The following is a 144,179-nucleotide window of genomic DNA, read 5'->3' on the forward strand; positions in this document are numbered from 1 at the left end:
TTAAGTCGCCAATGTGTGGGTGTGAGGATTACAGTAAATTACTACTGGCCTATCGGAAGAGTGATACTTGACTCCCAGGATACGATAAATTTTTTGACTGCAGCAGCATTACCCACTTGGGGAAAAGTCAGCGTATATACTTCAGTATTTAATAGCGACGCAAAATTTTGTGTTAATTCGTCAATGCGAGGTTTCCTGTAAACTATCACTGGTGCATCGGAAGGAAGATATTTGGCTCCCAGAGAAGATACATATTTTGACCACAGCCGCAATACTCATTTTTGGAGAAATCAGCATGTGTCCATTATTATTTATTAGTACGAAATTTCAGCGTCAATTCGTCAATCTGAGGGTATCAGGGTTACAGTAAACTACCACTGGCGCATCCGAAGAAAGATATATGACTCCCAGGAGAAGATACACACTTTGTTCTCAGCCACATTACTCATATGGGGAGCAGTAATCATGTATCCAGTAGTATATAATAGCAACACAATTTATGTGTGAATTCGTCTATGTGAGGGTTACAGTGAACTACCAGTGGTGCATCTGAAGAAAGAGGAGGAAAGGAGGAGTTCTTTTCATGAATCGCTACTGAGAAAATTTAGAGAAGCACCATTTGAGGCTGACTGCAGTGCAATTCTACTGCGGCCAGCATATATTTCGCAGAAAGACCACAGAGATAAGATAAAAGAGATTAGGGCTCGTACAGAGGCATATAGGCAGTCATTTTTCCCTCGTTCTGTTTGGGAGTGGAACAGGGTGAGAAGATGGAAGTTGTGGTGCGAGGAACCCTCCGCCACGCACCGTATGGTTGATTGCGCACTATGTATGTAGAAACTTGACTCGTAAGAGAAGATACAGACTTTGACAGCAGCAGCATTACAAACTTGGGAACAAGTGAGCATGTATCATTAGTATCTAATAGCGACGAAATTTCTGTATTAATTGGTTAAGGTGAGGGTGTGAGTGTTACAGTAATCTACCACTGGTGCATTGGTAGAAAGATACCTCACTCCATGGAGAGGATACATAATCTGACCGCAGTCGCATTACTCACTTGGGGAGAAGTCGGCACGCATCCATTTTTATCTAATAGCTACGCAATTTCTGTGTTAATTCTGCAGCGCGAGGGTTGCAGGAAACTACCACTGGTGCATCGGAAGAAAGATACATGCCTAACGGGAGAAACCACATACTTTGACTACAGCTGCATTACACACTTGGGGAGAAGTCTTCATGTATGCATTAGTATTTAATAGCGACGGAATTTCTGTGTTAATTCGTCATTGTGAGGGTTACACTATACTACCACTGGTGAATCGGGAGAAAAATACTTGGCTCCCAGGATAAGATACATACTTTCACTATAGCAGCATTACTTACTTTTGGAGAAGTCAGCATGTATCCACTAGTATTTAATAGCGACGCAATTTCTGCATTAATTCGTCAGTGTGGGTGTGTGATGGTTACAGTAAACGATCAATGGTGCATGGGAAGAATGACAGTTGACTGCCAGGAGAAGATACATGCTTTGAACGCAGCCCCATTACTCACTTGTGGAGAAATCTGTCTGTATCGATTAGTATTTAATAGCGATGCAATTTCAATGTTATTTCGCCAATGTGAGGGTGTTAGGGTTTGTCCCGTGCCCCCTGACTCCAACCGCGTGCCGATGTAGTCGACGCCGTAGAGCTGCTACTGCCACAGCTCTCGCGGCAGGGCAGAGACACAATGCGATATAACGTCAGACCCCGCAGACTAACGGGAGAAAAAAACCTGAAAAACTTACGACATGGCGTTCCTCGCGTAGTCGTTGTATCACAATTACAAGTCCGCAGGGTTTCCACTTATGGAAACTCGTATAACTAATGATTTTTATGATTAATATTGTACTGTTAATTGCCCGGATTTGCAGTAGTTATTAATTCTTCTCTCGTTCGCATAACACACACCACTAATTGCGAGGAAATATTTTAGTTAACAGTTTTTCCTTGCGCTGTTGTCTCGTTCCTATGGAATTGTTGGCCGGCCGAGTGGCCGTGCGGTTCTAGGCGCTTCAGTCCGGAGCCGCATGACTGCTGCAATCGCAGGTTCAAATCCTGCCTCGGGCATGGATGTGTGTGATGTGCTTAACTTAGTTAGGTGTAAGTAGTTCTAAGTTCTAGAGGATTGATGACCTCAGATGTTAAGTCCCATAGTGCTCAGAGCCATTTGAACCATTTTTTTTTTTTGGAATTGTTGTGCAGGTATGCAGCGAGATCCAGAGATAGTCTTTGATTCAGTATTTGTAAGATTGCGTCGTAATACGAAAATATTTTAAAGTTCACTTCGCAACTAATGACGTGAATATTTGCACTTCAATGAAATAGTCTTTCATGAGTAGTCTTTGAGTTAGTCATTTATCTAACTATTTAATGATGTAGTCCACACCGGGTCTTTAACTGGTAACGAACAGTTTATTGTTATTTTGTCACTAAATACTTAAAACTCCCGCACCACACGCACACGGAATAGTTCAGTTAAGTCAGTCCGATTGAGTTATAGATTCTTGGCAATTACCACATCTCAACACTTAACCTTAATTGTTTTATATTCATGATGTCGTGTACTTGGGTCTTATTCAAGACTAATTGCGTGTATTCTTTCATAGAATGTTCACTTCTCCTTAAGTCAAGCCCAATGTTCACTAATTCCGATATTAGATTTCAATTAATTCGTAGTGCACGGTTAAATGAGTCTATCTGTTCCTGTCTCAGTTCATAAAATCAGTTTCTTCAGCCGTGAATCCCGTCACGCAACAAACACTTCTAAACTCGAAAACAATCTCAATAAATCAGATCAGAACTGCTCTCGTACATCTGCACTGGATGAGTTCTAGCAAGCGACTTCTTCTGTGGAAGGGCATTGCTGGCGCATTGAATTCCTTCGTTGCGCTTACAACTCTCTTCCACATAAAAGTTATCTCTGATGACATTACTTTGGACTTCACTTTTGAGATATTAATTTCATATTTGTCACATGGATATTTGTCCAATGCTGAAATACGAAGTTTCTTCTTCCTCTCGCGCATACAAATATGCTCAGTGGTGTACAATGTAGTTGTTGACAAAACTCGTTCATGCTAGCTCATCGGCAAAGATGTTGTAACTGCCAAGATAACTTTCCCTACTTCATGTTCTTTATTTATTGACTTTAAGGTGGTCTTTGGGGCGTTACAGGTTATAGCAACCGACACTGGTGCATCCATAAATGCACACTTGCCTCCCAGGACGAGATACATACTTTGACTCCAGCCGTGTTACTCACTTGGGGAGAAATCAGCATGTATCCACTAGCTTTTTATAGCGACGAATTTAGTTGGTAATTCGTCAATGTGAGACGGGCAGGGTTAAACTACCACTGGTGCATCGAAGAAAGATACTAGGCTCCGAGGAGAAGATACATACTTTGAACACACCCGCATTTCTCCCTTGGGGAGAAGTAAGCATGTATCAATTAGTATTTAATGGCGACTCTTTTTCTGTGTTAATTCATCAAAGTGTCAGTGTGAGGGTTATAATTCAGTAACACTGGGGCATCGCAAGAAGATAGTTTACTCCCAGGAGGAGATACATACATTACTCACTTGGCGTGAAGACGGTGTGAATCCATTAGTATTTAATAGTGTCGCAATTTCAGTGTTATTTCGCCAATGTGAGGGTGTGATGATTACAGCAAACCACCACTGGTGCATCGAAAAATTCACACTTCTCTCCCACGACGAGATATATAATTTGACCACAGCCGTGTTACCCACTTGGGGAGAAGTCAGCATGTATCCAATAATATTAATAGCGACTCTATTTCACTGTTAACTCCCAGGAGGACATAGAGTCTTAGCCCACAGCCGCGTTAATAACTTGCGGTTAAGTCAGCATGTATGCAACAGCAACGCACGTTCTGTGTTAAAGCGTCAGTGTGAGAGTGTGAGGGTTACTGTAACCTGCTACTGGTGCATGGGAAGGAATTGAGTCCAAGGAGAAGATACATACTTTGACCACAGCCGCAATACCTACTTCGGAAGAAAGATACATGACTACCAAGAGAAGATACATACTTTGACTGCAGCTGCTTTACACACTTGGGGAGAAGTCAGCATGTATGCATTAGTACTTAATAGCGACGCAATTTCAGTGTTAATTCATCAATGTGAGGGTTACAGTAAGCAATACTGGTGCATCACAAGAAAGACACTTGACCTCCAGGAGTAGATACATACTTTGACTGCAGCAACATTACTCACTTTGGTCAAGTCAGTATGTATCCATTAGTATTTAATAGCGATGTGAATCTGTGTTAACTCGTCAATGTTAAGGTGTGAGGGTTACAGTGAACCATCTCTGGTAAATTGGAAGACGCCCAGGAAAAGATCCATATGTTGACTGTAGCCGCATAGCTCACTTGGATAAAAGTCGTCATGGAGCATTTATTACCTCACAACGCCGCAATTTTGTGTTAAACCGTCAATGAGAGTAGTACATAAACTAGCAGTTATGTAACTGACAAAAGAAACATGGCGCAGACGAGAAGATCTACACGTTGACAATAACAGCTCTACACTCTTGGTTATGAGACGGATCGCTAGGTATTTAATAGCTACGCAATTTCTGAGATAAATCGTCAATGTGACGGTCCGAGGGATACGTTAAACTAGCAGTGGTGCATCCGAAAAATGATACTTAACTCGCAAGAGAAGATACATTCGTTGACCGTACACAAGTTGCTGGCATGGGGAGAAGTCGGAAGGTATACTTTAGTATTTAATAGCGATACAATTTCTGTGTTAATTCGTCAATGTGAGGGTGTGAGGGTAACAGTAAACTACCACTGGTACATAGGAAGAAAGATACTCCACTCCTAGGAGAAGGTACATACTTTGACTGCAGCCGCATTATTCACTTATGGAGAAGTCAGTATATATCCATTAGTACACAATAGCGACGCAATTTCTTTGTTAATTTGTCAATGTTGGTGATACATTAACTAGCAGTGGTGTAACTGACAAAAGACAAATGACTCAGAAGAGAAGCTCCACACTTTGACCATTACAGCTCTACGCTCTTGGTTATGAGACAACATGGATCCCACAATATTTAACAGCTACACAATTTCTGAGGTAAATCTTCAATTTGATGGAGCGAGGGATACGTTAAACTAGCAGTGGTGCCTCCGAACATAGATACTTAACCCACAAGAGAAGATACATTTATTGACCGTAGACAAGTTACTCACTTGGGGAGAAGTCGTGAGGAATCCTTTAGTATTCGATAGCGACGCAATTTCTATGTTAAATCGACAATTTTAGGGTATGAGGGATATAATAAACTGGCAGTGGTGCATCGGAAGAAAGGTACTTGACTTCAAGGAGAACATACATACTTTGACTGCAGCAGCATTACTCACATTTGGAGAGGTCAGCATGTATCCATTACTATTATTAGCGACGCAATATCTGTGTTAATTCATCAATATGAGGGAGTGAGAGTTACACTAAACTACCACTGGTGCTTGGAAGAAAGACACTTGACTCCCACGAGAAGATCCATGCATTGACCGTAACCGCATTACTCGCTTGGATTTAAGTCGTCATGGAGCATTTATCATTTAATAGCGCTGCAATTTTGTGTTAAATCCTCAAAGTCAGGAATACACAAACTAGCAGTGGTGCAACTGACAAAACACACATGACACCCACGAGAAGATCCATATGTGGACCATAGCGGCTCTACACTCTTTGTTATAAGACCACATGGATCCCTCCATATCTAATAGCGACGCAATTTCTGAGTTAGATCGTCAATGAGATGGTGCATGGAATACGGTTAACTACCAGTGGTGCATCCGAAAAAATATACTTGACTCTGAAGGGAACAACCATTCGTTGACCGTTGTCACGTTACTCACTTGGGGAGAAGTCGTGAGGTATCCTTTAGTATTTAATAGCGACGATATTTCTGTGTTAAATCGTCAATGTTAGGGTGCGAGGGATACAGTAAAATGGCAGTGGTGCATCGGAAAAAAGATACTTGACACCAAGAAGAAAATACATAAATTGACCACAGCCATGGAACTTCGTTCGGGGGAACAACTTGGTTTGGGGGGAAGTCAGCATCGATCCATTAGTGTATATCAGCAACGCAATTACTGTGTTAATTCGTGGATGTGAGGGTGTGAGGGTTACAGTAAACTACCACTGATTCATCAGAAGAAAGATGCTTCACTCCCAGGAGAAGATACACACTTTGACAGCAGTCACATTATTCACATGGGTGAAGTTAGCATGTAACCAGTAGTATATAATCGCGACGCAGTTTCTGTGTTTATTTGTTTATCTGACGCTGCGAGGGATACAGTAAACTCGCAGTGGTCCATCAGAAAAGAGATACCTGACTCTCAGGAGAACATGCATACGTTGACCGTAGCCACGTTACTCACTTGGGGAGATTTGTGCATGGATAATTTAGTATTTAATAGCGACGCAATATCTGTTTTAAACGTAAATTTGAGAGTGCATGGGATACACTACACTGACAGTCGTGCATCTAAAAAATGATGCTTGTGCCCCAGGAGGAGATCCATATGTTCACTGTACACGCGCTGGTCATTTGGGGAGAAGAAGGCATGGATCCTATAGTGTTAAAAAGGGACGCAGTTTCCGTCTAAAATCGTCAATGTGATGGTGCGTGGATTACTGTAAACTGGCAATAGAGCATCTAAAAAAAAGATACTTGACCCCCAGGAGAAGATCCATCTGTTGACTTCAGACATGTTGCCAATTTGAGAAGAAGTAGGCATGCATCCTTCAGTATGTAATAGTGTAGCAGTTTCAGTGTTAAATTGTCAATGCGTCTGTGCGTGGGATACAGTAAACAGGAAATGGTGTATCTAAAAAAGGTGCTTGACACCCAAGAGAATATTCATATGTTCACCATAGGCATGTTACTCGCTGGTGGAGAAATTGGCATGGATCTTTAATATTTAATATCGAGGCAATTTCTGTGTTAATTCGTCATTGTGAGGGTGTGAGAGTTACAGTAAACCAGGGCTTCACAACATATGTGCTCGCGGAGCAAGCTGTGAGCAGCAAGGCGCGAGCACGGAGCAGCGCGAGCACGCTACCCCCACTACCGGACCAGAGCGGAGAGTGGGGAAAGTCACGTGGGGCACACAACAGCTGCCGCCAGTCAATGTAAATCCACGGCCACCTGCAGGGATATCACTCACGAATTACGAGTATTACTGCGACAAATGAAACAAATAAAGGAGAATGTACACATGCCACATAATTTTATTAGCTTCGCATTAATTTCTGAACTGTTACACAATAAAAGGTGTCACTGAAGTGTGGGATTCTCGGTTATCTTGTACTTTTTGCCCTTTACAATTGCGTCTATGTTCGGAGTAATTGTTCTTGTGCATTTTAGGCGCAGCGTGCAGTTTAAATTTCGATCAGACAATGCGTTTCTCAGGTGCGTCTTGTTACATTTCATTGCAGAGAACAGTTGCTCACAAACATCCGTGCCAAAATGTTTTTCTTGTTCTGAAAGTTGTCTCTGTATTCTCTGTCACACTGCAGATCAATAATTTCTTGCTGCAGCTCAGGACGAATCTCTTAAATATTCGCTGAATATGGAGAGAACAGATCAAAATCACTGTCTAGTGCTGTCAGATCTTGAAAGCGCTGATCAACTAAACTATGTGAATAACGTTCACAGTCTTTGTGACATCTTGCGTGGATGAGAATTTAGGAAAATGAGCTAGGTTTCCTGTTTCCAGCTGACTCACCCAAAGTGTCAATTTCATTTTAAAAGCTCGTATTCGATTAATGAAATGAGTAATTAGCAGATCTTTACCTTGTAGTAAAATGTTCAAAGCATTCAGATGGCTAGTTAAATCTGCTACGAATGCGAGATCACATTCAAACGTGCGCGCGCATTTCCCCTCCCTCCCTGCTACGCGACCTAGCACCTGCTCGCGAGCACGTGCCTGAGCAGACGCGAGTACTCGGGCTCAAAACCGGCCAGTTGTTAAACCCTGCAGTAAACCATGTCTACTGCATAGGAAGAAAGATACTTGACTCCCAAGAGAAGATCCATTCGTTGATCGCATACTTGTTACTCGCTTGGGGAGAAGTCGGTAGGTATCCTTTAGTATTTAATAGCGACGACATTTCTGTGTTAAATCGTCAATGTTACAGTGCGAGGGATATAGTAAAATGGCAGTGGTGCATCGCAAAAAAGATACTTAACACACAGAAGAACATACAGAAATTGACCACGGCCGTGTAACTTGCTTGGGGAGAAGTCGGCATGAATCCATTAGTGCTTCATAGCGACGCAATGTGTGTGTTAATTTCGCCATGTGGTGGTGTGAGGGTTACATACATAAATTGATCACAAGCGCGCAACTTTCTGGGCAGAAGTCGGCATGGATCCATTACTGATTAATAGCGACGCAATATCTGTGTTAATTCATCAATGTGAGGGAGAGAGGGTTACAGTAAACTACCACTGGTGCTTGGAAGAAAGACATTTGACTCCCAGGAGAAGATACGTATACTATAGCAGCTCTGCACCGTTGATTATAAGACGACATGGATCGATCGGTATTTAATAGCGACGCAATTAATGAGCACTGCGGGATTTCCAGAAATCACAACCAGTAATGCAAACATCATTCAAAATGTTGGGTTTCCACCAATGAAAAGAAATAATGGAAACACCTATAAAGATTTCTAACATCCCTCCCCTTCATCCTAAACAGCGTACCAAAATTACACAACAGTCAAGTCTGCAGGTATATAGCAAACAGGGGTTACTCACTCGGCGTCGGCAGATGTGGCTGAGCGGTTCTAGGCCCTTCATGTGGTAATCAAGCAATGTTTTGTGCTTCCTTTTGCTATCCTGTACTGCCTTCATAATTTGTCACCATAGTTTTATCTATTACTTACATTCCACAACCGTTGGCACAAAAAATGTGCTAGAGGTTTTGTAGTTCACCCTTTAGATGTTCCTCATCGCTGCTCCTGACAGCCGTTTTGGTTAAAGTGTGCATGGCATTTTCTTCTGTGATGGGTGATATCGGGGGGAGGCAGCCAGATGCCTGTGAGTACAGGGTGGCTTATTATGTTTTCTATAACCCAGTTATCCATCAGGCTTTCAGCGAACTTCCACATGGTGGGATACCTGCAGCAGCAGCAAGCTATTCTGCATCAGGCTGTATGCCCTCCTTGTTAATCCTGTAACACACAAATGAAATTTCCTTCTTTCCAAATTTACCTTCACTGATTTTCGTTTCATACCTCCTCTACACATAGCTCTCAATACTTAATTCACAATCTTGCAGTGCGTAAACCATTCTGCACTCACTACGAGGATATCATCTATATAGACGGTTACTTCATTGGTTAATATCTCACATAGCACCTTAACAATAGGTCTGATAAACACACACAGACAAGTGCAGAGCAAATCTCATAACACAGTATTTGAAACACTTACCTTCATGTAAGAGTCCTGTACATGGCCTAGATTCCTTGGCCAAACTCATATTCCAATAGCTTCAAGTCATATGAAAAGATGTGAGAAATGTACATCAGTGGAACTTTTGCAAAATTTCATCTATTGTAACCACCGTAGTCTTGCTTGGTTTGTGGGGGTTAAAGGGGCCAGACTGCGACGGTCATCGGTCCCTTTCTCCAAATACAAAAAATACACACAGAGAATAAAAAACGTGCAACAGAATAGTAGACAGACGACACAGAACAAGAGAAACGTAGACAAGGACCAAACAAAACGAAATAAAATCACACAGAGTGTGACGGTGGTTGGCCGACCATAGGAACAAAAAAAAGGAGAAGCCAACCACTGACAAACACATTAAAAACTCAGTTTAAAATCGTAGGCCAAAGGCCCGAATCAACATTAAAAACAGACACTCAGATTAAATGATAAAAAACCCCTACTCGAATAAAACGTAAAATTAAGCTAGACATAGCATTGTCGTCAGTTAAAAGGGCAGGGAGCGAATCAGGCAGCCCAAACGTCTGCCTGAGCATGGTTAAAAGTAGACAGTCCAACAAAATGTGGACCACCGTCAAAGCCGACCCGCATCGACATAGAGGTGGGTCCTCATGCTGCAGTAGAAAGCTGTGTGTCAAGCGGGTGTGGCCAATGCGGAGCCGGCAAAGGACTACTGAGTCCCTGCGGGTGGCTCGCAGAGATGACAGCCACACAGTCGTTGCCTCCTTGACGACACGGAGTTTGTTAGGGGTGGTCATACTACGCCATTCAGCGTCCCATAACGCAAAACTTTTCGGCGGAGGACTGATCGCAAATCAGTCTCCGGGAGGCCAACGTCCAGAGATGGTTTACTGGTGGCCTCTTTCGCCAGGCTGTCAACATGTTCATTGCCGGGTATCCCAACATGGCCGGGGGTCCACACAAAGACCACAGAGCGGCCGCAACGGACAAGACTATGCAGGGACTCCTGGATAGCCATCACCAGACGAGAACGAGGGAAACACTGGTCGAGAGCTCGTAAACCGCTCAGGGAATTGCTACAGATAACGAAGGACTCACCTGAGCAGGAGCGGATATACTCTAGGGCTCGAAAGATGGCGACGAGCTCAGCAGTGAAAACGCTGCAGCCAGCCGGCAAGGGACGTTGTTCGGAATGGTCCCCTAGAGTTAGCGCATAATCGGCACGACCAGCAACCATCGAGCCGTCAGTGTAAACAATGCCAGAGCCCTGATACGTTGCGAGGATGGAAAGAAAGCGGCGGCGGAAAGCCTCCGGAGGGACTACGTCCATCGGGCCCTGTGCCAATTCCAGCTGAAGGCGAGGGCGAGGCACACACCATGGGGGTGTACGCAGAGGTCCCCAGAAAGGAGGCGGAAGATGTAAAGCGCCAAGCCCGTAGAGAAGCTCTCAGACGCGGACCGCGATCGTACATCCAGCCCTAGGTCGGCGTTCCGGAAGATGGACGTGCGACTGTGGGAATAGTAGCCGATAGTTAGGATGCCCGGGCAAGCTGAAAACATGGGCAGCATAAGAAGCCAGCAAACGTTGGCGGCGTAACCGCAGTGGAGGGACACCCGCTTCCACAAGTATGCTGTCCACTGGGCTGGTCCAGAAAGCACAAGTGGCAAGGCGTATCCCGCTGTGGAGGATTGGATCCAGCACCCGCAACACAGATGGGGATACTGAGCCATAAGCCAGGCTCCCATAATCCAGACGGGACTGGATTAACGCCTGGTACAGCCGTAACAGGGTAGATCGGTCGGCGCCCCAGCGGATGTGGCTCAAGCATCGCAGAGCATTTAGATGCCGCCAACACATTTGTTTAAGCTGCCGAATATGAAGCAGCTAAGTCAACCGAGCATCAAAAACCACCCCCAAAAACCTATGTGACTCCACCACTGCAAGCAGTTAGCCGTCAAGATAAAGCCGCCGCCCCGGGTGGACAGTGCGTCACCGGCAGAGATGCATAACGCAGGTCTTGGCTGCCGAAAACTGGAACCCATGAGCTACAGCCCAGGACTGCGCCCTACGGGTAGCGCCCTGTAGCTGACGTTCAGCAGCTGCAATGCCAATAGAGCTGTAATAAAGGCAGAAGTTGTCAGCATACAAGGACGCTGAGACAGACGTTCCCACCGCCGCAGCCAGCCAGTTAATGGCTATTAAAAACAAGCAGACGCTTAAACAGATCCCTGTGGCACACCGTTCTCCTGAAATCGGGAGGAACTATGGGAGGTCACGACTAGGACGTGGAAGGTACGATACGACAGAAAGTTTCGGATAAAGATCGGCAGAGGGCCCCGAAGACCCCATCCATGAAGCGTAGAAAGGATGTGACGACGCCATGTCGTATCGTACGCCTTCCGCATGTCGAAAAAGACAGCGACCAGGTGCTGACGGCGGGCAAAGGCAGTACGGATGGTCGACTCCAGGCTCACCAGATTGTCGGAGGCGGAGCGGCCTTTACAGAACCCACCCTGAGACGGCGCCAGACGGCCCCGAGACTCCAGTATCCTATTCAAGCGCCGGCTCAACATCCGTTCAAGCAATTTGCAAAGAACGTTGTTGAGGCTAATGGGACGGTAGCTGTCCACCTCCAAAGGGTTCTTTCCAGGTTTCAGAATGGGGATAACAATACTTTCCCGCCATTGTGACGGAAACTCACCCTCGACCCAGAGATGGTTGTAAAGGTCGAGGAGTCGTCGCTGGCAGTCCACTGAAAGGCGTTTCAGCATCTGACAGTGGATGCGATAGGGCCCAGGAGCGGTATCAGGGCAAGCGGCTAGGGCACTGCGAAATTCCCACTCACTGAATGGAACACTGTACGATTCTGGATGGTGGGTGCGAAACGAAAGGCTCCGACGTTCCATCCGCTCTTTAATGGAGCGGAAGGCTACTGGGTAATTGGCAGAACCGGAACTCAGAGCAAAATACTCTGCCAAGCGGTTGGCAATTACGTCGGAGTCAGTACAAACTGCTCCATTCAGTTAGAGCACAGGGACGCTGACAGGGGTCCGATAGCCATAGAGGCGACGAATCTTGGCCCAGACCTGCGATGGAGTGACATGGAGGCCAATGGTGGACACATACCGCTCCCAGCACTCCTGCTTGTGTTGACGGATAAGGCGGCGGGCTCCTGCACGCAGATGTTTGAAGGCGATAAGGTGTTCGATGGAGGGATGTCGCTTGTGACACTGGAGCGCCCGCCGGCGATCTCTAATCGCTTCAGCGATCTTAGGCGACCACCAAGGCACAGTCCGCCGCCGAGGGGACACAGAAGAACAGGGACTGGCCGATTCGGCGGCAGTAACGATGCCGGTGGTGACCGATTGAAGCACCGCATCAATGTCATCATTAGAGAGAGGCTCAATAGCGGCGGTGGAGGAAAACAAGTCCCAGTCAGCCTTATTCATAGCCCACCTGCTAGGGCGCCCAGAAGACTGACGCTGTGGCAGTGACAGAAAGATCGGAAAGTGGTCACTACCACACAGGTCGTCATGCACTCTCCATTGGACAGACAGTAAGAGTCTAGGGCTGCAGATCGAAAGGTCGATGGCGGAGTACGTGCCATGCGCCACACTGAAGTGTGTGAAGGAACCATCATTCAAAAGCGAAAGATCGAGCTGTGCCAACAAATGCTCAATGGTGGCGCCTTGACCTGTCGCCACTGAACCACCCCACAGAGGGTTATGGGCGTTGAAGTCGCCCAGTAACAAGAAAGGTGGCAGCAATTGGGCTATCAACGCAGCCAGGACATGCTGCGCGACATCACCATCCGGTGGAAGGTAAGGACTGCAGACGGTAATAGCCTGTGGCGTCCACACCCGAACAGCGACAGCCTCTAAATGTCTGTTTAGAGGGACAGACTCGCTGTGAAGAGAGTTAAGGACATAGATGCAGACGCCACCAGACACCCTTTCATAAGCTGCCCGGTTCTTATAATAACCCCGATAGGCACGGAGGACGGGCGTTCGCATTGCTGGAAACCAAGTTTTCTGAAGAGCAATGCAGAAGAAAGGGTGAAGACTGATAAGTTGTTGGAGCTCAGCTAGATGGTGGAAGAATCCGCTGCAGTTCCACTGGAGGATGATATTGTCCATGACTGAGAAAGGCGTGAAGGGACTGGGGAGGCAGATTACGCCTCCTGGGCCTCTGCTGCTACTGAGTCACTACCTGTGCAACAGCTATCCATCGCGTCTGAGGGACTGGCGAGATTCAGGTCCTCAGCGGACGCCAGAATCTCCACCTCATCTTCAGACGCAGAGTTGGAAGGTTGCGGTGGGACAGGTACCACCGCAATGTCAGGATGCTTGGGAGCCTTTTTCTTGGACTGCTTTGTGCGCTGTGCCTTCGGTGGTTCAGGCTGGGAGGGCCTCACTGTGTTAGTCTCAGGGACTGATGACTACAATGACGCCCTACGACCAACGACCGGTGGTTGTTTGAGAAACTTCCGGGTGTCTGCTTTGGCACTGGGCAAAGCCTGGGATGGGAGGGCCCCAAGGGACCCCTTCCTGGCGAGAGGAGCCGAAGAAGGCTCACGCTTCTCCGGCTGGGAAGGGGGAACACATGTCCCCGATGGTTGGGGTGTTGTTGTTCCTGAAGTAGATGGAGCAGGAGCAACAGGGAGTGAAGTGCTCCCCAGAACCAAGGGGGCCGGTGAATTCTGACAGAGCTGAGATCGAACTGCATGTGACGACAGGTTTGAATTGGTGTTGCAGCAGCGGCATAGGTAGATGTCATTGGCACAGGATGTAGCCGCTCATATTTCTGCCTTGCCTCGGTGTAGGTCAGGCGGTCCAGGGTCTTATATTCCATTATCTTCCTCTCTTTCTGGAAGATCCTACAGTCCGGTGAGCAGGGGGAATGGTGTTCTCTGCAGTTAACACAGATGGGAGGCGGGGCACATCGAGTATTGGGATGGGAAGGACGTCCACAATCTCGACAGGTGTTGCCGGAAGTACAGCGAGATAACATGTGCTCGAACTTCCAGCATTTAAAACACCACATCGGAGGAGGGATATATGGCTTCACATCACAACGGTAAACCATCACCTTAACCTTTTCGGGTAAGACATCACCCTCGAAGGCCAAGATGAAGGCACCAATAGCTACCTGATTATCCCTCGGACCCTGATGGACGCGCTGCACGAAGTGAACACCTCGTCAATCGAGGTTGGCATGTAATTCATCGTCGGTCTGCAGAAGAAGATCCCTGTGGAATATAATACCCTGGACTATGTTGAGACTCTTATGTGGCGTGATGCTACCTGAAACATCCCCCAACTTGTCACAATTGAGCAATCTCTGTGGCTGGGCAGAGGATGCTGTTTTGATGAGTACTGAACCAGAGCACATTTTGAACAAGCCCTCCACCTCCCCGAACTTGTCCTCTAAATGCTCCACAAAAAACTGGGGCTTGAACGGCATAAACGATTACCCATCAACTCGCGTACACACGAGGTACCGGGGTGAATAGTCTCCACTGCCTTCTTTAGCCATACGTTCCTCCCATGGAGTGGCCAGGGAGGGAAACGATCTTGGTTCGTATTTCTTGCTGTTGAGGTTAGACCTCGATCGCTTAGAGACTGCTGGTGGAGGCCCACCAGCGAGAGATGATGTACCACGCTTCATTGTGGGTCATCCGCCCTGATGCCACCCACTCTGACCAGGGGCCCTCCCCACGGGCGCCACCCAGCCTCAGCAATAGCCACTTGCCAGGATGGCCATTTCCGGGAGTCCTGATGCCCCAGGGAGATGGGCATCTACTCCTTGACATACGTGGGGAGTTAACGGCGCAGGCATCAGTAGAGCAATCCCTGTGTTGTCGGGGGGCTACAACCAACAGGGTACATGGCGGCCCCAGCACAACGGACTGGCTACTGTGCTGGATGTAGGGTGAATTGTGGTCCATGGTCGCCGTCAGTGCAGAAAGTGGCACTGCACAGCGCAAGATGGAAGTGCACGCAGGAACGTATCCATGCCCAAGAGGTAGAGAGCAGGCATGGGGAGGTAACTAGTCTGTCACTGTCTCTTATTTCATACTTCATTTAACTTCCTTGCTTCAAGAGCCAACCTGGCACCACCATTATTCATCGTTAAACTACAAGTGGTTTATTGTAGCTGCTTTTTGACCTTTCAATTTCCCACCGTGAGACCATATCTTGAATGTTTTTTCCCACCACTTATTTCGTGAAAGTGTAATAATATAGGGCTGCTTTTAACACAGTTCATGATCCTTCAACTTTATTTTGGACTCAAAATCTTCCAGCAAACATGACCTGTTTGAAAATGTCTCACAGTTGCTAAGGAGAAACATTTTAGTTCCTCCCTTTGACTATTTGTAAATCGTTTAATAAAATTTTTGTGGCCTTGTCAATACATTGTTAATAAATATAAGACTACTGATGTTTCGGTCCCCATTGCCAGCGACTTCTTCTGGGTGGTTTGTTTAGTGCTGAGTGAGAAACCCTGTGTGCTAAATATCTGTAGTCTTGGCTCTTGTATAATTGTGAGAGGCTGTTTAGTATGAAGGCGAGGGATGTTAAAAATTTTAATTGCTGTTTCTATTATTTCGTTTCATTGGTGGAAACCTGACATTTTGATTGGTGTTTGCCTTACTAGTTGTGATTTCTGGATATCGGCTTATGGGAAACCAGGCAGTAACTATGACATGGCATTGCTTCCTTGAATGTTACTGACGGCAGAGGCGTGCCAGTATGATTTAAAGTAACAAAACATGACCTACATCCACTGCGGTGTCCCATCTGCCGCTGTGTGTGCCCTCACGGTAGCTGTCGTCCTGTACTGCTCTTATTGCTGGCAGCCAAATCTTACATGTCGGTGCCTGTCTTCACTGGCCAGTCACTATGCTATATCTATTGCCTCTCTAATGTGTCAACTGAAAGTAAGAGGATGTTTCACCAGCATGCTTGCTTTACGCCATCTTACCTACATACACTAATCCACATTTGCAACTGATTTCGTGAACTCAAGCAGTCTGTAGTTTGACAAGTGCTGTGGCCTTCTCCACCAGACATCACGGCGCCTACAGTATCAGCAACCAAACTGACAGCCCACAGCCGCGGGTTGCCCGGTGCAGGCACACCGGATTTGACGAGGTCCCCATTGACTCGTTTCATAATATGCTGCACGTCAACAATACCTTCGTCAGCCCACTCAGATTTTAACTCGTCTGTGGGGATATCCACCAAGTCCCTACATGTCACAACACCCTTACTATAATTCAAAGTGGAGTGGAGCTCGGTCTCGATAGCGTACTCTCCGAGACAGGTTGCTTTCCGAAGAGAAGCGACTTGACGGGAACTAGAAGTCTCAACTAACAGAGTCCCATTGCACAGTTGCTTCACAGATATCAGTGTTCCTGCAATTCCATCAAGACCCTTGTGGATCTAAAAGGGAGAAACCCTCTCAAACCTACCCTCCTTCCGTTTAATAATCAAAAACACATTCTGATTATCAGCATGTGCTCTGTTACGACAGTCTGATAAATCTCTAGCAACACCAGGTACTCGAGGACTCGTAGCATGAAGTCGCTTTTTCGATGGGGTGTGTTTTCCAACCAATGGCCCACCCAATCCACTGGTACGGGGAAATGTAGAGGTCGAAGGGTCCATTTCGGTCCCACGAGCGGCTAGGGAACTAAAGGTCCGCTCAGACAGAGCCCCGCGTGCGTAAGTAAGCCTTATACAACTGGGGTGCGGCAGGTGCCGCAGAGGTTGCCCGCTTGAGACTGTTCCACCCCAACAGCCATGCATCTTATAGGCGCGGAGAACACGGTAAGATTGAGGGTTTTTTATAGAGGTTGGCCTTCCTCGAAATCCAGGCGGTCAAGCCAAGATTACCATTCCCCACAGCACACAACATTCCACCGCCGCGCCATTCGGTGGTCGCTGAAGCATGTCCGGGGGTTACGGCGACGCGAGACTGGCGGCGCTGACCAGCCCCCAGCTCAGGACCCCGGGGTCGACAAGCCCGTACTCAGCAAATGAATGCTGAGCCCCTGGGGGCCATTTGCTCTGTACTTGTCTGTGTGTGTTTATCAGAGCTGTTGACAAGGTGCTAGGTGCGATATTAACCGATGAAATAATGGTCTAAGTAGATTACCTCCTAGTGAGTGCAGAATGCTTCATACACTGTAAGATCCTCAATGAAGTATTAACAGCTATGTATGGAGGAGGTATGAAACTAACATCAGTAAATCTGAAGAAGGAAAGAAGAAAATTACAGTTGTGGGTTACAGGATTAAAAAGCAAGGCATACAGCCTCATGCAGATTAGCTTGCTGCTACTGCACGTATCCCACCACCCAAGCTGGAGTACAGCTTTCATTTAGTAAGAACTCAAGCAGAAGGCAAATGCAACCACTATGTTGGACACACAAGATTATAACAAATGAATGGGGGATCTTCTGAGAGAATCCATTTACAAAAGCTTCACAGAGATCCATATACAAGACAAACAAATTGACACAGACACTACTAAAGTAAATTAGAACGAACTTTGACATGGCCAAAAGACTCATCCCACAAGTTGCACAGGCACCAAAAAAATTTGATGCGCAGAAGGTCCACAAAAAGGCCTTTCTTTTACAACCGATTGTGAGTACCATTAATTCACCAACGTGCGGTCTAGGGAAGGAACTGGCCTCAAAGCTCTGACATTTGGTAGGCTAAACAAAATAGTACATTAAGGACTATACCCATTCGGTGAAACTATTACAAACAAACTGTATCTCGGGCACAGCAATGATCGTTAGCTACAACGTCAAGTCTTTATTCATGATTGTACCTCTACATGACACCATGAACAGAGACGCATGTCACCTGATATCTGCGATCTAGTGCTCCACTCTTTTTAATGACAACCTTTTTCAGACGGAAAGGGAAATATTATGAACAGAGAGGTGGAGTAGCAATGGGCTACCATCTTTCCCCTATTGCAGTAGACATCTTTATGGAAGAATCTGGAGAACCAGCATTCCACTACTCACCATTACACCAGGATTAATGGCTCGGATATAAAGTACTTTTATTATCTGGCCACATAGAGAGGAAGAGCTACGAAATTTCCAACAGCACCTCAACCACAAGCACGAAGTATCCAATTTACTACGGACATGGAAAAGAATCGGGTGCTGCCTGTCCTCGATGTGGAAGTTTACAGAAAGCCTGATGGATACTGGGCCATAGATAAAATAATAAGACAACCTGTACTCACAGGCACCTGCATGCCTCCTCCCAGTATCGATCTATACAGAAGAAACCAAAACTGCTCTCAGGATCAGCGATGAGGAACATCTAAAGGGTGAACTACAAAACCTCCAGTCCATTTTTTGTGCCAACGGTTATGGTATGAATGTAATACATAAAACGTTACTGACAAAGTATGAAGGATATAGACGATAGCAAAAGAAAGCTCAAAACATTGCTTGATTACCATATTTTCAAGATGTCACTGAACCAGTGGGCAAAATTCTCCATTGAGCAGGCATCAAACAAAATTTGCAATGCAGCAAAAGGATTAAAAATGTTCCTCACACAACGAAAGACACAGTTGACTAACTACATGCTGCTGGAGTTCACGAAATCAGGTGCAAATGCGGATTGGTGTATGTATGTGAGATGGGCGACCTATCAGCACAAAGGTGTCTGAACAAGAATCACATATCCGAGTATGAGAGCACACCAGGATCAGTGCGGCATACAGTCAATTTTGGTAAAGCAAGCATGTTGTAGAAACAGCTCTTACATTCAGGAGGAAGAAGAGGGGGTCAATAGAAATAGACTGGCCAATGGCCAGTATGAACAGAAAAGATGGGCACAACAGATTACTTGAAGCCACACACAGAGGCACACAGAAGACTGCAGAGGCTGTAGGTTAAGTCACATTACGTTATGTCATAATGGCACGCTTCAGCCAGCACTAAAATTCAGGGAAAAGACACCACCTCATAGTTGTCGCCTGGTTTCCCATTAGCCGATTTCCACAAATCACAACTAGTAATGCAAACATCAAACAAAATGTCGGGTTTTCACCAATGAAAAGAAATAATAGAAACACCATTAACGATGTCCAAAATCCCTCCCCTTCATGCTTCACAGCCTATCAGAATTACACAACAGCCAAGCCTGCTGGTATATTGAAAACAGAGGTTTCTCACTCAGCAGTAAACAAACCGCTCGGAAGATAGTCGCTTGCAATGAGAACCGAATCATCTGTGGTCTTATATTTATTGACAAAAATTTTAATCAAAGTTTTACAAATAGTCAAAGGGAGGAACGAAAAGGTATTCTCCTGAGCAACTGTAAGGCGTTTTCAGCCATGTCATGTTTGGTAAAGGATTTTGAGTGCAAAAAAAATTTGAAGGCTCATGAACTGTTTTCCAAGCAGCCTCCAGTTACAAAAAAAAAAAAAACAAGTGGTGAGAAAAAACATTCAATAGATGGTCTCAAGGGGGATAATTGAATGGTCAACCAGCAGATATAATAAACCACATGTAGTTAAATGAAGAATAGCGGTGGTGTCAGGTTGGTGCTGAAAGCAAGTAAGTTACATGAAATTGAAGTAAGAGAGAGTGACAGACTAGCTAACGTAGATGAAATTTTGCAATAGTTCCACTGATGTACGTTTCTCACATCTTTTGATATGACTAGTGGCTCTTGGAATATCACTTTGGCCAAGGAATCTAGGCCATCCACAGAATTCTTACATCAAGGTAACTGTTTAGTATACTGTGTGATGTCATTTGCTCTGTACTTGTCCGTGTGTGTTTATCAGAGCTATTGACAAGCTGCTAGGGCGATATTAACTGATGAAATAACGGTCTATGTAGATTACCTTGTAGTGAGTGCAGAATGCTTCAAACACTGAAAGATCCACAATGAAGTATTGAGAGCTATGTATAGATGAGGTGTGAAATTAACATCAGTAAATCTGAAGATGGAAAGAAGAAAATTACATTTCTGGGTTACAGGATTAAGAAGGAAGGCGTACAGCCTCATGCAGAATAGCTTGCTGCTACTGCATGTATCCCACCACCCAAGCTGGAGTACAGCTTTCATTGAGTAAGAACACGAGCAAACAAGGCAAATGCGATCATTATGGTGGACACACAACATTATAAAAATATAATGGGGGATCTTCTGAGTGAATCCATTTACAAAAGCTTCACAGAGATCCATGTACAAGACAACAAATTGACACAAACACTACCAAATTACAACGAATTTTGACACGGCCAGAAGACTCATCCCACAAGTTCCACACGCACAAATAAATTTTGAGGCACACAAGGTCCTCGAAGAGGCCTTTCCGTTACAACCGATTGTGAGTACCATTAATTCACCAACGTACGGTCTAGGGAAGGAAGTGGCCCCAAAGCTCCGACATTTGGTGAGCTAAACAAAATAGTACATTAAGGACTATACCCATTTGGTGAAACTTTTAAAACAAAACTGTATCTCGGCCATTAAATTATTGTTAGCTTCAATGTCAAGTCTTTATTCATGATTGTACCTATACACAACATCATGAACAGGGACGCATTGCACCAGATATCTGCGATCTAGTGCTCCACTGTGTTTAACGACCACCTTTTTCAGGCAGAAAGGGAAATTTTATGAACAGAGAGGTGGAGTAGCAATGGGATAACCTCTTTTGCCTATTACAGTAGACATCTCTATGGAAGTATTTGAAGAAACAGCAATCCAGTCCCCAATATTACACCCAGATTAATGGCACGGATATATACAAAGTAATTTTATTATCTGGCCACATGGAGAGGAGGAGCTACGAAATTTCCAGCAGCACCTCAACCATCAGCACTAAGTATCTAATTTGTTATGGAGATGGAAAAGAATCGGGTGCTGCCTGTCCTCCATGTGGAACTTTACAGAAAGCCTGATGGATAACTGGGCCATAGATAAAATAATAAGCCAACCTGTACCCACAGGCACCTGCATGCCTCTTCCCAGTATCGCCCTATACAGAAAAAACCAAAACTGCTAACAGGATCTGCGATGAGGAACATCTAAAGGGTTGTTGTTGGTTTGGGGAAGGAGACCAGACAGCGAGGTCATCGGTCTCATCGGATTAGGGAAGGACGGGGAAGGAAGTCGGCCGTGCCCTTTGAAAGGAACCATCCCGGCATTTACCTGGAGCGATTTAGGGAAATCACGGAAAACCTAAATTAGGATGGCCGGATGCGGGATTGAACCGCCGTCCTCCCGAATGCGAGTCCAGTGTCTAACCACATCTAAAGGGTGAACTACAAAACCTCCACTCCATTTTTTGTGCCAACGGTTATGGAATGAATGTACTACATAAAACTATAGTGACAAAGTAAGACGGCTATAGAGGATAGCCAAAGGAAGCACAAAACACTGCTCGATTACCATATCTTCAAAGTGTCACTGAACCAGTGGGTAAAATTCTCCATTGAGCAGGCATCAAACCAAATTTGCGAGGCAGCAACAGGATTAAAGATGTTCCTCACACAACAAAAGACACATTTGACAAACTACATGCTGCTGGGGTTCACTAAATCAGGTGCAAATGTGGACTGGTATATGTATGTGAGATGGGCGACCTATGAGCACACAGGTGTCTGAATCACATATCCGAGTATGAGAGCACACCAGGACCAGTGCAGCAAACAGTCGATTTTGGTAAAGCAAGCATGTTGTGGAAACAGCTATTACATTCAGGAGGAGGAAGAGAGGGGAATAGAAATAAACAGGCCACTCGCCAGTACCAACAGAGAAGATGGGCACCGACTTCACACGTCTTGATTGCCAACATAAACAGCACTACAGGACAACAGATAACTTGAAGCCACACACAGAGGCACACAGGAGACTGCAGTGGCTGTAGGTTAGGTCACGTTATGTTATGTCATACTGGCACGCTTCAGCCAGTACAAAAATTCAGGGAAAAGACATCACCTCATAGTTGTCGCCTGGTTTCCCATTAGCCTATTTCCACAAATCACAACCAGTAATGCAAACATCAAACAAAATGTCGGGTTTTCACCAATGAAAAGAAATAATAGAAACACCAATAACGATATCTAACATCCCTCCCCACCATGCTAAACAGCCTATCAGAATTACACAACAGCCAAGCCTGCTGGTATATTGAAAACAGAAGTTTCTCTCTCAGAATTTAACAAACCACCCGGAAGATAGTCTCTTGCAATGTTGACCGAACCATCTGTGGTCTTATATTTATTGACAATGTAGTAACAAGCACACAAAAATTTTAATCAAAGTTTTACAAATAGTCAAAGGGTGGAACGAAAAGGTATTCTCTTGAGCAACTGTAAGAAATTTTCAGCCAGGCCAGGTTTGGTAAAGGATTTTGAGTGCAAAATAAATTTGAGGGATCATGAACTGTTTTCCAAGCAGCCTCATATCACTCCAGTTACAAAAAAAACAAGTGGTGAGAAAAAACATTCAATAGATGGTCTCAAGGGGGATAATTGAATGGTCAACCAGCAGGTATAATAAACCACATGTAGTTCAATGAAGAATAACGAGGGTGTCAGGTTGGTGCTGAAAGCAAGTAAGTGAAATTAAATTGAAGTAAGAGAGAGTGACAGACTAGCTAACGTAGATGAAATTTTGCAATAGTTCCACTGATGTACGTTTCTCACATCTTTTGATACGACTAGTGGCTCTTGGAATATCACTTTGGCCAAGGAATCTAGGCCATCCACAGAATTCTTACATCAAGGTAAGAGTTTAGTATACTGTGTGATGCCATTTGCTGTGTACTAGTCTGTGTGTGTTTTAACAGAGCTGTTGACAAGGTTCTAGGTGCAATTTTAACCGATAAAATAACGGTCTATGAAGATTACCTCGCAGTGAGTGCAGAATGCTTCAAACACTGTAAGATCCACAATGAAGTATTGAGAGCTATTTATAGAGGAGGTATGAGATTAACATCAGCAAATCTGAAGATGGAAAGAATAAAATTTCAGTTCTGGGTTACAGGATTAAGAAGGACGGCATACAGCCTCATGCAGAATAGCTTGCTGCTACTGCGTGTATCCCACCACACAAGCTGGAGTTCAGCTTTCATTTATTAAGAACACGAGCAGACAAGGCAAATGCGACCATTATGTTGGACACACAGGATTATAAAAAGTGAATGGGGGATCTTCTGAGTGAATCCATTTACAAAAGCTTCACAGAGATCCAATGTAGAAGACAAACAAATTGACACAAACACTACAAAATTACAACGAATTTTGACACGGCCAGAAGACTCATCCCACAAGTTCCACACGCACAAATAAATTTTGAGGCACACAAGGTCCTCGAAGAGGCCTTTCCGTTACAACCGATTGTGAGTACCATTAATTCACCACCGTACATTCTAGGAAAGGAAGTAGCCCCAAAGCTCCGACATTTGGTGAGCTAAACGAAATAGTACATTAAGGACTATACCCATTCGGTGAAACTTCTAAAACAAAACTGTATCTCGGCCACAGAAATTATTGTTAGCTTCAACATCAAATCTTTATTCATGATTGTACCTATACACGACACCATGAACAGGGACGCATTGCACCCGATATCTGCAATCTAGTGCTCCACTGTGTTTAACGATCACCTTATTCAGGCGGAAAGGGAAATTTTATGAACAGAGAGGTGGAGTAGCAATGGGATAACCTCTTTTGCCTATTGCAGTACACATCTTTATGGAAGAATTTGAAGAAACAGCATTCCAGGCCCCACCATTACACCCAGATTAATGGCACGGATATGTACAATGTAATTTTATTATCTGGCCACATGGAGAGGAAGAGCTACAAAATTTCCAACAGCACCTCAACCATCAGCACTAAGTATCCAATTTACTATGGAGATGGAAAAGAATTGGGTGCTGCCTTTCCTCGATGTGGAAGTTTACAGAAAGCCTGATGGATAACTGGGTCATAGATAAAATAATAAGCCAACCTGTACTCACAGGCACCTGCATGCCTCCTCCCAGTATCGCCCTATACAGAAGAAGCCAAAACTGCTCCCAGGTTCAGCGATGAGGAACATCTAAAGGGTGAACTACAAAACCTCCAGTCCATTTTTTGTGCCAACGGTTATGGAATGAATGTACTAGATAAAACTATAGTGACAAAGTAAGAAGGCTATAGAGGATAGCAAAAGGAAGCACAAAACATTGCTCAATTACCATATGTTCAAGGTGTCACTGAACCAGTGGGCAAAATGCTCCATTGAGCAGGCATCAAACCAAATTTGCGAGGCAGCAGCAGGATTAAAGATGTTCCTCACACAACGAAAGACGCAGTTGACAAACTACATGCTGCTGGAGTTCACGAAATCAGGTCCAAGTGTGGATTGGTATATGTATGTGAGATGGGCGACCTATGAGCACACAGGTTTCTGAACAAGAATCACATATCCGAGTATGAGACCACACCAGGATCAGTGCGTCAAATAGTGGATTTTGGTAAAGCAAGCATGTTGTGGACACAGCTCTTTGCTTTTGGTAAAGCAAGCATGTTGTGGAAACAGCTCTTACTTTTAGGAGGAGGATGAGGGAGGCAATAGAAATAGACAGGCCACTGGCCAGTACCAACAGAGAAGATGGGCACCAACTTCACACCTCTTGGTTGCCAACAATAACAACACTACAGGACAACAGATAACTTGAAGCCACACAGAGAGGCACACAGGAGACTGCAGTGGCTGTAGGGTAGGTCACGTTACGTTATGTCATACTGGCACGCTTCAGCCAGTACTAAAATTCAGGGAAAAGACACCACCTCATAGTTGTCGCCTGGTTTCCCATTAGCCGATTTCCACAAATCACAACCAGTAATGCAAACATCAAACAAAATGTCGGGTTTTCACCAATGAAAAGAAATAATAGAAACACCAATAACGATTTCCAACATCCCTCAACTTCATGCTAAACAGCCTATCAGAATTACACAACAGCCAAGCCTGCTGGTATATTGAAAACAGAGGTTTCTCACTCAGCAGTAAACAAACCACCCGGAAGATAGTCGCTTGCAATGAGGACCAAACCATCTGTGGTCTTATATTTAATGACAATGTAGTCACAAGCCCACAAAAATTTTAATGAAACATTTACAAATAATTAAAGGGAGGAACGAAAAGGTATTCTCCTGAGCAACTGTAAGGCATTTTCAGTCTGGCCAGGTTTGGTCAAGGATTTAGAGTGCAAAATAAATTTAAAGGATCATGAACTGTTTTCCAAGCAGCCTCATATCACTCCAGTTACAAAAAAAACAAGTGGTGAGAAAAAACATTCAATAGATGGTCTCAAGGGGGATAATTGAATGGTCAACCAGCAGGTATAATAAACCACATGTAGTTCAATGAAGAATAGCGGTGGTATCAGGTTGGTGCTGAAAGCAAGTAAGTCAGGGCTTAACAACTGGCCGGTTTTGAGCGCGAGTACTCGCGTCTGCTCCTGCATGTGCTCGTGAGCAGGTGCAAGGTCGCGGAGCAGGGAAGGTGGGGAGGGAGGGGAAATGCGCGCGCACAGTTGAATAGGGCCGCAGCATGCCTATTGAATTCGCACCTACTGTGTAACGTTTAAAGTACTACAATCAGCTCTAACAGTCACTTCGCTGGTTAAGAATCATGTCAAGTCACAGTTGTGTAACCCCAACCATGCATTCGCAGTTCAACCGCCATTGGCAGGAATTGTATCTGTTTACAGAAAAAAATGGAGTTGCAAAATGTGTAGTATGTCACAAAACACTGAATTCTTTTAGGAAATATAATTTGCAGCAACATTATATGTCGTACCACGCGAAAGACTGTGGAAGTAGAAAATGAGATGGACCAGATCGTGCACAGGAAGTTACAAAACTTAAAAGGAAGCTATCCGAAGAAGATCTGGATGACGAAGAAAAATCAACAGGCAGCTCTCAGACTGAGTTCCAAAATTGCTTTGCTTTTAGCAAAATCCTTGCGCCCTTCACCGATGGCGATTTAATATAAGAATGATTGGTAGCTGCAGCGGAACATTTGGGTGCATCTCAAGTTGAATAGTTTCTGATTGTGCCAATGTCTAACATGACCATTATGCGTCGCATACAGGACATGGCAGACGACGTCCAGAGCCAGCTTGCAAATATCTGTAAAGATTTTATGGCGTGTTCTCTAGATCTGGACGAAAGTGTTGATATCACTGGAACAGACAGCTTGCCATATTTATTAGATGTGTTAATAGAGATCTTCAGGTGAGGGAGGAGCTCCTCGATGTAGTAGCCATGAAGAACACTGCAACTGGAGGTGATATTTTAAGTAGTGTTGAAGAAAGTGTTGAAAATATAGGATTGTCGTGGAATTCTTTAGTTTCAGTGTCTACAGATGGTGCACCAGCGATGACATGGAAAAAATCAGGTTTCGTTGCGCTGTTGAAGGAGAAAATGCAAATATTAACCGTGCCGAATGAAATAAGGGGCGTTCACTGTGTGATCCACCAGGAAAACTTATGTGCAAAGAGTATCACTCTAAAAAATGTGATGAGTGTTATTGTTCGTACAACCAATTATATAAGGATGCATGGGCTACAACACAGACAATTTAAAAGCTTTCTTGAGGATGTAGAAAACCGGTATGGTATCCTGCCTTATTACAGCGAGGTCCGCTGGCTTAGCCGTGGCGAATTATTAAATCGATTTTTTTGCCTATTAGATGAGATAAATATGTTCATGGAAATAAATAACATGTGTGTTCCTGAACTGAAAGAGCATTCATGGAAATGTGATCTCGCGTTCTTAGCAGATTTAACTAGCCATCTGAATGCTTTGAACATTTCACTACAAGGTAAAGATCTGCAAATTACAAATTTCATAGATCACATATGAGCTTTTAAAATGAAATTGACACTTTTTGGTGAGTCAGCTGGAAATAGGAAATCTAGCTCATTTTCCTAAATTACCATCCATGCAGGATGTTCACAAAAACTCTGAACGTTATTCACATAGTTTAGTTGCCCTTAAGGAAGAATTTGATCAATGCTTTCAAGATCTGACAGCACTAGACAGTGATTTTGATCTGTTCTCCTCTCCATATTCAGCGAATATTGAAGAGATTCGTCCTAAGTTGCAACTAGAAATTATTGACCTACAGTGTGACAGAAAATACAGAGACAAATTTCAGGACAATAAAAATATTTTGGAATTCTACAGACACTTCCCTCAGCATAGATTTCCTCGTTTGCACAAACTGGCGGCTACAATAATATAAATGTTCGGTTCCATGTATGTTTGTGAACAACTGTTCCCTGCAATGAAATGTAACAAGACGCGCCTGAGAAACGCATTTTCTGTTCGAAATTTAAACTGCACGCTGCGCCTACAATGCACAAGAACAATTACTCCAAACATAAACGCAATTGTAAAGGGCAAAAAGTACAACATAATCGAGAATCCCACACTTCAGTGACACCTTTTATCGTGTAACAGTTCACAAATTAATACGAATTTAGAGGCATACACTAAGCTAATAAAATTATCTGTCACGTGTACATTCTCCTTTATTTGTTTCATTTGTTGCAGTATAATTCGTGAGTGATATCCCTGCAGGTGGCCGCAGATTTACATTGACTGGTGGCAGCTGTTGCGTGCCTCACATGACTTTCCCCACTCTTCGCTCTGGTCCAGTAGTGGGGGTAGCGTGCTCGCGCTGCTCCGTGCTCGCGCCTTGCTGCTCCCAGCTTACTCCGCGAGCATGTTTGTTATGAAGCCCTGAAGTAAGTTAAATGAAATTGAAGTAAGAGAGAGTGACTGACTAGCTAACGTAGATGAAATTTTGCAATAGTGCCACTGATGTACATTTCTCACATCTTTTGATATGACTAGTGGCTATTGGAATATCAGTTTGGCCAAGGAATCTAGGCCATCCACAGAATTCTTACATCAAGGTAAGTGTTTAATATACTGTGTGATGCCATTTGCTCTGTACTTGTCTGTGTGAGTTTATCAGAGCTGTTGACAAGGTTCTAGGTGCGATATTAGCCGATGAAATAACGGTCTATGTAGATTACCTCGTAGTGAGTGCAGAATGCTTCAAACACTGTAAGATCCACAATGAAGTAGTGAGAGCTATGTACAGAGGAGGTATGAAATTAACATCAGTAAATCTGAAGGTGGAAAGAAGAAAATTTCATTTCTGGGTTACAGGGCTAGGAAGGAAGGCATACAGCTTCATGCAAAATAGCTTGCTGCTACTGCATGTATCCCACCACCCAAGCTGGAGTACAGCTTTCATTTAGTAAGAACACGAGCAAACAAGGCAAATGCGACCATTATGTTGGACACACAACATTATAAAAAATGAATGGGGGATCTTCTGAGTGAATCCATTTACAAAAGCTTCACAGACATCGACATACAAGATTAACAAATTGACACAAACACTACAAAATTACAACAAATTTTGACAGGGCCAGAAGGCTCATCCCACAAGTTCCACACGCACCAATAAATTTTGAGGCACACAAGGTCCACAAAGAGGCCTTTCCTTTACAATCGACTGTGAGTACCATTAATTCACCAACGTCTGGCCTAGGCAAGGAACTGGCCCTAAAGCTCTGAGATTTGGTGAGCTAAACAAAATAGTACATTAAGGACTATACCCATTCGGTGAAACTTTTAAAACAAAATTGTATCTCGGCCACAGAAATTATTCTTAGCTTCAACGTCTAGACTTTATTCATGATTATACCTATACACGACACCGTGAACAGGGACGCATTGCACCCGATATCTGCAATCTAGCGCTCCACTGTGTTTAACGACCACCTTTTTCAGGCGGAAAGGGAAATTTTATGAACAGAGAGGTGGAGTAGCAATGGGATAACCTCTTTTGCCTATAGGACTAGACATCTTTATGGAATAATTTGAAGAAACAGCATTCCAGTCCACACCATTACACCCAGATTAATGGCTCGGATATATACAAAGTAATTTTATTATCTGGCCACATGGAGAGGAGGAGCTACGAAATTTCCAACAGCACCTCAACCATCAGCACTAAGTATCCAATTTACTATGGAGATGGAAAAGAATCGGGTACTACCTGTCCTCGATGTGGAAGTTTACAGAAAGCCTGATGGATAACTGGGCCATAGATAAAATAATAAGCCAACCTGTACTCACAGGCACCTGTATGCCTCCTCCCAGTATCGCCCTATACAGATGAAACCAAAACTGCTCTCAGGATCAGCGATGAGGAACGTCTAAAGGGTGTACTACAAAACCTCCAGTCCATTTTTCATGCCAACGGTTATGGAATGAATGTACTACATAAAAACTATAGTGACAAAGTAAGAAGGCTATAGAGGATAGCAAAAGGAAGCACAAAACATTGCTCGATTACCATATCTTCGAGGTGTCACTGAACCAGTGGGCAAAATTCCCCATTGAGCAGGCATCAAACCAAATTTGCAAGGCAGCAACAGGATTAAAGATGTTCCTAACACAACAAAAGACACAGTTGACTAACTACATGCTGCTGGAGTTCACGAAATCAGGTGCAAATGCGGATTGGTGTATGTATGTGAGATGGGCGACCTATCAGTACACAGGTGCCTGAACAAGAATCACATATCCGAGTATGAGAGCACACCACGATCAGTGCGGCAAACAGTCGATTTTGGTAAAGCAACAATGTTGTGGAAACAGCTCGTACATTCAGGAGGAGGAAGAGGGAGGCAATAGAAGTAGACAGGCCACTGGCCAGTACCAACAGAGAAGATGGGCACCGACTTCACACGTCTTGGTTGCCAACAATAACAGCACTTCAGGACAACAGATAACTTGAAGGCACACACACAGGCACACAATAGACTGCAGTGGCTGTAGGTTAGGTCATGTTACGTTATGTCATACTGGCACGCTTCAGACAGTACTAAAATTCAGGGAAAGGACACCACCTCATAGTTGTCGCCTGGTTTCCCATTAGCCGATTTCCTCAAATCACAACCAGTAATGCAAACATCAATCAAAATTCTGGTTTTCACCAATGAAAAGAAATAATAGAAACACCAATAACGATTTCCAACATCCCTCAACTTCATGCTAAACAGCCTATCAGAATTACACAACAGCCAAGCCTGCTGGTATATTGAAAACAGAGGTTTCTCACTCAGCAGTAAACAAACCACCCGGAAGATAGTCGCTTGCAATGAGGACCGAACCATCTGTGGTCTTATATTTATTGACAATGTAGTCACAAGCCCACAAAAATTTTAATGAAAGTTATAAAAATAGTTAAAGGGAGGAACGAAAAGGTATTCTCCTGAGCAACTGTACGGCATTTTCAGCCAGGCCAAGTTTGGTAAAGAATTTTGAGTGCAAAATAAATTTGAGGGATCATGAACTGTTTTCCAAGCAGCCTCATATCACTCCAGTTACAAAAAAAACAAGTGGTGAGAAAAAACATTCAATAGATGGTCTCAAGGGGGATAATTGAATGGTCAACCAGCAGGTAAAATAAACCACATGTAGTTCAATGAAGAATAACGAGGGTGTCAGGTTGGTGCTGAAAGCAAGTAAGTGAAATTAAATTGAAGTAAGAGAGAGTGACAGACTAGCTAACGTAGATGAAATTTTGCAATAGTTCCACTGATGTACGTTTCTCACATCTTTTGATACGACTAGTGGCTCTTGGAATATCACTTTGGCCAAGGAATCTAGGCCATCCACAGAATTCTTACATCAAGGTAAGTGTTTAGTATACTGTGTGATGCCATTTGCTCTGTACTTGTCTCTGTGTGTTTATCAGAGCTGTTGACAAGGTTCTAGGTGCGATATTAACCGATAAAATAACGGTCTATGTAGATTACCTCGTAGTGAGTGCAAAATGCTTCAAACACTGTAAGATCCACAATGAAGTATTGAGAGCTATGTATAGTGGAGGTATGAAATTAACATCAGTAAATCTGAAGATGGAAAGAAGAAAATTTCATTTCTGGGTTACAGGATTAAGAAGGAAGGCATACAGTCTCATGCAGAATAGCTTGCTGCTACTGCATGTATCCCACCACCCAAGCTGGACTACAGCTTTCATTTAGTAAGAACACGAGCAGACAAGGCAAATGCCTTGGTGACCTAAACAAAATAGTACATTAAAGACTATACCCATTCGGTGGAACTTTTAAAACAAAACTGTATCTCGGCCACAGAAATTATTGTTAGCTTCAAAGTCAAGTCTTTATTCATGATTGTACCTATACACGACACCATGAACAGGGACGCATGGCACCCGATATCTGCGACCTAGTGCTGCACTGTGTTTAACGACCACCTTTTTCAGACAGAAAGGGAAATTTTATGAACAGAGAGGTGGAGTAGCAATGGGATAACCTCTTTTGCCTATTGCAGTAGACATCTTTATGGAATAATCTGAAGAAACAGCATTCCAGTCCACACCATTACACCCAGATTAATGGCTCGGATATATACAAAGTAATTTTATTATCTGGCCACATGGAGAGGAAGAGCTACGAAATTTCCAACAGCACCTCAACCATCAGCACTAAGTATCCAATTTACTATAGAGTTGGCAAAGAATTGCGTGCTGCGTTTCCTCAATGTGGAAGTTTACAGAAAGCCTGATGGATAACTAAGCCATAGATAAAATAATAAGCCAACCTGTACTCACAGGCACCTACATGCCTCCTCCCATTATCACCTTACACAGAAGAAACCAAAACTGCTCTCAAGATCAGTGATGAGGAACATCTAAAGGGTGAACTGCACAACCTCCAGTCCATTTTTTGTGCCATCACAATCTATTACATAAAACTCTGGTGACAAAGTATGAAGACTATATAGGATAGGAAAAGGAAGCACAAAACATTGCTCGATTACCATATGTTCAAGGTGTCTCTGAACCAGTGGGCAAAATGCTCCATTGAGCAGGCATCAAACCAAATTTGCGAGGCAGCAACAGGATTAAAGATGTTCCTCACACAACAAAAGACACAGCTGACAAACTACATGCTGTTGGAATTCACAAATTCTGGTGTGAATGTAAATTAGTGTATGTACGTGTGTTGGGGCGACCTATCAGCACAATGATATGTGAATACGAATGACATTTCCAAGTATGAGAGCACACCAGTATCAGTGTGGCAAACAGTCGAATTTGGTAAAGAAAGCATGTTGTGAAAACAGCTCTTACATTCAGGAGGAAGAATAGAGAGGCAATAGACTAAGCCAGGCAACTGGCCAGTACGAACTGAGAAGATGGCCACCAACTTCAGACGTCTTGGTTGCCAGCAATAACACCACTACAGGACAACAGATAACTTGAAGCCACACACCGATGTGCACAGGAGACTGCAGTGGCTGTAGGTTAGGTCACGTTACGTTACACCATACTGGCACACTTCAGCCAGCATTAAAATTCAGGGAAACGACACCACGTCATAGTTGTCGCCAGATTTTCCATTAGCCGATTTCCAGAAATCACAACCAGTAATGCAAACATCAAACAAAATGTCGGGTTTCCACCAACAAAAAGAAATAATAGAAACACCAATAATGACTTCTAACATCCCTCCCCTTCATCCTAAACAGACTATCAGAATTACACAACAGCCAAGCCTGCTGGTATATTGAAAACAGAGGTTTCTCACTCAGCAGTAAACAAACCACCTGGAAAAAAGTCGCTTGCAATGAGGACCGAATCATCTGTGGTCTTACATTTATTGATAATGTGGTCACAAGCAGACAATAATTTTAATGAATTTTTCACAAATAGTCAATGGATGGTCTCAAGGGGTGTAATTGTATGCTCAAGCAGCAGGTAAACCGTATTTACTCGAATCTAAGCCGCACCTGAAAATTGAAGACTCGAAATCAAGGAAAAAGAATTTTCCCGAATCTAAGCCACACCTGAAATTTGAGACTCGAAATTCCAGGGGAGAGAAATATTTTATGCCGCACTTCCAAATCAAAGCAAAGTTGGTCCACTGGAAAATGAGACACAATTTAGGTCGAATGAATGACGATACAGCTACAGAAGTTTGGTTCGAGTCGTAACCTTAGCAGTTACGCTTTACCATGTAGCCATTGCTATGCGTCAGTTACTCTGTCCGTATTTATACAGGTATCATTCCTTTTTCACATGCTTCGTCTGGTTTGAATTGATTGCTTATTTTTCTTTGATTTGATAAGTGCCGTTCTCTTTGTTATATATGTTTACGTCACTCTAAGCTGAAAATGCATTACTGTACTGTGTCATGCATTGTTTGTCGGATTCTGATAGTGCGTGGTTATGGCCTGTCGCCGCTCGCGGCATGGCTTGATGGCTTGCTTTTGTGCGCGCTAATGCCGCTTACAACTAAAAAAAAAAAAGGGGGAGAGAGAGAGAGAGAGGAATCGTCTCATTAGTGAAACAATGGCAAGAGACTGCTATTTGTTGTTACTTACAGTGCTCCTTTGTTTGATAATGATCAACAAGAACCAAATAATAGACTGCATATGATAGAAGATGTTCTGAATAAGAGTTAAGCGAAAAGTTTTCTCCGTTTGAAAATCTTTGAAAGCGCCTGTTTAATACATTACATTCTGCACAGAAATTAGAGTCATCTTAGAATTAAAAATCTAGTCAATTGCTGTGCTTCATTTCTGACTGTATCACTATTAGGCATAAGAATAATACGAACATAAACGTGACATGATATTTATATTCTTCCGTGTTTGCTGTTGTCTCACTCTAGTTTTGTAGTTTATTAGGCACACAAGATTAAATGAGATATCAGCAAACAAGAAACAATACATGGCAAAATGTTTGTATTCTTATTATTCTTATGGTGAAGAGAATACGGCATGTGATTCACAATTCATAAAAGTTCCTATTAGCAACCATCTTCTCTCACAGGTAGGAAAAAATTCAGAACGTAGATTTGGCCATATTGACAAACATCCCGAACAGTCTTGCCAGTCAGATTTTCGTAGTACATTGAAATGCTGCTACATTCGAAGATGAACAATACGGAATTTGTATTTACTTCGTTGGATAATGTATGAAAATGCAGTGGTCGAAACTGGGGCGAAGAAAAAAGCTTATCTTCCACCTTTCTTTTTTTTTTTTCTTTTAATTTCGTTACTGACGCAGAGGTTTTGGCGCCAGTATTTATCTATGTGCCTGCAAAGCAAGCCTGTGTAGTGCTACATATATTCAACGGCAGCACTTAAGTTGTGGCGGCACCTACCATCACATTCCAGAACTTCCGCTTACTTTGCACTCGATTCTAAGCCACAGACGGTTTTTTGGATTACAAAAACCGGAAAAAAAGTGCGGCTTACATTCGAGTAAATATAGTAATCAACCACCTGTAGTTCAATGAAGAATAACGGTGGTGACAGGTTGGTGCTCGAAGTAAGTAAGTTAAATGAAATTGTGGTAAGAGAGAGTGACACTGATGTACATTTCTCACAACTTTGGATATGACTTCTGGCTATTGGAATATCAGTTTGGCCAACGAATCTAGGCCATGTACAGGATTCTTACATGAAGGTAAGTGTTTAGTATACTGTGTGATGCCATTTGCTCTGTACTTGTCTGTGTGTGTTTATCAGAGCTGCTGAAAAGGTGCTAGGTGCGATATTAACCGATGAAATAATGGTCTATGTAGATGACTTCCTCTTAGTGAGTGTAGAATGGTTCAAACACTGTCAGTTTCTCAATTAAGTATTGCAAGCTGTGTATACAGGAGGTATGAATCTAAAATCAGTAAATCTGAAGATGGAAAGAAGGAAATTTCAGTAGTTGGTAACAGGATTAACAAGGAAGGCATACAGCCTGATGCAGAATAGCTTGCTGCTACTGCACGTATTCCACCACCCAAGCTGTAGTACAGTTTTCATTTAGTTATAATAAGAGCATACAAAGGAAATGCTACCATTGAGTTGGACAAAGAAGCTTATAACAAACGAATGGGGGATCTTCTGAGTGAATCCGTTTACAGAAACTTCACAGAGATCTGACGGCCAAAACAATCAAATCGACACAAACACCACTAAAGTAAACTAGAATGAATTTTGACATGGCCAGAAGACTCATCCCATAAGTTCCAAATGCACCAAGAATATATGGTGTACAGTAGGTACACGAAGAGGTCTATCCTTTACAACTGATTGTGAGTGCCATTAATTCATCAACGTAAGGACTAGGGAAGGAACTGGCCCAAAAGCTTCCACATTTGGTGAGCTAACAAAATCGTACATTAAGAACTATACCCATTCAGTGGAGCTTTTAATACAAAACTATATCTTGGCCACAGACATGATGGTTATGTTCGACTAGAAGTCTTTATTCATGAATGTACCTGTGCAAGACACCAAGAACACGGACACATAGCAACCGATATCTGCGACCTAGTGCTCCACTGTTTAACGACCACCTATTTCAGACGGAAAAGGGAATTTTATGAACAGAAGGAGGAGTAGCAATGGGCTACCCTGTTTCGCCTATTGCAGCATACGTCTCCATGGAAGAATTTAAGAAACAGTATTCCAGTCCGCACCATTAGACACAGATTAATGGCTTGCGTATTTACAAAGTACTTTTATTAGCTCGCCACATGGCGAGGAAGAACTACGAAATTTCCGACAGCACCTCAACCAACAACACGAAGTATCCAATTTACTACGGAGTTGGCAAAGAACTGAGTGCTGCCTGTCCTCGATGTGGAAGTTTACAGAAAGCCTGATGAATAAATCGGCCATAGATAAAATAATAAGCCAACCTGTACTCACAGGCACCTGCATGCCTCCTCCCAATATCACCCTACACAGAAGAAACCAAAACTGCTCTCACGATCAGGAATGAGGAACATCTAAAGGGTGAACTACAAAACCTCCAGTCCATTTTTTGTGCCAACAGTTATGGAATGAATGTACTACAGAAAACTATAGTGACAATGTATGAAGGCTATAGAGGATAGCAAAAGAAAGCACAAAACATTGCTCGATTACCATATGTTCAAGGTGTCACTGAACCACTGGGAAAAATTCTCAATCAAGCGGATATCAAACCAAGTTTGCGAAGCAACAACAGTATTAAAGATGTTCCTCACACAACGAAAGACACAGTTGATAAACTACATGCTGCTGTAGTTCACGAAATCAGGAGCGAATAAGGATTAGTGTACGTAGGTGACATGGGGTGACCCATCAGTACACAGATATCTGAACACGAATGACGTATCTGCTTATGACAGCACACCAGGATCAGTGTGACAAACAGTCGTCTTTGGTAAAGCAAGCATGTTGTGGAAACAGCTCTTACTTTCAGGAGGATGAAGAGAGAGGCAATAGAAATAGCCAGGCAACTGGACAGTACGCTCAGATAAGATGGGCACCGACTCCGGACGTCTTGGTTGCCAGTAATAAGAGCACTACGGGACAACAGATAACTTGAACCCCACACAGAGCTGCACAGGAGACCGCGGTGGCTGTAGGTTAGGTCAGGTTCATTACCTCATACTTGCACACTTCAGCCAGCACTAAAATTCAGAGAAACTACACCACATCATAGTTGTTGCCTTGTTTTCCATAAGCCGATTTCCAGAAATCACAGCCAGTAATGCAAACATCAAACAAAATGTCGGGTTTCCACCAATGAAAAGAAATAATAGTAACACCAATAAAGATTTCTGATATCCCTCCCCTTCATCTAAACAGCCTATCAGAAATACACAACAGCCAAGCCTGCTGGTATATTGAAAACAGAGGTTTCTCACTCAGCAGTCAACAAATGACGCGGAAGAATGTCGCTTGCAATGAGGACCGAAATATCGGTCGTCTTATATTTATTCACAATGTGCTCACAAGCCCACAAAAAATTTTATTGAATGTTTTACAAACAGTCAAAGTGAGGAACTAAAAGGTATTCTAGTGAGCAACTGTAAGGTATTTTCAAACAGTACAGGTTTGGTAAAAGATTATTAGTTCAAAATAAATTTGAAGGATCATCAACAGTAAGTAAGAGACATTGACAGACTAGCTAACATAGATGAAATTATGCAAAAGTTCCACTGATGTACATTTCTCACATCTTTTGATATGACTTGTGGCTACTGGAACACCAGTTTGGTCAAGTAATCTAGGCCATGTACAGGATTTTTACACGAATGTAAGTGTTTAGAATACTGTGTGATGCCATTTGCTCTGTACTTGTCTGTGTGTGTTTATCAGAGCTGTTGACAAGATGCTAGGTGAGATATTAACCAATGAAGTAACGATCTATGTAGATGATATCCTCATAGTGAGTGCAGAATGGTTCAAGACCTGTAAGATTCTAATTAAAGTATTGAGAACTGTGTATAGAGGAGGTATCAAACTAAAATCAGTAAATCTGAATTTGGAAAGAAGGTAATTTCATTCGTGGGTTACAGGATTAACAAGGAAGGCATAGACTCTGATGCAGAAATGCTTGCTGCTACTGGAGGTAACCCACCACCCAAGGTAGAGTACAGCTTTCACTCAGCAATGACATGAGCAGACAACGGAAATGCAACCATTGTGTCGGACACATAAGATTATAACAAACGAATGGGGGATCTTCTGAGTGAATCCATGTACACAAACTTAACAGAGATCCAATGCTCAAGACAATCAAATTGAAGCAAAAACTCTTAAATTAAAATAGAGCGAATTTCTACACTGCCAGAAGACTCATCCCACAACTTCCACAGGCAACAAGAATACATTGTGTACAGAAGGTCCATACAGACTCTGTGTACCATTAATTCACCACAGTATGGTCTAGCAAAGGAAATGGCTCAAGAGCCCCAACATTTGGTGGAACACACAAATTCGAACATTAAGAACTCCATCCATTTTGTGGAACTTTTAAGAAAACTATATCTTGGCCACAGACATGATGGTTATGTTCGAAGTGAAGTCTCTGTTCATCAATGTACCTATACAAGACACCATGAACAGTGATGCCATGGTACCTCGTATCTGCAATCTACTGCTCCGCTGTTTAACAACAATTTATTTCAAGCATAAAGGGGAATTTTAGAAACAGCCAAGTGGAGTGGCAATGGGCTCCTCTCTTTTGCCTATTGCAGTAGACATCTTTATGGAAGAATTCGAAGAAACAGCACTCCAGTCCACACCATTACACCCAGACTGATGGCTCGGATATATACAAAGTACTTTTATTATCTGGCCACATGGAATAGAAGAGCTACGAAATTTCCACCAGAGATTCAACCAGCAGCACGAAGAATTACATTTGCTATGGAGATGGAAAATAATCGGATGCTGCCTTAAGTCAACATGGAAGTTTACAAAAAGCCTGATGGTCAACTGGGACATAGAAAACATAATAAGCCAAGCTGTCCTGCCAGGCACCTGCATGCCTCCTCCCAATATCACCCTACACAGAAGACATCCACCCTGCACACTTTAAACAAAGGGCTCTCAGGGTCAGCAATGAGGAACATCTGAAGTTTGAACTACAACACCACAAGTCCATTTTTTGTGCTAATGGTTATGGAACGAATGTAATACATAAAACTATGGCGACATAGCATGAAGGCTATAGAGAATAGCAAAAGGAGTCACAAAGCATTGCTTGATAACCATATGTTCAGTGTGTCACTTAACCAGTGGGAAACATTCTCCATCGAGCAGCCATGTAACCAATTTTCCAAGGCAGTAACCGAATGAAAGATGTGTCTCACACAATGAAAGCCACAGTTGACAAACTACACACAGATGGATTTCAAGAAATCAGGTGCGAATGTGGATTAGTGTACGTAAGTGAGATGGGGCGACCCATCAGGACACAGACATCTGAACACGAATGACATATCCAAGTACAACAGCACACCAGGATCAGCTTGGCAAACAGTCCATTTTGGTAAAGCAAGCATGTTCTGGAAACAGCTCTTACTATCAGGAGCAAGAATAGGGAGGCAATAGAGATAGCCAGGCAATTTGCCATTACGAACCGAGACGTCATGCACAGACTTCCGACGTAATCGGAATAACAGAACTATGGGACAACAGATAACTTGAATCTACACATAGAGGTGGACAGGAGACCGCAGTGACTGTAGGTTAAGTTAGGTTACATTAAGTCGTCCAGGCACACTTTGGCCAGCACTAAAATCCTGGAAAACAACACCACGTCATAGTTGTCGTCTGGTTTTCAATTAGCCTATTTTTCAGAAATCACAACCAGTAATGTAAACATCTAACAAAATGTCAGCTTTCCATCAATGAAAAGATATAACAGAAACACCTATAATGATTTCTAACCTCCCTCCCCTTCATCATACACAGCCTACCACAATAACACAAGTCAAGACTGCTGGTATATAGGGAACAGGGGTTTCTCACTCAGCAGTAAACGAACAACACATAACATTGCTGCTTGCTATGAGGAGCAAAACATCTGTGGTCTTATATTTATTGACAATGTGGTCACAAGCCCACAAATATTTTAATGAATGTTTTACAAATAGTCAAGGGGATGAAGTAAAATGTATTCTCCTGAGCAACTCTAAGGCATTTTCAGACAGGCCAGGTTTGGTAAAAGATTTTGAGGGCAAAATAATGTTGAAGGATCATGGTTTTTTTTCCCCAAGCAACTTCATATCACTCCAGTTACAAAACAACAAGTGGTGAGAAAAAACATTCAAAAGATGGTCTCATGGGGGATAATTGAAAGGTCATCCAGCAGGTATAATAAACCACATGTAGTTCAATGAAGAATAACGGTGGTGCCATTTGGTTCTGGAAGCAAGGAAGTTAAATGAAATTGTAGCAAGAGAGAGTGACAGACTAGCTAACTTAGATGAAATTTTGCAAAAGTTCCACTGATGTACATCTCTCATATCTTTTGATATGACTTCTGGCTATTGGAATATCAGTTTGGCCAAGCACTCTAGGCCATGTTCAGGATTCTTACATGAAGGTAAGTGTTTAGTATACAGTGTGATGCCATTTGCTCTGTACTTGTCTGTGTGTCTTTATCAGAGCTGTGATATTAACCAATGAAATAATGGTCTATGTAGATGATATCCTCGTATGAGTACAGAATGGTTCAAATACTGCAAGGTTCTGAATAAAGTATTGAGAGTTATGCATAGAGGAGGTAAGAAACTAAACTCAGTAAATCTGAAATTGGAAAGAAGGAAATTTAATTTGTGGATTACAGGATTAACAAGGAAGGTATACAGCCTGATTCAGAATAACTTGCTGTTACTGCACGTATCCCAGCACCCAAGCTGGAGTACAGCTTTCATTTAGTAATTACACGAGTAGACAAGGCAAATGTGACCATTATGTTGGACACAAAAGTTTATAACAAACGAATGGGGGATCTTCTGAGTGAACATATTTATAGAACTTCACGGAGACCCGACGGCCAAAACAATCAAATTTACACAAACACTACTAAAGTAGTACCATATTTTGAGACGGCCAGAAGACTCATCCCACCAGTTCCACGGGCACCAATAATATATGGTGTACACAATGTCCAGAAAGAGGTCTTTCCTTTACAACCAATTATGAGTACCATTAATTCACCAACGTACGGTCTAGGGAAGGAACTGGCCCCAGAGCTCCAACACATGGCACCCGATATATGCTACCTACTGCTCCACTGCATTTAACGACCACCTATTTCAGGTGGAAAGGGAAATTTTATGAACGGAGAGGTGGAGTAGCAATGGGCTACCCTGTTTCACCCATTGCAGTAGACATCTTTATGGAAGAATTTGAAGAAACAGCACTCCAGTCCACACCATTACACCCTGATTAATGGCTCGGATATATACAAAGTACTTTTATTATCTGGCCACATGGAGAGGAAGAGCTACGAAATTTCCAACAGCACCTCAACCATCAGCACTAAGTATCCAATTTACTATGGAGTTGGCAAAGAATTGGGTGCTGCCTTTCCTCGATGTGGAAGTTTACAGAAAGCCTGATGGATAACTGGGCCATAGATAAAATAATCAGCCAACCTGTACTCACAGGCACCTGCATGCCTCCTCCCAGTATCACCCTATACAGAAGAAGCCGAAACTGCTCTCAGGATCAGCGATGAGGAACATCAAAGGGTGAACTACAAAACCTCCACTCCATTTTTTGTGCCAACGGTTATGGAACGAATGTGCTAGATAAAACTATAGTGACAAAGTAAGAAGGCTATAGAGGATAGCAAAAGGAAGCACAAAACATTGCTCGATTACCGTATGTTCAAGGTGTCACTGAAGCAGTGGGCAAAATTCTCCAACAAGCAGGCATCAAACCAATTTTGCATGACAGCAACAGAATGAAAGATGTTCCTCAAACAGCAAAAGACACAGTTGACAAACTACATGCTGCTGGAGTTCACAAAATTAGGTGCGAATGTGGATTAGTGTATGTAGGTGAGATGGGGCGACACATCAGCACAGATATTTCAACACGAAAGACATTCCGTATATGACAGAACAGCCAGCACGAGTGCGGTAAAAAGTTAATTTTGGTAAAGAAAGCATGCTGGCGAAACAGCCTCTTACTTTCAGGAGGTACATTAGAGAGGCAATAGAAATAGCCAAGTGAGTGACGAATATGAACAGAGAAGACTAGCAGCAACTTCCGATGTCTTGGCTGCCAGCAATTAAAGCACTACGGGGCGACAGCTAACGTGAAGCCACACAGAGGCGAACAGGACACCACAGTGGATGTAGGTTACGTTAGGTTCGGTTATGTCATACTGGCACATCTCAACCGGCACTAAGATTCAGAGAAACAACACCACATCATAGTTGCCTCCTGGTTTTCCAGAAATCACAACCAGAAATGCAAACATCCAAGAAAATGCCGGGTTTCTAACAATGATAAGGATTACTAACATCCCTCCCTTTCATCCTAAAGAGCCTATCAGAATTCCACAACAGCCACTTCTGCAGGTAAATAGGAAACACAGGTTTCTCACTCAGGAGTAAATTAAACACCCGGAAGAAAGTCCTTTGCACTGGGGACTGAAACATTGGTATTCATATTCATAGACAATGCGTTCACAACCCACAAAAATTTTACTGGATGTTTTGCAAGTAGTCAAAGGTAGGAACAAAAAGATATTCTCCTGAGACATTTTCAGACAGGCCCGGTTAGGTAAAATATTTTGAGAGCAAAATAAAGTTGAAGGATCATGAACTGTTTTCCAAGCAGCCTTACATTATTTCATTAAAAAAAAAAAAAAGTGGTGAGAAAAAACACTCAAAAGATGGACTCATGGGGGATAACTGAACGGTCAACCAGCAGGTATAATAACCCACTTGTAGTTTAATGAAGAAGTACGGTGAAACTTCTTGGCAGATTAAAACTGTGTGCCCGACCGAGACTCGAACTCGGGACCTTTGCCTTTCGTGGGCAAGTGCTCTACCATCTGGGCTACCGAAGCACGACTCACGCCCAGTCCTCACAGCTTTACTTCTGCCAGTATCTCGTCTCCTGCCTTCCAAACTTTACAGAAGCTCTCCTGCGAACCTTGTAGAACTAGCACTCCTGAAAGAAAGGATACTGCAGAGACATGGCTTAGCCACAGCCTGAGGGATTTTCCAGAATGAGATTTTCACTCTGCAGCGGAGTGTGTGCTGATATGAAACTTCCTGGCAGATTAAAACTGTGTTCCCGACCAAGACTCGAACTCGGGACCTTTGCCTTTGCCTTGTTTGGAAGGTAGGAGACTAGATACTGGCAGAAGTAAAGCTGTGAGGACCGGGCATGGGTCGTGCTTCGGTAGCTCAGATGGTAGAGCACTTGCCCGCGAAAGGCAAAGGTCCCGAGTTCGGGTCTCGGTTGGGCACACAGTTTTAATCTGCCAGGAAGTTTCATATCAGCGCACACTCCGCTGCAGAGTGAATATCTCATTCTGGAAGAAGTACGGTGGTGTCAGGTTGGTTCTGGAAGCACGGAAGTTAAAAAAAATTGTAGTAAGAGAGAGTGACAGACTAGCTAACATAGGTGTAATTTTGCAAAACTTCCACTGATGTACATTTCTCACATCTTATGATATGACTTGAGGCTATTGGAATATCAGTTTGGCCAAGGAATATAGCCAAGTACAGGATTCTTACATAAAGGTAAGTGTTACGAATAATGTGTGATGCCATTCGCTCTGTACTTGACTGTGGGTGTTTATCAGAGATGATGACAACGTGCTAGGTGAGATATTAACCAATGAAATAACGGTCTATGTAGATGACTTCCTCTTAGCGTGTGCAGAATGCTAAAAGATTTTGTGTGTAAAATAAAGTTGAAGGATCATGAACTGTTTTCCAAGCAGCCTCATATCACTCCAGTTACAAACAAAAACAAGTGGTGAGAAAAAACATTCAATAGATGGAGTCATGGGGGATAAGTGATACATCAACCAGTAGGTATAATAATCCACTTGTAGTTTAATGAAGAATAACGGTGGTGTCGGATTGGTTCGGGAAGCAAGGAAGTTCAATGAAATTGTAGTAAGAGAGAGTGACAGACTAGCTAACATAAACGAAATTTTGCAAAAGTTCCACTGATGTACATTTCTGACATCTTTTAATATCCCTTCTGGCTATTGGAATATCAGTTTCGCCTAGAAATCAAGGACAGAGCTGTTGACAAGGTGCTAAGTGTGATATTAATCAATGAAATCACGGTCTATGTAGATAACTTAATGGTACTGATGGCCGAATGGTTCCAACATAGTAAGATTCTCAGTGAAATATTGAGAGCTATGTATAGAAGAGGTACGAAACTAAAATCAGTAAATCTGAAGATGGAAAGAAGGAAATTTCATTTTTGGGTTACAGGATTAACAAGGAAGGCATACAGCCTGATGCAGAATAGCTAGCTAGCTGCTCCCACAGCACAAGCTGGAGTACAGCTTTCACTTACTAATAACATGAGCAAACAAGGCAAATGCAACCATTGTGTTGAACACAGAATATTATGACAAACAAATGGGGGATCTTCTGAGTGAATCCATATAAAAAAACTTCGCAGAGATCCGACGGCCAAGAGAATCAAATCGACACAACACTACTAAAGTAAAGTAGAACGAATTTTGACACGGCCAGAAGACTCATCCCACAAGTTCCACAGGCACCAAAAAAATATGGTGCACAGAACGTCCACAAAGAGCGCTTTCCTTTACAACCAATTGTGAGTACCATTAATTCACCAACTTACGGTCTAGGGAAGGAACTGGCTCCAGAGCTCCGACACATGGCGCCCGATATATGCGATCTACTGCTCCACTGTGTTTAACGACCACCTATTTCAGGCAGAAAGGGAAATTTTATGAACAGATAGGTGGAGTAGCAGTGGGCTTCCCTCTTTCGTCTATTGCAGTAGACATCTTTGTGGAAGAATTTGAAGAAACAGCATTCCAGTCCGCACCATTACACCCAGATTAATGGCTCGGATATATACAACGTACTTTTATTATCTAGCCACATTGAAAATAATCGACTGCTGCCTTTCCTCAACATGGAAATTTACAGAAAGCCAAGAGAATCAAATCGACACAACACTACTAACGTAAAGTAGAACGAATTTTGACACGGCCAGAAGACTCATCCCACAAGTTCCACAGGCACCAAAAAAATATGGTGCACAGAACGTCCACAAAGAGCGCTTTCCTTTACAACCAATTGTGAGTACCATTAATTCACCAACTTACGGTCTAGGGAAGGAACTGGCCCCAGAGCTCCGACACATGGCGCCCGATATATGCGATCTACTGCTCCACTGTGTTTAACGACCACCTATTTCAGGCAGAAAGGGAAATTTTATGAACAGATAGGTGGAGTAGCAGTGGGCTTCCCTCTTTCGTCTATTGCAGTAGACATCTTTGTGGAAGAATTTGAAGAAACAGCATTCCAGTCCGCACCATTACACCCAGATTAATGGCTCGGATATATACAACGTACTTTTATTATCTGGCCACATCGAAAATAATCGACTGCTGCCTTTCCTCAACATGGAAATTTACAGAAAGCCTGATGGTAATCTGGGCAATAGAAAACATAATAAGCCAACCTGTACTGACAGGAACCTGCATGCCTCCTCCCCAATATCACCCAACACAGAAGAAATCCACCCTGCACACTTTAACAAAGAGGGCTCTCAGGATCAGCGATGAGGAACATCTAAAGGGTGAACTACAAAACCTCAAGCCCATTTTTTGCGCCAACGGTTATGGAACGATTGTAACAGATAAAACTATGGCGACTAAGAATGAAGGCAATAGAGGATAGCAAAAGGATGAACAAAGCAACACTCTATTACCATATGTTCAAGGTGTCACTGAACCAGTGGGCAAAAATCTCCATCGAACAGGCATCAAACCGATTTTGTAAAGCAGCAACAGTATAAAAGATGTTCTTTGCACATTGAAAGACACAACTGACAAAGTACATGCTGCTCGAGTTCACAAAATTGGGTGCGGATGTGGATTTGTGTGTGTAAGTGAGATGGGGCGTCCCTTCAGCACACGTATTATCTCAACACAAAAGCCATAGTTGAGTATGACAGCACACCAGGATGAGTGTGTCAAACAGTCGATTTTGGTAAAGCATGCATGATGGTGAAATGGGCTCTTACTTTCAGAAGGAACATTACAAAGGCAATAGAAATAGCCAAGTGACAGGCCAATAAGAACAGAGACGAAGGGCACCGACCTCCAACGTCTTGGCTGCCAACATCGTGGGACCCAGCAATACAGCACTACGGGATGACAGCTAACATGGAGTCACACAATGAGGCGCACGGGACGCCACAGTGGCTGTAGGTTAGCTTACGTTAGGTTATGTCGTACTGGCACACCTCAACCGGCACTAAAATTCAGGGAAACAACACCACGCCACAGTTGCCGGCTGGTTTTCCATTAGCAGATTTCCATAAATTACAACCGGTAATACAAACACCAATCAACATATCAGGTTTCCTCCGAAAAAAATAATAATAATAATATTAATAATAATAATAAAGAATTCTAACATCCCTCCCCTTCATCATAAGCAGCCTATCAAAATTAGAGAACAGCCAAGCCTGCTGGTATATTGAAAACAGTGCCAAGTCAGCAGGTATATAAGAAACACAGGTTTCTCACTCAGCAGTAAACAAAAGCACCTGGAAGAAATTTGCTTCCAATAGGGACTGATGCAGAAAAGCTTGCTGCTATTGCAGGTTTCCCACAACTGAAGCTGGCAATCAGCTTTCATTTACTAATAACACAAGCAGACAAGGAAATGCGACCATTGTGTTGGACACGGAAGATTATAACACACAAGTGGGGGATTTTCTGCATGAATCCATTTACAGAAACTTAACGGAGATCTGATGGCTAAGACAATCAGATCGATGCAAATACTTCTAAAGGAAACTAGAACGAAATTTGATATGACCAGAAGACTAATCTCACAAGTTCCACAGGCACCAAGAATATATGGTGCACAGAAGGTCCACAAAGAGGCCTTTCCTTTATAACCGATTGTCAGTACCATTAATTCACCAATGTATGGTCTAGCCAAGGAATTTGCTCCAAAGCTCGGACATTTGGTGGGGCACACAAATTCATACATTAAGGACTCCACCCATTTTGTGGAACTTTTAAAAGAAAACTGTAGCTCGGCCACAGACATGATGGTTAGCTTCGACGTGAAGTCTTATTCACGAATAGACCGATACAAGACACCATGATCACGGACACATGGCACCCGATATCTGCGATCTAGTTCTCCACTGTGTAACGAGCACCTATTTCAGGTGGAAAGGGGAATTTTACGAACAGACGGAGGAGTAGCAATGGGCTCCCCTCTTTTGCCTATTGCAGCAGACATCTTTATCAAAGAATTTGAAGAAGCTGCTCTCCAGTCCGCACCATTACACCCAGACTGATGGCTCGGATATATACAAAGTAATTTTATTATCTGGCCACATAGAGAGGAAGAGCTACGAAATTTCCAACAGCACCTCAACCACCAGCACGAAGTATTCAATTTACTATGGAGATGGAAAAGAATCGGGTGCTGCCTTTCCTCAACGTGGGAGTTTACAGAAAGCCTGATAGTAAACTGGGTCATAAAAAACATAATAAGCCAACCATTACTGACAGCCACCTGCTTGCCTCCTCCCAGTATCACCCTACACAGAAGATATCCACCCTGCACAATTTAACCAAGAGGATTCCCAGGATCAGCGAAGAGGTACATCTAAAGGGTGACAGCAACAGCTCGGAGGCGGGCAGTCAGGGAGACGTGCCGACTACGAGCAGTACAGCACCCCCACGAGACTGAATGCCGACCTCGGGGGGGGGGGGGGGGGGGGGGGAAGGTCAAACTGGACCGGGAAGAAATGTGGAAGCTCAAAGTGGTTGTTAGGACGCAGTTTGCCCAAGGCAGAGAACAAGTGGACACTGTGATTCTAAGAGTAGCCGTAAATGCTCTCTGTCGGATCGAAGGCCATGAATGTTCCACTGCAAGAGAAACAGGGTGAGGAAAACTGAAGGAGCGTCACCTCGGCAGCTACTGAGTGCCTGCCTTCGAAGATTCGCTGCTACAGGGCACAGAGGAGGAGGATCCTGCTCCAAGCGGTCTACTGAAGTTTTGGCATTATTCTGCTTCGGGCCTATGACTCCGGGGCGGAATGTAGGAAGATTTCGCAGGAGTATTCCTTCTGTCCTTTCCAGCTTGCCGGTTGCGTAGCTGGTGCCTTCGCCCCGTGAGGTACGAGTTTGGTGGCATGTTGCACGGCGGAAGGAGGAGACTGGGACACTACCACGATGCTGGGCGATTTCACAATTGCAGTGCTAAATTTGAGGTCGCACATCTGCACACCCACGCTCTTCCTGGGGCGAGGTGTAGTGGGAACAGTACTGTTAAGTGTCAGATGGTAGAATGCAGGGTTTCTGACTAGCCAACAACTTGCGAATAACTCTGTATGGCACTTTTTCCTTCACCTGGATCTCCTGGACAGCACACTCATCGAGGGAGGAGACGGCACAATCGTCATTGCAGTCGATTTGACAGGGCCCTACCACAGGTTACGTATCCGGCCGGATGTCGCCAGGACTCTCGAGTGAGGTAACGGTGACACTGGTAGCGGCACATGGTGTTTAGAATATACAGCCTGACTGTGATAACTTTATCACCTGCTTTAACCTTGGACGGAAGCACCACTCTATCAAAGGCGAGAAATAGAGTGCGGGTGTGCACTAAGGTGTAATATACCTTTTCCATCACCCGTCGGTCGACAATGATACCCTGATAAGAGGTAAGATTGCATTTTGGCCTCGGTCAGACCGTTGAGCAGCCCAGTGTAAATAACACTGCGGGAAGAATTCAGAGTGTTACGGGCCTTGACACGAATGGGGTAGTCGTGGAGAAGCGAAGCAGCAAGCATTTTTGTGCTTGAGAATCAGGAGCAGTCTCCAAAACCAAAGTGCCATTCCTTAAACGAGAGCAGGATTTCGCTGGGCCGGAAATTGCATCGACACTTTTCTGAATAATAAACGGATTTACCATGGCAAAGCACTGACCGTCTTCAGAAATTGAGATGACGAGGAACCTCAGTGCAGCTGTGAGGGTCTTCAAATTGTTAGGCTCATTCTGTCGACATTTCGTAGCTGTCGACTGTGGAGACAATCAGCTCTGAAAATCCCCCACGATTGCCGGTGTCTTTGATCGCGCGCTCCTTCCGACAGGGGCCCCCTTTAGAACAGGGAGCACTCATCTCGGGTAACAGTTCCACCTCAGCTCACACCTCCCGAACACCTGACAGAGGGGCCAATCGGCAATTTGGGAACGTAGCAACTCAGGCAATCACCCCTCCCTGGGCCCAACTCATACCAGAGGTACATGCGAACACTACCTGTCGACCCGGGACCGGGAATTACACGTTACCCACTCACCCGTTACACATCTAGATGTGTGGGCCAGCTTTCGGGAGCACTTGGGGAGGAAGAAGGAGAGGAACCTCAAATGCTGAAGTGGAGGAAGGACAGAAGGTGAACAAAGAAAAGAAAAAAAGGAACAGAAACAGTTGAGAGTATTCCGATACTGAATACAAAAATGCAGAATACGTTTCCCGACAGCCCAGATGAGGGAGAGGGAAGAGAACAGCAAGGGGATAGACAGGCAGCATGGTACTGACTGTAGGAGAATAAAGGACGACTCAGACAAAATTTCTAGTCAGTGTGATGAATGACAGCTTCCTCTAAATGTAGAAAAATATAAGCTATTGTGGATAAGCAGGAAAAACAATCCTGCAACAGTCGATTACGGCATTAGTAGTGTGCTGTAGAGTGAGTGTGTTAGATTGGTAGCAGGGAAGGTGAATGGTAGACTTCAGTTTATTGTGAGAATTTTACGGAAGTGTGGTTCACATGTACATAATGAGACCATGTACAGAACACCAGTGCAACTCGTTCTTGAGTGCTTTTCTGGTGCCTGGGTTTCCCAGTAGGTCAGATTAAAGGTCGACATCTAAGCATTCATTACAGAGACACGCTGCCACAAGCTCTCTGCATTAGTCCCAGCAGATGCTAGCTGACTGTCCTCGGATGGTGTCCCGGCCTTCAGTACGTCCTAACCGTGCATTCCCAAGAGCGGCTGTCCAGACTACTGAGGTCACCTCAAGTCCACCCAAAATGTGTACAACAAATTTGGGTTCTCTTTGAGAGCAGCAATAACAGAGATATTTGTTATCGGTAGGCTCGATATTTGTGTATTAGACCACATGTGCCAAGAACACACTTTTAATATTTCTTCCAGTCACCCTCGATGTTGCTACATTCTGTGAGCCTCAGACTGAGCTTCTTCACTCTTTCATAGAATCTTTTGGCCGAGACCCGGACCCTCCTCTCTCTCACTATCTCTCTTTCCACCCTCACCCCCTCCACATAGCTCTCCGCCTCAAAGCTCACTCGGGTCTATAAAAATTTATCATGGCAGTACTAATCACCATTTACTATGATTAGCCAAGCACAACTTTTTACCATATCACACACTCCAATAATCAACAACTTTTTACCACATCATACACTCCAACAACCATTTACTATGATTAGCCAAGCACAACTTTTTGCCACGTCACACACTCCAGCACTCAACAAATTTTTACCACATCATACAGTCCAGCGACCATTTACTATGATTAGTCAGCACAACTTTTTACCGCACACACTCCAGCAATCAACACCATACTCAATGCTCAAGGAGAAGTTTTGACATTTTCTGTGTCTACACTTACAGATTAGTGGTACTCATTCCTAACAGTTCTTTAACTTTCAGGACATTGTTCCTGAAGATAACTGAATCTCGTGTTGGAACAAATATTTTCTGTTTTAATCAGTAAATGCGTTTGACTATCAACATTTCATTTAGTGACAAACATCATTTCTGCCACCCTATATAAAGTAAGGGACAGCAGTCAATGACATATAGGTGGGTCGATGCAGGAAGCACTTAATACTTAACAGAAAACAGCATTAACATTAGGTTTTGAGCACTAGCTTTTTTTCCAGTAGTACACATACACATTCAAACACATCACGGAGACACGCCAAATGTATACACTCGTGGCGATGGCATCAGTCTTCCATCCTAAAACTCATCATATCACATGTCACAGAATTTTTACATAAAATTGTACCAAATTATCAACCTATGTAGGAAACTCATCCCAGCACATATTTTACATGTGGTAGAATTTAGAATGGATGCAGTCATTCTAGATGTGAGAAAAATAATGCCCTAACTGGAGTTCCTCAAATTGTGGTAACTCGTGCAGACAACAGAATAAATAGCACTACTATCCACTGTCAAAAAATTGCGTAGCTTCCATTTTTATTAAACTTCTTACTTTGCTTTCCATATACTCCTAGTAGAATGCACAATGGAACCAAACCTGATAGAATGAAATTCCTTCACAAACATCAACACACTAAAAAATGAGTAAATTTACTTATTCTAAAAAGCAACAGCCCACTAATACAGCGAATTTTGTACAAAACAGTATTTGTACAGATGGCTGAATGGTTCCACCAGTAAATCGCTCCCTTGTGAATACAAATACATTTAAACTTAACATCTTTAGCCATCTAGGATAACTCTGAATTAGCAAACAGATTATAGCAATCAATAAACGTGTTCATACTTCACTGGACCCAGCTCGTCTATTCAGGCCAGAAAGATGGTCTACTATAGACAAGATGTAGAATTCAAATATTTTTATTTCAGAATGAACAGTGGATGGACTGGTCTTTACACTAAATAAGCAATCTCTCAGTATCAACAATGGTGACTTACAGAAGTTAAGCAAATGCAAATCGTTATCACTTATTTGCAATTAGAGCCTCGCTTTTCCCAATTGAGACTAATGGTTTGCTGCTGTACGCTCTAACTTTGCATAAGCATCTCAACAGTTGTCATATTAACTGGAAGCTGTTATAAATGTGAAGGCAGAAAGTGAAACATTCAAGTCTCTGTCTATAATATAAAATATCTGTAAATATTAACATCTTCAGCAGGAAGCACTTTATGTTATTAACATCTTCGTTACTTACCCGTAGGTGTGATTCTGCTGACAATGACGAGCTAGGAGGGCTGTTTGCAGGTACCAAAGTAGTTCTTGGCTCAGGGACAGGTACCACTGTAGCGAGTGGAACTGAAGTAACTTGCAGAGGTGGTCGTGGAGGCGCTGGAGGCTGCGTCGTCAGTGCTGGGAGTGGAGGAGCCGCGTAGGTGGTCAACAGGCAGGCATCTCTATGCCACAGATTTCCCACAGTACATAGAGGTGCATTGCTATCACAGCTTCTTCAACAGAGAGAGCATCATCCTTTGTTATCAGCGAGTTGCCTGCGCACACAGTAAGTTGGCTCACTAACTAAAATTTACTAAAACAAATGTCGTAATCTACAGAAACACATCACAACTTTATAAGGACTGGCAAGTCTTAAATGGTAGAAATTGCTTTTTAGTGAGTAACAAGCCATCACTTAAAAGACTGGCATAAATATGTCCAGGAAGTTTGGACAAAAATAATGGCATATGTTGGATGGGCAGTAAAATCATGTATTCAACATAAAGGAAGTTTGCTCCTACAAAGTTTGGTCTATGCAGCAAATGCTGTACCTGAGCAAACAGATCTCAAACATTAAAATTAGTATAGGGAAGCTACTAGTACATTGCTAATATTGAGTGAAATAGTCTAAACCACACAGAAAAAATGCAAACCGTCTGCACTTCAGAATTTTCTTCTCGATTTAACAACTCAGCAATGGCAATACTTTCCCACATGACTTTTCTAAGAATACAAAATATCTGTCACAAATTAATTTTCTGATTTATTAGTAAGTCTATTTTTAAGAGGCTGCTGACTCACCATATCTTTCTCAGAACATGATCAGGTAACTGTGATATTTTAAAGAAATCATGTGCAACAGAACCGGCACCCAATCCTGCAGAATTAAGTTCTAGTGAACGGAAACAATCAGTGTGGATTTCTTGTCGCTCTTCATTGATTGTCCACACTTTTGATAGGTACTTCTCTTCAGTCCCAAATAACAGTTGTTGTTCTTCACATGATATTTTTAACCAGAAAAGTTTTATCTGAACATAAAAACTCTTCACAGTTACACTGCAAACAACAGTTTTCATTATCTGGTTTGTGGCAAACGGGCCTCAAGAAAAAGATGCCATATAATATGAACACTTTTATCTGGCTAGTATTACAGATGTAGGTGTTGGTCCTACACAACACAGAAGGCAACAAGATCCACATATTCACTATAAATTAAAACATTCATCAATTCTTGTCTGCCTGAATGTACATACTCAGAAAATCTCCATCCAAGCACATAGATAATTCTCAATGTAGTTTTTCATGCTATATGCTGCAGCTACAGGACTGAACATCTCATCTCATTATATATACACTCCTGGAAATTGAAATAAGAACACCGTGAATTCATTGTCCCAGGAAGGGGAAACTTTATTGACACATTCCTGGGGTCAGATACATCACATGATCACACTGACAGAACCACAGGCACATAGACACAGGCAACAGAGCATGCACAATGTCGGCACTAGTACAGTGTATATCCACCTTTCGCAGCAATGCAGGCTGCTATTCTCCCATGGAGATGATCGTAGAGATGCTGGATGTAGTCCTGTGGAACGACTTGCCATGCCATTTCCACCTGGCGCCTCAGTTGGACCAGCGTTCGTGCTGGACGTGCAGACCGCGTGAGACGACGCTTCATCCAGTCCCAAACATGCTCAATGGGGGACAGATCCGGAGATCTTGCTGGCCAGGGTAGTTGACTTACACCTTCTAGAGCACGTTGGGTGGCACGGGATACATGCGGACGTGCATTGTCCTGTTGGAACAGCAAGTTCCCTTGCCGGTCTAGGAATGGTAGAACGATGGGTTCGATGACGGTTTGGATGTACCGTGCACTATTCAGTGTCCCCTCGACGATCACCAGTGGTGTACGGCCAGTGTAGGAGATCGCTCCCCACACCATGATGCCGGGTGTTGGCCCTGTGTGCCTCGGTCGTATGCAGTCCTGATTGTGGCGCTCACCTGCACGGTGCCAAACACTCATACGACCATCATTGGCACCAAGGCAGAAGCGACTCTCATCGCTGAAGACGACACGTCTCCATTCGTCCCTCCATTCACGCCTGTCGCGACACCACTGGAGGTGGGCTGCACGATGTTGGGGCGTGAGCGGAAGACGGCCTAACGGTGTGCGGGACCGTAGCCCAGCTTCATGGAGACGGTTGCGAATGGTCCTCGCCGATACCCCAGGAGCAACAGTGTCCCTAATTTGCTGGGAAGTGGCGGTGCGGTCCCCTACGGCACTGCATAGGATCCTGCGGTCTTGGCGTGCATCCGTGCGTCGCTGCAGTCCGGTCCCAGGTCGACGGGCACGTGCACCTTCCGCCGACCACTGGCGACAACATCGATGTACTGTGGAGACCTCACGCCCCACGTGTTGAGCAATTCGGCGGTACGTCCACCCGGCCTCCCGCATGCCCACTATACACCCTCGCTCAAAGTCCGTCAACTGCACATACGGTTCACGTCCACGCTGTCGCGGCATGCTACCAGTGTTAAAGACTGCGATGGAGCTCCGTATGCCACGGCAAACTGGCTGACACTGACGGCGGCGGTGCACAAATGCTGCGCAGCTAGCGCCATTCGACGGCCAACACCGCGGTTCCTGGTGTGTCCGCTGTGCCGTGCGTGTGATCATTGCTTGTACAGCCCTCTCGCAGTGTCCGGAGCAAGTATGGTGGGTCTGACACACCGGTGTCAATGTGTTCTTTTTTCCATTTCCAGGAGTGTATATATATATATATATATATACCAAAAGAAATCAGTTGAGTAATCACTGGAACACTTTTATGCATTATAGGACAACAACTTTCATGTTTTCTACCTGTTTCACTTATGCAACATACTGTGTAAATGTAAATGTAAAGTTCCATACCGTGGTAAGTGAACAGAAGGCATTCCACACATTCGAATTTAACTGTCGGCTTCTGTGTTTGCAGTTCGCAGAAGATTTCGTCAGTGATAAAGTGAAGCACTTTGTAATATTATTGGGATTTCCATAGTATGAAAGGTGTGAGTACCCTTGGAAAGGCACTCACCTATCTGTATATTAAATGATCAACTTATGAGATGAGACCTATTCTTTGAAAGACATTTGTTTTATATAATTTACGTAACTGTAAAGATGCGCATCTATCACGAACGCTAATACATCAATTGCACAGTCAAGGAAACAGTTTAACAGAAGCTGAACTGAACGTTCCACTTCGATCTAAATAAAAGATGACAGTAAAAACTTTTGTAGATCTTCAGATTTTAATGTACTTCTGCTTGTAATGTGAAAGCGTAAAGAAGCTCGTCTTTAAGCCATAAAAGTGAGCGGTCTTGCCTGCATGCAGACAACAGTTATTAATTTATAAAATTCAAGTAATTTAGTTCGATACTGTAAACCAGCAAGTTATTGTTATGAATGTTTTGAACGGTGCAAGAATTGTCTTGAAGGAAGGAGAAAAGTAATGACTGTAATTTGTGATAAAAACGTGAACCAAGAAACTAGTACAGGACAGGCTGAAATTTGATCGCACCATACAGTTAGAAAAGTACTTATGTAAGTTATACTGTTTATAGATAAGCCCTAATTGCTTGTGAGAATTGTTTGAATACATTTAGTGTTTACCAGATTTCTTATTCTATTCTTTTCCTTTTTTTTTTTTTTACCTCGATGTCGTATTATTTTTGTAAATATCAAACAGCCTTTACTACTGCAGAGAATACTGCGGCATCCTGTTCGTAGACAGAAGGTCGCTCCTTGTCTTCTATACAACTCATACCTGCCCCGCATATTAATGATTTCATTTGCCAATGCAATTGTTTTTATTGTTCATTGTTAAAGGTCCCTTAGGTAATTATAAAATTCATACAGATTACGTAAAGAAATCCGGGTTGTTCTTTTCCAAATAATAGAAGTCTTTGCATAGTCAAAAACTAGCCTCCTTCTGAAAACGATCAGGAGCCGACCAGAAGACTGATGTCTTCGACCGCTTTCGTGTTTCCTGTGGCAAAGCTGTGCCAAACTGGGAACACGACATTCTAGTATGAAACAAAATATAAGATTGAAATTGAATAAAAATTCAAATATATTTAACCTATTTGCTTTTTCATACTAGAACTTTCAAATACAAACAACATCCACAGATGGATACAGCTGTTTGAAGAAACAGCATATGTGTGTGTGCAAAGTGAAAAGGTACTGTCTAGCCTCACGTATTTGCACAAAAGTTGAAATAATTTACCTTTCGTTTGAACTCGATCCGTGAAAATTGACAAACGAAGCCAGTAGGCAACAAGAAACGCTACAAACAACATTTTGGCGTATTCTTAAATTGAAGCTGAAATGGCCATATCTAATGTGCTCTACCTGAGATGACATACAGACTTTAGTATGTATCGTATGTAGATGTTTGTGTGGCCAAGGGGAACCATACAGAACATGATACAGTTTTGGGCTTTCTCAACGTTCTCTGTACTTCTGTGTCCGATGCACCAAATAGTTGTATCCACCTGTATCTGTTTTATTCTTTGCAACTGGCTGCTACAGACGACCTAACACAGCAACAACCAATTGGAGAATGTATCTGGTATTGACATGTATTGTTTTCACAACAGCCACATTCTGCTCCTACCTCAAATGCCAGTGACCACAGCCAATTCACCTGTGGTTGATAGCCTAACTGTTGAGATAAGTTTCAGTGTTCTTCAATTACCTGTGCATTAACTATTAACTCTATCAGAAGTAGAGTTTCTTCAGTCCAAAGATTGGTGTGATGGAGCTCTTCACGTTATTCTATCCTGTGCAAGCCTCTTCATCTAAACTACATCTTAATAATATGGAGATTTTTTTGATACCAACTTATTTAAAATTTTATTATGATTTTTGTTATTAATTAGAAATTGACAGTGGAGTAATCACTGAATAAACTAAATTCCTCATTTTTTAAAACTGGAGAAAAAATAATGTGTTCCCGTCAAAGTACCAGGGTTCTCACTGTTTTCTGCCAAAGGATACGTTTGGGGACACCTGCCATCAATAAATAAAGTATAAAACAGACAATGAAAACTTAAGGTTCGAATACCAACAATTTAAGGAATAGGATAGATTGCTACTCACAGTGAAGATGACTCACTGAGTTGCAGACAGGCATTATGAAAAGACTTATACACAATGCAGGTATTGGCCAAAGCCTTCCTCCAGAAAACATACACACACTGACACAAGCAGGCACACTTCGCACACACTCGGCCATCAACACTGGCACTCCAACCAGAGTTTGGGTCAGAGCTGCCGTGGCAGCAGCCGTGCATGCACGAGGTGTGCTCGCTCTTGTGTATGTTTTCTTTGCCTGAGGAAGGCTTTGGATGCTACCTGCAATCGGTCTTATCGTTGTTCCTGTCTGCAACTGAACGGGTCATCTTTATGGTGAGTAACAATCTATCTTATTCCTTATAACATATAAAACAAGAAAGACTTTCCCTCAACAACCAGAACGTGGAAGGTTTATTACAACCACCATAAAATACTCAATGGGCTAGAAAGATCATGTCATGCCATCCCCCACCCTTTTCATTCCCAATGTTGCACTGAAGTCCCAGAAAATTTGTTTAGAGACTCTTCATTTATCAAATCAATATCAAACAAAATGATATCATACACTAAAAATCACATACCATGACTCACCTGCAGAGTTTTTTCTGTGATCTTCTACAGAAGCTAGAACAGCTCCAGGTTTAAGGTTGTCAGTATCACGGTTCAGCATTTTCAACTCGTGTTCAAGTCTATTGATGCGGTTCAGTGCAAGGTAGCAGCCTCGGCAAAGCACTCCAGCACCGTCGATTCTGAAATCGATAACTTCTCCAACGACAGTGCGAAGCTGTTGGTGCAATCGGATCTGGCTAGTGTCGGTCCATGCTGTCAAGGTTGATGCTGTTGGTCCAGCTGCTGCATTGCACACGTAGTGGTCTATGTCATTCTCCCTGTCAGTACAAGCAAATATCTGTGGTAAAAGTTCCTCAGTATTCAATTATGTTGCACTGGACAACAATAGTGCGTACTCTGAAAGGAGCAACTATTATTGCCAACCCAAATAGGCCAATCTGGTGCAGTCCACGAGTTGTCAAGTGGCTATATCTGTGAGGGTACACGACGACTTGATACAGGCCCCCCTACCACTCCCAACCGTGCAGAATGTGTTGTATAAAACGTAGGAAATGTTGGGTGCCTGGCAATAGCTTTAAAGCAAGCCTAAGCTATGTGGAGTCAGTTCTGTACTACTTGAAGTGACCCACTCAAGATGGCTTGTACTTATATGAAATTTGGATAACACTGGTGGTTGATTATTTGATGAAATAAACTGTGAGAGTTATCAGCAGTAAAACATTTCTGCAGGGGACCATTAAGTTTTAGAAAAGGCAGAGTACTGTAATGGCTGGAGCACTGTGTGCATGAAACCTGGTGACCCCTGGGGGGAGGAAAAGGAGGGATAGTGAGAGAATTCCATCCTACAGAACTAAAACTTTTCTGATGGCATGTCAATATAAAGCTACTGCTGCTGCTGCTCCACCACCACCATCACCCACACCACCAGCACAACCACAACAACCAACTGAACTCACTTGAGGAGCCCCGACACTGCCGCCGCTGCTGCTGCTGTGGCTGCTCCTGCTGGTTCACCAAACAATTTCTCCTGACTGACAGAGAACAAAAAAAAAAGAGTTACTGTATGACAAGGTCAACACCTTCACATCAAAAAGTAAAGTGACCAAAAGACAAACTAAGGATTCCAGAACTCAGATGAATGTTGCCTATCTAAAGAGTTCCAATGGACAAAATAAGTTGACTATCAGTATTTCACATCATAATTGACTACAAATTTTTTTTGTTGTGGACCGCCCTCACAAAATGGTGAAGGGATACAAGTTCATCACTTAACATACTTTAGTTGTTAGTACACCCAAGGCTGCCACGGGGCAGGAAATTACAATACGACACAACACTACTAGTTTCTTCAACTTGCACAAGGATCCGAAGAGAATAAGCACTGATACTGCATCCAAAAGATTTCATTATTCAAAACTGAAGACCTGTTAAACTCTTAAAAGCAATGACAGATGCACGACAACGGTTCGCAACGAGTGCACATACTGCGGGTTCTCGTGTCTCGCTCATGTGTGCTGCACTATCTGCACTACCCCCTTAGGTGATTTCCAGGAAAATACTTCCTACCAGTTGAAATCATAAATAGTGGACTCCATTAACTCCCAGATGTCTGTGGACTTCTTGAAAAGGTTGCTACACCCAGCTTTTTACGTTTCATCAAAATGAAAAGTGCCAAACAAGATGATGTAGTCACAGTTCCACATGATAAACTGTTCACTACTGATGTGCCATCATTATTGTGCATTACATGTACTTTATTTTTGGTCACCTATTAACAGCCATTCTTTCAATGCAATTCAACCCCATTAACTAAAAGTACTTCAGATTTTTCCAGTGTACTCTTCACATCTATTATCTCCATTTCAGCTGTCATTAACTCAAATGTACTCTAAATTATATTATAGAAACCTCATTTTGGCTACCTCAATTCTTCAATCCCCCCCCCCCCACATGACTATTTGCCCAAAAAATTGATTACTGAATTGTGTGTTTACTAAACTACTAAAAATGCAAACGGCCACACGAGCAGCAGTGACTTTAGTAAACTCACAAATGCACATGTACTCGGGTTCCCCTCCCCCCACCAAAGTTTCATGAAAGCTGGTTAGCTACGAAAATGGTGGATTCCAATCCAATGTCAGTTCTCTGATCTTGTCTGTTATAAATCTGCCATTCGCCCTCTCACCTTCCTAGTTGTGGATCATTTCCATACCACTGACCAGTTTGGGTTAGATGCATTTAACGTTTCTGTATTGGCAAATAGAGTCTCCCCACTCTGAGTTTTCATCTCTGTTTTCGAAAAATTGACAGGCGATCACCGCTTCCAAGATTGATTTGTCGGAAGAGTACTTGCAGCTCTCCTCCGAGGAGGCCGTTACGCGCCTTCTCGCTGTCAATACGCCTTTCAGCCTATACCGATACTGACCGTTGTCTGCAATTTTTCAATATGTTTTAAAACTCCTGACACCCTCTGTACCTGACTGCACCAATTACCTCTTCGTTCATTGCTTTTTGTTTTAGTGTCGAGTGCGACCACACAAACTTGCAGTTTTTCCAGCCTTCAATTGAGTACCTACGTTTTGAGGTTTCTCACACGGGTGTCGAGCCATTACATCACCACGTTGACACAACTGTGGCTTTGCCACAGCCGATTTCCAATGAGGCAAGCATTTCTAGGTAAAGCTAAACATATTTACAGGGTGCGACCACTGTCGCTTGGCCACTGCAGACCTTTTCCATAAAAATGTGCCATTTTTCTGGTCCCCAGCTTGCGACCAAGCATTCGCTTTGCTTCAATCTGCTCACGTCTGGCCACTTTACAGCCAGATCAGCAGCTCGTGGCGGCTGCAGATGCCTCTCAGCACGGTCTTGCCGCAGTGTTAGCGCACAAATTAGCGGATGCATTTGAACAACCTATTGCTTACACTACTGAGATATTACCGTATTTACTCGAATCTAAGCCGCATTTTTTTCCTGTTTTTGTAATCCAAAAAACCGCCTGCGGCTTAGAATCGAGTGCAAAGCAAGCGGAAGTTCTGAAAAATGTTGGTAGGTCCCACCACAACTAACTTCTGCCGTCAAATATATGTAGCGCTACACAGGCATGCTTTGTAGGCACAAAGATAAATACTGGCGCCAAAACCTCTGCGTCAGTAAATAAATTTAAAAGAAACTCCACCCCGAGTTTCGACCACTGCACTTTCATACATTATCCAACGAAGTAAATACAAATTCCGTGTTGTTCATCTTAGAATGTAGCAGAATTTCAATATACTACGAAAATCCGACTGGCAAGATTGTTTGGTATATTTGTCAATATGGCCAACTCTACGTTCTGAATTTTTTCCTAGCAGTGAGAAGAGATGGTTGCTAATAGGAACCTGATGACATGTGAATCACATGCAGTATTCTCTTCACCATAAGAATAATACGAATATAAACATTTTGCCATGTATTCTTGCGTGTTTGCTGCTATCTCATTTAAATCCTGTCTGCCTAAAACACTACGAAACTAGAGTGAGACAACAGCAAACGCGGAAGAATATACGTATCATGTCATGTTTATATTCGTATTATTCTTATGCCTAGTAGTGATACAGTCAGAAATGAAGCACAGCAACTGACTAGATTTTTAAATCTAAGATGACTCTAATTTCTATGCAGAATTTGATGTACTAAAGAAGCGGCCGCAAAGATTTTCAAACGGTGAAAAATTTACGCCTAACTCTCGTTCAGAACATGTTCTATCATACGCAATCTATTATTTGGTTCTTGCTGATCATTATCAAAGAAAGCAGCAGTGTAAATAACAACAAATAGCAGTCTCTTGCCATTGTTTCGATAATGAGACGATCCCTCTCTCTTTATTAAAAAAAATTGTAAGCGGCGGTAGCGCGCACAAAAGCAAGCCATGCCGCGAGCGGCGACAGGCCGTAAACACGCACTATCAGAATGCGAAAACAATGACACAGTATAGTAATGCATTTTCAGCTTAGAGTGATGTAAACACCTATAATAAAGAAGACGGCACTTATCAGATCAAAGGAAAATAAGCAATCGATTCAAACCAGACGAAGCACGTGAAAAAGGAAGGGTACCCGTATAAATACGGACGGAGCGCCTGACGCATAGCAATGGCTACCTGGTAAAGCTTAACTGCTAAGCTTACAACTCGAACCAAACTACTGTAGCTGTATCGTCATTCATTCGACCTACATTGTTTCTCGTATTACAATGGACCAACTTTGTTTTGATTTGGAGGTGCGGCCTAAAACTTTTCTCTCCCCTTGAATTTCGAGTCTCAAATTTCAGGTGCGGCTTATATTCGGGATTTTATTTTTCTTTTATTTCGAGTCTCATTTTTCAGGTGCGGCTTAGATTCGAGTGCGGCTTGCATTCGAGTAAATACGGTAACTCTCACTTTGCACTGGTATTCTATTCCAAGTTTCCCTACGTGGTTCATGGTCCATCCACATCCGTGGCAGCCACTATGTTAGATCCTATTTAAGATTTTTCAATTGAGGGACTTCTGTGTACCATGGTTACTGATAACGGCCCCCAGTTTGTTTCTTGGTAAGTTACATATTTTTGTCTGGCTAGTGGGGTCTGCCATCCCACACAGCTCCGCCACTCGATCCTCAATCTATTAGTGAAGCCGAACACACACTTAGCATGTTTAAAACTCAGATGCAGAAGTCCGTATCTGGCAGGGGCCTGAAGCTGCTTTAGATAATTTTTTTCATTTGTATAATTTAACTCCGGTTGGAGACAAGAGCCTGGTGGAGCTGCCACACGGATGCCAACCGCAGACCCTCCTTCACCTGCCACATCTGATGCCGCATTGCCAGCTAAGTGACGGTTCCAGCTAGATACGCGTATCTCAGCTCACAGTTTTGGCTGCAGGCCGAACTCACCACCGCCGAGCTTCACAGGGCCGACGCCCAAGCGGCATCCACACTACTGACGGCAGGACGTCCGATCACTATAACCGGCCACGCCCGCATGCGGCAGGCTCTGTCGAGGAGGTCCCACCACCTTTCACCTACCCGCCTCCGCCTATCGCCGTTCCCACGTCTCAGATGGTCCGGTTCGTGCTGTAGCGGGGGTCACTGCCAGACAGGTGGCCATCCGGAGTCACCGTCTCCATTCCCACTCCTCGACTGACGTCGCCAGTGTGTCCCCACTGCACCGGATGCCGCAGTTAGCGACGCATCTGTCACTGGGTCACGTGATGCACTCCCCGCCGAAACTATTGATGCTGACCACTGACCTCGAACTGGACATTATGACCTACAGCCTCTCATAAGAAGAGGGACGACTTACCAGCCCTACTCGCCCACGCCTGCCCACCACACGCTGCAGCAGCAGCTGACGTCGGGTGACAAAACGGATGTCAGCACCTTCGTCGGTGTTTTCCATTACTAGTAGTCTCTGTGCCTTGCGAGATCAGTGCTTTTTTTCCCCCTTCTTCACAGTACCGTTGCTCCTTTACAGTACCAGTGCTTTTTTCCAGTCCCACGAATTTTTCTGTATCACAAATTTTTCTGTGCCTATAGATTTAATGTATGTTTGTGGTTTTCCCATCCCTAGAAGGGAGCAGCGACAGATTACATCTCCACTCACAATGTGCGCAATTTCAGTGACAGTGTGTCTGTACAGCTCACACGACCGCTTATAAAGACTCCACAGCGTGCTCTGGTGAGCTGGAAAAGAAACAGTATTATTTAAGCGAGCCCAAACGAGTGCTTAGCCTGTTCCATATCCCGTATTACTGATGTCCAGTCAATGTGTCTTCGCGGAGTTATTGTTCGATGCAAAGAAAATGAGGTAACTGTCACCACACCTGTAATCATTTACATTCAACTCTATCTGTTGTGGGATCAGAGAGTAAGATAATCAGGGCAAGGCGAAGAGTTAGGCGGAGCAGCAACAGTGTCGGTGTCAACAGTGGCCAGAGCAGCAACAGCGTCGGTGTCAACTGTGGCTGGAGCAACTGCTGTTGGGCGATCGTCAGCTACTGTGGCTGGGGCAGGTGCACCAGCTCCTGCATATGCTGCACACAGGCATCGGCACAGGTCACTGCCAGTGGCAGCTGCCAGTGAAGCCCTCTGATGAGCGTATGGGTCTGCAAACAGACACATTTGTTGTCCCACTCCTGTGCTCTCTAATATATTAATGGACAGTAAATTACTGATACAAGTTGTGACAGATAGAAAAAAAATTATGTCTAGAGGAACGGGATTTGGGGAATCGAAATATAATGTCCAGTTCACAACAGAGATTGAACGCGAGGAATGGATTTACAACGGAGCGCTTCTAACAGTAGCCCCTGTGAGGGAACTGTCAAGGTATTTGTCTCGAGTAAATCAGCTGTACTGTAGCCACGAGCACATCTGACCCGTACGTGTGGCGAGACCGCATAAATCCACATTCCCCAGAGAGGGGAACTGTAGCCGCAGTGGCAACGGCCCGGACGCTCGGCTGGTCTGTCCTTTTAACATTAGCTAACGTGTTCTCACTATAGCAGTACTGCTAATGGCTGTTACTGACATACAACTCGAGTAGTCGTACTTCCCGAGGACATCCGGCTCCGATGTACGGCTTAATAACTGTGGCATCGTCTTGTGGAAAATATTCCTTAGAGAAAATAGTTGCCACTCCCCCCACACAGAATTCAGATCTGTGGTCAGTGACTGCTCAGACAATAATATCATAGAAAAAAATAAAACTGGCACTCCACAGACCAGTACGCAGGATGCTAGAGCATGTAACAGAGTTGGTAGGTTAGAGTATTTAAAAAGACATATGGATAAATTCAAGTTAAATATAGTGCAAATAATTGAAATGCTATGGCTGGAAGTAAAGGATTTCTGGTCAGGTCTGTTAAGGGTTATAAACATGAAATCAAATATGCATCAGGGAGGAGTAAGGCTGATAATGAATAAAAAAAGTAGCAATGTGGGTAAGCGATTGAAATGTGCAATACTGGAGTTAAAAATTATTCAGATATTTGAAGGAAATATAAACTTAATTCTGAATGTTGTTGTTGTTGTGGTCTTTAGTCCTGAGACTGGTTTGATGCAGCTCTCCATGCTACTCTATCCTGTGCAAGCTTCTTCATCTCCCAGTACCTACTGCAACCTACATCCTTCTGAATCTGCTTAGCATATTCATCTCTTGGTCTCCATCTACGATTTTTACCCTCCACGCTGCCCTCCAATGCTAAATTTGTGATCCCTTGATGCCTCAAAACATGTCCTACCAACCGATCCCTTCTTCTAGTCAATTTGTGCCACAAACTCCTCTTCTCCCCAATCCTATTCAATGCCTCCTCATTAGTTACGTGAGCTACTCACCTTATCTTCAGCATTCTTCTGTAGCACCACATTTCGAAAGCTTCTATTCTCTTCTTGTCCAAACTATTTATCGTCCATGTTTCACTTCCATACATGGCTACACTCCATACAAATACTTTCAGAAACGACTTCCTGACACTTAAATCTATACTCAATATTAACAAATTTCTCTTCTTCAGAAACGATTTCCTTGCCATTGCCAGTCTACATTTTATATCCTCTCTACTTCGACCATCATCAGTTATTTTACTCCCTAAATAGCAAAACTCCTTTACTACTTTAATTGTCTCATTTCCTAATCTAATTCACTCAGCATCACTTTATTTAATTTGACTACATTCCATTATCCTCATTTTGCTTTTGTTGATGTTCATCTTATATCCTCCTTTCAAGACACTGTCCATTCCGTTCAACTGCTCTTCCAAGTCTTTTGCTGTCTCTGACAGAATTACAATGTCATCGGCAAACCTCAATGTTTTTACTTCTTCTCCATGAATTTTAATGCCTACTCCGAATTTTTCTTTTGTTTCCTTTACTGCTTGCTCAATATACAGATTGAATAACATCGGGGAGAGGCTACAACCCTGTCTCACTCCTTTCCCAACCACTGCTTCCATTTCATGCCCCTCGACTCTTACAACTGCCATCTGGTTTCTGTACATATTGTAAATAGCCTTTCCCTCCCTGTATTTTACCCCTGCCACCTTCAGAATTTGAAAGAGAGTATTCCAGTTAACATTGTCAAAAGCTTTCTCTAAGTCTACAAATGCTTGAAACGTAGGTTTGCCTTTTCTTAATCTTTCTTCTAAGATAAGTCGTAAGGTTAGTATTGCCTCACGTGTTCCAACATTTCTACGGAATCCAAACTGATCTTCCCCGAGATCCGCTTCTACTAGTTTTTCCATTCGTCTGTAAAGAATTCGCATTAGTATTTTGCAGCTGTGACTTATTAAACTGATAGTTCGGTAATTTTCACATCTGTCAACACCTGCTTTCTTTGGGATTGGAATTATTATATTATTCTTGAAGTCTGAGGGTATTTCGCCTGTCTAATAATTCTTGCTCACCAGATGGTAGAGTTTTGTCATGACTGGCTCTCCCAAGGCCATCAGTAGTTCTAATGGAATGTTGTCTACTCCCGGGGCCTTGTTTCGACTCAGGTCTTTCAGTGCTCTGTCAAACTCTTCACTCAGTATCTTATCTCCCATTTCGTCTTCATCTACATCCTCTTCCATTTCCATAATATTGTCCTCAAGTACTTCATCCTTGTATAAACCCTCTATATACTCCTTCCACCTTTCTGCCTTCCTTTCTTTGCTTAGAACTGGGTTGCCATCTGAGCTCTTGATATTCATACAAGTGGTACTCTTCTCTCCAAAGGTCTCTTTAATTTTCCTGTAGGCAGTATCTATCTTACCCCTAGTGAGACAAGCCTCTACATCCTTACATTTGTCCTCTAGCCATCCCTGCTTAGCCATTTTGCACTTCCTGTCGATCTCATTTTTGAGACGTTTGTATTCCTTTTTGCCTGCTTCATTTACTGCACTTTTATATTTCCTCCTTTCATCAATTAAATTCAATATTTCTTCTGTTACCCAAGGATTTCTACTAGCCCTCGTCGTTTTACCTAGTTGATCGTCTGCTGCCTTCACTACTTCATCCCCACCTTTTTGCAGTTTCTTCAGTTTCAATCTGCAGTTCATAACCAATAGATTGTGGTCAGAATCCACATCTGCCCCTGGAAATGACTTACAATTTAAAACCTGGTTCCTAAATCTCTGTCTTACCATTATATAATCTATCTGATACCTTTTAGTATCTCCAGGATTCTTCCAGGTATACAATCTTCTTTTATGATTCTTGAACCAAGTGTTAGCTATGATTAGGTTATGCTCTGTGCAAAATTCTACAAGGCGGCTTCCTCTTTCATTTCTTCCCCCCAATCCATATTCACCTACTATGTTTCCTTCTCTCCCTTTTCCTACTGACGAATTCCAGTCACCCATGACTATTAAATTTACGTCTCCCTTCACTACCTGAATAATTTCTTTTATTTCATCATACATTTCATTAAATTCTTCATCATCTGCAGAGCTAGTTGGCATATAAACTTGTACTACTGTAGTAGGCATGGGCTTTGTGTCTATCTTGGCCACAATAATGCGTTCACTATGCTGTTTGTAGTAGCTAACCCGCACTCCTATTTTTTTTATTCATTATTAAACCTACTCCTGCATTACCCCTATTTGATTTTGTATTTATAACCCTGTAATCACCTGACAAAAAGTCTTGTTCCTCCTGCCACCACACTTCACTAATTCTGAAGGGGGAATGGAATTTGACAGTAGGAATAGGAAAAACTGTAGGAAAGCACGGACTGGGAGAAAGGAATTACGTGGGAAGTCACTTGACAGAATTCTGCACACAACACAATTTCCTAACATTTCACTTAAAGAATCATGGAATACGATTATACACGTGAAAGAGATGTGGAGACACTGCTAGATTTCAGATAGATACACGACACCTGTCCAATACAGCACTACATAATTTTTTTACATTCATAATTTCTTGTGCTACAACTTCATTGCACCATTTTCTGTTACTGTCATGTGTAACAAACACACTGTACTTAGAAGATTTTTGGCACTCCCAATTTCCACCAATGACAGAGGGCAAGATGAGGCACATTCACAACATTCACTATCGACTGCCACAACAGTGGAAGTGACACGTGATGAACAACATGCAGTTCTGATTCTCTGAAATTATTCTTTCTTCTCAGCAAATCTTCAGTTGAGGCCTATGCAATGTTACAAGAGGCCTATGGAAAGTTTGCTCTTCCCTACAGCAGAACTCAAAAGATGGTTAAATTGTTTAAAGAGGGAAACAACAATGACTGTACTGGCACTCCAGTTACGGACTTAAAGAAGAATACAACGCCGGTGTTGTCATCAGGGAAGATCGACGAATAACCTTAGGGACAATTCCAAAAATACTGAAAATTTTGTTCCCTGCCACAGACAAGTCCTTGAAAGAATGTTTACACACAAGTTGTGTCTATGTGAGGCAGGTTCCGTAACTCGATTTTCAAACAGAGGCATTCACGTGCAGGTCGGTGTGGAGTTTGAGTTGACATTACATGTGGATTAGTAGTTTCTTCCAGATGTAATCAATGCTGATGAAACTTGGCTATGTCATTTTGATACTGAGAGCGAACAGCAAGGCTCAGTGCGGAAATCTATGGTGTCACAAACCATTACAAAAAAAAGTACTTCCTTCTGCTCCCACACTTACATCAGCTACAGATCACTTATTCACGAAACTGGTCACATCATGCACCACAATAATGCACAGTCACATACTTCAAGTTATGTTATTAAAAATAATGCAAAAAACAATGGGAAGTGCATTACCTCACACCGCCTACGGTAGAGATTTTCCCCCATTAACTATTTTCTATTCCCTAACACGAAAAGCTACCTTGATGGGAAGCCTTCCCTGTCATCACAAGCAGCAGTGAAGACTGGAGCCAATACCGAGGGACCTTTCAAAAGGTTACAATCATTTTTCACTGAACAGCTCACATAAATTGATATAATACAAGACCTGGACTCTTACCACAGCTGTGTTATAAAACTGAAACCTTTGCTCCACACACCTTATTTTTGTCCTAATGAGTAGTGTAATTGCTGTGTACACTTTGAGCTTAATGCAATTATATTTAAAGGTCGATAATATCTGTTATATCTCAGGCAAATGAATAACTGAATATGGCTGCTACTTTTACTAGCCTAATATCTTCTCTTGCGACTGGCTCCTCGGGAAGCCACTATCACCGTTGTCAACCTCAACACTACCTCGTGCATTAGACATGCTTAGATGTGTCCAGTTCAATAACTTTGATGAACACAGAAGTTTCCCTTACAGTTATAAACTGATCTGTGAAACTGCAGTTTCAATATGTAAGCATGCAAGGATTCCAACACAGCAAATAGATTCACGTGTTAGGAAACTATCGAAGCTATATAAGCGATATCTAAAAACTTAAAGAAAAATAGAAATAGACAAGCAAAACTTGAGATAATGACACAAAATATATTTAAAACAAGTTATTTAAGAATGAAAATAATCTGTTATTGACAATATAATTTAAGTGGACAGATAAAAAGTCAGCTCACCGAGCGGCAGTAAGAGAATACCTGCCGCCACTTGTTGAGTAGATTTTTTTTCAATCCAACTACCGTATTTACTCAAATCTAAGCCGCACTCGAATCTAAGCCACACCTGAAAAATGAGACTCGAAATCAAGGAAAAAAAAATTTCCCGAATCTAAGCCGCACCTGAAATTTGAGACTCGAAATTCAAGGGGAGAGAAAAGTTTTAGGCCGCACCTCCAAATCTAAACAAAGTTGGTCTACTGTAATATGAGACACAATTTAGGTAGAATAAATGACGATACAGCTACAGTAGTTTGGTTCGAGTCGTAAGCTTAGCAGTTAAGCTTTACCAGGAAGCCATTGCTATGCATCAGGCGTGCTTCTTCTGGTTTGAATGGTTTGCTTATTTTTCTTTGATCTGATAAGTGCCGTTCTCTTTGTTATAGGTGTTTACGTCACTCTAGGCTGAAAATGCATTATTGTACTGTGTCATGTATTGTTTGTCGCATTCTGATAGTAAGTGTTTACCACCTGTCGCCACTCGTGGCATGGCTTGCTTACGTGCGCACTACTGCCGCTTACAATAAAAAAAAGAAAGGAATTGTCTCATTAGCAAAACAATGGCAAGAGACTGCTATTTGTTGTTAATTATACTGCTGCTTTCTTTGATAATGATCAACAAGAACCAAATAATAGACTGCATATGATAGATGTTCTGAACGACAGTTTAGCTAAAATTTTTCTCCGTTTGAAAATCTTTGCAAGACGCCTCTTTTGTACATTACATTCTGCACAGAAATTAGTCATCTTAGATTTAAAAATCTAGTCAATTGCCGTGCTTCATTTCTGATTGTATCACTATTAGTCATCAGAATAATATGAATATAAACATGACATGATATGTATATTCTTCCGCATTTGCTGCTGTCTCACACTAGTTTCGTAGGTTATTAGGTAGACAGGATTTAAATGAGATAGCAGCAAACACGAAAGAATACATGGCAAAATGTTTATATCCGTATGATTCTTATGTTGAAGAAAATACTGCATGTGATTCGCAATTCATAAAAGTTCCTATTAGCAACCATCTCTTCTCACAGGTAGGAAAAAATTCAGGACGTAGAGTTGGCCATATTGACAAACACCCCAAATAGTCTTGCCAGTCGGATTTTCGTAGTACATTGAAATGCTGCTACATTCGAAGATGAGCAACACGGAATTTGTATTTACTTCGTTGGATAATGTATGAAAATGCAGAGGTCGAAACTCGGGGCGGAGAAAAAGCTTGTCTTCCACCTTTTTTTTTTTTCTTTTAATTTCTTTACTGATGCAGAGGTTTTGGCGCCAGTATTTATCTTTGTGCCTACAAAGCAAGCCTGTGTAGAGCTACATATATTCAACAGCAGAAGTTAGTTGTGGCGGCACCCACCAAAATGTTTCAGAACTTCCACTTGCTTTGCAGTCGATTCTAAGCCGCAGGCAGTTTTTTGGATTACAAAAACCGGAAAAAAGTGTGGCTTAGATATGAGTAAATAAGGAAAATACAACATAAGTGCATTAAATAAATTTCAGACACTCAATAATCTGGCACTTCCGTTAATCCAACAGGCATATGTGCCAGGAATGGCCAGATTAGCAACAGTCTAGTGTATTGTATGGTATAAAGCAGTTTCGAGAGGAGCAGCCGTTTATTGAAAGACTTTAACTTTCCATCCTGCAACTTATTTTGTAGTTATAGTTAAATGGGGCTTTTCTTATAATACATGTAATAAATTTTCATAGAAAGTTAACTAAAACACGGTTATAAGGTTAAACTTATTAAGAGAATACATCTCTATCACAGCAAAACTGGCAAAAGTGTAACATGCTTAGGTCAGGGGAATAAAAGGTTAAGCAAAACAAGGATGTAAACAGCTTACTCTCATAGCTCTGCTTGTGTTTTCTCCTCACCAAGGATTCTGTCTCTTTGGACGATCTTTTCATTTCCTATAACAAAAATAATAATAGTAATTAAATAAATAAAAACACAATAAAAAAGGAATTTCAGCACCTGAATAAATGAAAATCAACTGAAATCAATTATCAATCAGTAACTATAACAAACAGTGAAAATTTTTAAAAGGCTTATTCCCACCCCAAATGGTGTGAGGAAAGACAAAGTGATACAGACGAGGTGTTGTAACAGTGGATCGATGTGTAATAGCTATACCCAGTACCAGTGATGGAGCTGGTAAGGACATTGTCTGGCCAGCATTCACAGGCCACATCTCTATTAGTCCCATCTTTCACCGGCCTCTGCCCTCCCCCTCCATTTGAATTCTGTAAACACCACAGCGAACTCTACCTGAAACACACAATAAGACCTCTCCACATCCACAAGTCAGCAATGTTGGTTCAAGAAAATCAAGGGTCAAGTACCAGGAAAAGAGATGAAAAAGTATTACCTGCCATTAAAATGGTTGGCACTTTCCCAATTACTTTTACAGAGCTCAGCAAGTTGACTTTATCAAAAAGAAAAAAACTGCACAAGCATTCAGTCATTTGATAAACAGATTATTCCATCTCCCCTACTCCACCTCTCAATTTTTTACTGCTGGAGTGAGTTTTATTCGGTTTGTGGTTTTATTTATTTAGATATGATTATATATGTGTAGCAGCAAGTACGTTGGTACATGGTAACTAGTAACTTTGCTTTACGATATTAAAGTTTGGATTTGCAATGTTCAGACTGATATAAAACTGAAACTAAGAGCTCATGGCAGTACACAAAATTATTTGTAACAGGTTGCTATGGTTTTGATTCAATGTTATTACACTCTCTTTATTTGGTTAATTCTTTCTTCATAAAAGAAAGTAGCTTTGAGTAATTTTGAGTAAATATTTCACTTTGGCTGTATGAGTCACATTAGCACACATATGTTAAGTTCAGACATGGAGTGGGCGAGGGAATAAACACTTTTATCACCAATGTGGCACACTGTGGATCAAATTACTGCTTTTCCACATCTGCTCTGGATAATCACGTAGGGAACATTCACTTGCTACTGTAACATAATCAAGAAAGAAAGAAAACTGTATCTGAACTCACTACCTTGCCACGTTTTCAGAAAAGTCAGTAATGAAATTCAAATGATCGTTACAGCACTGAATGTTGGTTACGTTATGCAGTGGATTATTGAATACTGTTAATTAGACCAGGTGCGGCTAGCCCGCGTTCTTTTAATCTCAGGGAAAGAATGTAAAATATTGCTTTACTTTCACAGAGCAGACCTTGCCACAAAATGTGAAAATGATAAAGTTGTGGTGTCACCGCCAGACACCACACTTGCTAGGTGGTAGCTTAAATCGGCCGCGGTCCATTTAGTACATGTCGGACCCGCGTGTCGCCACTGTGTAATCGCAGACCTAGCGCCACCACCAAGGCAGGTCTCGTGATACGAGAGAGCACTCGCCCCAGTTGTACGAGAACCTAGTTACCGACCAGATGTACGAAGCCTTTCTCTCTCATTAGCCGAGAGACAGAATAGCTATCAGCTAAGTTAATGGCTACGAACTAGCAAGGCGCCATTAGCCATACAGTGATTGTACTTAAAGTCTCCTGTGTAGCGTCAAGATCGATGTACCACAATGATTGAGTAAAGTTAAGTATTAAACCTGCTCCGTACTTTTCTTCCTAACATTAATTACGTATCCTGTTCCAGTACTTCACGCCCGTCTGCGTTAGTCTAGCTTGCCTTTTCAGCCATCTCAACTTCACGGTGTCGGCCCAGCTACCGACACAACATTGGCGACGAGGATGGGATAAGAGTTCTTTCTGATTGCTTACATTTAATTGTGTCATGGCTTCGCCACATTCTCCAGATGTACTGTCCGAATTTGATCGCTTGCAGAATCAGCAGACGCAGGCGGTACTGGATGCCCTTGGACAGCTCGTCCAGGGTCAACGTACCATTCAAACCGATGCGGCCGCCGCCGCTTCTTCGCTACCGCTGCCACTAAACGCTGTTGCACCTCCCTTTCGACCATACGTGGCAGCCGATGAGACCTGGCACGAGTGGTCTCGCCAGTTCAACTTTCATCTAGCATCCTACAGAATTCAAGGTAAAGAGCGGCAGCCGTTTTTGCTTTCTTGTGTCGGTGTGTCCACATACCGTGTGATAGTGAAATTGTTTCCCCGACGCGACGTAGCAACTCTGTCCTACGAGGAAATTTTGTCTGCATTAGATGCCTATTTCAAAGAAACAGTTAATGTGGTTGCAAAACGGTATACGTTCTTTCGTACAAAACGTACGGCCGGTCAAACTAATAATGAGTGGGTAGCAACATTGCAAGGACTTACTAGGGACTGTGCCTTTGAATGTGACTGTGGTCTTTCTTATTCAGATACAATGGTGCGTGATGCAATTGCACAGAACGTTTCTGATGTTCGCATACGGGAGCAAATTTTGAAACTAGTTAATCCCTCCCTTCAACAAGTAATAGACATATTGGATAGACAGGACACACTTGACTGTGCTCAGGAATCTTTTGAAACTTCGCCAGCCATGTGTAACATTAACCGGCCCGCTGGACGCGCTGCGCGGCCCGGTAACCGGGCCTCGCGCACGTCCGCACAGCTGCCGCCGCGCGCTCAGCCACGTGTGCCGCGCCAGCCCACAAATGTAGTGAAATCGTGCCCGCGGTGTGCTACTAGACATTCGCGTGAACATTGCCCGTCACGCCAAGCTATTTGCTTTTTCTGCAATAAGAAAGGACATGTTCAAAGTGTTTGCCAGAAAAAGCTCAGATCAGACAATCACAATCATTCCAGGCCCTTTGCTTCGCGCCGGAATCGAACCAAGGACACTCAGGCTCGTGGACCTTCGCCTATGGACATTCATGTCGTTAATTCCACTTCGTCCAGTGACACTTTCTCTAACAGTAACTGTGTTCGTCCCACAAAAACTGTGCGTCGACGTCGCCGGAAATCACGTCAATTAGCAAGTGATTCTGTACCAGTGTCTGTTCCAATTGCACAAAACAGTCGCTCTTGTCGTCAGCAGAACAATAAACTTTTTGTGGACTTAGACTTTGAAGGCAAAGTGATACCATTCCAGCTCGATACCGGAGCTGCAGTTTCATTGCTCAATCACGACACGTACAAACAACTGGGCAAACCTCCGTTGCGTTCCGCAAATGTTAAGCTAACGACATATTCCGGACAGAAAATTCCTGTGTTAGGACAGTGCAGCCTTCTTGCAACATACAAGGGACAAACAAAACTTGTGTCATTTTACGTTCTTCGTTCTTCTTCTGCAGTGAACTTGATTGGTCTAGATTTATTTCAGTTGTTTAACATGTCTATTGTAAATCAGGTCCTATCAGTTAATCAGACTGTGCCTACAGACAGTGTTTCTCGGCTGTGTGACGAATTTGCAGACATTTTTGCACCGGGCTTAGGTTGCGCTAAAAACTATGAAGCACATTTAGAACTGAAGGTAAACGCGCAACCGAAATTTTTCAGGGCGCGCAATGTTCCCCACGCATTGCGTGATGAGGTCGCAAGAACGTTAAACGATCTCGAATCACAGGGTGTAATTGAACGTGTGCAAGCTTCTCTCTGGGCCTCACCCTTAGTAATTTTGCCAAAACCTTCCGGAAAATTGAGACTTTGCGTGGACTTCAAGGCCACGGTGAATCCACAACTAGTGACTGCTACTTATCCCTTGCCCCGCCCGGAAGATCTTTTTGCTAAACTGTGCCCGGGAAAATATTTTTCAAAGTTGGACCTAGCCGATGCGTACTTACAAATACCGGTGGACGACGAATCCCAGCGCGTATTGGTGGTTAACACGCATCTTGGATTGTACCGCTTCAAAAGACTGCCATTCGGGTGTGCATCCGCCCCTGCCTTGTTTCAGCAATATTTACAAACTATTTGTGCGTCGGTCCCTACTGCAGCAAACTATCTGGACGATATAGTGATCTCCGGACAGACAGAAGAAGATCATCTTGCGAACTTACGAACATTATTTCAGGTCTTGCGGCAAAATGGTCTTCGCTTGAGGAAGGACAAATGTGTGTTTTTTGCTCGTGACTTACCATACCTGGGACATGTCATTAATGCCCAAGGCATACATCCGAGTCCAGAGCACCTCCGTGCCATACAAGAATTGCCTTCCCCTCAAAATGTGAAACAGCTACAGAGTGTGTTGGGTAAAATTAATTATTACAATAAATATGTGCGCAATGCCTCTTCCATTTCAGCTCCGCTTCATCGCTTACGCCGTAAAGGTGTTCCGTTCGTCTGGACGACGGAATGTGAACGCGCCTTTCGCCAGTTGAAATCGGCGTTGCTTTCTAATACTTGCCTTACGCCATTCGATCCCCAGAAACCCCTTTTGTTGATGGTAGATGGATCGGATTTCGGGATCGGTGCTGTGCTTGCGCACAAAGTTGGCTCCCATGATCGCCCTATTGCCTTTGCGTCCAAATTGCTCTCGTCTGCGCAAAGAAATTATTCACAGATAGAGAAAGAAGCTTTGGCTCTCGTGTTTGGTGTTACTAAGTTCCATGATTTCTTGTATGGTCGTCACTTTACCATCATCACAGACCACAAACCTTTGACATCGCTTTTTCATCCGACCAAGCCTGTACCTCCACGTACAGCGCAGAAATTCATTCGCTGGTCTATTTTCCTCTCGCAGTACCGCTACGATATCTTGTATCGGTCCACTGCTAAGCACGGAAACGCCGATGCGTTGTCCCGTTTGCCTGTTGCTGAGGATAAAGCATTCGATTCTTCCGAACTTGCTTGCATGTTCATTGATTCGGAAACCGATGGAGTGGTCGAATCGTTTCCGAATGATTTTCGTCGTGTCGCTACAGCCATAGCTGCTGACCCCGTCCTTGCTACTGTTTTACGTTTTGTTGCTACGCAATGGCCTTTGTCAAAGTCTCGGATCGAGGATCCGTTGGTTCGCCGATTTTTTGCTCACAAGGAGAGACTTTTTGTTCGACGTGGTGTTTTGTTGTTGCGTTCTGATAATGATCAGTCCAGAGTCGTGGTCCCACGTTCGTTACAGTCCTCTGTTTTACGGCTTCTTCACCAAGGACATTGGGGTATAGTGCGAACGAAACAACTTGCTCGTCAGCACTGTACTTGGTTCGGAATCGATGCTGCGATTACGAATATGTGTTCTTCGTGCCCGGCGTGTGCCGAACTACAATCCGCACCGCCGCGGAAAGTCTTTGCGTGGCCAAAAGCCACTTCCCCTTGGCAACGCTTGCACATTGATTTTGCTGGTCCATTCTGGAATGCTCGATGGTTGGTTCTGGTCGACGCCTTCAGTAATTTTCCTTTTGCTGTCCGGATGTCTTCCACGACGTCCTCCGCCACCATCCAAGCGTTGTCTGCTATCTTTTGCATTGAAGGTCATCCGCAGACTATTGTTTCCGACAATGGCCCACAATTCATGTCCGCAGAATTTCAGTCATTCTGCCAGGCCAATGGTATTCAACATCTGACATCCGCGCCGTTTTCGCCTCAGTCCAACGGTGCCGCTGAACGATTGGTCCGGACTTTCAAGTCACAGATGTTGAAATTGAAAGAGTCGCACTCTCGGGAGGCCGCATTGTTGCTCTTTTTGTCTTCGTATCGCTCTCAGCCCCGAGATGGTCGCTCGCCGGCTGAGTTGCTCCACGGTCGTCCTCATCGCACCTTGATGTCTTTGCTGCATCCGCCGCATCAGGTTCCTGTGCAGCGGCAGACTCCTGCTTTTGCTCCAGGCGACGTTGTATTTTATCGCAACTATCGAGGTTCACGGCGTTGGCTCGCAGGGCGCATTCTTCGCTGCCTCGGCCGCGCGATGTATTTGGTTTTGGGGGCCTCTGGTGAGGTGCGTCGGCATCTCAATCAGCTGCGCCTCTGTCGTCGCTCGGGTTCTGCCGCTCCCAGTCTGCTTTCAGCGACGGTGCCGTCCGGTCAGCGCCCTGGGGACCCATCTACTGGCTCGCCTCATCCCCAGGTGTTACCGACGATGCCTTCCATTTTGCCCCATGGCGACGCGCCGCCGCCGCCGCAGCAGCAGCAGCCGCCGCCGCAGCAGCAGCATCCGCCGCCGCCGCCGCTTGTCCTCCCGCCGGCGCCGCCCGCATTCGACGCTTCGTTGTAGCCGCCAAGCGCCTCCCAGGGTCACGCGCCGCCGATCGCTTCCCGTGACCAGCTGTCCTCCGCCATGGAACACCCGCCCGCTCCGGACCACATGACGTCATCGCGCGTCGGCTACCCCGACGCAATGGAGGTTGATCCTTCGGTCCCTCCTGTCTCTTTACGGGCGCATACACCGCATGTTGACGTGCACCCTGGACTAGTTTTTCAGGCGTTTCCTAGCTCCCGTCGGACCGAATGGCCGGGTGCGGGTGGCACAGCCTCGCCTGTTGTTAGGCTCCCCACCTCATCGCATACGTCAACATGTGGTCCTCCCCACAGCGGGCGGAAGCCTTATCACACGACCGTTCGCCGATTTGCGGGGGAGGAATGTGGTGTCACCGCCAGACACCACACTTGCTAGGTGGTAGCTTAAATCGGCCGCGGTCCATTTCGTACATGTCGGACCCGCGTGTCGCCACTGTGTAATCGCAGACCTAGCGCCACCACCAAGGCAGGTCTCGTGATACGAGAGAGCACTCGCCCCAGTTGTACGAGAACCTAGTTACCGACCAGATGTACGAAGCCTTTCTCTCTCATTAGCCGAGAGACAGAATAGCCATCAGCTAAGTTAATGGCTACGAACTAGCAAGGCGCCATTAGCCATACAGTGATTGTACTTAAAGTCTCCTGTGTAGCGTCAAGATCGATGTACCACAATGATTGAGTAAAGTTAAGTATTAAACCTGCTCCGTACTTTTCTTCCTAACATTAATTACGTATCCTGTTCCAGTACTTCACGCCCGTCTGCGTTAGTCTAGCTTGTCTTTTCAGCCATCTCAACTTCACGGTGTCGGCCCAGCTACCGACACAACAAAAGTCATAACACAGTTATTCGTTATATTTTTGTGCCCGCATAGAACATGTTGCACAGTGCCTTCCAAATCAAACTGAGAAATGCACTGAATAATATAATATAGTCTGCCGGCACTGCTGGAAGCTGTAAGAAAATGTTAAATATTATTATGTTACCTTGCTTTACTGGCGAGGCGAATGCGATGCCTAAATTAAGTATTTTTTAAATGTGCCGCGTCTGCGGCCGTTGCCCTCGCACATTGGTACAGCGGCTTCCGCTAAATTAAATGCTGAAAATGTCTAAATTATTTGTGGGACGAATGGCTGGCAACTTAACAAATTATTTTAAAAACATATTTGCTCAAACTCTATATATTAAAACAAAAATTCATTAATTTTACACACCTTTTTACAACAGCTCACCTAATGGCGGATCTCAAGCTTCATGAACAAAAGACTCACAGCCGGCATATACATTTGTTTAACACGCAAGTGTTACTCGTAATGAAACCCAAGGAGAACAGAGAGATTATTACAATGCTTTTTACTATTTACACATGTACTGAATTGTCCTTTTTATCTGAGGCACAGATCATAATCACTAATTCATTTAACAAGAATACGATTTTCAAAGATAATAATATGTCATGGATTCAAAGTTAAAAAATGCATAGAACGTCAAATAATTATGATTGTTCTACATACACACATAATATATTCGTGAAATGTTTACACAGTCTTGCTTTATTGCTTCACTTGGTCATGTTTATTCGTGTTTAAATTATTTCTCTTTCACCGTGTGTGTGGCCCTATATCGATACATGTTAACTGGTCTTACACACACGGAAAAAATTCAATCACACGCTTTATTATGATGACTGGCCAGGAGACACTACATCGCTCCCTGGCATCACACGGTGAACATCACATGTTTGTCTGATGCCACTTGCGTCGACAAATAAAAGTGCATCACTTTATATAATAATAATAATCCCACAGGCTATCAGCTAGTCACAGTTCCTTCATTACATGGTAGTGTTTTGTAGTCTTTCACATTTCTGATGATATGACACTTCCTCCACATTGCGAGATGACCTCACCTAGTCCCAGGAACTAACTTGTTGAGGCCCCCCCCTATCCAGGCACAGGGTGATCGGGAAACCTGGGAAAACCACACTGGGGCCCAGGTCGTCTCGCAAGTTTCCCAGATTCGTGTCTGCATGAATGTTCAACACATATTCAGTCACACGACACAATGTTCACAATATAATTGTCCTACGTAGTTGGCACGGATAAAATGTTAGTGGCCTACTACGATTGTAATATTTGGGGGAACTTAGATTGCATTGGTTTATCACACTGTCCAAGTATAGATCCTAATGTTGGCATATACAAGTCTGCCACACTGTCTATTATTTTATCATTACTCACAACAGTTAAAATTATTCACACTCCAAAGTCTTACCGTGCGTTAATGCTGATTTCACTTCTATAGTGTGTGCAAAAATTTAAACACACAATGTCTAATGTGTTCAAGGCACACATCCAGCATGTTACTCAATGAGATTAAGGTTCACTTGAAAGTCAAAATATTTGTTTTGAGTCACAAGATCTAGTTCACTTGTACGAGAAAAATAATGTTGTGTAGCATAATAAATGCTCAGTTTATATCTATTTTGTCACGGTAGGAAAGAATATTTGTGTGCCCGCCTGAGGTTAAGTTCAAACATGTGATTCCATGCTGATGTGTTAGCACGATGATCGTCAGCACGTTGTTGAGGTTGGTTGTAGCCGTCGGTCGTTGCAGGCGTCGGGCGGTGAGTACGTGGCGTGGCAGCGCGTCGGCTGCACCATGCAGATTTCCGACGCGGGCGACACAGCACACAGCAGGTGAAGCGGCAGCGGAGGCGTTGATGTGTGCAGCACCGGCGCTGGCGCAGTGGCTACAGTGTTGACATAGCCGGCGCTTGTGCAGGCGCAGTAGGTACCGGATCAGCTGATTCGGCTCCGACCGGCAACTGTTTTGGTCGGCCATTTGCTGACCGTCTGGGTCATGTCACGCGGCGGCTGTTGGTCCACCCCACTCTCCGATGGAAGCATGAAACATAATGTCAAACACAGTGTAGCACTTTACGTGGCTACTTTTTAGCTGTGGGGAGAAATTCACGTGGTTAAACACAGAATTACTGTCCAAGTATTCCTTCCTTCGAGTTAACTGCACAGGGTAGTTCACGGTTATGGATTCATGGTCTATACAACTGCACATTGAGCCGTGGCGGCTCATATCGATAGTGCCACTCTGGTGGTTTATCTTTCCTGCCATGGTCAGGGCAGTAAGCAGCGCCTTCTGCAGCCTACAGGAGGAGTAACAAGGCGAGGTCCAGTGAGGGGTGTGCTCCGGGACGTGGTGGATGACGGTTGTCGGGTTGACGCAGCGGGTGTGGGACCGGACCGATCGCACGAAGATACACAAGTTGGCTCTGAACGCAAGGCACCGTAGCAAGCAGCGGGAAGCGGGCATCCTGTAATTTGTGTGAAGGAGTAACGATTTTTGCATTGGATGTCCCAGTGGTTCCCGAGAGTTGTGGTGGCTGCTTTCGAAGAACAGAATTGGTAAGAGCTTGTGTCTATGCTCTTTTCCGTACAATGTTGCTGCCTGCCGTTATAAACGGGTGAAAATCAGGCACTTGTATTGACTATACGGGAACTGGTGATGTAAAATTACATTTGTGATTGAGTCTCACTTGTACTGTGACAATTTAGAGGCGAAAACTGTGGTGGTTTCATTAGGTCTGGTTCTTTGCTGTGCAACTAAGGGAGTCCGTTATTTGGGGTAACTGAGGGAGCAACATTATGTTGGTCTAAGTGATACGTTCTCCACGTTTTGTCTATGGCTTTGTGAATCGGAATCTTGGGGGAGTACACGTTTGAGTAATTTGCTATTGTATTTATGGTTATGTTGTAAAGACTGTTCCTCAAAGGGAGTATTTCGTTTTAAAATATGTGCTCAGTCAGAGCGTATTTGAATATGATTTTAACTCATCATTAAAATTTTCTAGTCTTGCTTTCTTAAAAGGCTTTCAGTTAAATGATTGCCATTTGCCTGTTTAAATGTTTGAGTGACTTAAAGGAAAAGAATATTATTTGTAATTTGTACCGATTGTTCCTTTTGGGTAATACCTGACTTATGTGTTCAATAAATGAGTGTCTAGTCAATGGTGATGCACTGTTCTATTGCTAGCCTACCACTTCCACTCCACAGCCTATTGAACTGCTTTGTGTCAAAGTTGTGTTCAGAACACCCATCTGACCTGACACCTCACATGTAGTGTAACACTTTTCTCAAAGTACATCAAATGCGGATTTGCACTACACATATTTCGATTGCATTCCCAGTTGAAGTACCTATTGGTGTCTGTCAACACGCGAAGATCCATTGAACATACACACTTTCTCCTTCCGAACGACACAGATATCTTCCCGCGACTTTATATTCACATACATAATCAGTTTTTTTTTTTTTTCAGTTTGGAAGTGCCCCAAGTGCACAGTTCGTTATCAAAATGATAACCTTTTTTCTTATTGCACAAGGTGTAGACACAACAGTCTTGTCTGTCCCTGCTACACATATAATGCCTAATATTTACATCACTGGCATTACAACATACAATTCTTTTTTAACCAATAACAATATTGTTACCACAGTTAAATGCTCATCATTGGGAGTCCATATAATTTGTAAAGTTCATTGAGCGTAACATTTACAGCTACAATGATTTCATTACATACTTTTACATTAGTCGACGTGTGTGATTTTTATAAGAATTGTGTAGTTGCCAGAAAATCATCCGCTAACGAGTCCCTTGGTGTGCATTCAGTTTGACTTGGGCGTATTTGTGCAATAACTTATTTAATATGACTTTTTGACACATTGTCTTTATGTTGACTACAATGTAGTCGTTAGTGCAGATCAAATATTTGTTGCCTGCGTATGAAATTATCCTTACTGAGTCAAAGACACCAACTTCAATTGAAGTACAAGGTGCACACTATAATGTATGCTATCAAGTTCAGTACCATGCATAGTAAAATATGCTTAGTTCCCTTCTTTCAAACCGCCTCTGGTGGTGATAGTACATTTATTCAGAGTATGAAGGCATATCTTGGCATATCACATAAATAAAAACAAAACATCTTAGTACCTTTATAGTAAAATGAACACAATAATTTTCAAGTTTTTGAATCTTATATTATTGATTTCCTTCCTATTACTACGGCAAGATAGTTTAAAAATCTTTAAGTAGTGAATATGCCTATAAGGCACTTAAATAGTCATTTACTCAAGGCTTAAAAGTTTACTTTCTCAATAAAATTCTGGCTTGAGGAGCCATAGGTTGTGAATATGTTAATACCTTCTTGTACAACACATTTCATAGGAAATTGGTTAACCATCCTCTATAACAGGGTGGCTTCATCTTACATTACCCTTACAATACATAATCCTTAACATCTAAAGTACAAAATAAATCATCCTATAATTACTATTTACAAGGTTTATTGTATAAACAACTTGACATCTTTGCAGGGGTACAGTCCCTTAATCTTACCTGTTTGCGGGTGTGTCAACAAGTAACTGCAACCCGTGTGGAACCTGTATTACAACAAATGGACCCTGATATACCAGCTGCCATTTGCTGTTCTGTTTTAATGTAGCTGATGACTTAGGATGGGTCCAGAGTAGGACTAAATCCCCTATACTATAGGTTGGTGAATTTCTCACATCTTTGTCGTTTATTTGTTTCCTCTTGTGTGCACAGTTGGTTAGGCTGTAGCACATATTCTTAAAAACTTATTCAGCTTGGCAAACATTCATTCAACGAGATGAAGATTAAAGAATGTAAGGTACTGTACACCGTGGAACTTCTGAATTTGTTCTTCAAGGTTCTCGGGGTGGGTCTGTACTGGCACAATTATCTCATTTATGTCTCGCACATCTAGTACGAGACGTATTTTTCCATTTGCTTTAGCAACAGCTACTAAAGGGCTGCTATACGGGGACAGGGATGGTTCTATTATTTCCCATGCCAGCATCTTACGGATTTCCTGCGCCACTGCTTCCTTCTTTGACCATGGTATGGAGTACGCAGCACAACAATAAGTTTTGTGGGCTTTCACTTCTATAGTGTATTGATAACCTCTTATTATTCCGGAGCGTTCAGAGAATACATCAGTATATTCCAGCAATAACTTTGTAAACTGTTGTTGTTGCACAGCATCTAACTTTCCTGAGTCCCGTACCTTACGAGCAAAAGCATCTATATTTACGTCAAAATCGCTATCTTTTTTGTTTGAGTAGTACAGGTCGTTAGCTGTGAAGTCACTATTTATGTGCAACACATATCGGCTTTTATGTTTAATATTGATACGGTTGCAGCGCGGTTTTGACATTTCCTTGGTCTGCACCATAGGCAATTCAATCCTCTCCCCCTTATCAATAATACACCGAATCCCAGCAGACAGGTCGATAATTGCGTCCCTTTCGCTAAGAAATCGACGGCCAGTATGCAGTCCACATGTAAACGTTTAACTACGAGAAACATGCTCGTTATGGCAACGTTCTCAATGTTTATCTGTACCTGCACCTGGTGCGCAACTGATTGGGCTTTTGCACTGATTGCTCCGGATACATGACAATTGTTGACTGGGAAGGTCGGCACTCTTCGCCCCTTCGAAGTCAAAACTTATGACACTTACTGATGCCCCTGTATAAATGATAATGTTTACGACTACGTCGTAAACACATGCTGCCATCACAGCCTGCACCGAGTTATCTACACCTTCCACACACACATGGCTCGTCTAACAGTTCTTGCTCTATCTTCATACCATTATTGTACTGGATCATGTTTACTCCCGGAATGTATGTGGTTGTGCTCTCTCCCTTAACCACGGACAACGACGGAGAGCATATCGCGGCAGCAGTTAGTTTGTTGGATGTTGTTGTTGTTGTGAAGTGCACGGATGTGCTTCCTCCGTGACCTCAACAATGTTTACATGTGACTTACTAGGCCTTCAGGGTTGTGCTATAGGCACGTTTTTTTTGTGGTTGCCTATTTGTTTCGTAGCCCTGCTGGTTTGGACGCTCTGGGTAGCGACGTGGACTGGCATTCCAATTCCTGTTATTTTCAGAATAGTTCTGCCACTGACCTCTATCATTCCGCCACCCATTTGCGTTGGATGGTCCGGGCTCAAACCGGTCATCGTACCTCCGTTTTTTGCCATTCGGTGGTGAACTATAACCATCTGGGTTGCGCTTATTGTTTGTATTATATTCTTGTCGCCTTGCCTCCGCCCCCGCGTTAGCTTGGCTTAGGCGCGGTGCGTTGGCATTCCTATCGGCTTTTCCATTAAAGCCATTGTTTTTACTGTGCTCATAGGCTTTTCTAGCATCCTCTTGAATTACATCGATAGAGTCTAAGATGGACAAGAAGTACTCCCTGTCGGTCTCTGGCACATGGATTAGCTTCTCTTTAACGTTAGTTGGCAAATGAGATTTCAACAGCCGGATAATGTCTCTCGGTGGGATCAGTTCATCCCAGTAGCGGGTTTTATTAATGTACTTCGTAAACTGCCAAGGCATGGCGAATACTGTTCCGGGTTATATACTTCCTTCCTTAGGCGCTCCTGCATACAAGAGGACCAGTATTTTGAAAAGAAAACCTTTTCAAATTGTTCGTAAGTTTTGCAGCTATCCGTTGCATCTGAAGCCCAGAGCGCAGCATCCCCTTGTATGTACGATATTACATAATGGATCTTTTGTTGGTCGTTCCACATGCTAGGCAATATGTTGCGAAAGCTCTTAATGAATACTTCTGGGTGCATTGATTTCCGGTCTGTAGTAAATGTTTGAAATTGGTGATTTTTAATCAAGCTCTCTCTGATTAACATTTTTATATTAGCCGTAGGCGCGTCTGGCGCGTAGGCTACATGCTCAGAAGGTGTGCTGCAGCTTCTGGCATTGTCGGAGTTAAATTCAGCATTATTGCTACGCCCAGCATAAGCAACTGTGGTACCAAAAACATTAGTTGTGTGTGGCACATAATCACTTTCACTAGTCTTGTGCACACCTGACAAACTCTTTTCCAAGTCGGCTAACCTTTTTGTCACAGACATTTGCCAACTCGGTATGTTGTCCTTAAGCACTTGCTTAAGAGACTGCACGTCACTTTGAATCTGATTGGTAACACCAGTACCTACGCATTCTACTGTTGCTTCATTTACATAGCCCTTGAGCTGAGACTCGATTTTAGACTCGACGTCTTTGTCTTTAGTTTCTAGCCACGAAGTAACCTCTGTTTCTAGTTTTGTGGCTAGTTCAGTTAACTTTTGTTCTACAATTTGCGCAGCGTCTATTTCAAGTTTCTCCATACGGTTGGATAACATGCTAACGTCTCCTACTAGGGTGGTGTTCGCCAACTGCAAACTGCCAACCTATTCAGATAGCTCTTGTACAGATTTGGGAATCGACTCCTATGTTGACTTTAACATCGCCATCTCTTTTTGCATGGCTGGCAATGAATTCATAACATACTCGTCTCTCTCAGCCTGTTGGCAATCGCGCTCGGCCAAATCTTCGGCCAGCTTGCGGTGGATTTCTGCTAATTCAAGTGCAAGTTTGCGTTCCCTCTCAACTTGCTCTTCTGCAAATCGAGTTTGATAATTTAGAATTCTCTCTAATAAGCTTTGAACAGAATTACTACCCAAACCATTGCCACCATCTGGCTTGGTATTTGCAATGGTTCTACATTTAAGGTGCTGGTAGACGGTGGCACAGTCTCTTGTGCTGCCACCCCCGCATCTTATGTAAACCTTTCGTCATCAGTACTCTGGTGGTTAGTTGCACAACGTGGTGGGGTTGCTGTTCTTCTGTGTTCATGGTTTCTGTATGCTGACTTCTCAGCTTTACTGCCATAATTATGGTTTCAACCGCAAACAAAGATACTATCAATCACTTTCAACACACGAAATGATACAAAATATTTACTAAATTCCATGCACAACACAATAAACACTTGCAAAAATGAAGTAAACACTAATAGACTACTTTCTATTCTACAACAATTATACATACAAACACACACCAGACACGACCTAGAAAGTGGTCAAGTATCACACACTCTGCACGCAAACTGACTACACTGCAGTCTTACCTTTTTGCTCTGTAATTCTGGGTGCAGCTTTCCCAGGATTTTACTGTGGCAGGTCATACTGTGCTCTGACTCATACAGTCAGTCTGGTACCTCTCCATGGTTGAAGATTACATGTAAATATGCCACGTACATCAGTACACAATAATGGTTACACAATTACACAAATACATACAAGTTAATTACACAAATACATATATATATATATTTATCAATTATCCTCTGTACAAGAAGTATATCGGATTAGTTATTGTGCACATGTATAGTGCCCACTGCAACTGTCCGTGCCCCACGTTGGGCGCCAGTTATTCTTGTCTCCCCTACTCCACCTCTCACTTTTTTACTACTGGAGTTAATTTTATTCGGTTTGTGGTTTTATTTATTAAGATATGATTATATATGTGTAGCAGCAAGCAAGTTGGTGCATGGTAACTAGTAACTTTGCTTTACGATATTAAAGTTTGGATTTGCAATATTCGGACCGATATAAAACTGAAACTGAGAGCTGATGGCAGTACACAAAATTATTTGTAACAAGTTGCTATGGTTCTCATTCAATGTTATTACACTCTCTTTATTTGGTTAATTCTTTCTTCATAAAAGCAATTAACTTCGAGTAATGTTGAGTAAATATTTCACTTTGACTGTATGAGTCACATTAGCACACATATGTTAAGTTCAGACATGGAGTAGGACGGGGAATAAACAATTTTATTATAAATGTGGCACACCATGGATCAAATTACTGTTTTTCCACATCTGCTCTGGATAATGATGTAGGGAACATTCACTTGCTACTGCAACGTAAACAAGAAAGAAAGAAAACTGTATCTGAACTCACTACCTTGCCACGTTTTCAGAAACGTCAGTAAAGAAATTCAAATGATCGTTACAGCACTGAATGTTGGTTACGTTATGCAGTGGATTTTTGAATACTGTTAATTAGACCAGCCGCGCAGCTAGCCCGCGTTCTCTTCATATTAGGGAAAAAAATGTAGAATATTGGTTTAGTTTCACAGAGCAGACCGTGCCACAAAATGTGAAAATGATAAAGTCATAACACAGTTATTCGTTATATTTTTGTGCCCGCATAGAACATGTTGCACAGTACCTTCAAAATCAAACTGAGAAATGCACTGAATAATATAATATAGTCCGCCGGCACTGCTGTAAGCTGTAAGAAAATGTTAAATATTATTATGTTACCTCACTTTACCGGCGAGGTGGATGCGATGCCTGAAATAAGTATTTTTTAAATGTGGCGCGTCTGCGGCCGTTGGCCTCGCAGATTGGTACTGCGGCTTCCGCTAAATTAAATGCTGAAAATGTCTAATTTATTTACGGGACGAGTGGCTGGCAACTTAATAAATTATTTAAAAAACATATTTGCTCAAACTCTATATATTAAAAAAAATGCAATAATTTTACACACCTTTTTACAAAAACTCGCCTAATGGCGGATCTCAAACTTCATGAACAAGAGACTCACGGCCACCATACACATTTGCTTAACACGCAAGTGTTACTCGTCATGAAATTTAAGGAGAACAGAGAGATTACTAAAATACTTTTTACTATTTATACATGTTCTGAATTGTCCTTTTTATCTGGGGCACAGATCATAATCACTAATTCATTTAACAAGAATACGATTTTCAAAGATAATAATATGTCATGGATTCAAAGTTGAAAATGCAAAAAACGTCAAATAATTATGAATGTTCTACAAATACACATAATATATTCGTGAAATGTTTTCATAGTCTTGCTTTATTGCTTCACTTGCTCATGTTCATTCGTGTTTAAATTATTTCTCTTTCGCCGTGTGCGTGGCACTATATTGATACACGTTAACTGGTCTTACACACACAGAAAAAATTCTGTCACACGCTTTTTATGACGACTGGCCAGGAGACGCTACAAGATGCACTACATAAATAAAGTACTGAATTTTGGACGGATGTTCACTAACGTTCCTGCCGAGGACCGATTCGCAAATCTTGCTGTCGCACCTCAGGAATGGAATCTACTCACAGCATTGAATACCAGTTTCTTTTCATGACACATGAAATTATGTAGGAAACACAGGAGGTGTGAGAAACTTGGTTATTGACGATAGATCTCCAAAAGATCATCCTTTGAATGCAACGTAACAAAGATGTTTTAACTACGTGAAAACTGATGCTTCACAGGTAATAATGTGCTGTGACAAGCTACCGGGCAAAAAAGCTATTTTTATTTGCCCTCTGTTCTAATGAGGACCATACCAGCGCTGAGAAAATTATTAGTGAGAGACTGCACAAACGGACCATAAGAAAATTGTTTAACTTGGCGGAATCCAAATTTCGCCGCTGCCTTTAAATACCGATCGACGATCGACTAAAAGTTGCGCGTTTTTTGTTTTTATATATATATTACAGTAAAGTCAGTGGAAGGAAGCAAAACGTCACATAAAAAAATGTTACGAATAAACACATACACGCATTTGTGAATCATTTCTCGAAACGCGTTGCGTAAAATATCAACAAAATATTATCCTGACTAGTAAAACAATAGTTAAAACAAATGTATTGTCACGACCTTACACAGACAATATCTAATGGATCAAATCCAAGTATCTACATAAAGAAATGGTTCTTACCCTTAGTAGCGCCCAGTGGCACGACTGACTCACAATGACAATGTCTGCGCGATAAAGTACCCAGTAGGCTGGAAAAACACAGGGAGGGGGGAGGGCGGCGGTAGGGGAGGGTGTAGACAAATGAACGTTCCAAACGGGTCGAATTTTTTGAATGAGCAACACACAATCAATGCTGCTTACTACTGCGAATTGTTGAACAAGGCGAGAGTTGCATATTGATTGTTACGAGTCTCGTAACACTATTTTACGAAGAAATTAATATGAATTACTATTATTAATACCTCACAATCAACTAATAACTCTCAATCTTGACTAATCTTCACAATTGCACTTGCTACAACTAGGACTTCTTACTTATTCATTCTTCAGTCTTAATATTTCTGCTTCTGAATGTAAACTAGCTTCCTATTCGGTGAATAGCCCGTATTTATAATGCTACGTGGCGAAGGGTCTCTGAACAAGGAAACAGTCAAATATTCGCGACTTTTCTCGAACGAATGGCAGACAGATCACTAGAATGGCCGCGACCTTTCTCGTAGGCATGTCTTAGCTACGAGGGCGGATCACATATAAACGAGACTTTATTTTTTATTTAAATTCATTTATTGAAAAACGCGAGGCAATTATAATTTGTTTTTCCACATTGTCTCCTGCTTTGGAAACGCATTTGTTCCAGCGTATGGGCAGCTTTTTGATGCCCTCATCATAAAAATAACTGTGTCGTGTCACCAGCCAGTTGCGCACGAAGTCCTCCACACTCTCGCCATCTTCAAACCGTCGCTCGCCTAGAGCTCTTTTGGGTGGTCCGAATAAATGGAAATCGCAGGGCGTTAAGTACGGGACTGTAAGGACGATAATCGAGTGTAGTCCAGCGCATTTCCTGTAGCTCGGAGGCAGTTAGGCTACGGCCACACTTGCGTTTTTTGAAGCTGGACGCTCAGCGTCAAAAGACGCCACAGTTCTAGGCAGGCTGGAGAAGGCCAGTAGTGGCCACACACAGTGTCTTTTTCTGCCAACTTACGACGGGAAGGCGCATCCTTAAGGTCCGACGCTAGTCGGATGGGCCGGGGTGCATTCCCTGTGTCAAAAGACGCTTCTCACATTGCGTTTCCACGTGAACTCAGCAGTAACTTTGCAGTGTGTCAACACAAAGTAGTGTGGGTAGTCAAGAGTTTCATTACAGTTTTTTCGATGTGTTAGATGGAAAAAATTGAGCTTGATAGCGAACGTATTATTTTAGAAGTTCAAGCTCGACCTTTTTTATGCGACATTCAAAATGCGGATTATAAAAACAGACAAAAAAGAAGAGACAGTTGGCTAGCTGGGACATAATGTTGTTGGTGACGGTTGGTACAATATGAGCAAAGAAACAAAAGAAGTAAAACATTTAATTTGGGTAGTATAAAAGATCAAAAATACAATAAAACATTTAAATTTTATGAAAGACATCTGGTGAATTACAGTTGTTAAATCAAGTAAGTACAAGTCACAATATATGCGCTTTATTGTAGAATATTAGAGGTGTCTTGTTATGCCAGCAGCCTCTTTCACTCAGCAATGTTTGCGTATCGTTCTTGCCAGAGTACAAACTGATATCTTGTGTGTGTTCCTTTCACGGTCCCTCTTGTCCCCTGGGCCGGAACGCTGTCCAAAGGACACGATAGCGTGTCTTCAACGTTGTACTCATCGTTTTCCCTCACAAAGTTGTGCAGACAACCAAATCGATAATGACGTCAATCGGACGGTGGAATATGCGCCATTTATTGGCTAAAATACCTAATGCACATTCCACGTACTGCCTGGCACTCGGTAAACGGTAGTTAAAAATTCTTTGAATGTTAAGTCATCTCCTTACCGGGGTATGGTCTCAGAAGGTTTTCACACGAAGCAAAGGCTTCATCTGCTAGAAACACATATAGCTGTAATCGATCAGATGTACCATTTGGTAAGGGAGCTAGTGATGGTAATGGTAAATTGTTGGAATTGAGTTCCTTGCCAAAATTAGTACTTTTCAGGATGTTTGAATCTCCCTCGTGTCCAAAGGTGCCATTGAAACTACTGAAAAATACTTCTTGTAGTAGTATTCACTACTCGATCCCCACGGATTGATCACTCTAATATGCTTACCATCTACACATCCCACGCAATGTGCAAAATTGGCTTTTTTTTTCGAACTGTAAACTAATATTCAACCAATCTTCAGCAATTAATTGTTTCATATATTGGCCTTGCATAGTTTCCAGATTGCATGTCTCTCGAATAAGCTTTGAAATTGTTTTACGTCCAAGTAGAAACTGGAAGTGTAGAGATCTGATGGAATTGCCAGTTGCGAGATATCTACAATGAAACATTGATAATGGGTTGAAAGTAGAACCAATATTTATATTAAGTGGTTTTTCTTAACGATGTGCATAAAAAGTGGAAGAGCATTAAGTATTGCTACTACAAAAATGTGAAAACGCACGATGGCAAAAGTGGATATTCATCAAAACCCAGGAAACATTATATTTATCACAAACAGTTGTCATTTCTCCAATCTTTATGTGTAGAAATTAGTGAGGATTCCATATTTATAATGTTCGTGCATTTTTAAGTTCCAGGCTGAGCCATGCATGGTCACAAATTATAAAATTTTACTGTGGACAATTACAGTTTTCTCTTCTCACCACAGGACATCTGGGAATATGGCTGTCGATCTAACAGAAAGTACGCAAGACGCTGCAACAACAATGCACAACAAGAAGCAAAAGCGACACCTGAAATACAACATACTACATGCAAAGCCTCTCCCCCTGCTCGCACAGCACAAAGGGAGAAAGAAAGTCCATTTCCGAAGAAACGAAAACAGGACAGGTTTGAAAAAAAGTTGTTAGGCGTTTTGGAAACGAGTTCGCAACAATCACATACAAAAGAACCTAGAACTAACGATCCAAATGAAATGTTCTTACTTTCGCAAATGCCCCTTATTAAGAACTTTAGCCCAGCTGACAAGATGGATTTTCAATTGAAATATTTACAATTGGTTCAGTCCTACACACATGCACAGCCGTCCAGAATTACGTCTGAAAGTGACCAACAATCATCTCAGTCCACAAGCTGCACACCTACAATGATCTTCGAGGAAAAAATCAGAAGATTCAATCCTGTCCTTTCATGCATTGTAAACAAATAAAACAATAACTAATAAAAGTTCATTTACCTCGGAGTAATTGATAGTTTTTCTTCAGCCCTTAATACGATCACGTAGTCGAGTGTTTCTTCCAGTAACAGCATTCGACACATTGGACAGCAGACTAATAAGACATCCTGTAGTACTCAATTCAGGGTTTTCTTTAAGTTTGTTGTGCAGCAGACTGCATGTTCCCCTCTCTGATCTGTCCTCCATTATTGGATGAGTCCAAAAACGTCTTTTTGTCTACGTCGTCTCTGTCGAATCAGTAACATTGCACCACATATTATTGCTGCTGATTGTTTACTTAATACGTTCATTTCTCAATGCTGTGATGTCACCCAAGCAGGTCTGAAACGCTACTGAGCCATATATGGTCACATTCACGTCTTTCGTCGGTAGGACGCGTTGCGCTGAAAGTAGCTATATACACAGTCGAGTGTGGCCACAACCAGGCGAGTTTTGAAGCTGCTTCTTTAGGCGCTGAGCGTCCAGCTTCAAAAAACTCAAGTGTGGCCGTAGCCTCAGAGCTGCAGTATGGGGTCGCGCATTGTCGTGGAGGAGGATGACCGAGGAGGATGACCTGTCGAATCGACTGGTCTCGTCTTTGGCGGCGATGTGCAACTCTCGCCTTGTTCAACAGTTTGCAGCAGTAAGCAGCATTAATTGTGCGTCGCTCATGCAAAAATTCAATCAGCAAAATGCCTCGCTGCTCGAAGAAAACCGTTGAAAAACATCGCCAGCTGACATTCGAGTCTTGGCTTTCACTGGTGCTGCCTCCCCTTTCCTCCGCCACTCCTTACTGGCTTGTTTGGATTCTGGAGTGTAGTGGTGGACCCGTGTTTCGTCGCAGGTGACGATCCGACTAAAAAATGCAACACCTTCTTCCGCAAACCTTTCTGTAAGCCTCTGGCAGACCTCCACGCGTCTCAACTACAGATTTTCGGTCAAAAGTTTAAGGACCCATCAGGAACACACTTTACGGAACTGTAGGTCATTTATGATGATTGCTTGACAGATCCCATAACTGATTTTCCGACTTTTTTGCAATTTCTGATACTATCGCCCGTCGATCGTCGTCAATAATGTCTTTACCTGCACGAATGTTGAAACGTCCCCTTTTTACAATTATACAGGACTGTCCTTAAACTGACACACAATATTTTTAGCGCAACGCAATCTGACTTTCGAAAATCCCTACAGAAGAATGGCCCTGACTAACATTAAACTATACCTTTCAGAAATCACTTACCTCACAAAAATCTTCATTACTCGAATTACTGCAATACAGCGAGCGCCACTACTGCTAGCTAAATAAAAGATTCAAACTACGGAAGGCACTAACTACTGATAGGGTTGGTTAGCAAATGAAAGATATTAATAGAGAACAAACATGTACAGGGTTATTACAAATGATTGAAGCGATTTCACAGCTCTACAATAACTTTATTATTTGAGATATTTTCACAATGCTTTGCACACACATACAAAAACTCAAAAAGTTTTTTTAGGCATTCACAAATGTTCGATATGTGCCTCTTTAGTGATTCGGCAGACATCAAGTTCCTCCCACACTCGGCGCAGCATGTCCCCATCAATGAGTTCGAAACGGTAAGGCTTCTGCTTTAGCCTTTTCCGTAAGATTTTCCAAACCGTCGCCTGTGGTACGTTTAGCTCCCTGCTTGCTTTATTCGTCGACTTCCGCGGGCTACGCGTGAAACTTGCCCGCACGCGTTCAACCGTTTCTTCGCTCACTGCAGGCTGACCCGTTGATTTCCCCTTACAGAGGCATCCAGAAGCTTTAAACTGCGCATACGATCGCCGAATGGAGTTAGCAGTTGGTGGATCTTCGTCCTGAAGTGTCGTTGCACTGTTATGACTGACTGATGTGAGTGCATTTCAAGCACGACATACGTTTTCTCGTCTCCTGTCGCCATTTCGTCTCACTGCGCTCTCGAGCGCTCTGGCGGCAGAAACCTGAAGTGCGGCTTCAGCCGAACAAAACTTTATGAGTTTTTCTACGTATCTGTAGTGTGTCGTGACCATATGTCAATGAATGGAGCTGCAGTGAATTTATGAAATCGCTTCAATCATTTGTAATAGCCCTGTATTTACCTTAATAGTCATAATATATATAGCAGTTCATGACAAATTACAAAACTCCGCCATCTCTCTCCGCACATCCACCACTGCTGGCGGCTCACCTCCAACTGTGCAACGCTACGCGCTATTCACATCGAGCTGCCGCTGCCCAACACTACAATGGCAGACAACAATGCAAACTAGCCACAGACTTCACACAGCACAGCCAGTGATTTTTATACAGCGGTGGCATTACCAATAAAAAAACCTAAACAGCCTACTTACATAGCCCCCATGCTCCCCACAAAAAACTTTACAAATTGTTTTGGGCAGTGGCCAATAATGATTTGATAAAATTTTTCATAATTACAATAACAAAGAAATCAAATGCACACACTTATTGATACAATGTTGGTCAAAAGCTAAAATTTTCTCACAGTCCATAAAGACAGTCCAGATCGTTCATCACTGTAAAATTGCAGTGTTTTTCTCAAAGTCTGAGCAGTGAAAGAAAATGCACTCGGAATTAGTGGATTTCCATGAAGTGTTGAAGAAGTAGTGTTGTCCTTCCAACGGAAAGACAGTGCTGACTCTCGACATGCAGACAGGTAATGGGCCACAACAGAGCAAACCCACCGTAGAGTCAGTTGACGTTTTGAAGAATATTGGTAGGTAGGTCATCACAGAGGAGACCCACTGTAGTCCTGGTAGAGATTACGATATTGGTGGGCCACCAGAGGTGCAGACCCACTGTAGTCCTTGTAGAAATAAATTGTATTGGTGGGCCATCAAAGATGCAGCCCCAATGTAGTCCTTGTAGAGATGGCCAGCAACCATCTGTTGTGACTGTGCAGGTGCACAATCACCATTGAAGAGTCTTGCGGATAATGTAGCAAGTCCATAACCACCACTTGTGCACTCACAAAAAATTTGTTTGAAATGTCCTTAGAACCAGCAATGCTGTTATCCAGTCCCTTGCTGAATTATTAACACACGTGCAAACACTATCAGTCCCTACTTCTCACATATTGTCCTTATACTATGACCAACAGAAACATGTGCAGTGAAATAGTGAAATGTAACTTATAAGTTACTTAATTTGATGAACTGGAGTCAATTACAATTTTATAACATAAGAATATAATAACAAAGATACAAAATACATCATTAAAGAACATAACAATACAGATAACATTTGTAGTAATACAGAATTTACAAAAGAATAGAAATATACATATACATCAGTGTTACAGGAATTATGACATAAGTACATACATAAAAGATCAGAATAAATTTTGAAACATCAACTTCACACAGGAGCACTAAAACAAAACAGAATAAATAATGTCTAAGCATATTTACAAGGTAAATAACATATTATTAATGCCAATTATATTTGAGGATAACAGTATTCCTCATCATAGTGAATGTAGCTTAGTATTAGAAGAAGAAAAAATTCTATGAAACTACACAGAGACAGGAGGAGAACAAATACACAAGAGTACACAAACACATTTCATTCCATAGATCTTTTGTCTTATTTCGATATTTGCTCCAGCCAAAAAAATCCTATCCAAGCATGCTTTCTGTATTTTTCTCGTATAACCTCTCAGTGCATTTCTTCAAATTCATCGCAACTCATTCTCTTATAGGCTACCCCCTCTTAAGCTAGCTCAGATGCTAAACTAAGGGACGAGGCAATGCAGCAGCACAAAACAATTAACACAAACAGCAATGACAAAAAATTCAAACTGGCAAAGCAATTGCAATATTGCAACTAATATAAGGCACTGTGCAGCAAACAAGAAAAATAAATGCGTAGTAAACTGGCTTAACAGCGTAATACAAAGTCAAATTCTGTAACATTATGCCTGGCAAGCAGCAGCAGCAAATGCTATAAACCTAAACATGACAAAGCTCAAGCAGAAAAAATAGTACACTAAAGACAACAACACAGATAAGGGAAATGTCTGTTCACATCTTAATATCTATGTCATTAAAGTGGTGCACCACAAAACTAATTCTACAAAAGATATTACCAAGTAGTTGAAAAGAAAATTATGAATGCAGTTCCTGTGAAGGTAAATGTCTTTTTGTGCTCCCTCATTTTTTTGAAAAAAATTATTATTTACTCGATCTGTAGACAGAAAATATTTATATTAATACATCTATAAAATTTTATTGTAACCAATGCTGCAGTGCAGCTAGAAACTAGATATCAAATGAAATAAGCAACTATGTACAAAGTAAAGCATAAGAACATCATTCAGTAGTCATGAAGCATTTCATAAGTTAGTATAAATTCTCTCAATTCTCATAGAAAGACACTTGTCATAATCAGGTGTGCAGATGTACGAATATTTCCTATCAATTCATAAGCATTTCAGTAAGTAGCACAAAGTACGATATGTTTCCAAGTAATGAGCGTGTCGTATTTGTGATGCTTTCTACAAAGGAATGTCAATAGCGAGGTTAATGGTCACTCTTTTTTTTTCTCCACCTGTACCTCTGAAAGGCACACACTAATGGCTTTTTTTTTTTTTGTCAGGCGACTGTCGCCCAGCTGGGTGCCCACGACGCATTATGTGCAGGTGGTCACTTAACTTTCTTACCGAAATATTTATGACACCAGTTTCCGCTACAGTGACAGTCTCATATAAAATATTTCACAGGTCAAGAATTTGCATTACAAATCTGTGGAAACAAAATCCTGTAAATATAACAGAGTCCAAAAAATTTTCAGTGGCATTGTAATACATTCACGCATTTACATACATTTCATAACTCGTAAAGTACGATTCTTGGTTTCCAACAACCTTTTTCACAAACCAGAGTCCCAAACCACTATTCATTATTCCTTACCTTATTATACATATTCGTTGACACTTCTTCAATATTTTGTTATAACAAATACATAGCATAATCAAATTCCTCATATAGCATCAGCTTATTGATCATAAACATACCTCAGCAGCATAATACACATCGTCGTCGTAAAAATAACATCATAACACCTCAGTCAAATCTCAAAATCGTCGTAACTTCCTCCAATAATTTCAAAGCCTAAAAAAAATTCTCTGCTCATGTCAAAGGTGTCATCTGCCTCAAACATACTTTAAAAATCATGATCCCATACCAAATACATCATTCAAAGCTCTCATAGTATCACAATGGTTCCGAAAAAATATGAACAGTTTACAAAGTACAGACAAAATACAATTTCGTAAGTGTGAAGTTACCAAACTGTGTAATTGCGTAAACATATGTCACTGCCATAGTAAAAACGTTTGTCTCTCTCAGTTAAATGATCAGATAGCTGTGTAATTATGTGTTGGAGAAATATGGGACAGATGTGTAAAGTCGTGTAAGCAAATACCATATTAACTAGGGCTCCTTGTGCTTCCCAAACACATGATACACAAAGTAAGCGTGTACCCCCCTGAGGATTAATGTAATTATACCCTCAGGTGTTACAGAGTACAGCAATGGAATGAAATGTATCCCGAAAATCCTTTGTACCATTGTACTTCAAATATCTTTAAAAATGCATGTTTTAAGTGCGAAATTGATCACTCAAATACGTGTCCTGTAGCGCTAAATGTGCGTCTTGCTGTAAGATAATCTCTGTGGAAGTGTCGTAGTTATCGTCCTCCGAAAGCTAAGTTCTGCAGAAGTCAATGTACTTACCTCATGATAAACAAAAGTGAAATGCTTTGCGTATAGATATCTTAGTTATTACGCTTATTGCCATGATGAAGAAAGTACTGTGCTGTAACGTATTGTTGTGCTACAGAAAAGGCTGTCTCATTGTAGCTATACCACAAAAGTTACTACTAAAACATGTTTTACTTTCCAAAAGAATTCAGAAAAACTGTGCCGATATAAAACAGATACACCGCAAAAGCAACAAGGTAAATTGTGTCACACATTAGTAGCGTCATGATATAGTCGTGTAGCTGTCAAATAAACTAACCACTGTGTCATCTGGTATCTCTCAGAAAACACCTTGAATCCATAATGTATTTTCAAGTAAACCAAAATGTTGCATTAAAATCTCATTAGCAGTACTGGTAAATGTTCTAAGTATGTGAGCCTTATAGTCATTACGTAATCGTGCAACTAACAAGCAAGAATGTACAAATATTACACTGTGTCGTCTGTTCACTAAAACAATGCATTCGTAATTTCTGTTTAAAAATGTTCCTTAGGTTCTAGACTGGATATTTAACTTCAAACATTGTTGCATATTAACAGATTCTAAGTCTGACAAGCATACTAGTAATGTAGAGTGAAAAGTTTGTAGCAAAAATTAAGTTAAAAAGCAGATTATCTCTCAATAAGCGGTTTTACATGTGAAATGTGGTGCAATCTTTTACTCTTCATAGTACTCAGAGTTTCAACTTGATCGCAATTATCGTGCGGTATACGTCAGTAAAGAATGCTGGAATTTTTCTCAAGGTTAGCATCTATGTTATTTTTCTCTGAGCCAGCTGGCACACACGGCTACCTGCGGTGCGAGTCATTGTCTGTTCCTTTGTTGGCGCGCATCGTTATTGGGATTTGGAGACCTAACTTCTACAAATTCACCTCCTCGAGAGGGCCCTGCTCTGTTTAAATCCCGCCAGTTCTGATGCAATTCAGGTCTGTCGTTACGATCACATCGTCTGTCGTCATGTCGGTAGTTCCTGTAGTTTCTTTCTTGTCGGTTAAGTGGTGGAGAATTTCTCCCTGAATCGTAACTGTGCGCTGGACCGTTGCATCTAAAGTTATTCTGTCTCCCTTGATAATAATTATTTTGGTTCCCAAATTGTCTGTTTCTCTGATTGTCTCTGTGATAGTCACTACCGCAGAGAGGTGATCTTTCCCTGTAATTATTACTACTCTGCCAACGGTTGTCATACGGGTGGTGTCTGTTTTGGTCACGATATGTGTTGTGAGAATAGCCTTGTCGTGTCCAGTTATTATTTCTTTCATCGCGGAATTGTGACAGATGTGACCTGTAATTGTTGTGCTCCTGTTTCCGCGTTCCGCGATTGTCAGTGTCAATTTCCAGTTCTTGTAAGAGTCCCTGAAAAGCTTCAATGTCGTCTTTGCAACGTCCTGCCAAAATAATATGTCGTAAATGTTCAGGTAATTTGATTAAGCAAATGCGGATGAGTTCTGAGGGGCTGTATGGGTTTGATAGGTACTGATTCTTGTGCAACATGTTTTCAAAATATTTCACAAGACTGGAGAATTCAGATTGTTCGAAATGTTTCGTCATTATGATGCTATGTTTTACTCGGTCTTGTGTAGCTTGAGACCAATACGCTGAGAGGAAGGCATGATAACATTCTCCTTCACTGTGAGAATCGTGAATGACCGATCGCATTCTTACGGCTTGTTCATTCTCTAAGTAGCCACACATAAATTCTAATCTGTGTTCTAACGACCAGTTGGGAGGAAAACAATGAGAGAATTGATGGAGCCATGCTTGTGGATGAATGTCGTTGCCAGAATTCTTAAATGTTTTGAATTTACGAGTAGTAATGAACAGCTTATAGTCAAAATCATCATGTCAGCGAGTCGCATATCGGTCATTGTTAGGTAGTGTCGGCCGTTACATCTCAAAATTCGGTGCACATTGCCAGTTTCTTTCATAACTTCCGAAATGCCCTGTGTTATTATTTTGCGTCTTTTCCGTATTTCTAAGTCCCTCTTCCCGTGTTGGAGCGCGAGTGTCCACTGAAATTTGTAATTTTTGTATTACTTGTGCCAACTGATCTTGTACTTCCCGGATTTCTCTTTTGTACTGTATATTGATTTGATTTTGATTGAATTTCCTAATTTGTTCATACTCTTCTGTGTCAGTGATGGCTACAGGTCTTGTGTCATTCAGATCATCATCTACCTTTACAGATAAGTTAGTGAACTGATCCGAAAGTTAGGCTACTTTCTCCAGTAGTGTACTTATTTCCTCAGTGTGTTTTTCTGAACCACGTTTCAGGGTGTCCATTTGTGTTGAAATCGTATCTACTGTGTCCTTTAAGTTTTCTTGAGTTTTTACAAGTTGCGTAACCGAATCGGTAGATGCAACTGAGTCAATTTTAGCTTGCAAGGTGTCGTGATTTTCATGAACAATAGTATGCAGTTCTTTTGTGGCTGCTTTGTGATTCTGTAATGCATTTTCATGTCTCGAAAAAATAGGTTGAAAATGCTCACAAATTTGAGTTTTTTCGTCATTACAGACTTTTTGACATTTCGATTCAATGTTATGTAACTCAGTAGTTAAATCTTCACGTGTTTGTTCAAGAGTTTGTTCCAATGAGTCTAACTTTTTAAGATTTTGTTCCACTGTGTCTAACTTTTTAAGATTTTGTTCCACTGTGTCTAACTGTTGCTGTGTTACTCTCTGATTTTGTTCCATTGTGTCTAACTTTTGAAGCTTTTGTCCTATTTGTTGCATTAATTGTAATAACAATGCACTGGTGTCTGAAACATGTTCCTCAGTGCTTTTCGGCAGTGAATTTGCACCGGCAACATTCACATTTTGACAAGCGGAAAATGTGTCTTGACTGATTTGAGAAAACGGTGAGGACGCAAAACCTGAATCTACAGTATTTGCAAAATTGTGTCCTGTCATTTCGGATTCCTGAGGCGCGCTGTTGCCGAGCGATCGATCGATAATGCTTCCCTGTTCACTACCTGTTTCACTGTCTACGCCATTGTTTGCAACCCGCTCCATTTCCCTATGCACAGTTACCAAATTACTACTTTGAACGTCTGTTAATTCATTACACAGTGGTGCTGGCAAGCTACGCTCGTCGTCACTATTATTTCTCAGTTTACTTTGGAGCCTAGTGTTACGTTTTTCACACGCCATTATTGTCACAATATTTCACACGATAACACAGAAAAACACAATTTGAAGAGCAAAAATAAGAGAACACATTAACATAGCACTGAAAATAATATCTAGTTAATTGCAAGCGCAGCTGCGAAATACTTGGTGCAAATTAACTTGCATGCCACAACTGTTTTACTGTACAACAATGAAAGGCTGCAACTACAAAGGAGATTCTCTCTACAATTACGCGCTAGCAATAAACAAAATCTACACTAATTACACAAACTACAAGAAAAACTCTGAAGATTCCAGTGAATTATCCTCGGCTAAAGGTCGACATATGAAACGTCCCCTTTTTACAATTATACAGGACTGTCCTTAAACTGACACACAATATTTTTAGCGCAACGCAATCTGACTTTCGAAAATCCCTACAGAAGAATGGCCCTGACTAACATTAAACTATACTTTTCAGAAATCACTTACCTCACAAAAATCTTCAATACTCGAACTACTGCAATACAGCGAACGCCACTACTGCCAGCTAAATAAAAGATTCAAACTACGGAAGGCACTAACTACTGATAGGGATAGTTAGCAAATGAAAGATATTAATAGAGAACAAACAAGTATTTACCTTAATAGTCATAATATATATAGCAGTTCATGACAAATTACAAAACTCCGCCATCTCTCTCCCCACATCCACCACTGCTGGCGGCTCACCTCCAACTGCGCAACGCTACGCGCTGTTCACATCCAGCTGCCGCTGCCCAGCACTACAATGGCAGACAACAATGCAAACTAGCCACAGACTTCACACAGCACAGCCAGTGATTTTTATACAGAGGTGGCATAACCAATAAAAAAAACCTAAACAGCCTACTTACAATGTTTATGTCTGTTATGCTGGTCCCAGGGCGGCGATCGTGTTGCTGATTTTCCACACGTCGTTGTCCTTCCTTGAACTTTTTATGCCAGGCAAACACACGCGCCCTTGATAATGTTTTACCACCGAACTGTGCAGTCAGTCTTTGGCAAATTTCCACCGCTGTAACTCCTTCACCAAAAAGAAATTTGATAATTATGCGTTGCGCAATGGAGGGGTGCACCTGTTGCTCGGACATCGTGAGCGTTACTGACGAAACGGCGGGAAATATCTGACAGCACGCTCTGCTCACTTCTAAAGCTACGTTTTCCTAGCCGCGGGAATTTGTGGCAGCGTGCTGCGAAATACGCTTCCATCTTCCGCTGTGCGATGCGGGTCGCGGGGCGCTGCATGAAACGTTTTGCTAGGCGCGGTGCGGTGCGCGTCAGAACCTAAAAAATGAAAGTTGTTTTTTTTAGAATTTGGCATCTGCACCTGATAGAGTGATACGTGTGCTACCTACTGATACCTTTTTCATAACTCAATGAAACTTTTGTGCTACTGAAATAGATAAATACTTGAGATTTTAAGAAAAGCTCATTTTTCGCTCTACTCGATATTTATCATGCCGTATCTCCTAAACAGAGAGTTGTACAATGACATAACTTAATTGTTGCCTTCAGCAGTATATGTCGATAACGTCTGCAAAAGTTCTGGCCAATAGAATCGCTAATAGTGGACAAATAAAATGTAACGTCTGGCGCGGAACTTTTATCTAACCAACGTACAAAATGCAGTAAGCGATAAACTTTTCCCCATTACATTTTTTGTTGGGGGTGAAAGCGAGAAAAAGTTTCGGAAAGCTTTGAAATAATTTTTACAGTTTGCTGGAAGTTGGTGGGTGCTCTCCTAGACGAGAGCAGTTCCGTGTGGTTCATTGGCGCTATTTCCTGCGCGCAGCGAAGCGCTTTCTGCTAGGCGACAGTTGCAGCGGAGGCAGTGAAGGCCAAATATTGCAGTACATGCTCGTGCTAGAAAACTGTTAATTTTGGCACTCCGAAAGTACGTGGAAGTTAGGGAACAGGAGGGGGACTGTATGCTATTGGAAAGAGTACTCATGAAGCGCAAAGCAGTGAGACGAATGTTCTTGCATCGTGAAGAAATAGGAGCATATAAAATTTTAGTTACAAAACATTTGCTCGACGATGCGGAGAAGTTTATGGCATTTTTCAGATTCACACACGACCAGTTTCATTATCTTCTTTCGTTAATTGAAGACAAACCGAGAAGTAATTCCTGTAACCGAGTCACATTTCTACTTACTTATTTTATTCATTTTTCCTCCTGCTTATACCCAAATTAAGCTCTTTTTCATTAGATTTTTCCAATCGGCGTCGGCCATATTCCACAAATTTTGCTTTTCGGAAACCAGTTCGATAAGTTGCTCATTCTTTGAGCTAGAAAAGCGGTCAGCCGACATTTCTGGAGATTGTTTCTGTGACAACTCTGTCAAAAATTGTCTGCTGTTGCCTGTGCGCGCCTGTGCAGCTGTCGTGTCGCTGTGTGTCCAGTTTGAATACCGCTACTCCTCTGGCCAAGTAAGTCGCTGCGACTTGCGGGACAGACTCCTGAGCGTGACACGCGAGCGTTTCTCGCAGGCGGAGCCCGATGCGGCTCTGCGATGTACGCACACTAGGAAAACGGTCTCGTATGTTGAGTGGGCAGCGGCGTCGCGCACGCGTTTTACGCAACACGCTGCAGGAAATTCCCGCCGCTAGGTAAACGCAGCTTAAGGGTCCCAGAAGCGCGGGGTCGCTCCTACCAACTGTTGATGTTCGGTAACAAAATTTCAGTTAATATTTGATCCCCCCCTCGTATCTATGTGCCAGACAGAAACGTCTAAAATACGACGACGCGGACGCGCGTGCTACGTAGGGAAGTACAACGACTCGATTCAGTTGAGTCGACTGGCGAAAGAAACGAACGAATAGCGTGTGCGGGCGACCCCCGCAAGGGGCGGATATGTATTGGTAAATATTAAGCGCGGTCCCTCCACGCCCACACTTGAATGGTGACCATTCAAAAAGATCTCTCACCTCTTCTTTGGTTAGTATCTAAAAATAATTCTGCCGAAAATGCAGCGATTTATTTTCGCCTGGTTTGGTAACCATTTCTAACTTTCGGAGAAGCTTCACGAGTAAGGAATTTTGAGTTAAAGCTAAACATTTCTCTTGTCGTGTTAAACTTCGCTTCTTGTTGTTGAGGCCTTCAGTCCGAAGACAAGTTTGGTGCAGCTCTCCGTGCAACTCTATCCTGTGCAAGCCTCTTCATCTCCGAGTAACCACTCCAACCTACATCCTCCTGAATCTGCTTACTGCACTCATCTCTTGGTCTCCCTCTACAATTTTTACCCCACACGCTTCCCTCCAGTACTAAACTGGTGATCGCTCGATGTCTCAGAACGTGTCCTACCAACCGATCCCTTCTTTTGGTCACGTTGTACCACCGACATAGATACTCTGAAAATCGAACTATCTTCACAATTTTATATTATTCCAATCTCGTAAAGCGTGCGGAAAGGACGAAAACCTATGTCTTCCCGTGCGAGCTCCGATTTCCCTTATTTTATCGTGGTGACCGTTTCTCCCTATGTAGGTCGGCGTCAACAAAATACACTCCTGGAAATGGAAAAAAGAACACATTGACACCGGTGTGTCAGACCCACCATACTTGCTCCGGACACTGCGAGAGGGCTGTACAAGCAATGATCACACGCACGGCACAGCGGACACACCAGGAACCGCGGTGTTGGCCGTCGAATGGCGCTAGCTGCGCAGCATTTGTGCACCGCCGCCGTCAGTGTCAGCCAGTTTGCCGTGGCATACGGAGCTCCATCGCAGTATTTAACACTGGTAGCATGCCGCGACAGCGTGGACGTGAACCGTATGTGCAGTTGACGGACTTTGAGCGAGGGCGTATCGTGGGCATGCGGGAGGCCGGGAGGACGTACCGCCGAATTGCTCAACACGTGGGGCGTGAGGTCTCCACAGTACATCGATGTTGTCGCCAGTGGTCGGCGGAAGGTGCACGTGCCCGTCGACCTGGGACCGGACCGCAGCGACGCACGGATGCACGCCAAGACCGTAGGATCCTACGCAGTGCCGTAGGGGACCGCACCGCCACTTCCCAGCAAATTAGGGACACTGTTGCTCCTGGGGTATCGGCGAGGACCATTCGCAACCGTCTCCATGAAGCTGGGCTACGGTCCCGCACACCGTTAGGCCGTCTTCCGCTCACGCCCCAACATCGTGCAGCCCGCCTCCAGTGGTGTCGCGACAGGCGTGAATGGAGGGACGAATGGAGACGTGTCGTCTTCAGCGATGAGAGTCGCTTCTGCCTTGGTGCCAATGATGGTCGTATGAGTGTTTGGCGCCGTGCAGGTGAGCGCCACAATCAGGACTGCATACGACCGAGGCACATAGGGCCAACACCCGGCATCATGGTGTGGGGAGCGATCTCCTACACAGGCCGTACACCACTGGTGATCGTCGAGGGGACACTGAATAGTGCACGGTACATCCAAACCGTCATCGAACCCATCGTTCTACCATTCCTAGACCGGCAAGGGAACTTGCTGTACCAACAGGACAATGCACGTCCGCATGTATCCCGTGCCACCCAACGTGCTCTAGAAGGTGTAAGTCAACTACCCTGGCCAGCAAGATCTCCGGATCTGTCCCCCATTGAGCATGTTTGGGACTGGATGGAGCGTCGTCTCACGCGGTCTGCACGTCCAGCACGAACGCTGGTCCAACTGAGGCGCCAGGTGGAAATAGCATGGCAAGCCGTTCCACAGGACTACATCCATCATCTCTACGATCGTCTCCATGGGAGAACAGCAGCCTGCATTGCTGCGAAAGGTGGATATACACTGTACTAGTGCCGACATTGTGCATGCTCTGTTGCCTGCGTCTATGTGCCTGTGGTTCTGTCAGTGTGATCATGTGATGTATCTGACCCCAGGAATGTGTCAATAAAGTTTCCCCTTCCTGGGACAATGAATTCACGGTGTTCTTATTTCAATTTCCAGGAGTGTATTTTCGCATTCGGGGGAGAAAGTTGGTGATTGGAATTTCGTGAGAAGATTCCACCGCAACGAAAAACGCCTTTGTTTTAGTGATGGCCACCCCAAATCCTGTATCTTGTCCTTGATACTCTTTCCTCTCCCCTATTTCGCGATGATACAAAACGTGCTGCCGTTCTTTGAACTTTTTGGATGTACTCCGTCAATCCTATCTGGTAAGTATTCCACAGCAGTATTCTAAAAGAGGGCGGACAAGTGTAGTGTAGGCAGCCTCCCTAGTAGACCTGTTACATTTTCTAAGCGTCCTGCCAATAAAACGCAGACTTTGGTCAGCCTTCCCCACAACATTTGTATGTGTTCCTTCCAATTTAAGTTGTTTGTAATTATAATTCCTAGGTATTTAGTTGAATTTACGGCTTTTAGATATGACTGATTTATCGTGTAACCGAAGTTTAACGGATTCCTTTTAGCACTGATGTGAATGACCTAACTCTTTTCGTTATTTAGAGTCAAATGCAAATTTTCGCACCATGCAGATACCTTTTGTAAATCGTTTTGCAATTTGTTTTGATCTTCTAATGACTTTATTAGCCGATAAACGACGGCATCATTTGCAAACATCCTAAGAGGGCTGCTTAGATTCTCTTCCAAACCGTTTATATAGATAAGGAACAGCAAAGGGCCTATAACACCCTTGCGGAACGCCAGTAATCATTTCTGTTTTCCTCGATGACTTTCCGTCGAGAACTACGAACTGTGACCTCTCTGACAGGAAATCACGAATCCAGTCACATAGCTGAGACGGTATACCATAACCACGGAATTTCATTACAAGCCGCTTTTTTCGTACAGTGTCAGAAGCCTTCCGGAAATCCAAATTACGGAATCAATTTGAAATCGCTTGTCAATGGCCCACAACACTTCGTGCAAGTAAAGAGCTAGTCGTGTTTCACAAGAACGATGTTTTCTAAATCCGTGTTGACTGTGTGTCAATAGACCGTTTTTTTTCGAGGTAATTCATAATGTTCGAACACAATATATGTTCCAAAATCGTGCTGCATCTCGATGTTGATGATACGGAACCTTTCTTGAATACTGGTGTGACCTGTGCAACTTTCCAGTCCTTGGGTGCGGATATTTCGTGAGTGAACGGTTGTACATGACTGTTAAGTATTGAGCTAATGCATCACTCCGAAAGGAACCTAACTGGTATACAGTCTGGACCAGAAGACTTGCTTTTATTAAGTGTTTGAAGTTGCTTCACCACTCCGAGGATATCTACTTCTGCGTTACTCATGTTGGCAGCTGTCCTTGATTTGAATTTTGGAATATTTACTTCGTCTTTTTCGCTGAAGGACATTCCGAAGGCTCTGTTTAGTAACTCTGCTTTCGCAGCAGTGCCTCTTCTCCCCAATTCTATTCAGAACCTCCTCATTAGTTACGGGATCCACCCATCTAATCTTCAGCATTCTTCTGTAGCACCACACTTCAATATTTTGCCAAAACTCAGCGGAGTTTACAAAGTATTACTCCACTAACACGTTGCGCAGACGCAATTGCGTGAGAATTCCGAAACAGTGGTTTATTAAGTGAGGAACTGAGGAAAAGTAAGGTCAGCACCTTATGAAAAAGCACATCCACGGCACAAAGTAAACGCGTAATGACTTCACTTATGTTGTTCCAAAACCCATAGCATTTCTCGCTTCACCAGCTATCGATGCCCCTTAAAAATTACATTCTTTCATCGACAAAGTCTGTAGTTAGTGGTACAGCACGGTAAATAATGAAGTTTTGCTAATAACCAAACGGCGAAATACTCTCCTCTTTGTGTGCTATCATTTGCCAAAATCTCATTTCGATATCTGAGGCAATTTATGAAATTTGAGAAAAATGTTGTGGATGTTTCACTCCGGCTTTACCGCTGGCGCTGTGCGATCGCAAATGAATGCGCTACGTCATGTCATATTTTTCGAGATTGGTGACAGACAGAGAGCTCCAACCAAGTCTAAAGAAAAATTCAATATGTTAGTTAAATTCCGTACGCAACAACATACTACGTAATATGGACCAGACCCAAAATCATAGCGACCCCTATTTTTCATTGCAAACTTTTTCACGCAGTGTCTAACTTCCACGTGAATATCACAATAACTGTGACTATTAACGAAATGATGGGCATAATTAACCTAACATATAAAGCTACAAGTAAAGAAAAATGAAACTTTTTACCCAATAGTTTCTGGAAAATCGTTTGAGAAAGACTGCACGGCGTACGTGTCGATTCTGTCATCGCCGACCGACCGAAAGATGGCAACGGCCTCCCCTCCTGAACAAACGAATGAACCCGCCCAGCGCTTTGGACGACAACTGTTCACTGCGCATCTCCCACCGTATGCAATCACTATTACGGCTACGGCTGCCGTTTGGTCTGGCAGTAAGACTGTCGGTGTTGCCTGTGCGAAACCAGGGCGGGTCGCTAGAATTGTTATAAAATGCGGCTGTGAGCCGCGGGCCGCACCAATACTGACGACCACAGTTCCGATAAGTAACGAAACCTGTAACCGAACTCTGTCCTACTGTGCAGAGCACTCGTTAGTCGATCACAGCGACAGTACGAACACTTTTATATTTGCGTAATTTTAATTTGGGTCAAGAGTAGCTTCAAATCTCTAAAGCCACAAATACATTTCCGCTTCAACGTGATATTTACACTCAATGACTAAAGCAAAACATTATCATATCACCATCATACTGAAATAAAAAATTCGTTGACAGTATTGACTGTTCTGCAGTAATATTCACCTCAGCAAGTCCACACTCGCAGATACGTTCTTTTAAATCCCCTTCGTCACTTACTCTAAAATGAATTCAATAACATTATGAAATGGATAGTTGCTACTCGCCGTATAGAGGGGATGCTGAGTCGCAAATAGGCACAACAAAAGGGCTGTGTGAAAATGTGCTTTCGGCCGATAAGGCCAACACAGACACCCACCCACACACACACACACACACACACACACAAATGCAACTCACACGCACATGACCGCAGGCTCCAGCTGCTGAGGCCACACTAACATGAGTTCGGTACAATTAGCGTTCCCCTCAATATTGGCCAGTTTAACTTAGGTTGCCTTCACAGCGGCACCGAGAATGAACGCCAGATGCCGTCGCCTGAGATCGGCCGATAACATCGGCAGACAGTTCGGTGACGGTGTGTCCCATCTCCTCCGCCAGTTTTCGGCGGGATAGACGAGGTTATACATTCATAGGTTAGGTTTGTTCTGTGAAGGCGGTTAGAATATACAGTATTTTAGCTTCCGAGAGCGAGACCGATGTCACGATGCGTGTGTGCTCGGAGGCGAGACTGCGTTGCGCGGCTTTTGCCACTAAAGACGCCGGACGCATGTGCACGAGCTGTACCCGCCTGGAAAGCAAAGTGCCGAGTACAGTACACTCTGCCCTCGGCAGTCTGATATCCACGCAAGTTTTATGGACATGTGAGACGAAGGGATAAACGGTCTGTTGCATTCTCGGGATGACACATGCTGAGCTTGAAAAGCAAAATGACGACACTCTGTTTGTGTATTTGATGAGCAGCTACGTCAATTAACGTTCAATGACTGTCATTTCGCATGCGTGTGAGACATACATAAACTTTACAATAACTTACTCCGTGCACATAAAGCACTGAAAAGTGGAAACACGTGCACCACACATGCAAATCACTTCGCATAACAAAATCACTAACCTACTGAAACAAACACGCTAGTAAGCAGAACAACAATTTGTAGACATCTACTACAACCCAAAAAAGATCCAGTACAATAACTATACGAAAAAGATACGCCGACCTTACTCCGACAAATTATTTTTTGAGATTATAATTTACGCCTGAAATTTCCGATGAAGATTCTGCCTACTAGTTAGTTTCAATACACCTTCGGATCGTCCGTTACCGGCGCCACTGTGACCACAGTCTTAGCCTTGACCAGTGGTTCCCGTCCTTTCCGTGAGCGTTACCCCGGAGTGTAACGAGGTATTAGCTAGTAGCCCCCACTGCTTACACCAAAAACTACAGTTTTTTCACATTATAACTGCTACTAAAATCGTCGGAGGAAGTGGCAGCAAAACGGCTATTGACGTTGGTGTGTAAAATGTATGAGTCTGCCGACATACCATCTGCCTTTCAGAAAAACATCATCCACACAATTCCGAAGACGGCAAGACCTGACAAGTGCGAGAATTATCGCACAATCAATTTAGTAGCGCATGCATCCAAGAAGCTGACAAGAATAATATACAGAAGAGTGGAAAAGAAAATTGAGGATGCGCTAGATGACGATCAGTTTGGCTTTAGGAAAGGTAAAGGCACGAGGGAGGCACTTCTGACGTTGTGGTTAATAATGGAAGCAAGGCTAAAGAAAAATCAAGACATGTTCACAGGACTTGTCGACCTGGAAAAAGCGTTCGACAATGTAAAATGGTGCCGGATGTTCGAAATTCTGAGAAAAATAGAGGTAAGCTATAGGGACAGACGGGTCATATACAATATGTACCAACAGCCAAGAGGGAATAATAAGAGTGAACGACCAAGACCGAAGTGCTCGTATTAAAAAAGGTGTAAGGCAAGGTGAAACTTCCCCTTAGAAGAATTTATACACGACTGTGCTTAAACTGACACACAATATTTTGTTAGCGCAACGCAATCTGACTTTCAAAATTCCCTACAAAAGAATGGCCCTGACTAACATTAAACTATACCTTTCACAAATCACTTACCTCACAAAAATCTTCGCTGCTCAAGCTACTGCAATACAGCAAGCGCCACTACTGCCAGCTAAATAAAAGATTCAAACTATGGAAGGCACTAACTACTGATAGGGATAGTTAGCAAATGAAAGATATTAATAGAGAACAAACAATGTATTTACCTTAATATCATCACAAGTCATAATATATATATCAGTTCATGACAAATTACAAAACTCCGCCATCTCTCTCCCCACATCCACCACTGCTGGCGGCTCACCTCCAACTGCGCAACGCTACGCGCTGTTCACATCCAGCTGCTGCTGCCCAACACTACAATGGCAGACAACAATGCAAACTAGCCACAGACTGCACACAGCACAGCCAGTGATTTTCATATTGAGCGCTACGTAACGTTGCCAATAAGAAAACATAAACAGCCTACTTACATAGAGAAAACATAAACAGCCTACTTACATAGCCCCCATGCTCCCCACAAAAATTTTACAAATTTTTTTTTGGGCAGTGGCCAATAATGATTTGATAAAATTTTTCATAATTACAATAACAAAGAAATCAAATGCACACACTTATTGATACAATGTTGGTCAAAAGCTAAAATTTTCTCACAGTCCATAAAGACAGTCCTCATCATTCATTACGGTAAAATATAGTGTTTTTCTCAAAGTCTGAGCAGTAGAAGAAAATGCACACGGAAGTAGTGGATTTCCATGCAGTCTTGAAGAAGGAGTGTTGTCCTTCCAACGGAAAGACAGTGCTGACTCGACATGCAGACAGGTAATGGGCCACAATAGAGTAAACCCACAGCAGAGTCAGTCGACGTTTTGAAGAATATTGGTAGGTAGGTCATCACAGAGCAGACCCACTGGAGTCCTGGTAGAGATTGTGGTATTGGTGGGCCACCAGAGGTGCAGACCCACTGTAGTCCTTGTAGAGATAATGGTATTGGTGGGTCATCATAGATGCAGACCCACTGTAGTCCTTGTAGAGATAATGGTATTGGTGGGTCATCATAGATGCAGACCCACTGTAGTCCTTGTAGAGATAGCCAGCAGCCATCTGTTGTGACTGTGCAGGTGCACAATCACCATTGAAGAGTCTTGCAGATAATATAGCAAGTCCATAAACCACCACTTGTGCACTCACAAAGTTTTTGGAATTGTCCTTAGAATCAGCAATGCTGTTATCCAGTCCCTTGCTGAATTATTAACACACGTGCAAACACTAACAGTCCCAACTTCTCACATATTATCCATATACTATGACCAACAGAAACGTGTGCAGTGAAATGTAACTTACAAGTTAATAATAAGATGATCTGGTGTCAATTACAATTTTATAAATTTACAACATGAAAATACTATTACAAAGGTACAAAATACATCATTAAAGAACATAATAATACAGATAACATTTGTAGTACAGGCTTTACAAAAGAATAGAAATAGACATATACGTCAGTGTTACAGGAACTATGACATGAGTACATACATAGAAGATCAGAATAACTTGCGAAACATCAACTTCACACATGAGCATTTAAACAGAATGAATAATGTCTAACATCTTTACAAAGTAAATAACATATTATTAATGCCAATTATATTTGAGGATAACAGTATTCCTCATCATAGTGAATGTAGCTTAATATTAAAAGAGGAAAAAATTCTATGAAACTACACAGAGACAGGAAGAAAACAAATACACAAGGGTACACAAACACATAGTGGGATAACACCAATAGGAAAGGGCAGGGTTCGTTTTCAGTGTAACTTTTGGTACTGCAGTCCAAACCAAAACTTCATATATCTTTCCTCTTATTTCATCCTTTGTTTCCACCAAAAAAATCTTATCCAAGCATGCTTTCTGTATTCTGTTCATATTTCTTTCAAAATAATTATTTCTGATTGTACAATATTCATTTGGGCCCAAATCCTTTTTATATAACTTCGCAATGCATTCTTTACCTATTCTCCATAGTCAGTTTCTCATATAGTCTACCCCCTCTTAAGCTAACTTAAATCTACTGAGCTCAGATGCTAAACTAAGGGACGAGGTAATGCAGCAGCACGTAAAACAATTATTATAAACAGCAATGAAAAAAAATGGAAAATTGCAAAGCAAGCTACAGTATAAATTAGCAAAAGTCAAATTCAATAACACTATGCCTGGCAAACAGCAGCAACTTATACCTAAACATGACATAGCGCAAGCAGAAAAAATATTACACTAAAATGGCCATGTCTAATACCTATGTCACATCTTAACATTAGAGTGATGCATCACAATTTATTCTACAAAAGAAATTACCAAGTACTTGAAAAGAAAATTATGTGTTACTGTTATTAGTTCCTTCTTATTGTTCTTTCCTTTCCAAGTGCTCCTTTTTTTAAAGAATGTGGATCATAAAATAATTATTTAATAGATCTGTTGACAGAAAGTGTTCACATTAGCAAATGCATTTTATTTTATAAAAGCAATGCTGCAACACAGCTGAAACCAGATATCAAGTGAAATAAGCAACTACGAAAAGCAAAGTATAAAAATATCATTCAGTAGTCATGTGACATTTCATAAGTTAGTAGAAATTCTCTCAACTCTCGTAGAAAGACGCTTGTCGTAATCAGGTGTGCAGATGTAAAAATATTTCCGAGGATAATGGCCTCCCCTTTTTTTTTTGTTCTACCTGTGCCGCTGAAAAGGGCTCGCAATAATGGCTTTTTCTCCAGGCGTCTGACACAGCTGGGTGCCCGCGACGCATTACGTGCAGGTGGTCACTTAACTTTCTTACGGAAATATTTACGACAGCAGTTTCCGCTACCGTGGCAGTCATATAAAAATATTTCACAGGTCAAGAATTAGCGTTGCAAACCTGTAGAAACAAAATGCTATTGATATAACAGTGTCCAAAAAATTTTCGTCTGCATTGTAATACATTCATGCATATACACACACATTTCATAACTATTAAAGTACGATTCTTGGTTTCCAACAACCTTTTCATAAATCAGAGTCCCTAACCCCTACTCCTTATTCCTTACCATATTACACATATACATATTCATATTCATCAACACGTCTTCAATATTTCATCATAATAGCTACATAGCATAATCAGATTCCTCATATAGCATCAGCTTATTTATCATAAACATACCTCAACAGCATAGTACACATCGTCGTCGTAATAATAACATCATAACACTTCAGTCAAATCTCAAAATCGTCGTAACTTCCTCCAATAATTTCTAAGCCTAAAAAAATTCTCTGCTCATGGTAAAAGTGTCAGCGGCCTCAAACGTACTTTAAAAATCATGAATCCATTACCAAATATATCATTCAAAGCTCTCATAGTATCACAATGATTCCGAAAAATATGAGCGTTTCTCAAAGTGCAGACAAAATACAGTTTCATAAGTGTGAAGTTACCCAACTGTGTATTGCGTAAACATGTGTCACTGATGTAGAAAAAAAATGTTTATCTCTCAGTTAAATGATCAGATAGCTGTGTAATTTGTGTGTTAGAGAAATATGGTACCGATGTGTAAAGTTGTATAAGCAAATACCATATTAGCTAGGGCTCCTTGTGCTTGCCAAACACATGGTACACAAAGTAAGCGTGTACCCCCCTGAGGATTAATGTAATTATACCCTCAGGTGTTACAGATTACACCAATGGAATGAAATATATCACGGAAAACTTTCTTTGTAATTCAAAAATCTTTAAAAATAAATGTTTTAAGTATAAAATTGATCACTGAAATGCGTGTCCTGTAGCGCTAAATGTGCATCTTGTTGTAAGATAATCTCTGTGGAAGTGTCGTAGTTATTTTCCTCCAAAAGCTAAGTTCTGCAGAAGCCAATGTACTTACCTCATGATAAACAAAAGTGAAATGCTTTGCGTATAGATATCGTAGTTATTATGCTTATTGGCGTGATGAAGAAAGTACTGTACAGTAACGTAATGTTGTGCCACGAAAAAGGGTGTCTCATTGTTGCTATACCACAAAAGTTACTACTAAAACATGTTTTTCTTTCCAGAAGAATTCAGAAAACTGTGCAGATATAAAACAGATACACCGCAAAAGCAACATTGTAAATTGTCACTCATTAGTAGCGTCGTGATAAAAATCGTGTAGCTGTCACATAAACTAACCTCTGTGTCATCTGGTATCTCTCAGAAAGCACTTTAAATTCAGAATGTATTTTCAAATAAACCAAAATGTTGCATTAAAATCTCATTAGCAGTACTGGTAAATGTTCTAAGTATGTGAGCCTTATAGTCGTTACGTAATCGTGCAACAAACAAGCAAGAATGTACACACACAATAACACTGTGACGTCTGTTTACTATAACAATGCATTCGTCATTTCTGTTTAAATAAGTTCTCTTGGTTCTTGATTGGATATTTAACTTCAAACATTGTTGCATGGTAACAGTTTCTAAAGCATACTAGTAACGTGAAGTGAAACGTTTTATGGCAAAGACAAAGTTAAAAGGCAGATTATCTGTCAATAAATGGTTTTACATGAGAAATGTGGTGTAAACCTTTACTCTTCCTAGTACGCAGAGTTTCAACTTCAACGCAATTATCATGTGGTATACGTCGGATTCTGTAAGGTCCATTGTAAACTAGAAAGAATTTGTGACTCAAGTGTTTCTTCTTATGTGACAATGAATGAGCTTTAATGAGAACTTTCTGACCAATATACAATTTCTTTGTATTTGCTTTACCGTGTAGTTTTCTCCTTTTGTCTGCTGCAGATTTTATATTTTTAAGAGCCAAATCAATTATGTCTTTGTGTCGAAGTTTACGTGTATTTGGGAAAGGTACAAGCTCTCTGATTCTGTTCGGTGGTTCTTCATTCTTTAGTACAAGAGTAGGTGGTAAAGCAGTGGAATCATGAGGCATTTCATTCAGCACATTTTGAAATAAGTGTAAATATCTGTCCCAATGCTGATGCTTTCTGTGACAATAAAGTCTGCAAAGCTTATTGATTTCTTTCATAATCCGTTCAGACGGGTTACAATGTGGTGAGTACAATGAAATAAAAACAGGTTTGATTTTATGATTCCGAAGCGTCCGTGACCAAACTGCAGATCTAAATTGCGGTCCGTTATCTGAAATGACTTTACTAACGTGTCCAACTTCACGTAAGAAATTTTTAACAAAGGCGTTGGATAGAGACCGTCCAGTGGCTTTACGTAACGGAGTGAAAGAAACAAATTTTGAAGTAAGTTCAACAGCGACTAGAACGTAAGAAAATCCATTGGATGTTCTGACAAGCGGTCCCAAGAGATCAACAGCAGCAAATTCTTTTAATTTAGCAGGAATAATAGGAAACAACGGAGCACGATGTGAGACAGTAGATGGTTTCGCCTTTTGACAAAGTTTACAAATAGACAAGACTCTTCGAATTCGCTTTTCCATATTTTTAAAATAACAAGTCGTTCGAAGAATATGATAACATTTTCGTGGGCCAAAATGTGCGTAGCTGAAATGAATGTACCAAATGAGCTTATTAACAAAATCGTCTGGAATGCAAAGTACCCATAGCTTGTCATCAACAGTGCAGCGTTTGAAGAGTATGTTGTTTCTAACCAGGTAATAATGCCGAATCTGTGTGTGTGTCTTTTCATGCCATTTGCTCTTGATGTCTTTCCAAATCGGATCTTTATCTTGTTCATGAGCAATGTCCTTTAAAGATGTGGTGATGAAGTTTTCAAAGGCGACTTTCTGAATGTAAAGAATACTGAAATTTTTCTCGAGGTTGCCTTCTGTGGTACTTTTCTCAAGCCCAGCCGGTGCGCGTGACAGTGCGTCCGCAACAATGTTCTCCTTGCCGGGAATGTAGACTATTGTGAAGCGGAATTCTTGCAGAAACAATGCCCAACGTTTTAACCTGTCATGATTTAATTTTGAAGACATAAGAAATTGTAATGCACGATGATCACTGTATACTTTTACGTGCTTACCAGAAAGAAAGAAACGGAATTTGTTAAATGCCCAAACGATAGCTAAAGCTTCTAATTCAGTAACGGAATAATTTTTTTCAGATTTTGTTAGCACTCGGCTAGCAAAAGCAATGGTTTTCTGAACGGTAGTGTCATTTTCTATGGCTTCTTGAAATAAATGGGCACCAAGACCGACTTTAGAAGAATCCGTGCTAAGGCAGAAATCTTGTGACAGATCTGGATGAGCTAAGATTGGCGCGTGAAGTAACGCTTCTTTCAAAGAATTGAATTCCAACTGTGCTTGTTCGTCCCAGTTCCAAATAGTATTTTTTCCAGTGAGAGAACAAAGTTTTGGTGTAACAAGAATTTGCATATTCAGAAAACGACGGTAAAAATTTACGAGACCTAGAAAACTGCGGACTTGTCTTTTTGTAGATGGAACTGGAATGGCTCTGATTGCTTCTAACTTTTCAGGATCCGGCTGAATGCCTTCAGAAGAAATAATATGTCCCAAAAACTTCACCTTTGTCCTACCGAATTCAGACTTTTCCAAGTTAACTGTAATTCCAGATTCTGCAAAATTACGTAACAAACTGTTGAGGATGCAATTATGTTGTTCCCATGAAGCTTCTGCTATCAGAATATCGTCTACATATAAGGTGATGTGACGTTTTAAGAATTCAGGTAATATGGAATTTAGCCCGCGAATGAATGCTGCTGAAGAAATGTTCAAACCAAAAGGAAGTTTCCGAAACTGATAACAAACGCCGAAACAAAGGAAAGCTGTATATTTTCTACATTCTGGATGAAGTTCGATCTGATAAAAGCTGGATCTGAGATCAATGGAAGACAACACTTTTACACCATTAAAATTTTGAAGAAGTTCTTCCATCGTCTGCGGCCTGTCTGTTTCAGGAATAATGATAGTATTGATTTGTCTCGAATCTAAGACAAGTCTGATCGATCCATTTTTCTTTTCAACAACATGTAATGGATTGTTGTATGAGCTTACTGCAGGCTCAATAATGCCCTCGTCAAGCATAGATTGTATTTCTGTTCTAACACGGTCCCTATAATGTGCTGGAATTACATATGGTCTAACACAAAATTTAGTATGCTCACGAACACGAAATTGGTATTGAAATCCCTTGATTGTTCCTGTTTTATGAGTAAAAACTGTGGAATGTGCTTGTAAAATCTCAAAAAGGTCCTGCCTATCAGTGTCATTACAATTCTCAATTGTTTGAATTTTATTCTGAATTAACTTATTAATGTCAAATGCGCCGTCGATATCATCCTTGTCAGTACTTGCAGAGTGATTGTTAGTGTCTAGTTCCGTAGAAAAGTCCGAACTGTTGTCTAACAGAAGGTAAAGCCGATTAATTTCCTCGACATGGTTTGAGAACCAGTCTTCAAATTTCAAAGCTATTGACTTACCTTCTTTCTCTAAACTTATTTCAGCATCGTGAAAGCTTAAGATTGCTTTGTATTCATTCAAAAAGTCTACTCCCAGTATAATTTCCGTCGACAATAATGGAACAATAAGGAAGTTAGTAGAGAAGCTGTGGCTTTGACAAAAGAATTCTAGGTTGGTTTGTTGGCGTACATCTACACTTTTTCCAAAGATTGCACCTTGTAATTTAATCTTACGTAACGGAAGTGTAGGGCAATCGTTCGATTTGTTGCATTTGCTAAAGGCTGTTTCACTGATTACTGAAATGGGACTGCCAGAGTCAAGTACTGCCGTAAATTTTACGTCATTTACTGTAATGCAAATCACAGGATATGCAACGTTGTTATGTTTTACGTCGTGTTCTTGGAGTAAGATGTCCCTAATATCTTCCATTTTTACGTAATTACTAGCTACGGCAGCTGCGTCGTTAGTGTCATAAGAACGTTTTGTGGCTGCCAGCGGTGTGAGTCATTGCCTATTGTCTCTTTGTTGGCGCGCGTCGTTATTGGGATTTGGAGACCTAACTTCTACAAATTCACCGTGACGAGAGGGCCCTGCTCTGTTTGAATCCCGCCAGTTCTGATGCAATTCAGGTCTGTCGTTACGATCATATCGTCTGTCGTCATGTCGGTAGATTCCATAGTTTCTTTCTTGTCGGTCACATGGTGGAGAATTTCTCCCTGAATCGTAACTGCGCGCTGGTCCATTGCGTCTAAAGTTATTCTGTCTCCCGTAATAATAATTATTTTGGTTCCCATATTGTCTGTTTCTCTGATTGTCTCTGTAATAGTCATTACCGCGGAGAGGTGATCTTTCCCTGTAATTATTACTACTCTGCCAACGGTTGTAATACGGGTGGTGCCTGTTTCGGTCACGATTTGTGTTGTGAGAATAGCCTTGTCGCGTCCAGTTATCGTTTCTGTCGTCACGGAATTGTGACAGATGTGACCTGTAATTGTTGTGTTCCTGTTTTCGCGTTCCGCGATTGTCAGTGTCAATTTCCAGTTCTTGTAACAGTCCCTGAAAGGCTTCAATGTCGTCTTTGCAACGTCCTGCTAAAATAATATGCCGTAAATGTTCAGGCAATTTGAGTAAGCAAATGCGGATGAGTTCTGAGGGGCTGTATGGGTTTGACAGGTACTGATTCTTGTGCAACATGTCTTCAAAATATTTCACAAGACTGGAGAATTCAGATTGTTCGAAATGTTTCATCATTATGATGCCATGTTTTACACGGTCTTGTGTAGCTTGAGACCAATATGCTGAGAGGAAGGCATGGTAAAATTCTCCTTCACTGTGACAATCGTGAATGACCGATCGCATTCTTACAGCTGGTTCATTCTCCAAGTAGCCACACATAAATTGTAACCTGTGCTCCAATGACCAGTTGGGAGGAAAACAATGAGAGAATTGATGGAGCCACGCTTGTGGATGAATGTCGTTGGCAGAATTCTTAAATGTTTTGAATTTACGTGTAGTAATGAACAGCTTATAGTCAAAATCATCATGTCGGCAAGTCGCATGTCGGTCATTGTTACGTCGTTTCGGCGGTTCCATCTCAAAATTCGGCGTACCTTGCCAACTTCTTTCACAATTTCCGAAGTGCCCTGTGTTGTTATTTTGTGTCTGTTCCGTATTTGTATGTCCCTCTTCCCGTATTGGGGCGCGAGTGTCCTCTGAAATACGTAATTCTTGTACTACTTGTGCCAACTGATCTTGCACTTCCCGGATTTCTCTTTTGTACTGTGTATTGATTTGATTTTGATTTTGTTTGAATTTTCTAATTTGTTCATACTCTTCAGTGTCAGTGAAGGCTACAGGTGTTGTGTTATTCAGATCATCATCTACCTTTGTAGATAAGTTAGTGAACTGATCTGAAAGTTCGGCTACTTTATCTGATAGTGAAATTATTTCCTCTGTATGTTTTTCTGAACCAAGTTTCAGAGTGTCCATTTGTGTTGAAATCGTGTCTACTGTGACCTTTAAGTTTTCCTGAGTTTTTGCAAGTTGCATAACCGTATCGGTAGATGCAACTGAGTCAAATTTTGCTTGTAAGGTCTCATGATTTTCATGAACAATAGTTTGCAGTTCTTTTATGGCTGCTTCGTGATTCTGTAGTGCATTTTCATGACGCGAAAAAATAGGTTGGAAATGCTCACAAATTTGTGTTTTTACGTCATTACAGACTTTTTGACATTTCGATTCAATGTGATGTAACTCAGCAGTTAAATCCTCACGTGTTCGTTCAAGAGTTTGCTCCAATGAGTCTAACTTTTTAAGATTTTGTTCCATTGTGTCTAACTTTTGAAGCTTTTGCTGTGTTTGTCTCTGATTTTGTTCCATTGTGTCTAACTTTTGAAGCTTTTGCTGTGTTTGTCCCATTTGTTGTATTAATTGTAATAACAATGCATTGGTGTCTGAAACATGTTCCTCAGTGCTTTTCGGCAGTGAATTTGCACCGGAAACATTCACATTTTGACAAGCAGAAAATGTGTCTTGACTTATTTGAGAAAACGGTGAGGATCCAAAACCTGAATCTACAGTATTTGCGAGATCGTGTCGTGTCATTTCGGCTTCCTGAGGCGAGCTATTGCCGACCGATCGATCGATAATGCTTCCCTCTTCACTAATTGTTTCACTGTCCACGCCATTGTTTGCCGCCTGCTCCATTTCCCTATGAACAGTTACCAAATTACTACTTTGAATGTCTGTTAATTCATTACTCTGCGGCGCTATCACACTGCTTTCGTCTTCACTGTCATTTCTCAGTTTACTTTGGAGCCTAGTATTACGTTTTTCACACGCCATTATCGTCACAACATTTCACACGACAACACAGAAAAGCACAATTTGAAGAGCAAAAATAAGAGAACACATTAACATAGCACTGAAAATAATATCTAGTTAATTCAAGCGCAGCTGCGAAATACTTGGTGCAAATCTACATGCATGCCACAACTGTTTTACTGTACAACAATGAAAGACTGCAACTACAAAGGAGATTTTCTCTACAATTACGCGCTAGCAATAAACAAAATCTACACTAATTACACAAACTACAACAAAAAATCAGAAGATTCCAGTGAGGTATCCTAGGCTAAGGGTCGACATATGAAACTTCCCCTTAGAAGAATTTATACACGACTGTGCTTAAACTGACACACAATACTTTGTTAGCGCAACGCAATCTGACTTTCAAAATTCCCTACAAAAGAATGGCCCTGACTAACATTAAACTATACCTTTCACAAATCACTTACCTCACAAAAATCTTCGCTGCTCAAGCTACTGCAATACAGCGAGCGCCACTACTGCCAGCTAAATAAAAGATTCAAACTATGGAAGGCACTTACTACTGATAGGGATAGTTAGCAAATGAAAGATATTAATAGAGAACAAACAATGTATTTACCTTAATATCATCACAAGTCATAATATATATATCAGTTCATGACAAATTACAAAACTCCGCTATCTCTCTCCCCACATCCACCACTGCTGGCGGCTCACCTCCAACTGCGCAACGCTACGCGCTGTTCACATCCAGCTGCTGCTGCCCAACACTACAATGGCAGACAACAATGCAAACTAGCCACAGACTGCACACAGCACAGCCAGTGATTTTCATATTGAGCGCTACGTAACGTTGCCAATAAGAAAACATAAACAGCCTACTTACATAGAGAAAACATAAACAGTCTACTTACAAAGGATGTAGTCTTTCTCCCCTACTGTTCACTCTGTACATCGAGGAAGCAATGATTGAAATAAAAGAAAGATTTAGGAGTGGAATCAAAATTCGAGGTGAAAGGGTATCAATGGTACGATTCGATGATGACATTGCTATCCTGAGTGAAAGTGAAGAAGAATTACATCCTGAATGGAAAGAACAGTCTAATGAGAAGAGAGTATGGACTGAGAGTGAATTGAAGAACGACTAATGTAACGAGAAGTAGTAGAAATGAGAACAGCGAGAAACTTAATATCTGGATCGATGGTCACGATGTAGATGAAGTTAAGGAATTCTGCTCCCTAGGCAGTAAATTAACCAATGACGAACGGAGCAAGGAGGACATCAAAAGCAGACTAGAAATGGCAAAAAGGGCTTTCCTGGCCAAGAGAAGTCTACTAATATCAAACACCGGCTGTAATTTGAGGACGAAATTTCTGAGAATGTACATCTGGAGTACAGCATTGTATGGTAGTGAAACATGGACTGTGCGAAAACCGGAACAGAAGAGAATCGACGCATTTGAGATGTGGTGCTACAGACGAAAGTTCAAACTTAGGTGGACTGATAAGGTAAGGAATGACGAGGTTCTGTGCAGAATAGGAGAGGAGATGTGAAGGGACAGGATGATAGAACAACTGTTAAGACATGAGGGAATGAGTTCCATGGTACTAGAGGGAGCTGTAGAAGGCAAAAACTGTAGAGGAAGACAGAGATTGGAATACATCCAGTAAATAATTGAGGATGTAGGTTGCAAGTGCTACTCTGAGATGAAGAGGTTAGCACAGGAGAAGAATTCGTTGGGGGCCGCATCAAACCAGTCAGAAGACTGATGACCGAAAATAAAAAATAAAACAACTACTGCTTTTGTATTTAAAGCTCGTATTTGCTACCGCAGTTGAAAGCCGTCCTCATACTGGTTGCCTTCGACTTTACATTTGAGACGGAAGAGCTGTGTCCACATATCAGGACGGATTTAGTAAGCATCGCTCGTGCGGAACTCAGCTCTTATGAAATCCTGCGAACCGTGGATGAAGAGCAACGTGCGGACGCCACGTTCCTAGGTTTCCGGTGAGCGCCTGACACGGTGGCCCGCTGCAGACTGTTACCGAGCACACGGGGTGGGTTCCCAGACGGAGACTTGTTAACACACTGACTGGCGGCCTGCCCACTGGCGCCCACTACGAGTTCCCGTCTAAACTCAGACTTTCGTTGCAAATACGTGCTATTTATAGGTTTCGAGCGTCAGGGATAAGCACGGTGGAACAGAATTTTTATTTCCAGAAATGTACATACGGAAGTTCGTACAAACATTTTAGTTTTAGAAGTAAAATGTATCCTTCGTGTCGCTGATGGAAATAAAAATAAAGTTTTTTTATTGATGAGATGTCTCGAACCATCCTTCCACGCAAAGATCGGGCGGTTCTTCACAAACGGGACAAAAGTACCGCGATTCACGGCGTTTGTTTTGTTGCGGGCACACCCGCACTTTGTTCTCGGTGGCGGGCATTGCCTCTAAATACTGAAAGCTGCCGCCTGCCGCGATTTCCATATGAGTGTCTGGCATCTCACTCCCTGTCAATGCCCGGGTAAATTTTTCTCTAAACCGTCTAATAGTTTTCGCAAGGCTGAACGATACGACAGCGCTTGATCTGACTGATCGACACCTGCCGCGCCACTGCCGTAGTTACTGGCTTTGTTCGGTTTCGAGGCAACTTTCCCGTTTCGAATTTCCACCATTTTGGAACGTTGCATATTAGAAATGATCGGGAATTCTCTTTCGTCCTTCGATTTGCAAACAACGACATTGTCATTTCTTTTCCCCGCCACCTCACCTTTCTTCAGTTTCATACTAACCAACGACTTTGAGATTTCCTTTCTGTCGCTATATAATGTTCCACACACATAGGGTTTGCAAGTCGACAACAGTTTCGTAAGTGATACAGACTCATAAAAAGTGTCCAGATGAAGCACGAATCCTTTGTACAAGAAGGTTTCCCTCAGGTGTAAAACAACTTTAGATGGACGACCCATGCCGCAAGAGATTTTTATTATCAGAATCACACCATTAGATTCACAGAGTTCATAAGTTTTTTACACCAGACTTGGCTTTATAGTTCTTTATATATTGGCTGAAAAACATACGGCCGTGCCACAAACTATTGATTTGTCAGTGTAGAGACTCTGGAACGTAATTACTGCTCGTGATGCAATTGAAATGGTCTAGTACTTGTCTAATTTTCTAGAGTCGATCAGTGAATTGCAATGAGTTGTCTAAGGAGTGTAGATATCTAAGTAACAGCTGAAATCTGTCTCTACTCGTAATAGATCTCCCGAACGTGACATTGTAAAAAGGAGTTGCACTCCAGCGATGTTCTGTCGGTGGAAAACAACAAGGTCCCATCTGTGGGCCACCCACCATCTCCAGAGCCTGGCTGATCTTCTCCTCCTACGTTTTTCTTCTTCCTAGCTCGCATTTGTTTGTTCACATAATGACGTTACGATCTCTTCGGGAAAAAAATCACCAAGTCCATTGATGTCAAAATTTTTATGTCTAATTCAATCCGACAGCGTCGTTGAACAAAAATAGTGGTGGATCTTGAGTAATGTCACTCCAGTCGTAATTGTTATTCGTAATATACTGGACCAACCTGCTCGCCTTCAATATTGCAGTTATTATAGTCGGCACCTGAATCCTGACTCGAATGGTCACGTGAAGATGGATCGCAGAGGCTTCTGCCATCCTCGAATTCGTCCATAAACTCGTCCCATTCCGATTCTTTCGTGTTAGCTAGATGTTCAAGTCCTGCATCACTAAGTTTCCTTCTACTGCCAGCCATTTTAAGAGGAAAATAGAAGACAGTTGACAATAAACGTCACTGAAGCATCTGTGACGAAGACTGAACAATTAATGACTCAGTTACAACAAAGACACGGATCCTGTTGGCGAACATGTTTCGAAATCCGCAAGTTGGTGACTGATTGTTGAGAACGTCTTATCTCTAGCTGGCGTCTGAACTGAACTTTCTACTCTGTACGCCAAGTACGAGATAATTTGTGGGTCCATTCCCCCCCCCCCTCCCCCCCCCCCCCCCACCAAGATTTTTATTAGTTTCGGTGATACAGATGGACTACAATGAGATGACGAGTCAAACTGTGTGAAGCGCTTAACACGGCTTCTGGGAGTAGTTTCGCCATTTTGGCCGTAGCGGTCAACGTTTTAAGTAACAGAACACGGTATGTTGTCCTCGATGGCTACTGTTCAGCGGACAAGAGGGTATCTTCAGGAGTGTCGCAGGGAAGTGTGACAGGAGCACTGTTATTCTACTTATACTTAAATGATCCGACGGGCAGTGTGAGCAGCAATTGGCGGCTGTTGGCTGATGACGCTGTGGTATACGTTAGGTGTCGTCGCTGAGCAACTGTGGAGAAGGATACGAGATGACCTGGACAGAATTTTTGTTCGGTGTGATGATGGCAGCTTGCTCTAAATGTAGGAAAACGTATGTTAATGCAGATTAGCAGAAAAAACTATTCCGCAATGTTCGAATACAGCACTGGTAGCCTGCTGCTTGACACTGTTATGACGATTAAATATCTGGGCGTAACGTTCGAAACTGGTATGGAATGGAACGGGCACAACCTACTGGTAGCAAACCTAGCAGCACACCATTGAGCTGCTTCGATGTTTTCCTTTAATCCGACCTGGTAGGGACCCACACAAGCGAACAGTACTCAAGAATGGGTCGCACTACTGTTCTATACGCTGTCTCTCTTATTTATCAGCTAAACTTTTCAATAAAAGGGACAGCGTATAGAGCGGTAGTGCGACCCATTCTCGAGTACTGTTCGCTTGCGTGGGTCCCTACCAGGCCGGATTAAAGGAAGACATCGAAGCAGCTCACTGGCGTGCTGCTAGGTTTGCTACCAGTACGTTGTGGGTGGAGCAGTAAGGAAATGGCTAGTAGTGGTACAAGGTACCCTCCGCCTTGCACAGTACAGCGGCTTGCGGTCTGTGTACGTAGGTGTGTCTTGTTGGAATCGTGCCTCGATCGCTGCTTCAACGCCGTCTTTACATTTCCTGCAGCTCTTTTTGAAACGAATTTAGTGTTTTGCTGAGTACTACGTATTTCAGTTTTGGCCGCAGTGAGCGTGCTGCTGGGGATGCCTCTTCCAGCCCTCTGCCTGAGTCATCTGAAGTTGCCACCCCATTGTTTCATAGTTTTTGAAACGTACGCTGTAACTCTAGACTTCTCTGTAAAATTGTTTAATAGTCCTGCAGAATTTTGCAAAAAAATTATGAATAGCTGAACGAACAGCTGTGAAACTGGCAACAGATTTTCGAGAAATCTGCATTTTTTTCCAAAGTTCTTGATATGTTTTCAAGTTCTCTTTGCAAATGGTTCTGTAGAATTTCGCGAAGAAAACACTAGTAACTTGGAAAATTTTAATGCTGAAAAAAACTTATTTGACGATTTGTGAAAATAAAATTGTTATCACGGTTCTGTGGAGCACCCCAAGAGCAATTTCCTGTTAACATATTTATGATTGCGTTTATGTGGGACACGATTCACTGTTATACGTCTTTTGGATCGGAAGCTGAGCGCCGCTGCCCTAGCTGTGGTCCCTGCGTGCAGGTGCACGTGGGCGCACATCGCGCCCTCTGTCGTTGTGCGCCCGACTGCTGACAGACAACCCCAGCGGTCTAACGGCATGTGGCCCCTCTAGTCTACTTATTGCGTTGTATTACAACGACTTTAACTTAATTTGATACTCTTTGCTACAATAAATTAAGTACCGGATCTGAATATAGCAGTCTCTGTAACGTGCTTTCACGAATTCCTCTTACTGCAGTGTTCGATACATACTGGGATTTTCCAACTTTTAGTATGACACACGCTAGGATGCGAAGAGTGAGATCCGAAGACAGTGCGTGTGTGTGTGTGTGTGTGTGTGAGAGAGAGAGAGAGAGAGAGAGAGAGAGAGAGAGAGAGAGAAACTATGTGCAAATGATGTTAGCTCTAGGAAATGTCTGCTGCGTATTGAACGCCAGAAATTAATTATAGCAGAATTTTTCGAGGACTTCACTTCATAGTTTGGAGATCCTTATTTTTTTTTATATCGCATCCGCTGGGAACAGACTTTTCGTTGTCTCCTTATATACTCTTTCACATAACAGAAGACATGACTCTGATAGACACTACAGAGCACAAAGTCAGACTAACAAGGAAGATGTGAAGCTTGTACTTGGGTCTGACGTACGGTAAGAATTTGTGACTTAGAAAAATGGAGGGCCAGAAAAAGACAAATTATATGTAAGTTGCGAACAGTTGACGATGACATAAGCGACATATGAATCTTCTTTACCATTAGTGAAATAAGATAAACTTCTTTCTGATGGGGAAGGTACTGTTATACTTGGTGTCCAACTATTTGCACGCTGTCTGGTTATATGGGTGTTGAAATGAAAGCTAAAAAAACTGCTGTATCGAGGCAGCCAGTTACGAGACGAAACGAGGAATTCTCTCAGGACATATGTCAGCAACTGTCCTATCTCGTACTTTCTCTTCTCTAGCTTCGGATGGATCAACGGACGTGCGCGATGTTGCCCCAGTACACAACTTTTATAATTGCAATTGGTAATTTTAATGTCTTTGCAGATCTTGCCCGTCTGGAGACATTGCAGCTAAAACATGAGGATTAGAAACATTTCAAAAGTAATATTATGCCTACAAAAATATAAAGGTAGATTACAGTAAAGTCAATAATGGCTAAAGTCGACGGTGCTGCACGCTTGCTCGAAAACTTTTTAGATCATCCTGTACTAAAATATTACTGCATTGTACACCTAGAGTCACTGTGTGGAAAAACCTTAAAACCTAAAATATGCAGCATGTGTGAGTGAACGTAGAGATACGGCGTTGATTACACGATAATTCTGAGGCTACTGTGAATAGCTGTATTTCGAGTATGGTGAACTTGACCTAGATGAGCAGAGAGAACAGACAACTCCAAGTTCGTAGCTCTCAGGGCCGCACGTGACAATCTCTCTCTCTCTCTCTCTCTCTCTCTCTCTCTCTCTCCGCATCCAGAAATGTGGCTCAGAGTTACGTTCAGCAGACGACTCTCTCCGATAACTACGGCACCATAAGCGGGGTCCACGACAGCACCCACCCTCTCATCGGAGAGACGATTTCCGGTTACTGGTGACTGGTGCTCCAATAAGCGTGTCTTTTGAACCGACGTAAATTAATTGATTTCATTGTGTGAGTAAGTTATTCTCTTACCTCCTGTAATCGAACAAGATCCTGCCGCTGATTTCCGGTCCCGCCAGTGAACACAGCCTTGGGGTTGGATCCGACCCCAGCGAGTCTGCTTTGTTATAACTCCACACTCCCTTTTCTGAGAGCGCTGTGGTTCCAGCTACCCTGCCAGCCAGTCGTCCCGAGAACGCCGAGGAGGCAACGTCAGTCTGGTGAGTGACGTGCAGCTACCCTCTCTATCCGAAACCTACAATACCCGCGCTCGGGTGGGATCCGACCCCACCTTACTGTTTACGTCACACTTATTAGTTTCTTTTGTGGGAAGGATTCAACCCCATATTGATGTTTATATTACATCTATCTTTGGTATCTCTTCTAGTATCTTACTAAAATGGCGCCTCAACTCCTTAGAACTCCTGAGGAGGTATACAACTAGCTTCTCCGACAGGAGACTGAGTCAGAAGATGGCGTCAATACCGATGCAGAAAACTGTTCAGAAACCGAGGATGATATATTATCTAATACTGATGACGAGGATGATGTATTGCATTGTGCGCCAGGAGCAGTCGGGTTTGATAATTCTCAGTCAGATGTAGATGATAAGCGAAATTTTGAGCTAGGTAAAGACTTGGAGACAATATGGACCAACAAACCCATCCATTCCAAATTTTCTAGGACACCAGCGTCAAATATTATTACTCATCCCCCTAGTCCACCTGGGCAAGCAAGGGGGGTCACTAGTGAATTGGAAATATTTTATTATTTATAATTCGAAAATTGTAGAAAAAATTTTTTGCACACAAATCTTGAAATCGAGAAATCTAGGCAAAAGTACAATACGGTCCAGAGGTTTCATTCACCAACAGAGAGCGTTGAAATAAAAGGGTTGAAGGGCCTTCTCTTCATGAATGGTGTCTATGCTCAGCGTAGATGAGATGTTCTCAGCAACCTGTGAACCTCCAGTATTCCGTTGCACTATGGGCAAGAAAAGGTTTGCATTTCTTCTAGAAAACCTCCGCTTCGATGATAAAGCCACCAGAGAGGCCAGAAAAATCAACGACAAATTTGCGGCTTTCAGAGAAGTGTGGGACATGTTTGAATCTAACAGTGAAAAAAATTATAGTCCATCTGAATATGTCACAGTAGATGAGACTCTACTGTGTTTTCGGGGTGCCTGCCCATTCATAACGTATATCCCATCGAAATCCGACAAAAATGGATTGAAAATAATGTCACTATGCGACACAAGGACATTCTATTTTTTGCGTGGCATTCCATACACTGGCAAGGACAACAGAATAAATAGGAGACCTGGAGATTTGCCTTTACCTGCCCAGTATGTTTTGCGCCTGACGGAATCTATCAGGGGTTCTAATAGAAACATTACAGCGGACAATTGGCTCTCCTCACTGGAGGTGACTGACGCCCTCCTCCAAAAGAAACTCACATTTGTAGGTGCACTGAGGAGGAACAAACCGCAAATACCACCATCAATGCTGCTTTCCGCTCCAGTAGGCTCTTCAACATTTGTGTATCTGGACGACATTCACCCCAAGCAGAAATAAAAAAGTTTTACTGATATCGTCTATGCATTTCTCTGGAGAGATAAATGAAAAATCAAATAAGCCTTAATTTGTGGAGTTCTACAATCTAACTAAAGAAGGGGTCGATGTATTAGATATGCTTTGCCACAGCAGGACCACAAAAAGAAAATCGAGAAGATGGCCCATGCGGTATTTTTATGCTATTTTAGACATCGCTGCTATAAATAGTTCTATCATTTACAAAAGCAATAGCAAAATGGACAGCTTTTCAAATGACGCGAGAATTTCTCAAAAATCTTGCGCTCTCTTTGACAAAACTTCTTATGGAAAAGAGGTTGAATAACACACGTCGTCCCCATGAGCTCCGTTCGTCTATTGGAAAACTTTCAGAAAAAGAACCAATCGAATTAGACAAGCCTACTCAAGCACAGCCACTAAAGAAAAGATGTGATTTTTGTGACAGATCAAAAGATAGGAAGGGGAATGTTTTTTGTAGTAAGTGTAATCGTTCTATATGTGGGGAGCATAAAGTTATTATATGCCCTGGCTGTAAAGGAACTGATATGTGATAAGTATGTATTTTCAGGGCTGTATGTGATCGTTTCCAGGATAACATTATACATTTCTTATTTGTTCCTATTATATTATGTGTACAAAAACGTTTATTATTGAGAACTTTATATTTCGAAACTGCTGACACTATAATTATTTTCTACAATTAGTAATAGATGTTTCTCATTTAGTTCCTATCTTTAGAATTTCTAAAGCACTCAGGTTCCTAGTTGATGACTGAATCTATTGATTTTTAATATTTTCAATAATTTTATAGAGAATATTTCTATTAAGGTATTTTTTTTTTGTAATCAAGTTCATATTTTTTCCCAAAGTACTTTATATTCTTAATTATTGACTATAAAAATGAAAAAACATGTTGTTATAACAAACATTATGTGTGTTTAATTGACAGTAAAACTTTTCCCATTATTCATTTTTTACTTTACCCCGAAAAATCGATATTTGGAGGGGGGAGGGGGGTCTGATCCAACCCCACCTTACCGTTTATGTTAGGAAACTTCACCTTACCGTTAGAGGGTTAAATTGTATGATGCATCTGAACTCCTCTGTGAAAAAAATAGCGTACGTCTTGCTAAAGTTGGAAATCCCCATCATGTATCGAACGCTGAAGTCACAGGAGTTCGTGAATGAACGTAATGGAGACTGCTATCTTCAAATCCAGTACTTAATTTATTGTAACAAAGAGCAGCATATTAAATTAAACTTGTTGCAATACAACGCTGGCAGTAAGTCGACCAGCAGCCGTGAGTCTGGTGATTGTGAGGTTGCCGGGAATCGGATACATAACGACAGTCGGCTTGGCTCTGACAAGGGAACCTCCCCATCGCATCCCCCTCAGATTTAGTTATAAGTTGGTACAGTGGATAGGCCTTGAGAAACTGAACACAGATCAATCGAGAAAACAGGAAGAAGTTGTTTGGAACTATGAAAAAAATAAGCAAAATATACAGACTGAGTGGTCCATGCTTAACATAGGCAATATTAAGGACAATAGCCGCTCAGTAGCGCTGTGGTTAGCGTGAGCAGCTGTGGAACGAGAGGTCCTTGGTTCAAGTCCTCTCGAGTGAAAATTTTAATTTCTTATTTTCAGGCAATTATCAAAGTTCAGGCACACACACACAATCAACTTCGCTCTCCCAAGTTGCAGGACATGTTCAGATTTGCTTGGACATATGCAGGATTTGACGGTGTACACACGGAAAAATTTGAAAACGTTAAAAACATATGTTTTGCCAGAGCACAGGGAAAACTGTGCGACTGTGAAACTGTTGCATTCATTTGTTGCAGTTTATGAGACAAACTCTTGTGATTTCATCACTTTTTTGGGAGTGATTATCACATCCACAAGAAAACCTAAATCGGGCAAGGTAGAAAAATCTTTTTACCCATTCACCAAGTTTACAAGTTAGGTGGGTCGACAACATATTCCTGTCAAGTGTCGTATAGAATATATCAGACGTGTTTTCCTGTGGAGCAATCGGTTGACCTATGACCTTGCGATTAAATGTTTTCCATTCCCATTGGAGAGGCACGTCCTTTCGTCTACTAATCGCACGGTTTTGCGGTGCGGTCGCAAAACATAGACACTAAACTTATTACAGTGAACAGAGACGTCAATGAACGACGGACAGATCATAACTTTGCGAAAATAAAGAAAGTAAACACACTAATGTTTTTTTCTCCAGGCGTCTGACACAGCTGGCCGCTCAAGAAGCATCACGTCAAGGTCACTTGGCTTTCTTACCGAAATATTTATGACACCAGTTTGCACTAGTGACAGTCTCATATAAAAAATTTTACAGGTCGAGAATTTGCGTTACAAACGTGTAGAAACAAAATCCTGTAAATATAACAGCATCCAAAAAATTTTCGCCAGCATAGTGATACATTCACGCATATATACACATTTCATAACTCTTAAAGTACGATTCTCGGTTTCCAAACCAGAGTCCCTAACCACTACTCATTATTCCTTGCTTTATTAGACATATACATATTCGTCAACACTTCTTCAATATTTCATCATAATAAATACGTAGCACAATCAAATTCCTGATATAGCATCAGCTTATTGATCATAAACATACCGCAACAGCGTAATACACATCGTCATCATAACATCATAAGACCTCAGCCAAATCTCAAAATCGTCATAGCTTCCTCCAATAATTTCAAAACCTAAAAAAAATTCTCTGCTCATTTCAATAGTGTCATCTACCTCAAACGTACTTTAAAAATCAAGATCCCATACCAAATACATCATTCAAAGCTCTCATAGTATCAAAGTGATTCTGAAAAAATATGGAGAGTTCACAAAGTACATACAAAATACAGTTTCATAAGTGTGAAGTTATCCAACTGTGTAATTGCATAAACATGTGTCACTGATGTAGTAAAAAAAATGTATGTCTCTCTCAGTTAAATGATCAGATAGCTGTGTAATTTATGTGTCAGAGAAATATGGTACCGATGTGTAAAGTTGTATAAGCAAATACCATATTAGCTAGGGCTCCTTGTGCTTGCCAAACACATGGTACACAAAGTAAGCGTGTACCCCCCCCCCCCCCGAGGATTAATGTAATTATACCCTCAGGTGTTACAGATTTCAGCAATAGAATGAAATGTATCACGGAAAACCTTTGTGTCATTGTATTTGAAATATCTTTAAAAATAAATGTTTTAAGTACAAAATTAATCACTCAAATACGTGTACTGTAGCGCTAAACTGTGCGTCTTGTTGGAAGATAATCTCTGTGGAAGTGTCGTAGTTATCGTCCGCCGAAACCTACGTTCTGCAGAAGTCAATGTACTTACCTCATGATAAACAAAAGTAAAATGCTTTGCGTATAGATATCTTAGTTATTACGCTTATTGCCGTGATGAAGAAAGTACTGTGCTGTAACGTATTGTTGTGCTACGGAAAAGGCTGTCTCCTTGTAGCTATACCACAAAAGTTACTACTAAAACATGTTTTACTTTCCAGAATAATACATAAAACTGTGCAGGCATACAACAAAAAAACCGCAAAAGCAACATTGTAAATTGTCACTCATTAGTAGCGTCGTGATAAAATCGTGTAGCTGTCACATAACTACCACTGTGTCATCTAGTATCTCACAGAAAGTACTTTAAATCCAGAATGTATTTTCAAGTAAACCAAAATGTTGCATTAAAATCTCATTAGCAGTACTGGTAAATGTTCTAAGTATGTGAGCCTTATAGTCGTTACGTAATCGTGCAACTAACGAGCAAGAATGTACACACACAATAACACTGTGTCGTCTGTTCACAATAACAATGCATTCGTAATTTCTGTTTAAATATGTTCTCTTGGTTCTTGACTGGATATTTAACTTCAAACATTGTTGCATGGTAACAGTTTCTAAGTCTGACAAAGCATATTAGTAACATAAAGTGAAAAGTTATATGGCAAATACAAAGTTAAAAAAACAGATTATCACTCAATAAGCGGCTTTATATGTGAAGTGTGGTGAAATCCTTTACTCTTCATAGTACTCAGAGTTTGAACTGGAATGCAATTGTCATGCAGTATACGTCGGTAAAGAATACTGGAATTTTTCTCAAGGTTAGCGTCTATGTTATTTTTCTCTGAGCCAGCCGGCGCACGTGGCTGCCTGCGGTGCGGGTGGGTCATTGTCTGTTTCTTTGTTGGCGCGCGTCGTTATTGGGATTAGGAGACCTAACTTCTACAAATTCACCTTGACGAGAAGGCCCTGCCCTGTTTGAAGCTCGCCAGTTCTGATGGAATTCAGGTGTGTCGTTTTGTCGGTATTTTACATAGTTTCTTGTTTGTCGGTCATGTGGTGGAGAATTTCTCCCGGAATCGTAACTGCGTGGTGGACGGTTGCGTCTGAAGTTATTCTGTCTCCCTTGATAATAATTATTTTGGTTCCCAAATTGTCTGTTTCTATGGTTGTCTCTGTCATAGTCATTACTGCGGAGAGGTGATCTTTCCCTGTAATTATTACTACTCTGCCAACGGTTGTCATACGGGTGGTGTCTGTTTTGGTCACGATTTGTGTTGTGAGAATAGCCTTGTCGCGTCCAGTTATTATTTCTTTCATCGCGGAATTGCGACGGATGTGACCTATAATTGTTGTGTTCCTGTTTTCGCGTTCCGCGATTGTCAGTGTCAGTTTCTAATTCTTGTAAGAGTCCCTGAAAAGCTTCAGTGTCGTCTTTGCAACGTCCTGCCAAAATAATATGTCGTAAATGTTCAGGCAATTTGATTAAGCAAATGCGGATGAGTTCTTAGGGGCTGTATGGTTTTGACAGGTACTGATTCTTGTGCAACATGTCTTCAAAATATTTCACAAGACCGGAAAATTCTGATTGTTCGAAATGTTTCATCATTATGATGCTATGTTTTACTCGGTCTTGTGTAGCTTGAGACCAATATGCTGAGAGGAAGGCATGGTAAAATTCTCCTTCACTGTGGCAATCATGAATGACCGATCGCATTCTTATGGCTGGTTCATTCTCTAAGTAGCCACACATAAATTCTAATCTGTGTTCTAATGACCAGTTGGGAGGAAAACAATGAAAGAATTGATGAAGTCACTCTTGTGCATGAATGTCGTTACCAGAATTCTTAAATGTTTTGAATTTACGTGTAGTAATGAACAGCTTATAGCCAAAATCATCATGTCGGCGAGTCGCATGTCTGTCATTGTTATGTCGTTTCGGCGGTTCCATCTCAAAATTCGGTGTACCTTGCCAATTTCTTTCATAATTTCCGAAGTGCCCTGTGTTATTATTTTGTGGCTGTTCCGTATTTCTATGTTCCTCTTCCCGTATTGGAGCGCGAATGTCCTCTGAAATACGTAATTCTTGTATTACCTGTGTCAGCTGATCTTGTACTTCCCGGATTTCTCTTTGGTGTTGCGTATTAATTTGATTCTGATTTTGTTTGAATTTCCTAATTTGTTCGCACGCTTCTGTGTCATTAAAGACTATCGGTTTTGTGTCATTGAGATTATCATCTACCTTCGTAGATAAATTATTTAGCTGATCCCAAAGTTCAAATACTTTCTCTGATAATGAACTTATTTCCTCAGAGTGTTTTTCTGAACCAAGTTTCAGAGTATCTACTGTGTCCTTTAAGTTTTCCTGAGTTTTTGCAAGTTGCGTAACTGAATCGGTAGATGCAACTGAGTCAATTTTAGCTTGCAAGGTGTCGTGATTTTCATGAAAAATGGTTTGCAGTTCTTTTATGGCTGCTTCGTGATTCTGTAATGCATTTTCATGTCGCGAAAAAATAGGTTGAAAATGCTCACAAATTTGTGTTTTTACTTCATTACAGACTTTTTGACATTTCGATTCAATGTTATGTAACTCAGTAGTTAAATCTTCACGTGTTTTTTCAAGTGTGGTGTCTAACTTTTGAAGCTGTTGCTGTGTTTGTCTCTGATTTTGTTCCATTGTGTCTAACTTTTGAAGCTTTTGTCCTATTTGTTGCATTAATTGTAATAACAATGCACTGGTGTCTGAAACATGTTCCTCAGTGCTATTCGGCAATGCATTTGAACCGGCAATATTCGCAGCTTAAAAAGCAGAAAATGTATCTTGACTTATTTGAGAAAACGGTGAGGACGCAAAACCTGAATCTACAGTATTTGCAAGATTGTGTCCTGTCATTTCGAATTCCTGAGGCAATCTGTTGGCGACCGATCGATCGATAATGCTTCCCTGTTCACTAATTGTTTCACTGTCTACACCATTGTTTGCAGCCCACTCCATTTCCCTATGCACAATTACCAAATTACTACTTTTAACATTAGTTAATTCATTACTTGGTGGCGCTAACACACTGCTTTCGTCTTCACTGTCATTTATCAGTTTACTTTGGAGCCTAGTATTACGTTTTTCACACGCCATTATTGTCACAATATTTCACACGATAACACAGAAATGCACAATTTGAAGAGCAAAAATAAGAGCACTGAAAATAATATCTAGTTAATTGCAGCTACGAAACACTTGGTGCAAATCTACATGCATGCCACAACTGATTTGCTGTACAACAATGAAAAACTACAACTACAAAGGAAATTCTCTCTATAATTACGCGCTAGCAATAAACAAAGGCTACACTAATTACACGAACTACATGAAAAAATCAGAAGATTCCAGTGAGGTATCCTCGGCTAAGTGTCGACATATGAAATGTCCCCTTTGAACAATTTATACAGGACTGTGCTTAAACTGACACACAATATTTTTTTAGCGCAACGCAATCTGACTTTCAATAATCTCTACAAGAGAATGGCCCTGACTAACATTAACCTATATGTTTCACAAATCACTTACCTCACAAAAATCTTCGTTACTCGAACTACTGCAATACAGCGAGCGCCACTACTGCCAGCTAAATGAAAGATTCAAACTGCGGAAGGCACTAACTACTGATATGCATAGTTAGCAAATGAAAGATTTTGATAGAGAACAAACAATGTATTTACCTTAATAGTCATTATATATATAGCAGCTCATGACATCCAGTCTTACAAATTTCAAAACTCCGCCATCTCTCTTCCCACATCCACCACTGCTGGCGGCTCACCTCCAACTGCGCAACGCTATGCGCTGTTAACAGCCAACAGCCCAACACTACAATGGCAGACAACAATGCAAACTAGCCACAGACTGCACACAGCACAGCCAGTGAGTTTCATACAGAGCGCTACGTAACGTTGCCAATAAGAAAACATAAACAGTCTACTTATAACTGCAACCTACATCGTTCTGAACCTGTCTAGTGTATTCATCTTTTGGTCTCCCTGTACGATTTTTGCCCTCCACGCTGCCCTCCAATTCTAAATTGGTGATTCCTTGATGCCTCAGAACACGTCCTACCAACCGATCCCTTCTTCTAGTCTAGTTGTGCCACAAATTCCTCTTCTCCCCAATTCTAATCAATACCTCCTCATTAGTTACGAGATCTACCCATCTCATTTTCAGCATTTTTCTGTTGCACCAAATTCCGAATGCTTCTATTCTCTTCTTGTCTAAACTATTTATCGTCCATGTTTCACTTCCATACACGGCTACATTCCATACAAATACTTTCAGAAAAGACTTCCTGACACTTTAATCTACACTCGATTTTAACAAATTTCTCTTCTTCAGAAATGTCTCCTTGCTATTGTCAGTCTACATTTTATATCGTATCTACTTCGACCATCATCAGTTGTTTTGCCTCCCAAATAGCAAATCTCATCTATTACTTCGAGTGTCTCATTTCCTAATCTAATTCACTCAGCATCACCTGATTTAATTTACTACATTCTATTATCCTCGTTTTGCTTTTGTTGATGTTCATCTTATATCCTCCTTGAAGACACTGCCCATTCTGTGAAGCAGCTCTTCCAGGTCCTTTGCTGTCTCTGACAGAATTACAATGTCATCGGCAAACCTCAAAGTTTTATTCCTTCTCCAAGGATATTACTTCCTACTCCACATTTTTCTTTTGTTTTCTTTACTGCTTGCTCAATATACAGATTCAATAACATCGGGGATAGACTACAACCCTGTCTCACTTCCGTCTCAACTACTGTTTCCCTTTCGTGCCCTCGACTATTGTAACTGCCATTTGGTTTATGTACAAATTGCAAATTGCCTTTCGTTTCCTACATTTTACCCATGCCACACTCAGAATTTGAAAGGGAACGTTTTAGTCAGCATAGTCGAAAGCTTTCTCTAAGTTTACAAACGCTAGAAACGTAGGTTTGCCTTTCCTTAATCTATCTTCTAAGATAAGTCGTAGGGTCAGTATTGCCTCACGTGTTCCAACATTTCTATGGAATCCAAACTGATCTTCCCTGAGGTCAGCTTCTACCGGTTATTCCATTCGTGTGCAAAGAATTTGTGTTAGTATTTTGCAGCCGTGCCTTATTAAACTGACAGTTCAGTAATTTTCACATCTGTCAACACCTGCTTTCTTTGGGACTGGAATTATTATATTCTTCTTGAAGTCTGAGGGTTTCGCCTGCCTCATACATCTTGCTCACCTGCTGGTAGAGCTTTGTCAGGGCTGGCTCTCCCAAGGCTATCAGTAGTTCTAAGGGAATGTTGTCTACTCCAGGGCCTTGTTTCGACTTAGGTCTTTCAGTGCTCTGTCAGACTCCTCACGCAGTATCGAATCTCCCATTTAATCTTCATCTACATCCTCTTCCATTTCCATAATATTATCTTCAAGAACATCGCCCTGGTATAGACCCTCTATATACTCCTTCCACCTTTCTGCTTTCCCTTCTTTGCTTAGAACTGGTTTTCCATCTGAGCTCTTGAAATTCATACAAGTGGTTCTCCTTTCTCCAAAGGTCTCTTTAATTTTCCTCTAGGCAGTATCTATCTTACCCCTAGTTGGATGTGCCTCTACATCCTTACATTTGTCCTCTAGCCATCCCTGCTTAGCCATTTTGCACTTCCTGTCGATCTCGTTTTTGAGACGTTTGTATACCTGTTTGCCTGCTTCATTTACTGCATTTTTATATTTTCTCCTTTCATCAATTAAGTTCAATATTTCTTCTATTACCCAAGGATTTCTAGCAGCCCTCGTCTTTTTACCTACTTGATCCTCTGCTGTATTCACCATTTCATCTCTCAAAGCTACCCATTCTTCTTCTACTGTATTTCTTTCCGCCGTTCTTGTCAGTCGTTCCCTAATGCTCTCTCTGAAACTCTCTACAAGCTCTGGTTCTTTCAGTTTATCCAGGCCCAACTCCTAAACTCCTTCCTTTTTGCAGTTTGTTCAGTTTTAGTCTACAGTTCATAACCAATACATTGTGGTCAGAGCCCACATCTGCTCCTGGAATGTCTTACAATTTAAAACTGGTTCCTAAATCTCTGTCTTAACATTATATACGAGTGTTGGAACTTATTTAGTGGCAACTATTTATTCACAACCGATACAAGAGAGTTACATGTTTGCACCTGTTACTGTCCTTCAAAGCAGTTACCAGCGCTGTGTAGAGCTCGCTGCTAGCGATGTGGAGGCGTAGTACACCGTTGGCAGAGCCTGTTCTGTTGATGGTGCGAATGGTGCGGTCTAAAGTTATGGTGATTCTCGTGTACTACTGTGATGGTGTTATCCTAACGCATTACGTTCCTCCACGGCAGACCGTCAATGCACAGTATTACTGTTCGTTTTTGGAGCATCACCTGCGACCATCTTTGCGAATGAAGCGGCGACACTTTCTGCCCACCCATCATTTTGCACGACAATGCGCGGGCACCAAGCTGTGGCTGCTCTGTTCGGTCGATGGGACGGAGAAGTACTGTACCATCCACCAAACTCCCAGGACTTAAGTCGTTGTGACTTTGATTTGATTCCCAAAATGAAGCAACCACTTTGTGGCATTCCCTTCAGAACTATTCCAGAGATTCGACAGGCAGTAGACCACTCCATTCGCACCATCAACAGAACAGGCTCCGCTAACGGTATACTATGCCTTCCACATCGTTGGCAAGGGGTTCTACACAGCGCTGGTGACTACTTTGAAGGACAATAACAGGTGCAAACATGTAACTCTTTTGTATCGGTTGTGAATAAGTAGTTGCCGCTGTTTAAGTTCCAACCCTCGTCATTTATCTGAAACTTCCAGTGTCTCCAGGCCTCTTCCATGTATACAACCTTCTATCATGATTCTTAAACCAAGTGTTGGCTATGAGTAAGTGATGCTCTGTGCAAAATTCCACCAGGCGGCTTCCTCTCTCACTACTTACCCCCCTTCCACATTCACCTACTACTTTTCCTTCTCTTCCTTTTCCTACTGTTTTCCAGTCCCCAATTACTATTAAATTTTCGTCTCCCCTCACTATCTGAATGGTTTCTTTTATCTCATCATACATTTCTTCAATCTCTTCGTCACCTGCGGAGCTAGTTGGTATATAAAGCTGTGCTGTTGTGGTAGGCGTGGGTCTGGTTTCTATCTTCGCTACAATAATGCGTTCACTATGCTGTTCGTAGTAGCTTACCCGCGTTCCTATTTTTGTACTCATTATTAAACATACTCCTGCATTACCCCTATTTGATTTTGTATTTATAACCCTGTATTAATCTGACCAAAAGTCTTGTTTCTCCCCCAACGAACTTCACTAATTCCCACTATAACTGACTTTAACATATCCGTCTCCCCTTTTAAATTTTCTAACCTACCTGCCCGATTAAGGGATCCGACATTCCACGCTCCGATCTGTAGAACGACAGTTTTCTTTCTCCTGATAACGACATCCTCTTGAGTAGTCCCCGCCCGGAGATCAGAATGGGGGACTATTTTACCTCCGGAATACTTTACCCAAGAGGACACCATCATCATTTAACCATACAGTAAAGCTGCATGCCTTCGGGAAAAATTACGGCTGTAGTTTCCCCTTGCTTTCAGCCGTTCGCAGTACCACCACAGCAAGGCCGTTTTGGTTAGTGTTACAAGGCCAGATGAATCAATCATCCAGACTGTTGCCCCTGCAACTACTGAAAAGGCTGCTGCCCCTCATCAGGAACCACACGTTTGTCTGGCCTCTCAACAGATACCCCTCCGTTGTGGTTGCACCTACGGTACGGCTATCTGTATCGCTGAGGCACGCAAGCCTCCCAACCGATGGCAAGGTCCACGGATCATGGGGGTCGCCACAGACTACTTAATTCAAAAGATATTGTTGGTATGTTCTTGGATTTCAAAAAATCTTTTGATTCTGTTGACAGAGAAACTATAGATCAAATAATTCGAGAATTCGGCGTATAGTCTAAACTGGCAAACCTAATCCGCAAAACATTTAAAGATACCTTCTGTAACGTAAAATTTATTGGAGAAATTTCACCGTCTTTCAATATAAAAACAGGCGTACGCCAATGTGACGGCCTGTCCCCAATTACTATTAATTGTGTGTTAGAGAAAATAGTAACTATTTGGAAGGTAAAACTTATTGAACTCAGCATCTCACCTGTAAGGTTAGGAAGAGGAAGCATTTGTAGATGATTTTGTTATACTTTCCAAAAATGTGGGATCTACTATAACACAAGTAAATCTCTTGGAAGAAATATCCAGCAGAGCCAGCTTAAGAATTTCTGCAGAAAAAACAAATTTTCTATCAAATGTTATAGATGCTCCAAAATTTCTCAAAACAGATATTGGCCAAATAGAGAGGGTAAGAAGTATCTAGGTGAGATAATGCAACAAAATGCTTTGAAAACCTCTGCAATAGAGGAAGGGTTGCATAACATGGGGAAAGCGTGTAGTATCACCAAAGACATCTACAATAAAAAGTGTCTATCCAAAAATGCAAGAATAAGGCATTACAACACAGTAGTCAAGCCAGAATGCCTATATGCAACCGAATGCCTGGCATTAAACTCTAATTTAGATAATTTAGAAGTACCAGAAAGGCGAATTACAAGGAAAATATTAGGACCACAAAACGCAGCAAAAGGTTGGAAATTGTGAAGTAATGCTGGAATATACCAATACATAGAATATGTTTCAAACGTAATGAGAAAAAGAAGATTGGTGTTTTTTGGACATCTGTTTCGAATGCAAGACAGTAGATTATCTAATAAGATTTTCGGAAGCCCACAGCAAGCTGGGTCGACGAAGTGAAACAGGATTTAGAAAGGAACAATATGAAAGTGGAAGATATAAAAGCGTTTTGGGAAAATGTACTGTAAATGAAAGGATTCTGAGGTAGAGTAGCTAAAAAGATTGGTTCGAAAGGATCTGAAGACAGAAAGAAGAAACATAGTGAGCAGATGAAGGCATACTGGGAGAAAAAAAGAGAACAAGGAACGAAGAATTGAAATTGGAATGTAATCGCCGGATGGCCTATTCGCACTAATAATAATAATAATAATAAGAAGAAGAAGAATGCCTGACCCGTTGTTCGCAGCAGACGCCTGAGTGCTTCTTGAAGGCAAAACGCCTGTTGTTGAACAAATGTGTATACTGATACTACGTGAAATTGTAGTCAATCGAAACACACTTAAAATAAACATTTTACTCACAATGACTGACGACATGCCAGCCACAAAATTAATACTTTTCTTAACGAAACGTAGTTTTGCACTTTACTTAACTACGTGTTCAAATGGTTTACCATCGCCTGCACGCTTGCAACCGCCGTTCGAGAGAAAGATGAACAGCTAACACTAGACTGGTTGTTACGTCGTTGCGTTCCTGGGGGATGCGACGGCGCACACCGTCTGGTGTGACTGGGGCTTCGTCGCAGGCTGCACCTTTCAGTGCTGCCCTTAGAAATGAGTAATGGAGAGTAGTCAAATGGCGGCACGTGGCCGGCCGCTGTACTGTAGTACTGCGTCCTGTCCGACGGTCAGGAGACATCTCACCCGTATTTGCGATGCACCACGGGGAGACCGAGCTGAGCTGGGCAGCCGTCGTGTCGGAACCACGTACGGTGCCTCTTATCCGGTGGTCCGTCTTCCAAAAAAACAGATGGCATGTTCGTAAGAAAGGGTGCTTACGTCTTTCCATTTAACACCCCTGCGATGACAGAAGAACTCACAATGGAGTTTCCCATGGTGCTGCACCAAACGTTTACGCTCCACGGTCGTCGCTGCTTTCCGTGACGAAGCCAGCGTGGATTTTCAGCTGGCCAGTAGCGCACTTTACGTAAATTTTCATTACTGTCATTCGTAAACGATGCGTCGTCGGTAAAGGGCACACGTTGGAAAATCGCAGTGTCGCGTCCCAGGCGCTGCAGAGCAAAGCGACAAAGTTCTGTACTACGTTCCAATCACGTCCTCTGGGCGCCCGATTCGGTTACAGATGACGAGGTTGGTGTGGTGTCACCGCCAGACACCACACTTGCTAGGTGGTCTGCTTAAATCGGCCGCGGTCCATTTAGTACATGTCGGACCCGCGTGTCGCCACTGTGTGATCGCAGACCTAGCGCCACCACAAGGCAGGTCTCAATATACGATAGAGCACTCACCCCAGTTGTACGGACGACATTGCTAGCGACAATACGGACAAAGCCTTCCTCTCATTTGCCGAGAGTCAGTTAGAATAGCCTTCTGCTAAGTCCATGGCTACGACCTAGCAAGGCGCCAATTGTAACAGTGCATGTATCTTACGAGTCGCATTTGTATAGTCAAGAGAGATGTATCACAAGGAGTCATTAAAGTTAAGTATAAAGCAGCCACGTACTTTTCTTGCTACCATTCTATAGTTATCCTGTTCCAGAATTCACGCCCGTCTGCGTTAGATAGCGTGCCTATCGGCCCCCTCAAAATAACACTGTGTCGGCACTTCTGTCGACACATCATTTGGCGACGAGGATGGGATATGTTCAAAGTGTTTGCCAGAAAAAGCTCAGTTCAGACAATCACAACCATTCCAGGCCCTTTGCTTCGCGCCGGAATCGAACCAAGAACACTCAGGCTCGTGAACCTTCGCCCATGGTTATTCATGTCGTTAATTCCACTTCGTCCAGTGACACTTTCCCTAACAGTGCCTGTGTTCGTCCCACAAAAACTGTGCGTCGACGTCGCCGGAAATCACGTCAATTAGCAAGTGATTCTGTACCAGTGTCTGTTCAAATTGCACGAGACAGTCGCTCTTGTCGTCAGCAGGACATTAAACTTTTTGTAGATTT

Source organism: Schistocerca serialis, chromosome 4 (assembly GCF_023864345.2).
Source record: "Schistocerca serialis cubense isolate TAMUIC-IGC-003099 chromosome 4, iqSchSeri2.2, whole genome shotgun sequence".
NCBI lineage: Eukaryota > Metazoa > Arthropoda > Insecta > Orthoptera > Acrididae > Schistocerca > Schistocerca serialis.